Here is a 144,179-nt window from a genome sequence, read left to right as displayed (position 1 = left end):
GCAGCTGACCCTAACTGAATAAAGGATATTCCATAAAATAGGGTGTCTGCTCAGCTATAAAAGCTAGGAGAAAAGAGGAGGAGGAAGCAGGGGCCATTCATTATTTGTTATTCATTTGTGATGATATTTATGATATTTGCCCTCTGGAGTAATCATTACACAGGCCAAAGCCCTGGTTCCTGGGAAGTGGCCAGACATCACCTGCTGATGGGAAGTAGAGAATAAAATCTTTTGGGCTTTTTGTTTGATTGTATTGGCTTTGCTTTTGCTTTAGTAAACTGCCTTTATCTTAACCCACAAAGTTTGTTTCAGTCTTATTTTCTGCTCCTGTCCTACTGAGGAGAGCAATGACAGAATGATTTGGTGGGTGTCTGGTGTCCAGTCAAGGTCAACCCACCACAACAGATACCTGTATGGGGACTAAGACTGTCTTTGAGTTGTACCACAGATATCTCATCCAGCATCTTTTCATTTCAAATAAAGCATGGAGTTGAAAAGGAGAAGAAAAAGGATTGTGTTTTTCTTTAAGCTTCACACTGTGACTCATTAGCACACAGCTAGGCAATCTCACAGCCTCCCATGCCGACAAGCCCCAATATCCCAGCACATCACAGAGATCTAGTTGTTGAGGCTTGATTCAACTACTATATCCCATAGCCAGCTTTGGTTTTATATATTTACTCTATTATAAAGGAAAGAACATTTACCATCCCAGTGTACATTTTATTGCTGGGTTATGGCAGAAGCCTGTCAATGAATAACCATAGCTTTTGGAATATGCCAGGAGGTATTGCTGTGAAATAGTCATGCAGGCAATTGGACAAGAAATACAACAAAAGAGTGAAATTCCAGGATGACAATCAAATCCACTCTGTTATTATGTTGTTTTTACCAAAGCCCATGGCTCTGCTATTGTTAAGGGTCTTGTCAGGTTTTTCATTATATGTTCTTATTTTCAGGGATTTGTTTGTCACAGTGACTCACTCCAGGCAAAGTGAAAACATTAGGAGACCAAAATTTGGCCAAAGGCAAAGAGCATTGTTTACAGCTGATAGAGTCACAGTTGGACCAACTCTCTGCCTTAACAATGTCAAAAAATAAATGGAGATGTAACCATGCCTTCCTATAAAATCAAACTCTGATAAGAATTCTTTTTTTTCAGTATCAGAACCTATTAAGAGTTAAACTGTTGGTGAACAAGACACAATCCAGTCAGAGAAACATGTTCAATCATCCATCAGAGTAATTTTCATTCATCGCCAGTTCAGAATTACAAGGTAGGAGCAAGAGTACTTTGACATCTGCATCCACATGGTCAGATTCTGCCTGCACACATAGGCTGAACTCGGTACACTTCAAACTTATCTAAATATCTATTTCTGTGTCCTCTGAAGAAGCAACAATCTTCTTCAGGTAAAACTGACAGTCCTAAGATGTAAATGGAGATCCAAATACCCACAAGCTTTGGATAGGGTCACACTTCAGTTCCCATATCATAACTCATATGAATGAAACCAGAAGAACTCATGAAGCAACTCCATAGAGAAGAGGCATGATTCAAGCATTCCTTCTAGGAAGATCTTTAAAAATTTAGAGAATTATTATCTTAATTAACTCTTTCATTAAAAGATGAGTAATAAACTATGGATAAAACCAGATGTATATTTTGATTATTTTTTAATAACCATTCAAGAAATATGTCAAAGAAAACTCATATTTCCACTTTTGCAGAGAAACTCTTCCAGTAGTCTCATCATCTGATTCATAACTAGAAAATGCAGAAATGTTTCTCGACATCAACATTTTAATCAAGTTTATTCAAAAATGAAAAATGAGAAGTTTAGATATATAGAGAACAAGCAGCTTTATAAAATAATGCAAATTTTTTAATACCTTGTTAATTTCAGAGAAATATATGTAAGCTTAAAAGTCACAGATAATTGGATTTAAATAGCTTACCAGGATTTCTTTACTTATGTATATACATGGCACTCTTCCCAGCAGGGAAAAGAATGTAATATAGGGCTGGGGGCAAGGAATGTTCAGTTTCCAGCTATGTGTTTACTGACTGTGTGATCCCAAAGAAGATACCCTACTGTCCCTCTAAAGAATGGTATCATGAGATGTTCAAAGACAACAGGCAACAAATTCAGCCTTTTAGAGAAAACAAATGATGATGCAAGCATAGCTTCCAAGATTGAAAGACTTATTCCCCACTTTGCTCTATAAATTGACACCATCAACTCCTGGGGGAATACACAGAATAGATTAAGCTCTGAAAAGCTCGTGTCTTTAGTCAGCCAGCACATTAAAAAGCATTCACCTGAATTTTTTTACTACAGTACATTCCTACAGTATTCACAAAGTCAAGCCATCCCAAAGCTTTGATAGAGAGTGGCAAATGCTCCTGGACAAGGGCAGCAGTATTAAAGAACCAGAGGCATCCTGTTAGATTTGAAACCTGTGCAGTTATTTACAACATCTTTTCCCCACACCTCCAAGTTCTAAACTTTAAATCTCCAGTTACTGCAAACACTGGGAGGTCTCATGTATGATGCTAATAACATTGGCAGAGCAGCAGGAAACACTATAATTGCCTCAGCAAAATTCCTTAATTTATGTGTCTATATCACTGAAGAATTTGCAATTATTTTTAAATATTTGCTGGTGTGTCTTTTAAAATATATTTATAGACCTAACATTTTGTGCAGCCAGTCTATTCATTATTGTTTCCTATGTTACACTTCACTGACACACAATGTCTCTAAAGGAAAAGAATCTTAGTACATTTTGCAATGTACACATGCAATGTGAATTTTAACAGAGTTCCCAGAAAACACAGGTACTCTTCTCCAACTGTAAAGAGTCAACATGAGCTGTTGCATTTCTAGTGGACTACTAGGATAAAATAGAAGTTACAAATCACATCAGATATAGAAACCAAAAAAGTGCTCCAACATCCTTTGATGATATTCATCATTGTGCTAAAATTGCCTTCCTAATATCTCCATGCTCAGAGTAATTAGGAATGTTTTCTAGGCTGTTCCCTCTGCAAATGAAGAGCATGAAACATTTTGATAACTTTACCGTACTTTGCTGTGCATATTTTCCTTCATCAGGACAAATTGGAAGTAAATAATATCAGTAGAGCATTAAGAAGGATGAAAACAAATTAATTCACATGAAGTCACACAATATCCCTTGGTTAAGAACTTGGCTGAATAGGGGAGTTTCACCAATAATAATTTTCCTTACAGCTGAACAATTCATTATACAAGTGGAGATTTTTAAAATTATGATTTGAACCCCCCCCCCCCTCAAGTAATACACAAATATCTTAAGAATGGTAATTCTTTTTAAATCACAGAATAAGCCTCAACATTTGCAGTGGGCTGGGGAAAGGAAAAAGCTACACAAAGTTGCTTTATGGAGTAAGAAGCAAGATGTAGCAGCAAGATGGCTTAGAAAAATTGTCACTGTGATTAAAAAGATGCATTTGAAAGCTTATTTCTGGATACATACAGGCAAAGCATAGTAGCAAACTTCTATGGGATGGAATCATGATTTAGAATCAACAGCCCCAGAAGTCCCCGTCCAACATCTAACAGTCAGTAAGATAGGCTCAGGTGGTCTCTAAAAGACAAGACCAAAAATTACTTAAGGACTTTCTTGAATAAGTGAATTTTTGCATCCAACTAAAAATTTGAGACTTTTGAAACACTGTGCAACTGATGCAGGAAAAAGACAATCATGAGTCCAAAAGTAACTGGGCACATTAGCTAAATTTCAAGGTAAGCTAGTATAAAATGCAGTCTGAAAAACATACATTTGTAAAGATGTTAAAATGACAATAATTAACATTTTTAAGAGCATCTGTTACAATAGTCACAAAAGTTCATTCATAATTACTGATTTTTTCCCAACACATCCTGCCTCATCTAACTCATTTCAGATGAAATGGAGAACTGTAGAAAGCTATTGCAATGCTACACACAAAACAGATCACTAACTCACCATCATACACTTTTCTGTGAGATCACTGAAGCTTTCTAGTAAGAGTACCCTTCTAAAGCACTTGACTCTCAAGACTCAACAACCACCTGAAATCTCAACAGAAAATTTAAAACTGTTCACAAATTAAATTGAACAATGATTTTATTTTAACTTTAAATGAAATTAAAGCAAAACAACTGAGAAAGAGCAAAGCAGTCAACTTCAAGTGTAGCTGTGTAGCCACTTTCCCTTTGGAGTACTTCTAAGTATTTGGATTGTACCGAAAGGTTCTATTGAAAACTGAAGTACAATAAAGGGAACAATTCCAGAATAACTGCCATTACCATTCTAAAGCTGTAATCAGTTAAGAAGCAGTAAAGCTATTTAGCCAACCTGACTGAGGAATCAACACAAAATTCAAAATAAGAGTAATACTAAATTTTGAGGTGATTTAGCACATCAGTTTCTTGATATCAATACCGAGGGCAATTATTAAAAATACCCACAGAGTGCAGGACTGAGTCTTGAACACACAGACCCCCACATAGCCATCGCTAAACCCATTTCTTCTGCTGCAGGGGAGCAGCTCTGCAATGCACTGCACTGCAGAGAAGAGACAGCCCTAGAACTGAGATAGCCATTAAAGAGGAGGATTACTGCAAGTGCTGGGGAGCCCTCCAGTGGGACACAGTTATCATAGCGATTTCTCCAGTGCCTCTGGCTCAAACTTTGAGGAAAGTACATTGATATTTGCCATACAGATAACAGAATCACAGAAAGTGCTGAGCTGGAAGGGACCCACAGGGACCATCAAGTCCAACTCCCTACCCTGCACAGCACCAACCCCAAGTGTCACACCATGTGCCTGAGAGCACTGACCAAATGCTTCTTGTCTCTATCGAGGCTTGGTCTGTGACCATTTCATGAGGAGCCTGTTCTAGTGCCCAAACACCCTCCTGGTGAAGAGCCATCCACCAATATCCAATATAAACCTCCTTTGACACAAGTTCAGGCCACCAGTCCCTTGGGTCCAGTGACTGGTCACTCTTTTCACAGAGCAGAGATCAGTGCCTGCCCTCCTCTTCCCCTCACAAGGAGGATGCAGTCTGCAATGAGGTCTCCTCTCAGTCTCCTCTTCTCCAGGCTGAAGGAGCACAAACTCAAGTTCAAGTCGGTGGTCTGCCATGGCATTAAGCCAATCACTGTGTGATCTGCTTCAGAGTGAGGCCAGAACACACACTCTGTGCTGAAGGACAGAGAAGCAGCTGCGTAGGAGAGTTTTTATAAAGAAATTTACCCAGAGCAGAAGACAGGCTGCATACGTGTGTAACTACGTAAATACTACAGAAGTTTCAAAGCACAGCCAGCCCTCCTCTGGTTCATTTCTGAGTCTTTGCCTTATTTCTTAATAACCACTGCTGCATTTCTGAGGAAAGGCCATTAACTGTAATGAGTCAGAACAGCATCAGAGAAAATACAACTTTTTTGTTAAAAGTGCCTGTGGATTAATGCCAACACTGATCAGCATTGATCAAAGCATGGATCAGCTCTTATCCTTCTGTGTCAGGCCATTTAATGAAGCCTAAATTGAGATCCCAAGCCACAAGAGAGATCTCCAGCAACAAGGGAAGCCTCCACAAGAAATACCAAGGGATCGTTTCAGTCAGCTGGCATTACCAGGTAAATTTACAGCATCCACAGCCCAAGGGAGGAGCACTCCTATGAGGATACTTTATCTCAGAGCAAATTTCATACTTCTGACTGCTCAATCTGTTCCCACTCAATTTCATTTTGCCTCATGCTGACTTTGGGAAGGGGGGTTTGTGTCTAAATATCCAAGGACAAACTAGGTCAAAGAAACAGAATCTGCAATAGTGTGCTTTTCAGGTGTTTGAAGGCATGCAGTTTTCCTAAGATTTTCTCCTATAATTCCACAAATTTCTGTTTGACCTCCGGGTTCTTTAGTCACTTCAGAATATAAACCTTTCCACTAGCGTACATCACAAAATTTTTAGTGCTCAGCCCTCATGCTGACATCCTCTTGATTTCAACATAAAATACAAGCATATTCAAGTGTCAACAGAAGAAAACCCCTGTTGTAGTTTAAATTGCATGATTTACAAAGGAGAAGAGCATGTTAAATTATTCCTTAATTCTATATTCCCAAAAAATGCAAAAACTGTGAAGAAACTATGCCCATCTCAATTTGCAATTTTTTGAAAAGCACTGAAAATGTTAAATTCTAAGAGCAAAGAGGCAGAACAATGGTGTTTCAAAAAGAAGGCAAAGACTAATTACTAGGAAGTCAGAGGGAAAATATGGTTTTGTTCTGCATTTTATTTTCTATTCAGCAAGAACTAAAACTGATTTTACTTAAATATTTCATTAAGGCTTGGATTTTCAAAGGTTGAAACAACTTGTTCAGTGCTTAAACGCTCACAATACAGGAAAAAAAAGTGTGATCACTGTAATTACAGAGAAAGAATAAAGAAGGTTTTCTTTCACTTTTGTCAATAAAACTAACTTGTGAAAAATGAATGGCTGCATCAGCATTGTATCAATTTATTAATATTAAACTAGAACACCTTAAAAATTATATTTCTACAATTATCTGTTCTAAACTAAACCAAACCCCAAGGCAATTAAAAAAAAAAAAAACAAAACAATTTATAGAGGAAAAAAAGCCTTACTTCACTGTGTAACATGAAGTTTCTATTTCTTATAATATTCTCACCACATGCCCACAACAACATTCCTGCCCATAGCTTTACTTTACAGAATAATTAATAGCTATTATTGGATGGCTATACTGTGTAGCTTCTCACTTTAATAGAAGAGTACTTTAATACATAAACACTTCTACTAAAATATTATATTCTAATAGAAGAGTATTTAAAACAGAAATTACAGTAAATAAATTTCTAAAAAGGAGACCACACTGAACAGTTAATTCTTACATTAATCTCACAATAAAAACTGTCCGATTCATTTTGGAGTAACCTCTCTGCTTGAGCAGGAAGGGAACTAAGCCCTGTTCTGCTATCAGACCCAGCAGGAAACAAGCATGCACACACACATAGATTCTGTGTCCCTAGGGCAAAACCCACCATTGAACTGTAGCTAAAAATTAAAAACATTTAATTTCATTATGCTACTGAACACACCTGTCATGTGCATGTGATCCAGGAAGGGAGATGGGGCATAGAGGGGTTTGGGCCTTTAAGGACCAACCAGGAATTTCAACACCTTTCCTCCCAAAATTTGGCAGGACCTGGTGAAATCACGTTGTCACATGCTCCTGAATGATATTTTGGCTTTACCTGTTGTGGGGTTTGTACACAGAGCTGCCCTGCCCCTACAAAATGCAATTACCAGAAGGAAGCAGTTCACCACACACCTGAGGTTCAGACTGCCCTGCTGCAAACAGAAAACTACGCTCACTGAAACATTTCTCACACCAAGTGGAGAAACAGGGTACTAAGTCAGGTATGTATTTAAGTTTTATGAACTATTTACATGAAAAAACATTAAAGTATGAACTTTTTAAAAAACTGTTTCTAGGCACTAATTTATCCAAAAGTCACCATTTTTTGGCAAACAGAACAGTTTTGCCAGAATCCATATAATTAAGACTTAAATTTGAGTGGTTTGCAGCATCCTTTTTAAAATGTTTTCCAGCAAAGACAAATAATTATGCTTGGTTTTGGTGGTTTCTCTTTTATGAAAAAAATATCCCGATCTTTATGTTTCAAACATAACAAAGTATGCCACAAACCCCACAATGCCGTGCTGAATTATGAGGAGGCAGTCATCTGACAAAGCACAGCATTGCTCCATCATCAGGAAATCTGATCAGGACTCTTAGAAGGCATTAACTCACTTGCAGACAGCATAGTTACAGCATATGTTGCCTTAATACTTCCCTGCTTTATTAATATTAAGATGCAGTCCTGTTTGTAGGAGCATTTGGGAGATGCTGGTGCTTCCACTGAATGAACTGCTGGCTTTTAGAAAGTGCTCTGTGGTAGACAAGATTATTCCCAGTCTTGAATATGCCAAGTTTCCAACTTTGATATACACAGTAATACAACATATGCTACAGTGATCCTGATAACAATTTAATTCCAGATCAGGGTTAGGCAGAAGCAGGAGAAAGGCTGCAGGGAATCAAATTCTGAGAATGCATGAAGCCATGATTAGGGTTTAACTCAAGTGGAAAAAGCTTGGATTTGATCTGTACTCTTATTTTATCTGTGACCTGCTTCAACCTCAACAGAATAATTTGGTCAAAAGGTTCACTTGGAGTCCTCTCAATTCAAAATCAGCAGCAAAACAAGAAACAAATGCACACCTGAGGGACTGTCAGCTGGTTAAACTGCTTTTGCTACACCCACTTCAGTGGAGTGATCGTAATTTACACCAGCTGAGAATCTGCCCTGGTGTGTTTCATTTACTCTTGAAGTCCTTTAGAAAACACACCAAGTTCACCTACTAATTTTCTCCAAACTTTTGAGGTCAACCCTACCTTCTTCTGAACCAGATTCTCTCTGAATCAGAATGGGAATAGTATGATTTCTCTGCATGGAAAGAGATCAATTCCTCCTAATTTACAAAGATTTCAGTGAACAAAGTGATGATTCCATGTAGTGTGATGTCTCATAAATAAATATAATGGCAGAATCAGTGCTGTTGCTGGCTATTCCACAGCAGGCTATAATCCCTGCTAAAAAATGTATCAATATGCTTAATTAAGGATTAGAAAGCAGAAGAAAGATCAAGTTCATGACAGGTTTTCAACACAAAGTCTACAAATGCATATTTGCATCCCAGGAGATAAAGAAATTAATCAAATTAATCAAAAGGTAGTAAGCTACATGCCAGGAAAAGCTACTGCAAGATAAACAGTGATATGACCACATTCATCAATTCAAAATCAGTTTAAAAGTAGAAAAAGTCATTCTGATAGTACATCTACAGAAGCATAATTTCCTATTGAAAGGCCAGGAAGCAAGAAGGAAAAAGAATAACAACTACAAACTCAAACTTACACAAACACAGTCTCAGAGAGACTGACAAATAGGATTCTCTCTATATTGTTAAAATACTTTAAAAGTAATTTGGAATTTTCAGGAAAAAAATAGGAAATTATCTTAGGTCTAGAGACAATGACTGATTTAGTCAAATGAACTTTCTGAAAAGCTTTCTGTCAAAACAAAATACAGTTCTGCATTTTGTATCACCTGTGAATGGCATTTTACTGCTTAAATCACGTTCCCCACAGAACAAATAATCATCCATGTATCAAAGGCAAGAAAAATCTCTCATAGTGACTTAAGCTTCTTTAAACTTCAAAAGGTTCTGGAGAGAGGTAAGAAAAGCCACACACAGCTCCATACCTTTCTGTAGTTCCCCTGGATATGGATTAGCAGGACCTCCTGAATCAAGGTCAGTGTCTTCTAATGGAGTCAACCAAGCTATTTCACCTTCAGCAAATTCATCCCAAGCCTATGCCCTTCTGAAGGCCAGGAACCTTCTTCTAGAGTCTAAACTAGCTTTACCCATGGAAAAATGAATACATCTGACTCACCTTTTACCATTCATTTCTAACTCTTGATTCCTAGCTTTTACCCTGGATATATTTCTATTATGCAGTCAGACCTTCTCTTACTGCCTGAACAAGCCTGTTTCTTTTAACTTGTTCTGAAAGAGTGATTCACCATTCCCTGGTCATCCTGGCACCACTTTCCTGCAAGCTTTTGGACTTTGAACTAAGTTGAACTCACAGAGTTTATATGAGAGTAAATCTGTAGTAGAAAGGAATTGGCTGTGGTCTAAGGGATAAACTTAATGGTACCTGTGTGCTCTAGACTATAACTGTTGCTTATAAGGGCAAAATAACACTGGGTTAATAACTTGGCCTCCCCAGTCTCATTGCTTTCCCTTGTTTCCTCTCAAAATGATTTAATTGGAAAAAGCATACCACAACAAAATTGGAATGCAGAAACTTGTCTGTGCCAAGGAAAAAAAAAAACCTCTTCCTGACCTTCAAGGACATTTTGCCATTAGTAAATGCCTCATATAAAACTAAAAATAAATGCATGGACTTAGCTTACAAGATTTTCTCTCCACTGCCAAACCACAAAAACCCAGACAAGGGCAAGAAAGCCTTGGGTGCCCTATTTCTTTTCCCCAAAGGTTATGGTTGCTTACACATTAGGCTATGCTTCAAGAATTTACAGCACAGAGTGATCAACTCATTACTATTTTATTTCTGCCTAGCTTCATTTTTAAAATTATTCCTAGTTTTAAATGGAAACATGTACCAATGCACATATTTGTGTATTTTGTTAGACTGATCCCTGAAGCCTTATAATTTTATTTCTGTAAACATGCATGTGAAATGGCCTCGACTGTTACAGTCAAAGTCTCCAGTCTCCTTATTTTTCTTGTCTTTTAGAAGATTGAGCTAAACTTTGCAGAAAATGCCCAGAAGACATGAATCATCCCTGTTGTTAACCTGGGTTCTATTGCTGGATAAAAAATTGCCATGTGAAAAAGGCAATTTCAAAAGCAGAGGGAAACTATGGCAAGGAGGCTTTACTGAATTCTTTGGTATTTTCATAAGCTGAAGGACTGAGATTTTCACTAGTCTCAGGCTGAATCTCCCCTGTTTATTCCTACAAATATATGACAGTACAGCCTAGATTCATCCAGCTGAAAAAAATTACCATCCTTATCAGTTCTCTCCCCAGCAAGTTGCAGAAAACAGATGTGGTAGGATAAAGACACTAATTTGCACATTACTGGCAACGACTAAGGAGACAGGGACCACTTACATCAACTTTGACAGCCTTACTGTGCTACAGGTAGCAGCTCTCTAGACTTAGAAAATGCTGCACATTTTATCAGGTAAAGTAATTTGCTGACTGAAATAGGGGCAATACTGCCTGATAAGGTCAGTTCTTAGCACAGGCATCTTGATTACTTCTTGGTGAGTATCATACACTAATTTAACTTGAAAGGGACCTAAGGAGGTCATCTGGTCTGACCATGCAACAGGGGAATCTTTGTCATTAGATAAAATAGCTCAGGGCCTTATCCAATTGAGTTCAGAGTGTCTTCAAACATCTTCCAATATCTGATTGCCTATTATTTTTTCCCCTAATGTCAATTAAGATTTTCCTTGATGCAGCTTGTGTCCATTGCCCCCCATCCCTTACCTGTGTACTACTTGAAGGACACTGGTCCACCTTGACCATAGAAGGAAAAAAAATCCTTCTCCCATTGGATAGCTGAAAACATTCATTTTTGCACAGAAAACAGATGGGGATAAAGCCAAACACCACTATTTCAACAGTTGTGGTAGTTCAGAATACTTATACAAGAAATGAAAAAGACTAGTACAAGCCATGAAAAAACATGTGTTGGTGATTGCTAAATTAGCATCACTAGGATTGACCTTCCCGAGAATGGGAAAATAACCTTTTAGATAGGAAGCCCTATAAAAAGTGTTTTATAAATGGGTTTTCTGGTTTAGTCCTGCTACCTTGCTCTCTGTCAACTCCAAAATGATATTTCCCTTGCATAAGAGGTGGAAAATAATGAAAAAATATTTAAATGACTCATTAAACTTTGTCATGCACATTACTAAGATAAAGCTCATACTCTTCTTTCAGGCAAGCCTCAATGAATTGCTTTTTTCCCCCTGAAGTAACAGTGGTTGGATATTGATTTAGAAAAGGTAAAGGGATGTGATTAAAAAACAAACTACATCAGAATGGAATTATAACAATGTAGAATCTCATTGTATGATGAAATGTAATCATACTATATACACTACACAGCATGGGAAGGAAAAAAACCTGCTCAGTTCTTTCAGAGGAAGAAAAGCAGAGGCAGAAAAGTTACCATTCATTGTAGAACAGGCAAAATCCATCCCTGTAGCAAGCTACCTGAGCTTTTTCTCAGTCTCCACTTGGATTTTATTAAGCCTTCTATTTCATTCTTTCAAACTTGTCGTTGCTTTTCTCTTGCATAAAGGATGCAAGAAAAGCTCAATTATTTTTTTTTTTTCAAAACAAGCATTATTCTAAAGCTTCTACCACACCAAGAGCAGAGAGATCAGTGTGTTTTGTGTGGCTTGTATATGACCTCTGCATCCATTTACAGATGGTTGGTTAAGTGCACAAGGACTGTTAATTGTAAAATACCCTTAACTTATGGTGGTAATTTAGTTTCAAGGAAATACATAAATTGAGCTGAAGTGACACATGCAAATCTAAAATAATTTAATTTCATTTTCCTATCTGATTTCAGCTCACCTCCCTTTAATGTCCCCTTCTCCCTCAGGATACCTCAGTATTTCAGCAGACATGATTATGCCATGTTGCTCCCAACCCAAAAATAGCTCTCATCTTACAACAGCATCCCAAAGTTAACTCTGCCTTACCAGAACACAATTCCACCTTACCCCTGCAAAACTTGCAAAATCCACCAATAAATCAATCACTTCAGAACCTGGTAGCCCTAAACTTAATCCCAACCCTGTTAAACAATTACACTGGTTGTTGTCCATCCCAGGTATAACAAGACAGGTTATATGCCCCCTCCTCTGACTAGATCAGACTTCCCGTCCACCATGATATGAAGTGAGAGCGAGTTCCTCATTTGGATAGGTCCATTCCTACTCTTCCTGCAAGAGGTGCATTTCCTCCTTCCTTAACCGTACAGAGAAGATTCACACCATTCCCTGTTCACAAAAAAAAAAAAAAAAAGGAAGCGTACACATACATCTACATTCTGAAGAAGCTGGAAGATGTGTGCACACCTAAACAAATATACAAAGGTGAAGCCTACATTGCTGTGAAGAAAGAAGGTCTGGAGACTGATCTGAAACTCTTAAGTCCAAAGTATCACACCTTCAGTGCAGCCAGATGAATCCATGTTTTCCTTCTCTCTGCCCCATTTCTGCAAGTGTTCAAGGCCAGGCTGGATCAGCCTTTAAGCAACCTGGTCTAGTGGAAGGTGTCCCCACTCATGGTAGGGGGGTTGGATCTAGAGGAACTTTAAGGTCCTTTCCACCCAAACCATGGTATGATGCTATAACCTTCATGGTTATAACTACCTCATAGTTCTAACTCTAGCCTTACACAGAAACAGCTTGGGAGAGGAAGAACTGGAGATCTGTTATGGATTGGTAAGATATACACATCAGAGAGAATACCTGATTCGTGATAATAGCGATTTTTACCTTGACCCTCGCCAAGAAAACATGAGATTATAAAAACCTAAGCTCTCAGACAAAAAAAGCTGGAATGGAAGAAATCCATTCCCTAGTCAATCATCCACGTACACAAAGTCAAAATTACTTACATCACCAACAAAGACAAGTAACTCTGGACACATCAGTTTCTCCAGTCACGGTAATTGTACTCAAGGAATTGACTTACAAAAACAGGATATTCATGTTATGGTCAGAGTTGTGACTAGGATTTGTGTTTGGAACAACAAGGGGAAAGCTAAACTTCTGGCACATTGTTAATCTGGGACAGGGAGCAGGCAGGGGTCTGTAATAGGAGAGGTGATCTAGCCAGTAGTCTACCTAGAATTAAGTAAAATTTGGGTTAGGAATTGGACACCTGGAGAGTACAGAAACATTAGGTTCTCCAAGACCAACATGGCTAGGAAGAAAGAAGGTGGTGGCAGAAACAAGGCTATGGTTACTATGTCCTCATCTGACATCCAGGGATTCAGCTGAATCAAGACAAGGGAAGGAAACCAAATAGCTATCAGGGGTTACACTGAATTGTGCAAACCTTGAAGATGAAAGACACTGCCAGGAAGGGAGAGTGGCTAAAAGACTCCTGAGATAGGAAAGGCACAACAGACTGTAGTGTTAGGGTGTAGAATCAAGAAGTGTATCCATAATCTTCAACACATTTGGAGGTCTGTTGTAGTCCTTGCCAAATTTTGCAAGGTTCAGAATGAACTTGAGTATTTTGCTGGGCTGTTTCAAAGGTAATTTAAGTAACTCCTAGTTTTCCACCTCCATGTATTCATAACCAATTTTAATGAATTTGTTGCATTCAGTTAATGAGCCAATGACATGAGAATCACTAGATCCATGTTCAAATTATTAGGCAATTAAAATCAGCTTCTCACAAAAACCCTGTTGAACTCTAAATCAGATGGATGGTCTGCGTGGACCTTACTTGCAGCCTAGGAAGGTTATTTTGCAGTTGAGCCAGAGAGCCCTGCATAACAGCACAGCTCACTAGCAGCAGCCCACAGCCAGCAGCACAGCTTCTGCTTTGCCTTCTCTGGTTGTCTTCATTCCGTAGGTAACAAAGACAGAAGATGAAAAGACCTGACTGTGTAGAGACAGGCAAAGAGTAAGGAATTACCCTTCACTTTCAGATCAACAGTAAAGAGAGCTCAGATTCAGCAACTGTGTATTTCTCCTAGCTCAGAAGATAACTCCTTAGGCATCATTCAGCTAAGTGGATCTTTCTTAAAAATAAACAAACAAAACAAACCCAAAAAAGCAGTTCTTCTAAATTCCAACACAAGAAATAAAAAAAAAATGTAGGGGTGAATACCCACAAGCAAGAACAGCTTCAGGGATAATTCACAGAGAATGAAGCCCTCTCTGAGAAATGGAATACAGAATAAAGACCAGAACAGCTGGAAGATAAATGTAGTTTTTGCCCAAACATGAGAGGCTGAATTTGAGCCTGTATATGTAACTGACTTCTTAATAAGTGCTTTTTTCTTTCCTAAATGAATGATTGAAGTTTGGCAAATAAGTACTTAGACATCTATACTCACAATCTATTGTCAATTAAGCATATTTTTGTTATTCAGCAATTCCAGACATTTTCCTTGATCATTAAAGGATTTTTGTCAGTGTTAGTGCTTGGCACCAATCAACAGTGGATGGACACTGACATTGCCAGTTTGTTGTCTTACTGTAAGACTTTCATACCTTCTCTCTGTGAGTTCCCACAGGCAGCTCCTCGCAACACTGACTCCTTTTCTCTTCCTTCCACAAGGCCAGCTGAGTTCTTCCTGTCCCTCACAGCACATACTAACCCTTACTGTCCCTTGCACGACTGCCTGACCCTTACACCACACAGCAGCACAGCCAACAAACACCAACTGCCTGCTGGACCAGCTAACTTACTCTTTTATAACACCCATCCTTATTGGACACAGCTGTGACCTGTTAAAGGCAAGGCTGTTCCTACTCTTTGGTAATTAGTACAGCTGCATCTCCTCAGGGGCAAGATTGCCTTCAGCACTATCTCTATTCTCTTACAATCCATCCTCCCAAAGATTTCCATGATTCCACCTCAAATGTGTAAAAATTTCCCTTCCTACAAGTAAAATGCCTTAGAGTCTGGAGACTTCTGGTGGTCTATTGTGTAGGTACAGTTTCAGATTAATTTCTACCACTACTGCTGCCATCCTTAGGCCCAGCATCCAACTGTAACAATCTCATCTCCAGATTCCTTTTGGGAACACCCAGAGGGATTTTTTAAGGTCAGTTGTTCTAAGGTCACTTGTATCTTTTTCAGAGAAAATTTACTTCTATCATCAGACACAGGGTTCAGGAGCTCTCCCTAGTAACTCCTTAGTCTCTCCTGCAGGGCTAAAATCCAAAACATAGTTACCTTGTGCTTAATCGTCTCCAGCTTTCACAAAGGCATCTTATCTTAATTCTAACCAAACTAGAATAGTTATATAGTCTTAGGAATCTCGTGCTTCTCATTAGTTAATGATGTATCCCTAAATGGATAACCCATTTCAGGGCTAGTTATAGATATCACAGCAGGAAGATATTAATTTATCCACTGCTGTGAACACTCCCATATATTGCAGATTCCTGTGTCCTTGCACCCATTTAAGGTCTCCCTTTCCCAGGAGCTGTTAGGCAGAACAAGAACTGCTGCTATAATTGTTACATAGGACAAGAGCTGCTGCTATTCCTGTCATCACACTCTCATTATTCATTACTCTGGCCACTTTGATTACATTTTAGTCCATATAAACTGGTTCTATTTCCTATTAACCACCAGAATAAGAAAAGTTTCAAGTTTGGGGTTTTTTTCCCCGCTCTAACAAAGGCCAGGGTAGGGGCAGGGGGGAGAAGAAGAAGGGGGAAAAAAGGGCACTTCTACCAAGTACATCTTCAAAGAAAATAACTCTGTTTTCACAAAATCACATAATTACAGAGTAGTTGAGGTTGAAATGGACCTCTGGAAGTCATTTGGCCCAACATCCCTACTCAATCAGGGCCACCTAGAGCTGGTTGCCCAGGATATGGTCCAGGAAGCTTTTGAATATCTCCAAGGATGGAGACTCTACAACTTCCCTGGACAATCTGTGCTAGTGATCAGTCATCCTCATATTTCCAGACGTTCAGAGGGAGCATCCTGTGCATCAATTTGTGCTCATTGCCTCTGGTTCTGTCACTGGGCACCACTGAAAAGAGCCTAGCCACATCCTGTTTGCATCCTCCCTGCAGGTATTTTGTACACAGTGGCAAGATCCTCCTAAACCTTTTCTATTCCAGGCTCAACAGTCACAGCTCTCTCAGCTTATCCTTACATGTGAGTTATGTGAGTCCCTTCATCAGCTTCTTTGCCCTTGCCTGCCCTCTCCCTATTACATCCACATTGGTACTGTACTTGGGAGCCACAGGAGAATGGAGCACTCCAGGTGTGGCCTCATTTGTGCTCAGCACAGGGGCAGGATCACCTCCCTTGACCTGCTGGAAGCCCAGGATACCATCAGCCACCTGTGCAACAAGGGCACACTGCTCTGCTCCAAATGATCAAAGAAGGCCCTGCAGATTCCCCTTTCTTGACTATAACCCCTCTGAAGTCAAGGATTGTTTTATCCAAAGCTTTCCTCACCTAATGTGGAGAACTCTGAAACTTCTAAACTGAAAGTTAGTTCTTCTGGGCTGACTGCCATCAGCTGTACCTGTTTGTCAGCCAACAGAGCCATTCCCCTTTCCGAGACTCACACAATAGATTCATACGCTCTTTTCCATAACCCTAATTCCTTTCTGTCATCCCTGTGAGGAACAGACCTATAACAATTTCCTCCCCATCATCACCCCATTCTTAATAAATTTCTGAGGGATTCAACAAAAATGCACTTTTCTGTTGTTCCTCTGCTGTTCCACTCATTACTATTTGCCATAATTACATTCAATCTGTCCTCATTTCTCCATTAGAATTGGAAAACTTGACAAACTGGAAAATTATAGCTGGAAGAGAGCTAAGTCCTGCTGTACATCCAAAGGAAGAAAACAAACAAACAAACAAACCCAACAAAAATCCCCAAACAACAAGCAACAACACAGACCTCCTGTCTTGCACCCAGTTCACTGACTCACAGTCACACTGCCTGGAACTGCAGGTCAGATCCACAGGTTACACACTGAGGTTCTGCCCAGCCATGTCTAAGGGCATGCTCAGCCAGCAGCTGTAGCAATAAAGAAGAGTAGATGGACTTGATCAGAGGTCAATCTCATCAGCTTCTGTATCAATTGGATGCTGTCTGTGTTAGTTCAGGAATGGCAATACCGGCAATGGACCTGGAATGGGAAGGCACGATCATGTATATCTCCTTTCAGGTGTGATGCTATAGCCTTTGTCTGTGGACAGCTGCCAGTACATAGAAGGAGACGGCAAGAGCTGGTAGCTCTTGATAATCCAGCCCTGGAAAAAAATTCCCAGATAATGGGAAAACCTGCTATTTTTCCCCCCCCAAGGGAAGAAGCCATATGTCACTCTCCTGATTCAACCCAGGACTGTCCTTTATACTCTTCTGGTACTGCCCCAAACACAGCTTGGAGGTTAATAGTCTTTTTTAGCACAGGTAAATCTGGCAAGACTTCATAAGAATCAGAAGGTTTTCACATGAATATGAAGTTTGCACATAGCAAAAGTGTTGGGAGAGGGAGAAGCACAAGAAAAGAAGAAAGGATGGAAAGAAAGCAGTCCAAGCCCAGCACCAGGGACTTGACTCCACTCACAAACAGACACTAAAGACATGTGTAATCCTCACTTTATTAATTTGAGAAAGTGAACCTCCCTCTTACACACAGACTTCACCCTATTTCTTTTTTCCTAATGCTCTTAGAAACTTCTGCCTTTAGTAGTCATCATTGTTATAAGGCTCTTTAAATTGTAATGGCATGATCTCCCAGTTCTCGGGGCCTTTTTGTTCACAGGAATTCCTGGGAATATCACTCCTATCTGATTAAATTCTTTGTACATTCATGTATTTTATTTTCTATCAAATTAAACTCAAAATTTATTAATAATGTAATCTCTGTGTGTGTCACGTTAGGAATTGGATCTTGACCTGCACATCTGCCACCCTAAACCCCATAGATATCAATGTTTATGTACCATTTTAACTAAATTACACAATTAGTGTCTTATTTTTCACTGTCTCTGTGTACACATGACCCTTACACACAAAGACTCTGCAACAACGTGCTGCTGAAGCCACCAGCACAGGATGAATCCAAGTAGTTTCCAACCAGCGCTGCTGCATGGAGGAAACAATAATGGTACATTTGGCAGGAGGGTAATCCAAATGAAACAGAACAGAACAGAAACTCAATTTTCTGTTCTAACCACAGAACTCTGTATGCTGTGTTCCCCAGACTAACAAGCATTGCCATGTGCAGATTTATATATCTGTTGGTTGCCCTGCTCCCCAAAGAGTTGTATTTCCAAAAAGAAATCAAATTATCTGCAAAGGCAGAACCCTGGTGAGAAAGAGAGGAGGTGGAGTTGAGCTTCACTTCTTAAGCATTGAAGTCGTTATGGATATTTTGAAGAGCAGAAAACGATACCTAAAGCTGAAAAGAGCATGCTGCCAGAGGTACTAATTAAATGTCTGGAAACTCACAGCAACTTGGATAGTCACATTAATACAATCGACTTAGCAAATCTTCTCTTAGGATTACTCAATTACATTTGCGTGACTTGATTCTTACTCCAAAATTTATTACATTATCTCCCTTCAAATGCAGACAAGAAAAGGCATATTAAACAAAAGGCAAGGTTTTCCCTGCAATATAAAAGAAAATTGGAACAGAGAAACAATTTTTATATGAAAACAAGAGAGACAATGGGAAAAGTAGAGCTTGGTAGTTGAATTTCATTCTATTTTATAAACCAGTAAAAATACAGATTAATAGATTCCTTGTGCAATAAAAATGGAAATAGGACAAATATATTCCATTCTTGCAATCCATTTAACCAGGAACTTCTGCAATGTTCTGCAAGAAGTACCTTCTAAGAACAGAAAGAGAAGGAATATAGAGAAAGGCAAAATTATGTGTAACAGAAAACCTGCAAATTATCCAAACTATATCTGGTTAATGGAATTAATAATACCCAAGCAAAATAAACACACTCACAGTAAGACTTACTGCTCTATTACTAGAAAAGAGAACAAATCTTAAATACAGGATTGAAAGAGCAACTAACAATTACATTCGATTAAACTTTCTTTAAATCACTTCACAAATAGAATCAACATTCAAAAACAAAAAAAAAAAAAAAAAAAAAAAAAACCACTAGCAAGGAAAATAAAATGTTCTATGAAAATACTGACCACTCAAACTGACACCCCAACAACAGTAGTATACACCTCAGCTGGACATAAAGACATTCTATCACGTGTATTTACTCATGTGACACCATTTTGTCCATTACTGTCCCTTCCTACAGTCTTGCCTTTCACAGTAAGGTACATCACTTTAGGAGGGTAAACCACTCTGCAAAGCCATTCAGCCTCCACTGCTTCCTCTGAGCTTTCAGACTAACAAGTCCAGTGACACAAACATGGAGAGTGCAAAGCAGGAAATTCCCAGAAATCTCTTGTAAGAGCTGCCTTGTGGCCATCCACCAGGACCTGCTGCCCTGCAACAGGAACAGCCAGGGATTGTACAGGCCCCAAACACAACCCACTGTTGAGTTCCCATGGTAGGGGCTGTACTAACACCAGGAGTTACAAACCACCATGCACTTACATGGTCCCTGGCTGGGCAGCCAATGACAACCACATTGCCAGAGTTGCTTCAACCTGGCACAGAATTCACAGAACTCTGTTTAGATGTTCAAGCGCTTCACTCAGTCAGTAACAACTTATGCTAAAACTTCCCTGTGAAAAGTCAAAGTCTTCTCCCCAAAATTTCACACCCTACAACAAATAAGCTCCATGTAGATGTTTTGAGGATTGTTTCTTTGCTGTCAGAATATCCAAAATTCTGGCTTGAACTATTAATTTTGTATCCCTGGCATAGGAGGCAGGGAGGAAGAAGGGATGGCCCTCAAGGTACCTTTGTAGTTATGCTCTTTGGATCAGTGCTTTCAGCTCATGTTTCCAAAGAAACTGTTAAATTTGCTACCTAAATCCAGGTCTGTTAATCAACAACAATCTGCTTATTAATGATGGCAAAGGATGCAAAATGTTCTTGAAATATAAGCCAATTTAAGAAGGCAACTACTGTATTTTAACTGATGCAGTGATGACAATGACTACTTTTAGATGAACCCTAAATGATAGAATACACAAGGATTTGGGAGGAGCTTTCTCATACAGCAATAGACACAAACACACCAAGGCTACAGGCTGAATCGTGGGCATCCCTGTTGTAAACATAATACAATGCAATTTTAGCCAGTATGGACAGAGGCATAACATATTGCATTTATTTAAAAAGGCAAATATAACTGAAATTGGAAATAAATCCAATTGAATTTTTTTCATATTTTTGTACCTTCCATTTCGAAGAAGTTTTTTCTAGAAGTGAGATGCCTTTACAAAGCCATTACAGAAACAAATCATCTGAGGCAAAAAGGAAATTGCAGCTGCCAGACACATTCCTTTCCATCGCTGTAAGTAGGATCTGCTTGAAATTATCCCTAATGAACAAGCTGTATTCCTAAATTTCTGCACAATCTGAGAAACTCCGATTTAGACATTTTTCATTTAGAACTGAAGGGATTCAGTTTGAAAGATTGCCTGGATGCTTCTCAAAGTAATTACCAGAGAATAACAAAATTGTGAAGAGGTGCTGAAAATCCAAGTAATCAACACAAGCGCTTTGAAGAACACACATCAGAGACAGCAGCTTAGATATTCTCAACACAAACACTGCTGAAGAATTAGGATCAATTTTTTACTGACTTCAGAAAGTCCATTAATTCCCCTTCCCTCAAAGATGGAAAAGTGAAGCACATTGTGTTGAGAAGTTTGATGCAAAACCTATGTATTTGGCTGACTATAAGTGTTTTCTGTCCAAATGAACATGACTACCCCTTTCTTCTACCCCTCAAAACTAGAATGAGGAACATGGACTAGAATGCAGAACATTTTGTCAATTTTCCATGTATCTTGGGGGAAAAAAGAAAGGAATTTTGTAGGTTTAGGTTAAGCACTTCCTAATTAAACATTTAAGAATAAATTCTCATACAGTGCTTCTCATATGAGCAGTCGTTTTGTAAGTGAAAGATCAGAGGTAAAATATTTCTGGTTTTATAAGCTTATATAGTGAATCTATCAACATTCATAATCAGTGACACCTTTTTACTGTGTTTTGAGCACAGCAGAAACAGAAAGGTAATTTCAAATGTTTTATTAGAACATATATTTTAAAAGTCAAAGAAGAAAGGAGAAGCCACAAAAGGACATTATAGGAAATTGATGTAGTTTCATCTTGGGTTTTTGGGGCTTGATTTGTTTCTTTGCTCCCTTTAGGAAAAAAGTTATCTTTTAGCTGCTTATCTCTCTTGCACCATAGAAAGCTTTGCAGTAATCAAGATCAACACATAAATTCCATGAGCTTCAAGTCATTCAAGTTGACCTCTCTTAAGTTGAGAAGTATAAGAGCCATTCAGATCTCCTTTCAGAAGTTTTTACTATATAGATAAGAAAATTTCTAATCCATATTTCTGTATATCCTGGACAAACCCAAATTTCAGCTACCTTTAATAGATCTAAGCCTGAAATTTAGGGTTATCAGCAGGAAGAGAAATCTTATACCCTAGGAAGAAGAAAATTATCCTATAAATCATAGTGAACATCAGAATTACCCAGAGTATCAGAGAAGCCACAATTCAAAACCAAAGGTATGAGACCAGAGCATAATCAATGTTAAAACTGATGCTAGAACCCATGATCCCAAGTAAATGTTATTTCTAAAAGCAAAAGTTATATTGTCATGTAAGAAGTGATGATTTCAACAATGTATTTGCAGAGTTCATAAACCGTTTTTGAGACAGATGTTTACTTGCAATTGTGACATTATTTTTTGGTATGTTTTTTCTATCACAACATATAGCTTAATATTGTAGTTTTCCTGCACTATGAAAAAAAAAAAGTCTTTAGGACTTACAGGTATTCAAAAGGATTGTCTGTGTTGCAGAATAGCACAAAGCTTGTCTCCCCACAGGGCAGAGGCACCCACCACCAGGGACTGGGTATCTCTTAATGCTCCCTGAAGCTGGTGAGGCAGCCTGTTTCAAATATCACCCAACACATTCTCAAGAGCAGACTCAGGTGCTGATATGACAGAGGACACAGATACATGTCACAAGGACACAAATAAAAATCACTCTGCTTTGGCTGAGCTGGTACAGTCATAGTGTTTATACTACCTTAATCTGTTTCTATAAGGGAAAGGGAATGACTCTTGAAATTACGATAAGACTTTGCAGTAAGAGGATTTCTACCAATATAACTACTCAGGAAGGAAAAGGTTATTAGGCAGAGAATATATTTCAATTTTGTCCAGGCTCATATTTATCTGTGCTAAGATATTCATAAGGAACTGTGTTCTAGAAATAGCTCTTCTTTTGAAAGGTAAGCAGCACTAGGCTCCAAGTTATGCATTTCTCCAACAATATAAGTATTAAATGACAGCTCTTAGGTGAATGAACAATGATCTTAATCAAATGTGCCCAATGAACCATGGCATTATAATTTGATCTTGTTCATTTCATATTACGTGGCATTAGATAAACTGGAAGTAATTTTTGAACTTGCCAAGCACAGCTGAGGTCTCTCCTTCATAATTTCTTCAATTAAACACATATAGATGTTGACTTTCAGACAGTATTTTGGGTTCTTTCTCTTCACAGCATATCATAACTCACAATAAATGAACACATAGTATAAACGACTATGCAAAGTAAAGTTTTAAATATGCTAACAACTTTCCTATTTGGAACACTCAAATAAGCAGCTGGAGGAACTGGACTAAAAAAGGTTCAATAAATGTAGGCTCTTAAAAGTTTATTCTCACATAAATCCTCAGGTAATGCTTTAATTCTGCAGGCCACAGGCAAATATAGAGTAAGAGATGTACTTAAAGTGATGTGGTAAACTAATAAAAAATTATATATTCCAATCTTTGAGATTACCCTGTGACCAGCACAGTCTATTCCAAGTTTTACAGGATAAACAGATATATATGTTACAGTGCCTGTTAGTAACTGCTGGCAATAAAACATACTCATCGAGAGCAAATCCTGGAGGAAACAAGCATTTATTTTTCATTAAATGGGTACTTCAGGATATGCCTACCCTCATGATTTGTACAGTTTCAACTTTCTTTGGAGGCAGTTTGGAGCTCCCTGTTCCTCAGGTCCCACTGCTGGGAATAGACAAATTACTCCAGCTTCTCTGCTGCCAAGTCAATGCTCATCAGACTTTGTTAAACTTGTGCCCAAGGCTACCCCTGGTCCTGACATTGTCCAAGACACTCTCTTTCTATTCCACATTGCAAACAAAAGTAGCTAGCTGAGAGATTTTATTCTGGCAGCACTAGAGTACTTTGCTTCTGGGTCCTACCATATCATATTATATATCCCTGTCAGTGGATGTCTTCCCTGCCCTATTTCAAACCACTCCACAGAGTATATTTAGGACTTAAAAAGTTGCTTCATACTGACAACATCAACAGAATAAGTAACCTCTTCTACCCTAGGCTCAGTTGCTACTGTCTAAATTTGTGTATCAGGTCTGCTCACTCTTTCAAGGTGGAATTCACCACTCAGGTCAACATCTCATCAAGAAACACCAGCAGATTGACACAGAACTCCAATATTTGCCAGTAGAGCACCATTTTGTTCTATAGAATGACAGTCACCTGGCATACATGCAGCATGAGTCAAAGTATTTTAGAAACATGTCAGAGCAAATTCACAGTAGCAGCAAGATCAGCTAGGCTTAGAGACTGAACAATCCAAATAATTCTTTCCATCACAATTACACCCTTATCTTTCCTTACTTTGAATAATTTTAAAAATAGCCTGGGTTTGGATACTCCTAATATTTTACAAGACAACAAGACATTTTAAGACAGGAAAAAAAGACTTGCAGAAACTATAATTAGAATAGAAAACAGCACATGATATGCTGTAGTAACAGGTAGCCCCTGCCACAGAGTCTTACTGCAGATCTGCCATATTGAGCAAAGGTTTCACTTGCCTTCTGTAGCACAGATTATTACAGACTGAGCCCCAGCTACTTGATTACCGCTTGTTAGAACATCAACTAAGCTTTGTCTTACCAATGTTTCTTTGCGATCTCTGGTCACTGAGTGCTGATATGCTACGTGTCTGCAGAAAGACAACAAACCTACTGGCTTGGATGCCACTAACAACAGCAGTACCACTGGGGTCTGCCCTATGGGGAATCTGTCCCTTTCAACATCTTTATCAGTGACTTGAAAGAGGCAGTGAAGTGGTTGCTGTTAAAGTTTGCAAAATACCAAACTGGAGACAGGCTGAGAGAACAAAATAATATGCTCAAAGACAAGTCCATTTGGATGGACCTAGACAGGCTGGAGGAATGGGCTGACAGGAATCTCACTAAACAAAGGACAAATAAAAGGTGCAATACCTGGCAAGGAGGAACCCCTTTTAATTGTACAGGCTGGGGAAGGACTCTGTGAAAAAAAGGCCTATGCATATTAGTAGATACTAAGTTGAATATGAGCCAACGGTATCTCTGGCAGCAAGGGGGGCCAATAGTATTCTGAGCTGTACCAGAGGAGCACAGACAGTAGATAAAGGATATAATCCTCCTTTACTCAGGTCTCATTGGACCCCACTAGAATATCATATACAATTTTGGGTTTGAAAATACAAGGAAGACATCTAGTGGAGGGCTACTGCAGTGGTCAGAGCAGGGGACTGTTCAGCTAGAGAAGACAACAGTTGGGGGACCTACTCCCAGTAGGGAGATATATCAGGATAGAGTCAGGCTTTCCACAGCAGTGCACAGCAGGAGGACAAAAGACAACCACCAGATACTGAAGTAGGACAGATTTGTGTATGTAAATGAAAGACTCTTTCCCCTGAGGACAGCAAGTCAAACATTGGAGCAGGTTGGACAGAAAGCTGTGCCTCCACGTGCCTGAATGTTTCCGAGGCCTGACTGGATGAAGCCCTGAGCAATGAGCAATGAGCCCTATTTGATCTTATAGCTGACATGGTTCTGAGTAGGAGTTTGACCTAGACATGCACTTCCCGAGGTCCTATCTATTCTGCTGTAATACCACAGAGTCTTTTTCCCTGCCCACTAGAAGGGCACACAAGACTATAAGTTTTAAAGAATTAATCAATTCAATGAAGATATATACAAGTGAATAGAAATTGCTGCACACATTTTAAGCATGAAGGACCATGTGAATCACAGAACCTTCTGTGACAATGTGCTACCACACTGCAAATGGCTATTGAGCATGATTCACAGAATATTGTTCTTCCACACCGTCATTCAGCACAGTTCAGAAATATACCTCACGGGTCAGATAAGAGCTCTCATCTTGTGAAGGTCAACAGTGACACAAGCACAAGTGTGTATAATTGAATATTTTTCGGCTGTAATTAGAAGATTTTTAGCCTTCTGGGGAATTAAATTCTGGAACAATCTGGTAATAGAAGTAATAGGGAATTAGAGCTAAGTGCTTTCAAGAGCTAAGGAACTTTATCAAAGGGATAAGTTAATCAATGTCCATAAAAAAAATTAACAAAGACCGCATATGCAAAGGACTCAGGAGAGTGCTATTTGCTATGCTGAAAATGTATCTGGATAAAATTCTACATCCTATGTGATCAAAGTGAAAATTGCCTTAAAAATACGATATTAAAATGCCAAGCAGCAGTGATAAGCAGCCTTTGATGAAAGGATCTGAGAAAAAAGTACACAGTAGTATTACTCCTCCCCATTCCATCCCAAAGCAGAATATTTTCCCTGTGAAATAGCAGATTTTTTTTTCACTAAAAAAACAACATACAAAATCTAAACCAAGTATCATTAGTATTCTGTACTATATTAGGCTAAAGTTGTAGGTGTTATGTTACTTAGGGAAAAGTCAAAAAAATGCAGTGGGTGATGGCTTACAGATTGCAGAGAAGAAAAGGCCCAAGTGAACATTGTGACCCAAACACTTCAGACACACATTTTCTTGAGAGACATATAGACTCCATGGGATCTTGTTGCCTAAACAGACCATAACTGCACATAACAAAGAAACAATGTGACTCATCAGTCATTAATGTTTTCTCCACTGCAGGTGGTAGAAAAATTACAGGAGGGGACGTCAAGGCTTTGCTCAGATGAACACATAAATTCAGTTATACAGATTGGCTGGCCTTCAGCATAAGACCCACACTTTGTCCGAAAGAGACTACATGGTCTGCCCTTACTAAAAGAGTGGTCTCCAGTTGTATCAAGGGAACAATAACATATATCTCTTACCACCAATGAAAATAGAAAATGAATAATCTAGTGGCAGACTGGTTTTATTGGCCTATTAGAAAGCAACAGCATCTCACCTGTAAGTCAGGCAAAGTGTCAAAGACCTTCTTAACATCTGCCTCAAAAGAATCACATTACTGCAAAACAGGGAAGTCAAAAAAAGGTGGTGATATGGATGACAAATTAAAATAATCTTAAATCTGAGGTTCTTTCTATAAATACTGTACATTCTGCCCATCAGTATCTGCATTTCAAGATGCAAAATAATTTTCAGCAGATGGCAAACTCTATTTGGAAAAAATTCTTACCGTATAATCATTTAAAGTTATTTTTCCACCTGTCTAGTCCTTGTTCCAGTGTGCACAACTGCATTTTGCAACACATTAATGATGCATTAATGATACAACATTCACCTTCTACAGCTATTTAACCACAGTGTCACAGCTTCTTTCACATCTTCCAGGGTACAGCATCTCACATTAAGTTTGGAGGAACTCACACACCAACATCATTATCTTAACTTCTCTGTCAGTATTCATCTGATACTCCCAATCATTGCCTGGCTTCTTGCAAAGTGCTGTGAGAAAGCCAAAGTGCCAGAGGCAATGAAAGCCAGGTTTCTGACAGGAAACAGAGACTGAAATACAGGAATAAATTGTTTTCAAATACAATTATTCTATACAGGAATTGTTCAGGTCTTAATTATTTTGGAAAAAAATTGCCCAATTCCACATATACAGAGCATAAAGGTTCTTGGCTGATATGAATGGCAAGTTTTCACATTTCACAACTCTTGCAATTTTCTGTTTCTTTCTAAAGACGTAATAGGCACCAGCTTCTTGTTTTAAACTCAGTCCATTTCAGTGTTTTATGTAGAGCTGTAAGAATTTATTTTCTTTTTGAAAATGAGAGCTCAAAGTTAACACAACTAAGCAAAATGGAGCAGCACAACTGAATTCTACTGTCATTTCTGCATTTCAGTACACTGAAACTGAGTTGTGGCTCCTACTTGTGATGAAAGTCAATATAACATGTCTCATCTTTGCCATGTACAAAGTTAATTCAATTTTTGATAAACATTTTAATGTAATAAATTGAAATAAAAACCACACTTAGTACCTGGCCATCAAGAATATCTATTACTGGGAGCATTTGATCACAAGACTGATACGGCAAGAACAGTGAAATGTTAGAACAGATCACCTGTCTTATCTCATGAATTACACTGGGCTAAAATATTTTTTAGTTAGCAGACTGGGGGGGAAAAAAAATAAAAATATCAATTTTGAAGACAGTTATTTTGCATTCAAATAGTACATGGAACATAGGCTTTGTATATGCTATTCTAGTCCACCAGTGAAAAAGCCCCATAGTTTCCTTCATGGCCTATCAAAATGATAAGCATTCCTTCTTTATTCTGCTTTTCACTTTTATTATTATTGTAAACAAGTTCCTTTGCGAAATAGCTACAGAAAAATATTCAGCACAAATACAGTTAGATTGACACTTAAATCTGTGTATAGTCAATTTAGATTATAGCTGTTTTAGCAGAGGCACAGCCATTCATCAAATGACTAACAAAATATGCCTGGGATTATTTTGACTGTAAAACAAATATAAAATACTATTTATTTTCTTTAACCTTTGCAGTTTAGAAATACATGGTATAAATGCAAAGCATTCGAGATCCTATGACAAACTAAACTGTCTGAAAATTACATTAATATCTTCTGCACAAAACTCACCTATGCATTCATTTTATTATAGAAATAGTCAAGTTGCATGAAAATTTGTAAGGCACTATGAAATGACTCGAAGCAGCTGCCAATTTTTTTAGACAATCTATAGTTCTCTGTTGGTCTTATACACCTAATCATTTGCCTCCCCACAGTTCCTGTTTATTTGAATACATGTAAGATTTTTTTTTCAATATATACTAGATTTTTGTTTCACTCATAACATCATAATTTCCAAGACATGATTATGTCCATCAACAGCCCGTGTGCTTGCACGGAAACTGACTTTTTATGGCCTCTCAATCTTGTGGGAAAATTAAGTATTAATATAATTTCTATTCCATTATTTTGAATCATTCTCAGAACAAAACTGCAATTTAAAGCCAGAATAGGCCAACATAAAGCAAGTGATATGAAGTAAATACTGAAAATAAGAGTAATTATGAGTCTTTATCATTGTTTTTAAGGATAGCAGCACAAAGCTTTTCACATGCATACCATGCTATGAGAAGGTCAGTGCCTACAAGTTTGGAGTACCTCCCATGGTTTAGCTGCTCTCCTACAGTAAGTCACTCAAAAACTTCCCCTAAAGACAAAAGCCCCAAGAGAATACAGCAATAGTTGTATAGCAAGCAGAAAACTAAACTGAACTTAATTGTGCAATTGGTCGTTCATTATTCAGGCTTACACTACCCTCAAGAAAGTTACAGCATTTTACTAGAGTTTGAGCAAGTCACGTGATGAAAAGACAGCTGAAATAGAATTGTTCCTCAAGAACGCATCTATAGAGAATCACTCCAAACGATATATTCCTGTGTCTGCATAAAAGCACTGGAGATTTTTCTGTATGAAGCTCCTTCCAACCATAATGCTAAAAAGGGACTGTACACCCCACACTACCAGATTGTTTCAGCTACCAACATTCATTGGCTACTTTGGCTGTTTGGGAGTTTCCTTGCAAATATCCCCTCAGATTTACCTTAAGCTAAATCTTCATGTATCTAATGCCAAATACGTCTTACGGATAAGATTTGTCTTTCCTGTGATACCAACATTTTGCATCCCAATGAAAATATGTGTTGTTAATGCTGCCTTGGAAAGCCACATTCCCAACAAGTTTCATCTGCATAAGGCTCAAGCCAAGAGATTCTGCAGAGAAAATTCCAGCAGTGTTTCTTGGAAAAGTGACCTTGACAAGCAACCCTCAAAATGCTTTGCACAGCTGCTGCCGAAGACTTAAAAAGAAAGTACCTGCTAGTGATGAAAAGCTATACTAAAATATAAATGCAAGTATCTATCAGAAGATGTTAGACCAAGGAAGAATTTTAAATGCAAACATGACAATTTCAATCAGATTTTAATACAAAATTCTGAAAACCTGTAGGATAAAACCACATAATTTCCACTTTTTGTTTCAAAATTATTTTATCTCTCAATAATATAAAGGGAAAAAAAATCCTAGTCAATGATAGTATTACCAACTTGGCACAAAGCTTTTAGAATAATTTAAACAAGAAATTCTGATTTTTTTTTCATTCAGTAAAGATGTTATACACAAATTCAAGGCAAGAAAAACACCTCATTTGAATTGCACTCCTAATTTCAACACAGAAATTCTCAAAAGCTCCATCTATAATCCTAGCAAAGGAAAGCCATGAACCAGGGATCTACTGGTTCACAGGTCAAGAAGCACAGGTTGGCTCACGTCCACCTAACAAAGGGCAAACTTCCTCTGTGACAGGTTTGTCTTAGCAACAGCTAGCCAAAAACACTCCAATACAGAGCCACAAATCAAGCTAAGTAAATAAATAGTGTGCATGACCAGAATGCAGTGCTCCTTATCACCTTTTTCCCTTTAAACACACAGATGTGGCCACACCAAGTTCCGGAGCTTGCTTTTGTTGTTGCTTTTGATGAACTGGAAGTTAACTTTCACATCAGTTTTGAGGACTGATCTAGACACAGTAATTTCTTCTGAACACAAATGCTAAATAAATTAATGTTGCTCTTGTGCATGCAAACTTTACTACAGTATGACTGGCAAATTATTGTATTATTTGTTTTGTTGGACTATGCAAATCAAGAATTTAATTTATATACCTACTTAGTTTATTGTCATGTTGTTTCCAGATACAGGAATCAATAAGCATGAAAATATGAATTCTTGCTTTTCAAAACAGGTTGATTCAATAAGTTTTTAACTACTCAAACAACAGTTCTTTAGATCCTGAAAGGCAGAACTTTCAGCATATATTATTTGAATTGAAGCCAAAGCAGAAAAAAATCATAAAACATACAAAGACTACATGACTTTTCAAGAAGACTCTGGAGCTGTTTGCTTAGTCTGGCTTTCTAGATTCCCAGCCCCAGTAAAAAGACCAGGAAATGGTCTTTACTGTTTCATAAAGAAAAATAACATTCTCAAGGATATTTCATTTGCCTATAGCTGCAAATAAATGTCATAATCTCAGAATGCCACAGCCACTAGAGAGGAATGCTGCTTTGTATTTGTAGAGTCTTAAAATCTCATAACTAGGCATTATTTTTTAAAGTTCACTAAATCCAACTGTAGTTTTCTTTATTTTATGATTTAGTTCACAGCAAGAATGAAAGCTCAAAAGAACACAAAAGTTATTTTAATTTCAGAAATTGCTTTGGTACACTGACTGTAGGGCTTGTTTAATGCACATCCTATTTGCAAAGGAAAGTCAAAACAGCTTTTTAAAACAATGCTATGGCTGCATTTCTTAATGAAGCTGAACAGCTGCTGTCAGTGGTCTTAGCAATAATTCTGGAAGTAAAGTATCCAACATGCAATGTATTAGATCTACAGTTTATTTATTTGCTGGTACAATTTAGCAGAACTGACCAGGATGTTTCCTACCATTTGGAAAGTGTTTTCTAATGTAAATCTAACAAACTTCATAAAACTGGTTGTGTATTAGTTGATAGTGAGAAACTTTAACATTGTACAGCTCATGCTTAAAACTTCCAAAATTCTTTATAATTATTAGTAAGGTTCGTTGTAATTATGAAGAAGTTGCTTAGGATCCATTAAGACAGCAAAACATTTGGTTGCTTACTATTTTGCAAAAATTTATGTGATTGGTAAGATTTGACTGCATTCAGACAATAATCCACATTCTGTACTGCAGATACATTCAATTACATCTTCAATATAAAACTTCTTATCATCCAAATAAACAAGATTCTTTTCAAACAGTTTTGTATGAGTACTCAGAGAGAAATTTAGCAGAATTAACTGTACAATTTATACTATCAATACATCTCTCAGGTATAATTCTACCTTTACAAAACTACCTCAAAACACATGTGCTATTTCATTCTTAAATGGTCAGCATAAAGCTTAGAAGGGATTTACGTGTTACCTAGATTTTGAGTGCTTCTCAGCTAAAGAAATAATGACATTTCAACTATTTGCCATAATCACATAAAATTCAAATATACAGTTTAGAATGAAAGTTAGTTTGACATAAGATTCTTTCAAACATCAATGACAATTGAAAAAATTCTAGTAATATGAAGCAATGAAAGCATAGTTTAAAACTACAAGAAAGTTAGTATCTACTATCCAACAGCTCACATGTGTGCATTTATACGCATATTTATGTTTAAAATACCAATATGCATCTTTCAGTATTTTTTGTTTAAATGACTTTTCTGTACCTTTTAGAAATGTTTCTATTTCTTTAATATAAATATTCTTATAAAGAAAATATTTACCTCAAATTATTTAGAAAATGACTATTGAAACTGATTATTTTCTTTCTTTCTCCCGTTTGACCCTCTGGTCACAGATCATGAAAAACACAATAAGCAAATCTATAATTTGTCTTTCAGCAAATTTGGAAAATAAACACAAAAAACATAGTCAAAAGCCTATTCAGAATTTTACTGTACAATTAGCTGAAATTTTTTAAACATGTTTCACTAATACTAACCAAAAATCTAAATCAAACTCCCAACCCTGTCAGCTTTTGAGAAAATATGTTTTAATTTTACTTTACTAGAAGAAATATTAGAAGTAAAATCAGTTCAAAATTAAGAAAAAATCATGATACATTATTATATTAACTAACAATGGAGGCTCAGTAAAAAGAATACAAGGCAAAGAATAGAATAGTGCACTGTGGTTTTATTGATGGTAGCAATGACAATTTGCCTCTTTCATATGTAAAAAGTATTCAGCTTCATTTAACTAAGAACTTTAAAAAAGTCTTTTGTGGTGTCAGGTCCAAATTCCTTCTGCTCACATGAGCTTTCTTTGTTCCATCCTGCTGCTTGGAAAACCCCAGAATTTCTTCTAGAAGAAGTGTTCAGCAAGTTAGGAGCTGCCAGTGAATTCCCCCCGACTCCAAGAAGGTTTCTAAATGAAAAAACTAAAATACAACAGATAAGGACAAAAAGTATTGGTACTCAAGAAACCATAAGTACCCCCCATCCCTGAGTTCTGTGCAACATAGGTTTCACCGTCACTTTGTTTTCTTCCTCCAAAAGAATGACTATCTGCTTTTCAGTACTTACAGAGACCCAATTCTTTAAAAGAATAAATCAGAAGGCTGCACTTCAATGTAATAAATATGATCAGTCTAATACAAAGAACACTTTCTGGTTAAGACCTCTCTCTCACAAAACCACAATTTCTCCATTGTTAAGGACTTCAATACAGATTTTATAGAAAATGTGACAAGGTGTTGATTGGTTCTGTCATGGAGTAAAGGAAGACCCAAAAAGCATATAAGGACCAAGCACTTACAGGTACACACTCATAGGTTCTTTCAATCTCCTCCAAAAGGTCTGACCCTTCAAAACATTTTCATTTCTGATTATTTGCCCCCCTTTGATTTCATATTATAAAGACATTCTATGGAGAAAATATAACCTCAGGATGTATTTTTATTATTGTTAGATTCTAATTCTTGTATCTTGACTCTCTAGGAAGAGTATCTTATTTTACAGACCTGTTAAACCTAGTATTTGACTCATACCCGCATAAAATTGCCTCTGACTGACTTAAAATGCTGACTTAGTGCTCTCCACCTCACACTGATGGATAATAATAAATGATAATGTCTAGGTCAACTGCAATCACAGTGAGGTACTGACTATCTCATGCTTTATCTATCTGTCTTCATAAAAATCACCAGTCAAGACTTCCTGCAGGGCTACAATTTTTGTCCCTCTCCATCTTTTTTAGAAGCCTCCTTTTCAAATACTGAAATACTGCAATAAGATCCCTTTAGACACTTCTCTTCCCCAGACTGAACAGCTCCATCGATCCAAATTCCATTTCTAAAAAACAACTCAGAATTTAAAAATCTTGACCTTTTTTCCTCTTAACACCCCTTGCAGTACAAAGATTTTGAACTGATTATTTGGTAATACTAACTCCAGATGTGCATGCCCAAATTCAACACCTGAATGAGTGTGCTGAACACTAATCCAGGAAGCAGTATAGCCTCATTTGTGCATTGCTCTATCACTGCAACACTAAGTCCTCTTTGTCAAGTGACATAAGATTATATAGGTAGATCTAAAAGGTTCTGTATATGAATTGATACTTTGTATGGATTTCATGCTTCATCTTTGATACATCCCTATCATACCCAATACAAATATGGCCAGCAAACTCCAGTTTTAGTATTGCTTAAGTTGTCTTTGAGAACAAGATACCTTGGAATTTTAAATGTTACAAACTACAACATTAAAATTATATAGAATTTACCAATTTACAACACAAAATAATCATCACCAATGTTTTTCTATCTCTTCAGGAAAAAGACATTAAGTTAGTTAACAGAGAGATACTCCCTTTCAGTAAGTAAAGGTTTCACTAATAAATGATCTGTTGAAGAGGTAAAGCATACTGCAGTGGAAAGTTGTGGTAAAATTTTGTCTCACTGGATCCCTTAAAACTTCCCCAATAAATCCTGTTTTCATTTAACAGGTTATTAAAAACTTGAAATAAGAACAGTATGCCATGCTCTCAAAAGATCTAAGCAATTAAAAGGAGACAGAATCCATATAGAAATCCACCTCTAGCGACATTTAATATTCCTGAACTTTTATATGTCAAGACATTAAAGCTATGTTGTTGTACAAGTCCAGTTAAACTGCAAACAATTTAAAAAAGAACTGTGTTTGATTTTCTGCCTCCATTTAAAACCAGTGAAGAATTGATTACACCAACCACTTATTTTTGGGAAAGCCCAATAGAAAGGAAAAGCTGCGAAGGCTTATTTTCTGTGCCAGGTAAGTTTTGATACCAGATCTGCTGTCCATTTAAATCAGGATCCCATTATAATCTTTAAAAAAAAGTATAGGAACACCTGCTAAGAAAAATCATCTGTGCCTTAGGAAGGTTGTTCCTTATCTGCCAACAAGCAACTTTTTCTTGAGATACAGGAGTTACTACCACTCTCCCTGGTGCCTCATAGCTGAGCAAAGCTAAGAAGACTTTTCCAGATTTATACTGTAAAATTAGAGAAACAACAAAAATATAACCTAAGAAACAAAAAAATTCCCTGGCTTTGACTGCTGTGTACACTTCACACCTCTCATTCAGCTGATCACCCTGACATTGCTCAGGGCCAACTGTGCTGGTTAAAACTCTGCTCAATGCATATTCCAGAATAATTTCTGCATGAATTGTCTCAGGACATGTTTACTAATAGTGACTGATACAAGTACTTAAAATAGAAATTCAAATTATATTGGTAAAAATAGAACATTTATCACCTCTCTTACATTGCTAGTACTGTCATAAATGAAAAATACATTTTAACATATACTCTAAAAAGTAGAATCATATGTTATTGCATGTCAGAAATATCAAAAAGTACAGAGATCAGCTGCAGGTGTTAAGCCAACAAAACATGGAGGACTGGAGTAATGAAAAGAACAAAAAAGGGATTGGTAAAAACAAATTGGCTAGTAAAAAAATCAGATTCAAGATAAAGACACACTGTGGGCATACAACAAATATTATGTGACTTATCAAAACTTTCTTTTGTCAGGATAGACTTTTGACCATCTTTTGTAAATTAAAGATTTAGAAGATCCACCAGTGAAATGAAAGCAGGACAGCTTATGAGATTTGTTCAGTGAAATTACAGTAAGTGCTTAATCTGGCTGACCTTTTTAGATGTATTAATGTATGTAGCAGGTGTCTTTTCTAAGGATGATACATAATCCCTTAATGTCTGTTAATTAATAAAGCATAGGTGCAAGTATATCCTCAAGATTCAGAGTATCATAAATATTCTTTGTCTGTGCATCTCCCTATTTAATGGTGAACTCACAGATTTTATATTTCTCCTTCTCATGCAAGCAAAACAACAGAAAGGATATTTATTCACATAAATGGCTTATAAAAAGTAGAATATGGGACCTTGGACAGAGCTAGACAGTCCTGAGTTCAGCAGGGACTGCAGATGCTTGTTTCAAATAAGCTTGTTTCAAATGTATGTAAATCAGAGAATCTTGCTGCTGCTCTCAGGTGAAAAAGAATCAGGGAAAAGCTTGCTGAGATGATATGAGCCTTGACATAAAGCAAAAGCCAAAAGCTATTTGTTGAAGTGTTTTTATTGCTTTCCCTCTTCCCACAGATGTATTAAGTCCTCCTAAGACACAAAACTCAGAGAAACAGAGATATCCAACTTCTATCATAAATATACCAATATCCCTAAGAAAAATATAGAACAATCCAGATTTGTTTATTTTGAAATCTAAACCAATATATAAAGCACCAGTACCTTATATTTACCTTTCTTTTGTTATTAATCAGTTTCTAGCTCGGGGGGGTTGATAAAATTGTTGAGTGGGTCGTGTGGACCGCCGTGGCTGACCATCACCTCCTCTGCGGAATTCTAGAGTTTGTTCATACGTTTCTTCTTCCTCCTCCTGTGGGCAAATAGCATTGTTTTAAATGAAAGAGGTGGAAAATGCATTATACATGAGTTGGTATATGCACACATACATACAGACACCACATACAGACATATACATGGAACGGTGAATCCATGCACACATAGCAGCTGCTGGTTCTGTGCTGATGACCACTTACTAAAATGAGGGATGGGAGTGGCTTTTCCAACCTAGGAAAGCTAACAAAATCAAGCTGGCAAATCTCAAAACTCAATCCCCAGGACAACAGAAGTTATTAAATATTTGCAGGGAAGAAAAAAATCATATATAATAAATAAAAATTATTTTCCAAGAGTCATACAGGCAACAAACTCAAGAAGCAAAATAACCTCAATAACCTGCCACAGCAAGAGAAATATCAACTTTCAGGAGTTCACAGATGTGTGTGGAATTAAATAAAATTATTAGGAAATAGAACTACAAGGAACGGCACCTGGAAATATGCATGCTAGTACACACATCTGAAACACTAGATAAAAATCTATGATGCAGTAATAGTGAAAAAAGCCTACAAGTAGAGTGAAGAATTTAGAGATTTATTTTCTATGTGCAGCAATAATAAATATATGCTCTGAATAATGAGAGGGGAGGTAAATGTCTTTGCAATATTCAGTTGCTCCTAGGCATCTTCATACCAGAAAGATTTTCAGAAAGTATATAGAATTCAGAGGTGAAAAAATAATGAATTTGAAAATAATCAAGATACTAGAAAATTACTTACAAAGATCAAAATAACTATGTATTTATTTTGGTCAAGAAATATTGAACAGAAAAACATTCATCTAGTGAAATATCTGAAGGTGGTACACATTGGAGAGAGAGAAAAAAAATTAAGAGTGTAAGAGTGTGTCAAAGAAAAAATTATAGGCTGAAAAAATAAAAAAGCTGCTGAGAATGAGTATGATTGCCAAATGCTGTCTCAGAAAAACAGGTTTGATTTCATTTCTTTAATATCTTTATACTGTAGCAGACACCAGGTCTAGTGGGAACTTGCTGGAAGAAATTAGCTTTTGGGAAAAAGTACTGGATATGCAACTCTCAGTCCCTTTTATTCACAACATAAGAACATAAAGCAATACAAAGCAAGAGCATTGAATGATTCATTAGAAGTTTATCAACAATTCCAACACTCAGTAATTGTCAGAGTGAGGCATGCACGTAACAGATTAAGCAAGTCAAAGCAGTAAAATATTTCACTTTAAGCAACAGAAAGGAAAACCTACAGCTTAAGTTTCTTTGTGCAAAGTGAGATCTTACTCAAGAAACCTCTCTTTCTGAATTAGCATGAATATGAATAAACATGCATTTTTAAAGTAACAGTTACAAACAACCACATTCCTCATGGTAAGGTCTCCTATATAGAGGGCACATCTGTGGTCACAGCTATATCTCTAGATTAAGAATTACTACAGAGAGCCTGAAACAACTGTGGAAGAAAACAGATTTTCAGCACTGAATACAGCATAACTGATTTATATCTCTCAGTTTCACTGTACCTGAAGCCTGAGAAACAGTTCTGCCATAAAACCTTTCTCAGTGTACTTCTTTTACCATCTGTAGTACTATAAATGCCCTCAAATAAAGAGGTTCAGAGACATGGATTATCAAAAAAAAAAAATCAATAGAGCATTTGATGTCTACCACAAAAGTCCACACAGTTTGCAATATCGCTAGCCCTAGTTCAAACACTCAACTTAGTATACAAGATCATCTCCCATCACTGACAATGCAAACTGTGCTAGCAGCAAATGTTAAAAACTAAGCTAAATGCCTGAAGTGGTCTAAATACCTTTAGCTCTTTTGATATACTCTAAGAAACATGAATAGCTGAAAATAGCACAGAAATTAAATAGTTCAGTGTATAGCACCTCAACCATAATAGCCAACCTCTTTCTGACAGTAAACACATCAAAGTAAATTTCTACAGCAGCAAATCTTCATCAAATCTCAAAGTTAATGTTGTTGATCCTTTGACCTCAATAAAGCCAAATTAAAACCTGTATTTGTCTTGCGCACTTCTATTTTGGTGTAATTGTCTGTACACAGTGATTAAAAGCTTCACATGCATGCATTCCAAATTAAGAAATTTTACTGCGATAAGGCAAGAGTGAAATGTGAAATCACATTGACTTTCTTGAGGCTCTAAATAATGTGAATCTGAGCAATGCAGGAAATGGTAATAACAAATTAATAACAGAACACTTTTCAAGTGTTCCCTGATTCCTTTCTATGCACAGTGGCTCTACACACAGTTACTGACTGTCCTGTTGAATTCTGCCATCTTCTTGTCAGATGACACATTGTCATTTCTTGGATGTTACCTATTCACATTTGATCCTAAATGGATCTAATGTTCTCCAAAATGACAATTTGCCAAGTCATACCTTTATTAAAATTTTCTTACTTTACAAGTAACTGAATTTCTTTTCTGTCATCATTTCTTAATCATTAACCCTCTGCTGATCTTTCACCATTTATTGCCATTTTATTTCCACAGAATCACGGAACAGATAAAGGTTGGAAGGGACCATTGGGGGTCATCTGGTCCAGCCTCCTGCTCAGGCAGGGTCATCCCAGAGCACATGGCACAGGATTGTGTCCAGACAGTTCTTGAATATCTCCAGTGAGGGAGAGTCTACAACCTCTCTGGACAATTTACTCCAGCATGTGGTCACCTGCACAATAATGAAGTTCTTCCTCATATTCAAGTGGAACTTCCTGTGCTTTAGTTTCTGCCCATTGCCTATTGGCTGGACCACCAAGAAGAGCCTGGCTCCATCCTCTGGACACCTTCCCTATGTTAAGATTTCACTCTCAGTCTTGTTCAAGCAAAACAGGCACAGCCTATTTATCCGTATTTCTATATTAAGGAAATTTCTTACTACCTTAAAGAAAAAATTCCAATTTATGGACTTTTATCTCACTTTTTAAAAAATGTCTCCACCCTACTAAAAACTGCCACTATCTGGAACAGTATACACTCTTTGTAGACAAAACTATGTGTATCTTATATTCACTTCCTTGTTTTTTTCTGTTCTTCAACTGAAAAATGTTATCTGTGTATACTTCTTCCATTATAACTGCAGTTAGGTCACACATTTTGCTATCAACTCAACTTTTCCAATCTTTCTCACTGCTTCCTGTCAATTTATCAGTTGCTTGGGATTCATTCTAAATTATTCTTATCCATATAAGATCTAGATTACATTTTATAAATTAAAGGTGACCACAAATCTCTTAGAGCATCTTCATTCTCCTTCTATTATCAGTAGAGGCTTTATATTAGTACAGTGCTCTAAAAATTTATGTATTTTATTATCTCCATACTTCAGCTTATTTTTCATTATTTATCTAAAATTCCAGGATCGAGGACTCTGTTAGTACTTACACAATGCCCACCTCGGACTATGAACACTGAGATTAAATGATAGCACTCAGCACAACTGCTATAGACAGGAGAAACTGGCAGATCCATAGGAAAAAGCAAGGAAAGGTTCACAATGCAAACAATGAAATGCATAAAGAAATTTCTGCACTAACAGATTAGAATGAAGGGTGAGGGGGTGGAACATGCCAAAATTCTTTAGGTATTTTAAAAAAGGACAAATAGGGAAGGATAAGTAATTTGAAAATTCATCTTCCATTCAAAGTTTTGCTGTAAAAATCTGCTGTTACTTTTGATGATCTTTTCCATCTCATAAGAAAAGCAAGAACTAAAGAAGGGTAAAATGGGAACATATGCACAGCCAGTGCTTGTATTTTGGACCCATATACTCTGAAGAGCTGGTACCACCACCATATTTTACCAGCTGAGCTTAGTGAATCAGCAAGTAACTTCCGTCCAGCCAAGTGACTACCAACCTGCTTTTACATAAAAAAGTCAATGGATTTCATAGCTGCAGAATACAGTTATAAATCCAGCATTTAACATGCTTCACCAACCAATTTATTCTTCAAATGAACAATATTAGAGCAGAGTAAGATTATACTTCATTAAAAGCTTTCTCTCTGAATTTCAACTGCAAGACTTCTTTCATTGCATTCAAAAGAACTGGTTAGAGACTTATTTTAAAACACAGTCATTTGAAGTGAATACTTCATATATACATTACTTCTGAGAATAAATAAAAGGATTACAGTAAAGAAACAGACAGAACTTCTGCATTGACACAAAAGCTGTGCTGAATGCTGTGCTCACAAATATTTAGGAAGCAGTTGCAAGTCACAGCTGATCAGCTCCTGCACTTTTGCCACTTACAAAGTAGTTACCTCTGTCTATTACTGCTTACAGATAGAAAATTCTGCTCCATTCACTGGGGCCTTCTGCTGAAGCTTTTCAATTATAGCTCTCTGTGGGCTATTAAGGGATGAACACCCAAGCCAGTGCAGGGAGGCATGAAGAAGCAGCATGTAGAAGCAGTGTGGGGCCAGGGACTGTGGGACAAAGAGGAGACAGAAGGCAAAGAAAGCAGAAGATATTTTCCATTTAGGTAGTGTCAAACCTCTGTTTCAGTTAAACTGTAGTTTTAACTTCACCCACACACTGAATGCATGGGGAACTTGCTGGTTCAGTACAAAGAGAGCGTTGGCTTCCTTGCAAAATGACTTTTCCTTTTATGTGCATATCAAATTCCATTTCCTGATCCGGATTTAATGCCTCTTTGCATTGCCCACTCTTCAGGCAACAGCTGTCTCCTGCTGTTAAAACATCAAGTGATCTCTTTTTTCTTGGTTAAATTCCTTTCTCAGATTTTGCTTCTTTTGCCTAATCATCCAGTGTTGAGCTCCTTGAATACTTGTTTTGGTTTTTGCATTTTCTACTTACCAGTGCTTGGATCAATCAAAAACAGACTGCAAGATTATCCAGATGAATCAAAAAAAAAGAAAGCAGAGAAAAGTCATACTATGGCCACAATGAGAAATTCACAAGGATCTAAAGGATCTAAAGGGTATACAAGTTCTTCTACTTGAACCCATGACCCAAAAAGTACCTCGCTGCATATCGGACTTTGCAAGCCTTAGGTAATTAGTACAGATACTTGAGTATAAACCCATATATGCTTCATGTAGAGTCCTCCATAGGTAACTCTGGTTTGACTTTTGTGTCTCAGCCATCAATAGCTTTGTTGAAGTTTTTACCCCTAGCTTCACTCTGGTAAAATTATGTATTAGGTAAAACAGTGGTGATAGAAATGGAAATGTCAAATGTATCATGGCAACTATTAGGAAATTTAATTGTCCTCAAAGGGATAAAATTGAGTTGCTGTGTGGAACGGTATGATTTACTAAAAACACCCTGCGATTTTGAACTGAAACTACACAATTACTGGTTGTTGCCATTCTATATGCAGCCAGAATAATCTCTACCCATTTACAAAATGTTTTAATCTACTATACTAGTGACGTCTTTCTCCTTCACTGCTTCTCACATTCTATGAGATTTTGATGTACTATACAAATAAGCTCCGTACAAAGCCTTTTATCCAAGAGAGAAAACCAGTTAATATTTCCCTAATGCAAGAACAGTCAATTTCAACAGCTACTGACCAGCTTACAACAAACTTGCTGTAACAGCATTTAAAAACTAAATAGAAAAACAATAAAACATATACCCATTGTTACCCTTATTTACACTTAGAAAAAGGGAATTATCCTTATGAGGATATGTCCTTTTCTCCACTGAACATAGATGGGTCACAAGCAAATATGCTCCTAACTATGGTGTGTAAAACTAAGTGGCATGGAACTAACCCATAGTAACTGTTGCTTTCATGTGTTCCAAATAATCCTTCCCTGAATAGCCTTTTCTTTAGCACCTGATATAAAATAATGATAATAATCTATTTTGTTGATTGTCATTAACCAAACCTCAGAAAATAATGTATTTTCTTGGCCAGTTTTTTTTTTAATTCTATAAAGTATGCTCAGGACCAGCAATTTTTCAACTAATGCCTGATTACACATCAATTAAAGATACTAGATTTATAATAAAATTATTTGGTAATCCTGAAAAATTTAATATACACTATTAATTTTAATTAGAATTATCTTCTGTTTCCTCTGCTGAAAATATAAAGAACCTGAGCTTCAAAACCAGCTAATTTTTTTAAATGATTCTGCTAAAACCCTACACATCCTGATTTTAAAGTGAAGCAATAAACATTAGAAAGAAAACAGCAGAAAATTAGTAGATTTTTCAGAAAAAAATCAAGAAATAGAAAATAAATGGATGGCCAAGGAAAATAATTACATATTTAATCTGAAACAACTAAAAGCAACACGACAGTTAACTTGGAATCAGACATTTAATTTACTTCATTGATTCAACTGTGGAAACAAAACACTTATTCGTTTTCTAAATAGACAATTTTTCAATTACATTTCCATAAAACTACAATAATGTAAGCCTGGGGCATGATTATCCCACAGACATATTGCTAGCTTATTGGTTCCCCTTAAGGCTATTGCACAGTTTATTCATACTTGCAGTCATTCCCTATGGCACACATGGAAATAAACACACAACTCTTACTGTACAGTTTGAGTGGAAATAGACACACTTTCCTGCAAATTTATCACTGTGTTCTCAATACAGGAAAAAGTAATGGATTTTAAAAATTCCTTACAAGTACATATTTAAGCCATTTAGACCAAATCCCTTTCACCAGTGAAAAGCTTCTTCACTGAGTAGTATCAACATAAAACTATAAATATGTAAAGGTTTACTTCCAATTTCTAAAAGAAAAGTGAGACATTCTATATAAAGTGAGACATTCTATATAAATTAACACAGAACCAATGGACACATCAGATTTTCTCCATTCATCCAGAAAACAGCCACAAACTGGAAGTGTTTTTGCCAGGCTGGTAATACAGACAGTACTAATCTATAGCAAAAAATAATACTTGCATAGACTGGGGAAAAAAAATCAGCATTCAGTTTCTCTGCACGAAGTGCACTTCTGAGAAAAATCATACAAGTCCAAAGAAGGGTGAAAGGAAGGGGAAGTATTTGCTGTTTTGCTGAACCTGTTTTAGCATGTAAACAGAAAATCCTGCCAACATAAATTTCAGAAAGAAACACTCAGTTATGCCATGAAACATTATCTAATGCTTCCCTGTTAGGACATAAAATCAGTATCAATATCTTAACAGGGAATAAGAGAGTTTTGGTCACATTTTACATGAAAAAGAAGGCTGTGTGCACAACCTCACCCATGACAGAATTTGACATACGAATCCCCCAAGTCCCACACAGAGGTGTACATTTAGTAAAAAAAAAACTATTTGAATTTATTTGTGAATGACTGACTGTACACAAAAAAAATTAGGAAGTTAAACATGGCAAAATTTATTTCCATAAATATACAGAAAAATTCTCAAGAAATATATATAAACCAACACCTAATTAAAAACCAAAACAAACCTGCATACAGGTGGTGCAGGGACACAGCAATTTAAAAGAATCTTGAAACAGAATCTGCCCATGAAACAACACAGAACAGCCCCATAAAAAAGAGAGTATCTTAACTTGAATGTCAGGACCTCTACATTTCTTACACCTTGCATGCTTTATATTTTAAAATAAAACTTGCTGAATTGCACCTATATTTTAGTTAATAATCATGACTTTAAAAAATAGACCATGTAATCCTGCAAGTTTTACAACAGATTCAAAAGATGATGATGGGCAAAATATGTTTAAAAACATTAGGAACTTTTTATACTGCTACAGGATAGAACAGTTGGTGGCTAGTCATAAATGGTGCTCCCCAGGGCTCAGTACTGGGACCAGTTCTGCTTTATGCATTTATCAGTGATCTGGACGAGGGGATCAAGTGCACCCTCAGCCAGTCTGCAGATGACCCCATGTTGGGTGGGAACATTGATCTGCTGGAGGGTAGGAGGACTCTACAAAGGATCTGGACGGGCTGGATCAATGTGCTGAGGCAAATTTTAAGAGGTTCAACAAGGCCAAGTGCCAGGTCCTGCACTTGGATCACAGCAGCTCCAGGCAGCTCCACAGGCTGAGGGTAGAGTGGCTGGAAAGTTGCTCAGTGGAAAAGGCCCTGGGGGTGCTGGCTGATAGTGGCTGAACATGATCCAACTGTGCCCAGGTGGACAAGAGGGTCAATGGCATCCTGGCCTGTATGAGCAATAGTGTGGCCAGCAGGACCAGGGCACTGATTGGCCCCTTGTACTGGGCACTGGTGAGGCCACACTTCCAGAGCTTTGTCCAGTTCTGGGCCCTGCATTCCAAGAAAGACATTGAGGTGCTGGAGCATGTCCAGAGAAGGACAACAGGGCTGGTGAAAGGTCTGGAGCACAAGTCCTATGAGGAGAAGCCTAAGAAGCTGGGGTTGTGCTTAGCCTGGAAAAAAACGAGGCTGAGGGGAGACCTTATCACTCTCCACAATTACTTTGAAGGAGGCTGGCTGTAGCAATGTGGGGGTCAGGCTCCTCTCCCAAGTAATGAGTATCAAGACAAGAGGAAATCACCTCAAGTTGTGTGCCAAGGGAGGTTTAGACTGGATAAAAGGAAAAATATCTTGACAGAAGCCTTGGTCAGGCCTTGGATCAGGCTGTCCAGGGAAGTGGCTGAGTCACCATCTCTAGAAGTATTTAAAAGACCTGTAGATGTGGAATTTAGGGATATAGTTTAGTGATTGACTTCACAGTGCTAGACTAATGATTTTACTTGATGATCCTCAAGGCCTTTTCAAACCTAAGCAATTCCATTATCCTAAAACTGTAATACCCAATCTTCAATAACTTTTACATCTTACACAATAAGTTAGGATAAAAAAAAAAAAAAACCTACAAAATTTTCCATGTATAAAATAAGTAAAACTACTGCATAATAAGCACATAGAACCAATTTACTCACATTCACAAGTATTTTCCTTCCCACTTTGATATGGAAGGAAGTCCATTTCCAGGTTGAGTGATGAACTCTTATTGAGTAACTCTTTCCTTCAACGGGACAGAATCTGTGGAAGATTCAGCTCTCTCAGTGGGGACTCAGCTTTATTCCTTCCCCTAGACACTGATGAAACTCTGTGACTTATGATGTGATTTCCATCACATCATAATTGAAATGCCCAGCTGTGAGGATTGCTGATGCAACCTAACGTGTGTCTGACATCATCAAAAAGAGGCTGATTATTCATACAGGGAAAAGAAACGAGACTGGAATAGGCCAGGAAGGAATGCAAGCAAGAAGAGAAAACCCACAAGTCTGCATCCAATATCTTGTAAAATTTTACTATCAGTTGTAGAACATTCAAGAACATTCTTCAGCGGTGTCCTATATTGAAACAGGACAGTGGGGGACAGGACACTGGAGCTCTGTCAAGAAAGGAACAAGGAGTACGGCAATAACTAAACACCACTGCTTTCATTTGCTCCTATATGCCTTGTGACCTACAGTAGATGTCCTATATGAGAACATATAGTCTAGAGGAAAAACAAAAATGACCACATCAGAAAAGAGATGAAGAGAAGGAATAAATTCATCAAATAGGAAACTATTACATAATTATGCAAACCTGCAACACTTCCAAATAGGTACCAAAGGGAAAAAAAACCAAAACAAATCAGCAAAACCAAAAAAGCCCTACAAAAAGAAAAGACCCATTATAAATAGGCTTCATAAGCATAGGAAAATCTGAACTGAGCAACAGTCCCTGGTATCTCCCTGCAAATGTTCCAAGTTGGAAAGTTAGAAGATCCTATCATGTTTGATGTCCAATATGTGTGACATGCACACTGAACACATAAAACATGGATAAAAAGTCCCTCTGTATAGCCATCATCTATTTACTGCTTTCTTATTAATCAACTCTCACTCTCATTAGAAAAATATGTACTCCCCTTTGGCAAAGATCTCTTCAACACTAAAAAATAGAACCCACAAAAAACATACAACAACCCAACTCCCCCAACCTCCCTCCTTCTTCCCTTATCTACCAAAAAAATAGCCTAGAAGAGTAATTTCCTATGTTCTAGCATTTATGAAGAAAAACAAATCACCTTGCTGAAAAAAACTGCCTTCACAGTAAACTGCTTTTTTTTAGTTCTTATAAAAGACTCCTTTTTTTAGATATTATTACTGATAACACCTGTAGGACATCAAACAAGGAAAAAAAATGCTCAAGCATTCCAGATATTAACCATCGCTGTATAAGGAAACTTCATTAAGCACATTAAGTAACATATCTACTGAACATGTGCTGCATATATAGGAATAAGATCTGGAATCACTACACATACCTCACATACTCCACAAATTATATTAATCATCACTTCTATTCTGCAATACAAAACCAATAGTAACATGTCTCCCTTCCTTAGAAAGCAATCAGTCAGGAGTACCCCACCAATTCCTCTCATTTCCTCTTTAATTAAAATCCTTTGAATTAATCTATGACATGTGGACAAACTCAGAACATGGGAAAGTGAAGAAGACTGGGAAATCAGGATAGAAACAGTCATGGCAAGAACAGTCCACATATTTTTACACAACTAACTTATTTTACTCAACATATGCAATCTCAACGCATGCAATACAGAGAAATCCAAGCAAAAAATCTTTCAGAATTCTCAAAATAGATTCTGAATCACTTTAATCACACTAGAGCAGGATCAAAAACAATATTTTAATCAGGTAAAGCTATGCTATCTCAAATCAAAACTGCAACTCAATTTAAAGGAAGATATTTAGTTATGAATAGTCTCAAAATAACCCAAGGAAGGAGCCCATATGCAGTCTCCAAATAATGAACTGTCATTATATGCAATTACAATTAATAACAATGGGAGAAGGAGAGGAACAGTGTAATGTTCCAAGAATGCTGCTTTAGCTGTCATGACTATTTTCAATAATTGTAAACCCCAAGAAGAATATGTCCTTAATCTGAATTGTAAAGCTGGTAATAGTTAGTAACAATATTTTACAGTCTGATGAAATGGAATGCTCAAGGTGAAGACTCAAATATATTTTACAATGCCTTGATACAACCAAAAAATTGAAAGCCCCTGGTTTATGCCCACTTGGTACAAATTACCTCCTCAATTGAAATTTGCCTCCTTTTAGTTTATTAAAAAGTAAAACACAGTACTTTAACCACCTTTCAATGTCAGTTACCATGTTTCACCTAAGGGCTAGTAACTTTCAGAGGAATAGCAAAATTGTGAATATATGTCTATATTCCAACATGGATACAACAAGTTAAAGTATGAAAAACTATGTAGCTTCTCAGAGGATGAGGTGCTAAAGAAAAACATTTACTAGCAGTTGACCAGGGTAAGTAGTTTCCAAAAGGTTTGTCTCAAAATAATTCCCCTTAAAAGAAGGCTGGGGAAATAAATAATTACATAAAGAATTATCCTGAGAGAACCTGCAGGTTAACTGTGTGTAGGGCATGTATGATGGTGTACTGTAAAAGATGCAATGGAATTTAAGGCAATATTTCCAGTGAGTACAGAAAGTCTCAGGTAAGAAAAAAAGAGTTTAAGGTAGACTATGAAAAGCAACTTTTCAGACTAGGAGGACAGGGAAATCACCATATTTTGAAAAGATGGAAATTCAGGCACATGCCAACAAAATTACTGCCTACATCTCAAGTGCTTTCTTAAAGCCAAAATATAGCCTTTTGTGGAAACTAAAGTCACACTAATAATGTTTTAGATTCATTTCAACAAATGTCCATCATCACTCAGGAAGATGAGTAGGCCAAAACACTCACCCTTCATTTAATGAATTGAGTCACTGAATTATTTTGAACTGTAAAATTATTCTAGAGATTTTCCTAACAGTACAGAAGCCAAAGAATTAAAGACATCAAAGTCTTCTCTGAGGCAATACTCAGGGACATTTTTTCTACAGGAATCGTAGAACTGATTAAGTAGACAGTACCATTCTCTTTTACCAGCCTTGGTTTTTGTGCAGTCAATGAGGACAGAAGCTAGATAAGACATCCAACCAGGACACATTTATCTACTGCACCTACTTAATTATTCAGTGGGAAAGACTTCCTGTTTTCCTGCTTTACACACAACACAAAAAGACCATGGTGTGATGCCAAGGGCATCCAGGCTTAAGGGCCACAAAGAAACAACACCCAATCCTTCACATAGTTATTAGCCTGTCATAAAGACATTTGAATGGGTTTAACACCTCCATAAAACAGGTAGGCAAAAGTCTTCCCCAGCTTAAAGAAGCAGCTGTAAACCTTTACCATTTAGTGGTTTTCAGCACTGCTCTTTACGCTGCTGGGGGGAGGTTCAAACACCTTCCAAAAACTAATAGGAGTTTACCTCTTCACTTACCTGAAATGGAAAGCTATGATCAAGCCCTGAATTACAGTTTAAGGTAATTCAACACACACAGAAAGCTCTTAAAGCTCTGGGACAAGACACAATGCTATCAAACTTGAACTCTGAACTGTCTGCCAGCAAGAATTAACTGGAATCCAAGATCCTGTTATTTTTCCTCCTCAGCTCATTCCTTACTGGAGAAATGAGTTGAGAAAACCTGTACTGGATTTTCAGTCTCCACAGAACAAAACAAACTCTAGAAAAAACAGTAATATGTATAATATTTATGCCTTAATAATAATTTTTGCCTTCTTTTATCTTAATGCAGAAATACATTGCAAGATACTGCAGGAAGAGAAAACTACGCTAAACTATAGGCTTCACTTCATAATTGGAATGCTTAAGGAATTAGAATAATTGTAAGCAAAGAATCTGTAAGAATTCCAGCTTGTTCAGAGAACAAGCAGTTAAGGCCATAACATATATAAGTGAAACTACATACATGCATACATACACAGGGAACGCTACAATCTTTATTTCCTTTATTTTCTGTATTTTTATTTCAGTAGAAAACAAAAACAAGGTAATTGTAGTATAAATAGGATGGAAAAAAGCCTATGACATTACTGAGGAAATAGAGAATGGAAAACAAAGCAAAGATTTACTTGGCTTTGGGGGAAAATGTCACAAGATAAACACTTAGACTGTACCTTTTAATAATTTATTAAGGGGAAAATATCCTACAAAACAGAGAATAAAATTAAGACTTAGAGTTTAAAGTATTATCTTGACTTTATTTTTTTTTCCACAGAACAAATTATTAAGTGATTCAGGAAGGTCCTTTCAATGCTTTTCAATTTTTAGTATAATTTTACATTGTTTACAAGAAAAAACAAGTCGTTCTTACTTCTACAATAGTATTTCAGTGACTTTTTTTTTTTATTTAGATTAAAATACTTTAATTAAGTGACCCCTGCTACATTGAGGGAACTAGTGGAATACAGTATTGTAGTGTTACACACAGGACACATATAAGAACTCTAGAATAGTGGAACTCAAATGCAGCTTTATTATTAAAAATATCAATGAATTGCATACCCAGGACATATTTTTCAGGCACTAAGAAAAACAATAAGCAGTTCTAGTGTTCTTAAATGTATTTATATTGCTATTGTGTGTGATTATTGAAAAAAAATCCCCACTACCTTTTTGGTTTACCTAATGTAAAACTCAGCTTTATCTTCTAGCCATCAGAAAGATAAATAGCTGCATGTAAGGTGTCAGACAGACTGAAAACTTAAAGAACTCTGAGCAAACTGGGTAGTGGACAGTACATAATCAATTATTATACTTTTTTCATTAAGGTGGTAAGCACAATGTATTCTGAGAATATGAGGCAGAGTTGATCTACAGTTCAGAGAATACAAAACAAAGCAAAAAACCCACCAAAAAACCAAACAAACCAAAAATCACTTATAAAGGTTGCCAAAAGCAGACCAGAAGCTGAGGTGCTTAAATAATATGTAATGTCATCAAAATAATGTCACTGTGGTACTTTGGCTGTTCTTTCAAGTGACTAGCCAAGCAATGTCTTGCTTTGCTTTTTCTTCCTCCCAGTGGCATATTTCATCTGTTTGTATTTGTTGGACAAAAAATTAAATTCAACATGAGTACTAAACAAACAGTACTGAAACAAACAATAAAGAATAATCAATTCTAAGACATAGGCTAAATTTATGCCTTAATAGAATTTACTAAATCTTCTCTCTGTATCAGCAACTCTTTCCAAAAGGAGTCTGAATTAGAACTCACATACATTTTATTTCTACAAGTTTTCAGTACAGTTAATAAAAATCAAGAACAGTGTAATCACAGAATATGCTGAATAGAAGGGACCGACAATGATCATCGAGTCCAACTCCTGGCCCTGCACAGGCCATCCCAAGAATCACAGCATGTGCGTGACTGCATTGTACAAATACTTGAACTCTGTCAGGCTTGGTGCTGCAACCACTTCCCTGGGGAGCCTGTTTTAGTGCTCAACTACCCTCTGGGTGTAAAATCTTTTCCTGATATCCTCTCCCCTGAATCATGCCATTTCATGCCACTTCCTTGGGTTCTGTCACTAGTCACAAGAGTGAAGAGATAGGTACCTTCCCCTCATAAAGATGTTGAAAACCCCAATGAGGTCTTCCCTCTGTCTCCTCCAGGCTGAACAAACCAAAGTACCTCAGCTGTTCCCCACATGGCTTCCCCTCAATGCCTTTCACCATTCTTGCTGCTCTCATCCAGATGCTCTCGAATAGCTTAATGTCTTTCCTGTATTGTGGTGTCCAAAAATGCACACAGGACTTGAGGTGAGGCCACACCAGTGCAGAGCAGAGCGGGACAATCCCCTTCTTTGAGTGGTTGATGATGCTGTATCTGACAACCCCCAGGACACCGCTGGCCCTCCTGGCTGCCAGGGCACAGTGATGACTCAACTTGCCACTGACAGGACTCCCAGGTTCCTTTCTGCAGCACTGCTTCCACCCTCTCATTACCTAGTGTGTGCACACAATCAGGGTTGCCCCATCCCAAGTGGAAAATCCAGCACCTGTCCAACCTCATACATTTGGTGAGTGCCTCTGATTTGTCTGGGTCTCTCAGAGAGAGATGCAGAGAGAGCATCTCTGCCCTCAAGGGAGTCAACAGCTCCTTCCAATTTGGTGTTATTGGCAAACTTTCACATTTGAGACCTATGTCTAAGTCGTTAATGAAGATGTTGAAGAGCACATGGCTGAGTATGAAGCCTGCAGAACCCCACTAGTGACCAGTCACCAAAACTCTGATGTCACCCTGTTCACTACAACCCTTTGCACCTGACCTGAATTGCGTGCTCTGGTGCCCTTAGGAGGTGATGTTTAAAAAGTGACCAGCACTGATGGACCCAAGCACCTGCAAAAGGGACTTTACTTAGCTATCTGGAAATTATCTGCAACAACTGAAATAAAAATCAGCATATTTCCAGTAATACATGCTCCTTGGGGCCAATAGCACTGATCTGTAAAAGAAAAGTAATTACTGAAGTCAGTTTAAGATCTGTTTTGTTCTCTTGTAAAGAGGAAATACACCCTTGTTACTTGAATCTTAAGTCAAAGAACTAAGCAGCATTATAACTTTATTTTGCATTCATGCACGCTAACTAGATTTATATATAATAAGAACACTGAGACAAAGAAAAATGGCCAACAGTGTTCAGCTTAAAAGACAAACCTGAGTATCAATGGGTGATTAAGAACTGCAAATGCATAATGAGGATTATACTTAGCAGCCAAAAACAAAGAAGTGAAGAGGTGGGTCCTAATCAACTTTTTTCTGCAAATATCCTGTAGCTGCAAGGACCTTCTAGCAACAAAAGAGTACTTTGTCAGAAAACAACTAATTAGAATGATGTTTACTGTGAAGATGTTGATCGGCATTTATCTTGTGTAGCTGTCACGATCAGAAATTTCGTTGTTTGAATTTATGTAATTCAACTAGACTACCTTGAAAGAAAAAAGAACCTTGAGAAAGGTATTTTTCACTTTTGAATGGACTGAAAGTCCTTGGAAATTCCTCTTTTGTCTCCAGTAATAACAGAGGAAGCCTCAATGACTCAATTAGGATGCAGCATGATGTCAGGACTATGGTATTTACTGTCAGAATTGCCTCTCCATACATTGTCCCACCCTTGTGTCAGCTTTAACAAACTAACTCTGAAATAAAATAAGACAACCTGGGGGAACAAAAATGTGGTCCATTTCATTCAACTCATCCTGTGGCTATATGACTGACAATCCAACATGAGAGGAGAGGTATGAGGAAGAACACATGGTCAGACACAGGCAGAAGAGGCAGGGAAAATGACCACCTCACTACCAGGATCAAGTAGGAAATGGCACCTCACTACCAGGATCAACTTAGTCTTAATACTAGGCCAAGTTCTTAGACTATGAGAGCTAACAATCAGTGGCTTAAAGTAAAATAAAAGCCACTCCTCAAAACTGTAATCAAATGAAGAAAAGTCTGATTATTAACCCAGAAAAGGGTTATAATAATACAATTATATAGTAAGTAACTAGCACCTTACAGGTCAGCTCAGCTAGTAGGACAAAAAGAAGGCAGGAAAAAAGGGTTAATTTTTATACAAGCAGCAATACATCAGCTGGGAAGGTATTTTTTTAAGTACATCAGGTATTTTTTTAAGTACAAAAAGGCCATCTCAGAGGCATCTGAGAGCTACAGGCAACAATACATGTTAAAAGACCACCGGGAAGAAACAGGAGTCGAGTGTTCAGCCTCTGTAGCAGTAGTAATATGGTTCTATGACCCAAAAGAACATAAGCACAGTCAACTTATCATTAAGGAATCAATATGCAGATGTATATTTTTTGTGCAGCTTTTTATAGTAAGAGTAAACAGCAAAGAATTGTGCATTCCTGATATTGTTTTAATCAAAATGTATCTCTGCTTCCATGCTATTCACTAGTAAAGCCTTTTGAAATTTCCAACTTCCATAAGGCTAATACATTCTAAACTTCATAAAACAGATTTTGATGCATACATGACCACTACAATATTTGGCAAAGAAGAAATCATTGAAACAAGAATAAAATCATGATACAAAATAAAGGGATACAGATGTGTATTTTTAGTCATACATACACATGTAGTGAAAAGCTTCAGAACATATGTTTTAAATGACTGTTTCCTAACCCTTACAGAACAACATACAATGTACATGAAATAAAACAAAAAATTGGGTTGAATAGAGTAAGTAACAACTTTTAAGAGAGAAAACATGCATAAAACTGTTTGGCTGACAGATCAGTTATTCATTTTCAAACAATACAATTAAAATTTATTATACAGGAAGAATACCACATCATAATACATGTCTATCAGGTTTCATATAGACAACTAAAATCTGAGATTTTGTGCGTGTACTTCGCAACAATTTTTCTACATATGTAGGTAGCATTCTTTGTATGAGTAGGCATTAATTAGTTAAGAGTTACATATTTTGTACAGACTATGTCGTTTATATTTTTTAATACAATTTGTTATCACATACCCATGTGTCTGCATGAACAGGCCTGATGTTGCTGAGAAGCACTTCTTCATAATTTCCATAATCACTGAATTTAACAACTGCAGTTGTCCCAGAAGAATGGAGAGCTTCAATTTCTGCTCGGTAGAACTTAAAAGAGAAATTTTCAAAGGTCACAAAATACAACCAGAAGTACCACAAATACTTAACAACTTCCTTTTCATATATGTCTGTGTGTGTGCATATATATACTTAGTCTTAGTCAGTATTATATTTTGCTTTAAATTTGTACCAGATATGTAACCAGATATCTTAAAATTCCACATGACAGACTCCAAGGACATGGCAGAATGTATTTAGAATACTCATTGAGAAGATACGCAGCTAATTAAATAGACTGAGCATTTAAAAGACCTGCTTTCACCTCTCTGAAAGCAGAACAAGTTCATCACTAACACAAATGCTGCTGTATACAGAGAAATGCTATTGAAAGATGTTTACTTAAAATATACATCTGTAAGTGCTTATTAGCTGCATACTGATAAGGCTTGTATGCATGTACTTGTATACCTATCTTATCACAAAATAAAACATGATAAAAATATGATGAAAATATTATAAAGCTACCTCTTCATAAAGTCTGTTTTCTAAACACAAAACAAAAATCACTGCCTCCTAACATGGTTAAGCTCAGTACTGTATTTTATTATCACATTGCAGAATTGTCTTAGAAGTGAGTAGCAGCATTTACTTAAACTACCAAGAAACCAATTACTGCTCAAAACACACCTTCTAATCTGCTGAATATGTAACAGTCTGGGATTATGTAATAGGCATTTATCTTGCAAGGTTTGTACTTTCCAAAATTTCAAGATCTCATTTCAGAGTAATGCAAGTATGCTTCTCAAAATGGGAAACAACTCAGTAATATGCCATTACACTTCACACTAATCCATCCACTGAAGCTACATATTCCTGTTTAAGAGAGTCAACTGACTGTATATTGCCACTACCAAAAATCCTGCATAGTTTATCATTGGTTTTAGTCATACCAGCAAAAAACAGAAAAATAAAGTTATGCTGCTGAGCTAATGCAGACCAAAAAAAAAAAAAAAAAAGAAGGAAAACACTTAAACACTTATAATAAATATAACAAAGTAAACTTAACAAAAAATTCTTAAAAAGGAGAAAAAGGAAAAAGGTGTGAATAAAATGTACTTAAAGAACAACCATATTTAAGGTAGTTCTCAGATTATCAGAAAGGGGCAAACCCTAAGAAAATACCCATGAAGAGTGGCAGACAACTCTTGAACAAGTGATGACAAATCAAAGAAAACAGCCTAAAACTTTCTTAGCAAAGGAGAAGAAAGCAAAATGTCCTGCTGCAAGAGAAATCTTATTAATGGAGACAAGAGCTAAAAACAAAGTATTTAAACTTTTAAAAATCAGTAATGCAGATCTATCATGCAGCATAATTAATTTGTCCACAAATTCTTTAGCTGATAGCATACAACTGCTAATCAAAATTAAGCCTTTTGCTGTTTTCATTCTGTAATGATTGAAAGAAAACTGGCAGGTTTTTTATAGCCCTATTCCTGCAGACTGTTCCTTCTTTTTGCTACTAAAGGCTGCCTGCTGACTTGCTCCTCAGAAAGGTATTACACATCTACCATTATAAATATTCTAGATAGCACAGCATCCTGGTTTTGTTCCTCAGCAAAGAATATGGACACCTACATTCATCCCTTCAAATTTTTGGCACCTAAGTCAAATGCTTCAGTGAGGAGCTTAAGACATCCTAAACTCCACCTACATGGCAGAAACAAGGACTTGATTTAGGGACTTAGAAAGTTTTGTGCAGTGAACGTAAGTGACATATGTCATAAATATAAAAAACAGAGCATGGAGCTAGGCAAGAAGCACACTACACACCTATGAACAAAGGCCATGTCTCTGTGGTAGTGTGCTAAATATCTCCCACACATATGTAAGAGAACATTAGAGGTACAATTTGGCAAAGGCATACCTTGTTGTCTTCCCAATAAAGAGCAAAACATTCATCTCCTGGTCTCCAACTTTTTCCATACTCCATGTGACTTGATGGTTCCAGTATTTTCTCTGGTTTGATGGGTCCAGTTCTCCTTTTGGGACCGGTGTTGTAATATAACATTTTATCATCAAAAGATGGGATCGCAGTCGGTCCTGACGATTTGATAGGTCCTACTCGTCTTCCTTTCTGATGATGCTCAGTATCTCCATTTGGTACAGCACTAAAATTATCAGTCCTACTGGGATTTTGGTAATCATTATTAACACCAAAATGTTGCTCACGTTTTACCATGAAGGCTTCGCTACTTATTGTTCGTGACTTCCTATCACAAAAATTTTCAGAATTGTGTGCTTGGTTTTCCCTTTTCCCACGTTTCTGGTTATTGTTGTCTGTCACATCTTGAGCAGCAGAATTTTCCTTGAATTCTGAGAAAGACACTCCTTTTCCTACTCTGTTTTGCATGTTGTTATCCCTTTTTTTGAAAGTAATATCACTCTGGTGAGTGGATATGGGATAACCCAAATCCTTTGACCTATCATTTCTAGAATAATGTCTGTCACTTTTATTTTTTTCATCTGTCCAGTGTTCTAAAGAGCTGTGCCTTTCAGGACCTCTGTTTCTTGGTAACCCACCACTTTCCAAAGCCTGCCTTGAATTCTGAAAATCCTTTTGAAAACGAGGGGGTTTCTCATTCCTTGGTTGTCTCATGTCATTGCGAGAAACGTGTCTTGAATGATTCTCTTTGATGCCATTCTGTTCTGTATTCATAACTTTGTGCTGTACTTGATGTGTTGGCTGAAATTGCAATTTTGGTTCTACAAAGGAAAAAATTATTTCAATTAACATATTTCACACAAATACATTTTAGAAATACTGATTCAGACTGATAAAACAACAGTATTCTTCAGAAATGTATGCATTTTTGTGACATGGAAATGGAATGGTGCACACAGAGAATTTACCAGACACATTTGAAGTGCAATTCCTAGTTATTGGAAAATATACACTGCTCTGGGCGGTACTTAGAACCAAACCACCTATGAGCAACAGAAAAGCCAGGCATAAATTTCCAAGATGTTACTTGTTCCTCCCTATGGACGTCAACAATCCACTTGACTAAGAGCCATTTAAGACAGAAAAATAGAATTCCAAGACGGATAAAGGAGGAGGGAGGAAAATGAGGAGGAAAAGGGAATACTTCTAATCTGAATTGAAACTTTCTTTAAAAATACCTTTTTAACAGTTACTCAGGAGAAAAAAGAAAAGGCAAGAAACAGAAGTGATAAAATGAACACAGCTGGCAAAATGCAGATAACAAGAACAGTAGCAAAGCCCAGGCTTCTGGAAATTCTAATCAGTGAGCCATAACAGGACCTACTCAAGCATCACCTTTAAGAGCTTCAACCAAAACTCTTAACTGATGAGAATAAAGACAAGATAATCATGAATATCATTAAAAAGAGGAAACATGCTATGGCCTGCTGGAGAGGAAGGAAGCTGTAGGTATCTATGAAACTTTTTATGGAATTATGAGCTTTATAGGCAAACATGGAATTTTTAATGGGTTGTTTAGGTGAAGAGCAAAAGGAGAGGAGAAATGAAGATGAACCCGGGGAATATAAAGAAATGAGATCAGGAGAGCTGCAAGTAAGTAGGTTCCTGGTCAATACAGTCCTGCATGTGATCACTGTAACCTGTCTCATCTCCTTATTAACTTCTCTTTCTAAATTCTCTATTGTGTATGTGAGGGGACATGTTTTTAACTGGCAAATTTGAGGCAGGACAAGCTGGTAACTGGGACAAGGAAGACCTGGCAGCTGAACACTGGAGAGAATGGGTCTTGAGGGCCATCTGCCAGGGAGACCCCAGGTCTGGGCTCACACAGTGGCCAGATCTATATAAAGTACATTCATGTAACCCTCCTACCAGCTCCAGGCTGCATCAGCCAACAAGCTGGACCAGAAGTGTCTGACGTGGGAACCACAGGTCAGGGGTCTCCTGGCCAGGGCAGACTCACATGGGTGTGTGCGTGTTGGTGACTGGATATGAGATCTGCTAGCAGACTTTAAACCTGATGGAAAAGGAAAACATAAACCCATTGAAGGGATTCATGTGTACATGAACAATTCTGTGCCATGTGGGTGGCTGCAAAGGTGTCATTCTCTTGCTTGTGTCCATGAGCCTGGTGTGTGCGTGGGCCTGGTGGGACTGTGAACTCAGGCTCTCACACATTCCCATGGAAAGGAATGTTACCACTAGAAACAATGAATGCTGATACCTGAGAACAAATGTATCAACTTTCATAATTATATGCAAGATGGCAAGTTAAAATTAAAATGCAAATTTTACCTGGTTTATTTTTTATAAAAACCCTTTCAAGCATCACATTATTAGTAATAGGTCACAGAATTTTTATCAATTTAAATTACAAAATTGCCCAATAAGAAACTAGCTCAATTTTTACATATATTTGACATAGCATAACTTAAAGAAGTCACATTTGCTTTACTAAAATGACCTAGTGTTCTTGTTTTTTAACATGGCATAAGCATACATAAGGCTTAGCTTGAATATGATCTCGGTAAAAGTACATCTTACTCTATAATATATTACTTTGAAACCCGTTACATTTTTAATGCATTAATATGTAAATATATACTACTCAGAAAGATACAAGAGTTTCATAAATATGCATTTTCTTTTTAAAAACGCAAAGATGACTTTAAATCTTGTATAATTAATTTTGTTTTGTTAGAATAATACCATTAAAGTTAGAAGTACCTCTTTATTTCCTCTTTACAAATGAGACATGAAAATACTGTTTTTCTTTACTTTACATCTGTAACTTTTCACTAAATAGCTTCATTACACTTTTGCACTTCTGTATAATACCAATCTTACAGACTTCCTATTATCTAGAAAGATTTAACTTCCAAATTAATTAATTAATTAACAGTTTTTGTTCACAACATACTTAATTTCCCTCTTCTCTTCTGGTAGTAAAATGCTCAGGCTTCCACTCTTCATATGCCCAACCTAAGCTCTTAGGTCTGTTCCTGATGTTAATTACACACAAAATGACTGAACAGTTTAATGACCCCTGAATGTTTACTCCCTTGTACATACCATTACAGAAAAATGAGCATAAAACTCTAACCTAATTCACTATAAATCATGTTATTTAATATTCTGTAACATTATATTAACTAAATTAAAGTAACTGTTCCAACAGAAAAAAAAACTAGGAATGGGTTCATGGCTAGATTGGGCATGGTAGTACTTTCTAAGGTGGCAGAATATTAGGTCTGACTTAGACTCAAAACATTTCCTCCTAAGGGCTGTCCTTTGCCCCTTTTCTAAATGAATAAACATTTCCTGAGCTGAGATAGGTAGTGACAGTACTTAGTACATACAAGGTAGAAGGACTCTATACAACAAAAATGCATGCAAAGCAGTTACAGTTTAGTTAAAGCCTCAAGGAAAAAGCAAAACATAGACATATTCTTCTATAATTCAAAACAGTTTACTGGAATTTCTATTCAATTTCATAGCATGTAATGAGTAATTTCAACTATTGTCTATACAACATAATGTGATCATAACATAAAAGCAACAAGCTGATTTGAAAGTGTGTTGTATCCTTTTATTACAGAGTTTTTTTAATAGTAGTGGAAAGTTAAAATAATACTACATGTTAGACAGCAGGTGAAGTGACTGGAGAATTTCAAAACAGTGAGCATGGAGGTTATTTTGTAGGTCTCTTTACTGTGACATAGAAAGGCTGACATGAAACACCTGAGGTTTTTTAGTCTAAGCTAAAGTATGCAAAATCCAATAAGCTTGTATTTTCTACAGAGGTGCAGTTCTTGTGCTAAAAGCTTCCCTTGGGACTGCATCATACACAGCAGCCTTAAGTGAGCAGGACTCATTAACTGATTGATTGACATTTAAGCACAAGTCACTCACAAATGAAAACTGCCAAGTAACAGTAAATGTTACTTAGTCAACAGTAGTCAACAAAAAAAGCCAGGAGATGAGAACAGTACTGGTTCTTCGGGTATTTGTGCAGTCTGGCCTGATCACCAAAAAAAAGAAGGGATTCTAAAATTTCTTTATGAGAAATAGGGATCAAAAACAAAGCATCAAGGGATCCCTTTCACATTCCCACAACTGCTTCTACTTCCTGCCCCAACTCCAACAAACCATTAGCAACTGCTCCCAGAAAAGTAATGCCTCCTATAGGGCAATAACAAATATTATTTTGGCATTTAACAAGAAGATGCAGTAAGCTACTCTCAAACAGTGATGAAAGTCGTCATCATTCTAACCAGAAGTTTGGGAACATGGTGTGGAAAAATACAATCAAAAATTAATTATAAGGTTCTTGGCATCTACTCTGAAGTTTTAAGATGGCAAGTAGCATTTGTCAGTCTGGAACTCTCATTCACTCACGTTACTCATTTTGGCTTTCGCATGTGATGACGCAAGAGGACCATACAGGACCAATCACATTCCCCTGATCACAAGAAACCAGCAGGACCTGCTGCACTTGGAAATCCCAGCCAACACAATTTATAAAGCACTGCTCAATGCACAATAGACTTTAAAGAGTACGGTTTCCCGTGGTCCTCTCCTGTGGATTTTATCTTGTTTAATAATGTGGCTAAATTCGAGGACCATGGACCTCCCACACTGGTGGCAATGTTTTGGGTTTCTCCTCTCAAACTGAATAATACTTTTAGGTAACTGTATGGAAGTACATCTTTGAGACAGCTACCTCCAGGCTATGTTCTATCTTGTACTGGCCAAAAGATTAAAAAAATAGAAGATAATTAGTGATACATTTGCACACACTTCATGTCATGAAGTAAAATTCCCATTACCCAATAGCTTTGTCAAGTTAAATAAATATCAATATAATTCTTTCTAAAATGTAGCCACACTGAGGAACAGGGACCTGAGTACATGTTTCTGTTGAAACAAATCAAATACAAGCTGAGAAGAGTGATAATAAAGAAGTGAACAAAAAATCCAAAACATTCTGCATTGTATTCACTACAAACTTTAACTAACTGGATTACAGGACTCAAACAAAAACTGTTAACTTTTTATTATTCTTTAAAATGTATGAAATTAGCTATATTTGTCCCTTTTATATTTAAAGACAAAATAAAAGTACAAGCCTTGTAACATATATCATCAATGCTAACATACCAATACAGCAAATAGAACTGATTTTCTTGATATTCACAATTAGCTCTGACTACAGTTCAATTTTTAGAAGAAAGGCTGAATGAGAAATATGCCTATTATTCAAATTGGATCTCTTTTCAATAGCATCCCATGCTTGTTGAAAACATGGCAGATTTCAAATGCTACAAATTTCTTTTAACTTCAAAAAGTGAGACTATTTTTCCCCTCCAAGTACTCTCTCTCCCAGATATTCAAATAAATTGTGTGACCACAAAATGAAACAAATATTTTTAATTACAGTGTATTGCATTACCAATTAATTTCAAACCTTCAATTTATTTGGGACTAGATAAAGAATAATGCTCATTATTCCTAAGTACTATAGCCAGAGCTCTTGGTATCATTATATTCTCTCTGATAATCCTTGTGTTTACTTATTTAAACAGGCAAAGACAGATGAGTTGTTCCTTATAACAAAAGAAAACAATAAGGAGATTAATGGAAAAAATATTTTGTGTTCAGTAGCAGAAATTAACCAAGTGCAAGCATAGGCTTGCAACTGAAAGCAGTTTTGTCTGCTATTTGTGTTATCTCTTGCAGTCAGGAGGTTTCTCTTGCCAAAATTAAAACTACTTAATTTCAAAATAGAAATACTTTTGCAGGTGCCACCAACCATTCACAGTAATAAATAAATAAACAAACATGCAATTTAAAGCTACCGATATGTTTGTTTTAATTCTTTGCATTTCATCTAAATAAAGTATGCTTAAAATATGCTGTGTTTTACAATTAAAGAGCTAGCAGATCATGGAGTCATATGTTTAATACTTGTGATAGCTGTAAAACAATATTTCCTTAATGGAAAAGAGGAGATAAAACATAAAAACGCCACAAGATATCGCTTACGGGGCAAAACACTAACATGTTTTCTTGTAACTAATAAGTACTCCTTTAAAAAAGCAAACAAGAAAATTAATGTGCTGTCTTAACTTTTAAAAGGAATATAAGTACCTCCTAAAAAATACAAAGGTATTTCAACTCCTAAATGTTTTTTCTACTTGGTCTAAATGCAAGTACGAAAAAGTACCAAATCAAAGGAAAAAATTCAACAACAGTTCTGCAGTTCCTGTTCAGCAATAGAACCACCCAGGCAGAAGTAATTTAGCAATTCTCCACACTGCTAGGGTCTCAGGTGTAATTAGAAACAGCAGATAAGAAAAACAAGGAGGGATGCACAAAGCATATCAATCCTCTGTGTACTTGAAAAGAGAAACAATTCTTTTTTTCAGACACTTTCTCTCCCCAGATCACATAATATTTTGAACAAAATTTGGTGTAGTACAAGATTAAAAAATATCTAGCTCAGTTCAGCAAAACTGCCTTTTGTTTTTTACAAACTCCCAGTCATTTAGAAGGAATTACATTCTGTCTGAAGAATGATAAATATGGCCATTGCAGGTAATTATCTGTTCCTGGTCATGCACAAACATGTAACAGTAGGGGTGTGCTCATTTATTCAAAACCACTGTCCCTGTACAAACCCCTTTCTTTCTGAATACCTAAAAAACAAAACGAGATTTTAGAGACCATACAGGACAGCAAGATGCCAAAAATACTGCAGAACAATCTATCTTCTTTTATATCTAGTATAGCACAGTGTTGGGTGAATATAAATGGAGAAAAACCTTCCATCCTGGGCACTCCTTAGGGTATTACTGTGCAGGAAAATCAATGAAGAGACATTCTTGGCTTTGTAATATTACATATTTGAGTTATTTCGCTCAGTGTGTCCAACGTGCCTTTCAATTCTGATCAATCCTTTTCTAATTCTAAGTGAAACTATGTTTCTCTACTGCTCACAGATGACAGGATCAAATTAAATTGAAGAGGTACTAGTTATATATATATCCTGTTTTCTGCGGACATTTGGATGTAGACTTTGTGACTCTAGAGTTCACAGTGCTAAGTATGGTCACTGCAGATAGATCACTCAGCAAATACTTTTAAAACTCCGGTCACCTCAGTTTGAATAGAACTTAAGACAACTAATAATTAAGAATTTAACTGAAATGATTTTCAAAAGCAGAGGAAATAAAATGGCAGAAAATTAACTTTCTATATATGATTTTAACGATGTGTTTGAATTCATCATACTGCAGAGTTTTTCTCAAATTTGGCAAGGAAAGAATCACTTTTGAAAGTAAAAAATTCATATGCCTATGTATTTCTTGAAATAACCATTTAAAAAACTCTGCAAGCAAAACTAAAACCTGGCATAGAAACAGAGATGCAATCCTATGGGCTATACGCACTCTGTAAGGAAAATAATAGCGAAGAACATGAAACTAAGCAATCACTTCAAAGCCTTACAAAGTACAACATCTACATTTTTCAGAAAAAAAAAAGGCAGGAAGATTGAAAAGAATTTTACAAAATAATCAGAACACTTTTTGAACTTTTCAAAAATGCTAACAAGTTGGGTTTGAGTTTTTTCCAGGAAAGTATGGTCCAGGAATAGTACACGGGATTACATATTGATCACTCAGAGTGAGAAAAAACAACAGTGATAAAAAACATAAAAGCAAAAACCCTGTGTGTCATGCTAGGAAATATGCCAGAACCTTCGGTAACTGAAGGAGTATAAAACCTTTAAAAAGTTTTAATAAAATTATGTTTTTCTTCTTATGACATTTATAATCTTTTTATTTTCATTTAAGAGGAAAAAAACTCATAAAAGCGATGTGCATTTATCTTTAAAACACAACATTGAAGATTATAAACAGAATTAAATGTAATAAATATATCTGGTTTTATACTCACATAACACTATGCTTTATTGTCTACATATGTGCACTAAATCCAAAGGAACATGTAAGTACCCCTAAGCAATCAGTAGTATCACTTAAAAAAAGCAATTCACTCACAAATCTTGATAAACTACTATTACCTACTTACTACAAAAACACTGACAATAAGAAATTTATATAACCCACACAGATTATTTCTTCATTTTCCTTTAAATGTCTTTCAGTCAAACATTAAAACCTTCTGTAATATCTCAATATAAGCACTAAATGTACCCAAAGAAAAATCAGTGTTTGCAGTGTAAGCCAAAAACACCATCACTGCTTCCATTTCTGCTCATCATAAAAAATCCAGTGCACCTTTTAAGTAAAATGAGTTGCTAAGAAATATCTCAAATATCATTCCCTATATCTGCTTTCTGAAAATGTGGTTATATTCATTACTTGACCAGTTTACAAATATAATGCAGAATGCTGGTATGTTTAAAAGTTATTTTCTTTGAATATTTTGATTTTTGATAAATATAGTGAAGACTTATGATATCATAAATAAAGATTCATGATTCAGGAAGAATCCAGTCAGATTAACAAATTGTGGTTTATGTCATCTTATTTCAAATTACTGACTTTTAGACATCTAACCACCACTGAGCAACTTATTTGACCTTTCTTGAGAGGAATAATTCTCCAAGCACTCTTTTTTTTTTAATGACTGACTGTGGAGGAAGTTCTAAGAATCAACTTTTAGATGGCAGAGTTAGGAAAAATAATTCTACCTACACTATCCAACATTTGTTCCAGATACATTCATTTTAGTAACTCACCCTCTACTGTTAGAGTACCCATTTTGGATTCCAAGAAATCAAACAGTGTGCTTGGTGCAGATGGTCTGGCATTTCCTAGCTCTTCTTCATCTTCAGGTCTTATTCGGCCTCGGCCCTTCCCCTTACCTGTAAGCATTAAAGGCTTTTGTGAATGGGCAATAAAAAATTAAAAAGCGTACACATGCTTTCATTTGATTTACAAAATGTTTGTATTTTCTGTCTTTAAAAAATTCTGTCACAGAAAGGCAGTGATAGGACAAGGGAGAACAATTTTAAACTACAAACTGGAGAGATTTAGATTACATGTGATGAAAAAATTCATTATGCATCATTCACCCTCATCATATGAGGGTGATGAGGCACTGGAACAGGTTGTCCATAGAAGCAGTGGATGCTCTGTCCTTGGAAGTGTTCAAGACCAGGTTGGATGGGGCCCTGAGCAACCTGGTCTAGTGGGTGGCCTCTCTGTCTGGGAGGTGGGTGTGGGGGAGGTGAAACAAGATGATCTCTAATGTCCCTTCCAACCCATGTTCTTCTGTGATTCCAGGATACACATTTCCCATTTAAGGCTAATTAAATATCTGACTTCCAATTCAAAAATTTTGACAAGAATATAATACACAGAAGCCTTTCTTAGGGAATTTGCTTTCAGGTTTGTAATGCATTCTAACTTGCAGGAAAAGAACATGCAAATATGCCCTTCTGTAACTACATTAGTAATCCACCATACACAAATTCTTTGGCTTGTAAACAGTTTTAAAGCATCTCTTTGCAAGCTTTACCTCTAGGTGGTGGTCCCTGAATGGGTTTTTGTTTACTGTTGTTCAGAAGAAAATTTAATGCTGCCTCTAGGCTGTTACTGTTATCCATAAGTGCCTGTCTTGCAGCTTCTTTGCTAAAACCCATCTCTGTTATGTGTTTTAGAGCCTTTTCATCAACCTGAAATAAAAGAAACACACAAAAGTAATAAATACAACCAGATTTTACATTAATTTTTCTTTTATTTTTAATTGAAACAATATTTCTTGTTTAATTTATTATAAATATTTTAATTTTATATAAAATCTTTGCATATAAGCTCAAAAGAACCAGGTAATCAAGGGATTTTTTTTTAGTAGTACGATTTTTAATTGATTCGTTTCCAGTTCTACTACTACAGGCCTTCAAGCACAAAATCTCCTAGTCTATATGAAAACTCAAAGAAATATCTCAAAATAATATGAGTATCAAAACTAGCCAAGTGTACCAGTTTGAACTCTTTCACAACTTTTGCAGACAATGCAAAACCCAGTTACTTCTTAAAATATGGATAAAACATAATTGGCTAGATGTTTTACAGAAGAAAGCGAAGAAATGCAAACAATATACTTGTGCAGAAATGCAGGCTCCGATATTCCAAACTGTATATTGCATGATGACAAAAAGTCAAAACAGGAATCACAAAGCATTAAGTACAGAAAATAACATTGCACCTGCACCAAAATCATCCCAGTTACCCACTTACTTCAACAGCTGCCATCAAAAACATTCTTAACTGGAATCCCATGAATATAACACTCTGTCTACAGGTTCAAAAATAGCCATATCAAGAACCTACAAAAAACCCAGAGAACCCCAAGCCTAATGGAATCTAACCTCAGAGATACATCTTTAAATCTTACTGAATAAATATTTAGCCCAGAATCACAGTGAAACTCGTAACTATCTCAGTAAGGTAGAAAAGCACCATAAGTATTCTAGGCAGACCTCAAAATTAATTGAAAGGAAAGTCGTCATTCATCAAGGTATTTTGGTTTTGTTCTTCTTTTATTTGGTTTTTTTTTTTTTTTTTTTAAATAATTCACACATTTAAGACTCCATTAAAGTCTTCCATCTTACCAGTTCTCGGTAGACACCTTCATTCTTCCCGTCTGGTTTTGCTATCTTCTCTTTCTGGAACAGCTCCCTGTTTCGATTCCCTCCAGTGGTCACACTGAGATTGCTTCTGCTACTACCACCACCTCCTCCAAATGTCTTGGTCTTTAGATAAGCACAAAATAACATATCAGCAAACAGAAATGATGAAAATATTTAGCTAGTAGAAAAAGTAGAAACTTTTGTTGCAGTGGGTTTTTTGGGGTTTTTTTGATTACGCTCTGGGTCAACAAATAAAGCACTAATTTACACACACACAGAAAACGATTACTTTATTAGTTAGGAATTTTTTTCCTTGTGCCCAAATGAGGTTGTAGAAAGGGTATATAATTCTAGCTGTTACAACTTAGTAAGCACTTTGAGAAATAAACTAAAAAGAAGACCAAAGAAGAACATAAAAACCTGACACATTAGAACTAAATTTCCTAGCTATTTTTTCAGACTGAGTTCAGCGAATCGTGGCGGTTTTGAGAAATGAAAAGAACAGATGAAAATTGATAACCTGTATTTATTACTTAAATCTTATTAGCAAAACTGTAAACCCCTCATTTTTTAGTAGTGGTAGCAAAATCATATCTACAATAAAACATTATGATACAGTTATAAGCTTTGTTAAAATAAGAACACAGCCATCAATTCAAAAGGACTGTAAGCCTGATTCACCTTTTTAAAGACACAGGAGTAGAATTATACACAGGCAAATATCAGAAAGCATTTTTCATTTAAGAGATAAATACTTGACAAGAAAAGATCAATCACAGTAAGTAAAATGCTGCAACACATGCATTCTAACCTCTTTGCTCTTTGCCACTTCTGCAATAGCAGCTGTTCTCTGCTTTTCAAATTCATCATTGTCTGCAACAGGTTTTACAGCATTTGTCATTTGCAGAGTCTTTCTGCGATCAAGATCTCTGCTATCCACTTGCACAGAAGATGCACATTTCTGAAAATGCAAAAGAAATGTTTAAGTACTCTTCTGCCTGTTCTTATTTGAAAAAAGACCCATCCAAGTTTTATTCCATTAGAATAGCAGACCCTCAGATAAAGATTATGATTATGTAGCTAGACATCGTGATGTAATCACAATGATTCTTGGAAATTTGCTGATCCTTGCCAAATTCTTTGGCATTTAAGAAGGGACTGCATAAGTGCCTACACAATCTGACCAGCAAAATCAAAGGCTCCACACACTAAATAAAATTAAGTTTGAAATTGAGAGGAAAAATGTTACTGGAAGCTGGCACAACAAAGATACAGGATTAACAGAGTTTTGGGGGTTTTTTTAACAGGCACATTTTTTATATCCAAGTTATCAAGATCTAAGGTGTTTTGAAAGCCTTTACCTAACTGGAACAAGGTACATAGATATCATAATACAGGTACTTTTATGAAGTGACAAAGAGAAGTACATTATACCTGCCCAAAAGGTACAAAAGGAGGAGGGCCACCTTCTGTTCCAATGTTACTCCTATTGTGTTTTGCCAAACTCTGTAAAAGAAAATTGATAATTAATAAATTGCAACCAGAAACCAGATTATATGATAAATGTTTCTATTTCAGAAAGAACATGCAACTTGCAAGATGGGTATTTTCAGCAAAAAAGAAATTTGTATTTTTAAATCTTTGGCCACCTAAGTTAAGAAGAGGGCTCGAGGAGAGGAAGAGGAACAAAGAAAATTATGGAATTTTGCATAATTACTAAGACACATAGAGCACATGTAGAAAATTCAGTTATATACCAAAATCTACACTAATAGAACAAAGCAGAACACAAATAGGCAGCAGATGTTTTTTCATACAACGTCCAATGAACTTGCTGCCAGTAGAGATTGTAAAGGTACACAGCACCTTTAAAAAGGGCTTGGACCAACTCAGCCTAGAGAAGGGAAGGTTCAGGGGGACCTTATCAATCTGCACGATGGAGACAGGCTCTTTTCAGTGGTGCCCAATAAGATGACAGAGACAATGGGCAGAAACTGAAACACAGGAGATTCCCTCCATCACAAAACACTTTTTTGACCTGTGAGGGTGACTGAGACAGGGAGGGTGGGGAGTCCCCACCTTTAGAGATACTCAAAAGCTGCCAGGACACTGTCCTGGACAATTGGCTGTAGGTGGCCTTGACTGAGCCAGATGACCTCCATCTTCATCCATTCTGTGAAATTCATGATCCCATGCATAAGCAAACACAGAAAGGATTTATCAGAATTGTACCCCCTGATATAATACAGCAATTCTGTATGCCAAGGCTGTGTAAGTGCTCAGACTGTGATCTCTCCCTGAAAACAACTGGCTTTTTGCCACTGCTGGAAACAGAATGCTATGCTACTAAGAAAAGAAAAAGAACAGGTCCTTAATGCTGATAAAATGCATCAAAATTGAATTTCCTATAATGTATCTCTTTTATCAGCTTCATTGCTTACTTTTCACCCAATGTACATTCATGCATGACTACATACATTCTCTGTTGTCAGAGACAGCCTTAATTACTTAAGGCTATATATGTATGACATTTACCTACATATTTATTACCCTGATGTAGAATTTATTTAAACCCATCATGTGAGAAATGGAGTATAAACATGAATAAGCTTGAAGGCACTATGTTATCAGAGAATTTCTTAAACTAAGTAATAGATTTATTTAGCTAATACATATCTAAATTAAAACTTTTGGTCCACTCCTTTCAAGTTAACTACTTTTATTCAGGAGCCAAAGACTATTTTCTAAATCATTTATAGTCATTAATTCCTTTCATAGTTGAAGAAAAAGAATAATCCTTTTTCTCATACCTTAGAGCAAAAAATACTGATAAAGTATTCAATAAATTATTCAAAAAATGACTTAGAAGTGCAGAAACCATAAAATTTTTGTGCTTTAGTTTCAACCAGTTCACTTAAAATGCTGCCTTAGAAATACGAGCTAACCAAGCACTGATCACTGCAGCGTGCTCACACCTCCCTGTACCTATTAACTGAAGCAGCACAGTACAACAATGATTTCATGGCCAAGTCACTTCACTTCCCCAGAGCAGGCACTCCATGTGCAATAAACCCTGCACTTATTCTGGCATTTCTATTTGTTTGCTTGTTTGTTTGTGCCTGGAGAAATGCAGGCAATTTTGGAATGAACTCCCATACTGAATCAGATTATAATTAAAATAAATGATTATAGGCTAGATAAGAACTCAAGCATCGGATTAATTCCTCACGTCCTATAATCAGGAAGAGCAAGCTGAATTTATTTTTTTCTTTCTTTCCCAAATCAGAACCAAGAAATCAAACAGAAGAAAAAGACTGTTCCATCTACTGCTCAAATATGCAACTGGGCAAATGGCAAAAAAGCCCTTATAAACTGACTGCCTATTTACCAACATTTACCTGCATGAATTTTGAAACATAGCAATTTATTGCATAAAACTGTTATCCATAATAAAAGAATTCTAATGATCTGATACCTTCTTCTCAAGGAACACTCTCTGCTGAGAAGTGAGAGCAGCTGTTTTAGAAACCAAGTTTCACATGGCACTGAATAAAAAGCAAACTGGCAACACACACAATCTTTTTTAACTTACAATTAAATTTCCTCATAACCCAGCAATAACTATCATTTACAAAAAACTTTGTTATAAATACATTTAGTGTACTTCTTTTACCCTTTTTGCTCTATTTGCATCATGACGCTAAAAACGTATTTCCTAGAGAATCTCTTAAGAAACTAAGGTTTACAATATGTGATTGCTAGATATTATGTACTATTGTACCTTTGCCTTTCTTTATACATGTATTTTGAAGTATACCTAAAACTACTCTCTTTTCCCATGAGGTAATCTCAATATTTAGTCTCACCTTCACCAAAACAGAAAAATCTTGAAGTATACTAAAGAGCTTTACTTTTAGATGATCTGTAATTCTAAGTGTTAAAAATTTAAGAGCCTACCAAACAGTCTCACCAATCGTCTCAGCAGATTTGCTTCAGACTTCACTTACATGTTGTCTGGTGTTTTGTTTAATAGCAATACAAAATACTCTTCCCTCATAAGAAGGGTACCAGCAATATCTTACAGATACTGGTCCTTCATGTTTGGAACATCAGTCACCATCAGAACATGAGGAACACCACAAAGCAATAATTATTTGCAACTGTATTTTTTCTTAAAGATGTTCATGAAACTTCACCTTATACTTCCAAATAGCCTAGAAAAGAAAATCTCACAGTAACAGTCTCATTTACACTCCTTCCTCATTTATTTACTATCGCTTAAATAGGGACACTTAAAAAGACCTGAAATTTCCAGGCAAGAATTTACCTTATGATAAAATTGAATGCTACAAAGAAGAGCACATTAATTCTTCATGCAGTGTGATAATACTGCATTCATTCCACATATGCTACACTGTATTATGAGTCTTTTATCACTAAAACTTGATTCCTCCTGAAAGCAATTTCAAACACTGCTCTGAATGGAACAAAATAGTAAGACAATTGAACAAGTAGAAGCTGACAAGTAGGTGCAAGGGTAATACCTTAAGACAGAATAGACAACTTTTATTCTCAAGTTTCATGTTATTTGGCTTAATAACACTAACTTAGTATAAAGTATAAAACCCCCTTATTTCATCATCTACAGAGGAAGCTGAATTAATACATCTTAGACTTCCTAGTGGAGAGAAAATATAAAACTGCCATCAGAAATAAAAAAAATAGCTTCAAAACAAGTAATGTAAAATAGTTACAGAAATAAAAGTTTTATGTCTTTTTATGCAAACACAATTCAGCATTTTATTTAAGCTTCCATGACAAGATTAGACAAGGAGTGGTAATGTCCTTATCACCCCCCAGATATTTTAGCAATTATGCTTATTTGTCAGCTGTACTTTGCTACAAACCCTTCTGAAAAGGATAGAAGCATCAAGTTCATAGGGAAACTGCTACCATGTAGCATTTAGTTTCTACAGATTTATTTGAGCTCTATCTGTCTAGCTGTCAGTCTGGATATAGAACTGGAACTACAATTTCCAGTGGTCATGGTTCACCTGTCCAAACTGATTCCTTGTCACCCACAGCTTTTCTGACATGGCCACGTTCACGTGCTGTGAGCTGGTCAACAAGAAAAAGAAAATACTCAGGCAAATTCTAAAAGTTTGAGAACCAGAGCGCTGAGGGGATAGCAGCAGGCAATATTTAACTTTCTGTATCTTACCAGAGCAAATCATCACAGCTACCACTCTGTTACACATATTGCATACAGCCAGGAGAGCTGGCTAACAAGTGCTAAAAGTTGTAGTCAGCAGCACGCCTTTGGTTATTAAATGCTTTGGGTTTTTTATTTATATAAATAGAGTCTGTTCCAAGTTATTTCTTAATACTGATTTCAAAAACCAATAATTAAGTATAAAGCAAAATGTATCTGTTGAAGTCCAGGTAGAAGAAATATGAAAATAGATTGTCCAAAATATCACCAAGAAAGCAAACCAGTTCTATTCTTGTCTTGTGAATTGCACGGCATTCTCAAGAAAATGTTAGCTCTTAAGAAAGTGTTCTCTTCTGCCCCATCTACCTTCTTTAACTGAAGAGAGAACTCACAAGACTAAATACTAAGTAAGAATAAAAATCATAAAATGGGATGGTTCTGCCAGAACCTTTTTTATTTTGAAAGCTTCATTTAAAACCAGGAATGCTTTTGTGTTTTAAAAAACCCCTTATTTTCAGCTATAAAGGCTGAAGGATGACAAACCGAATCTACTGGAATGCATAACTCTAAAATTCAAATTCATTTTGGCCCAGTTTACCAGAATCTATTAAGTTTAACCAAACACCAAAGAAGGCTAGCTCCAACAAAAATTACTGAGCCCAACTTAGCAAAAACAACAATAAAATGAGTACTTCATACAGAACTAACCATCATGTTCATAAGTAGCTACTCTGTTTCAGAGATGTGGATGCAAAAATACAGAGATGTGCACGCTTGTAGTAGCCATAGTTAATCTGGCAAATATTTGGGACTAATGGTAGTAGGGTCACAACTCCTGCCCTAGGAACTTCCACCTGTTTGTGAGAAAATGTATGAAAACATATTCCTGCAGCCACTTTTGTTCGACTGGGACAGAAACCAAAGTAAAGGAGTTTACACATATTTATGCCTTGTTGGAAGAATTTTAAATCTCCAATTTGACTTTGTAACCACGATTTACCTAAAGTACTGATGAAATTTGCAGTACAGGGCTCATACCAAAGGTTACCAACTTCAATGCTTTCTATATATTTATTCCATTACTTTTGCCTCAAAAAGACACAGTCTGCAGACAGTAACTGTAAAAGGCAGAACTCCATAGTGTTTTGGTTCCAAACACACTATAAGAAAGCAACCACCCATGACTATTTGCCAACATAAATTTAATATATTTCATTAATGTTTTCAATCCCTGCAGAAAGGATTCAGTTCCCATGCAAAGATCACTTGTAATTTTTTAATTTGCAACATTATACATGAGACCTACTTGCACACATCTGGCTGTAGCCCTACAACTATTTGGACAGTACCGTTCTAAAAGCTTATTATATGAAAGTTCACAGTCAACAGAATAAGCTTGACATTTTTGAATGTAATATGCAACTTGTAAGACAAGCATTTCCAGTGGTGTTACCTCACCCTTTGTAATTCCCACTTTTCTATAAGATGCTCCACTTCACCTCCAAGAACTGCTGTGTTACTGTCATCCAACAGCAAGAATCCATTTCTCACTTCAACAATTCCTGAAAGCTTAATTTTTGTTCCAGGTGGAGTGTTCAGGCTAGAGGTAGAAACAAAGTCATAAAATTCAAATAGATTTATTAATATTCTGTCACAAAGAAACATATAAAAAACTACTCTTATTATAGTCACAACATTTTCATATGCCATAATAAAAAATTAGCATCAAAAAGCACAGTACTTTTCAATAGCTTTATTGAAACACTTCCTACCCATTACACAAAAATGCCATACTGCAAATTAGATTCTAACAGAGATGAATACTGGCAAATTGTCTGTTTGGTTAATATCCAATTTCATAATACCAAACTAAGCTAATGATATGTTTTGATTATTAGATGATTTTCTTAGACAACTGATTTGAGGCAGGTTCCTCACATTTACAGTTATGAGTGGATTTCCAAATAGTTAATAATCTCTTTTTTTTTTTTTTTTTGACATTTAACTTAGTAGACACATAGACTGGTTAGAAAATAACCTTTCTACACATTGCTAAGAGCTAGGAGTGTACTAGAATAAATATAAAAACCATGAATCTCACAGTGCTTCGTCTCTCACTACTCTATAATTTAAAAATATCTGAATACTTTCTGTCATCAGCTCCCACATGGAGCCAACCTTATCTTCTTCTCACGTGAATCTACCCTAGGAAAAGCAATAGCAGAAGCATAAAAGAATCATGTATTTCCAACATGCAACGGAAAGATATGACAAGCAGTGCAATCTGGAAACTGCTTCTTGCAAGAAACAGGACACAGCCAGTTAAAACTTTTCAACTGAGAGACAATAATCTCTTTAAAATATGCTAGAGCTACTGTTGCAATCACAGGCCCATACCACAGGGTGAGGAAAATTCATAGTGGAGTCAGCCAATTACAGTACCAGTGGCATTTAACCTTAGAAATGTTTCGATGGACTTTTGAATTGTTCTGATAAAGGCAAAAAAATGAGATCAAAAAATAGACATGAAAGAAATACAGAAAAAAAATTAGACAAGGGGAAAGGGTAAATGGAAACTATACTAAAGAAAAACCTATAATATAAAAGAAAATTGTGATTTTTATTTTAAATAACACTATGTACTGAAACAGCATATTATTACAGTTTAATAGTCCAACATCAGACCTGACAAAATTACATATAACACAAATTATATTTTTAAATGTTACGCATAAAGAAGCGCTCACAACATTACTAGAGTGATGAGTTCTCTAACATTTTTGAGATTTTATCAAAAAGTTTTCAAATTATGTCTTGTACTGGATATTCATCTTTAAACATTTTGTGATCTAGAATCTTCTTTCACAGGAATCTGTTTGCCTTCCTTTATTGCTCTCTTTATATTCACATTGGAATATGATATTCCAAGTTCTGCTGGCTCAAGCTAAAATTAAAATATCATTAAATGTTCTAACAGCCTCACTCTAAACTGCAAGCTGGCTCCTGCTCAGAAGGAACAGTTTAACAGCAAAAGATGACATTCAAAAATTAAGTATACATCTATATCTAACTGTTGCAGCTAGCAGAGAAAGACAGAAGAAGGGTTTTTTTAAATCAAAGTTATCTGAACTAGAAGAGTGCAGAGCACACCACGACTCTGCAGACTAAACACCAGAGATTGTTTTTAGCACCTCCATAACCAAACACACAAAACACCCCCATGTTCAGCAGTAATCAGCTCTCTTGCCCTTCATTGTTAACTGAAGAAATATCCAAGTTAAAGACCTGTCCATGGTTAAGCAGCATTAGTTGTAATGGCTTAGAAGTGTCAAGCCTGTGGCATTCCTGCTATAAAGGTAAGACAAAAGATCTGCTACTACTAAAACTTGGGAATTTGGCCCAAGTTTACATACACCCCCAAAATACTGTGTTGTGAAACTACAACTCAGTAGATGGCTGCAAAAATCTACTTTCTTCCATTATGTAGTTCAGCATAAACAGAACTGTAAATTACATTCATACGTATCTTTGCATGCTGAATTTAAATTTCTCCTTTATATGCAAATCCAAAAAGGAAGCCTCTTTTGTCGAGCAATTTTTTTCATAAATTACTAAGGAAATAATTCCATTATTTCAAGGACATTTAAGTATCAAAGGAAAATATGGAAAAGAAAGCTGTTCACCTTATTTTTGACATGCTACTGTATTCTATAGCTGTGCAGCTTGTGTGTCCATCAGTCATCTGTAAACGTAACATTCTGGGAGCAGCCTGAGATTCTTCATTATCCTTTGGTGCAGCAACATTGCGAATTTTCTGTATTTGCAGGACACATGGCCCTTCCAGCTAGATGAGTCAAACAGTAAAGTAAAAATTGTTAGCACTGTTAAGCAAACACACTGCAATATCTAGACATACCAACAGATGCCCCCAGGCAAAGGAAAGTGTCATTTGATCAGGCAGTCACGTTGAATTTCTATCACTCATGGACTCTGTGTTCTAAAACATGATAAAAATGGGTTTTTCAGAGAAACAGTTGTGATGCTTCAGACATCTCTGAGATACCGATTATAAAATAAAAGTGAATGAAAACAGTTGAGGAGGCAAACAAACAAAAACACAGATACTGTCACTTTGAACATAGCATGGAGTCCAGATAAGACTTCACTGCAGGGTGTCACTGACAAAGTCTTCTAAAGAACAAAAAACCAGCTTAGAAGATTCTCTGTTTGGATCAAGAGGAAATTTCAAATAACACTACTCTGTAAACACCAAGTAGAAACATAGCTTCTTAGAACAATGGTCCAATCAAAACATAACAAACTGAAGAGACATCACCCATCCATTGATTATGTAAAAATGGATACCCTACTAGACACACCACAATCTATCTTACAAAAAATAAAACTATAACTAAAAAAAACCAAACAAAAAACAAATCAAAAACCAAACCAACTAGAAAAACCAACCAAAAACCCACAAAAAAACCAAAAAAAAACCACCACAAACAAAAACCACCAAAATAAAGCAAAATAAATCCACCTGAAAAACCCAAGCCCAAACCATGTAAACCATTTATCACATTTCAGCTATAGCTAAGTCATTTTATTTTCTCTGAAAAAAAATTGTCTGTGGCTGCTCAACTGATCTCTAGTTCCTAAATGACAGCAAAAAGATGAAAAAGTGCACAGTTCATCAGCTTCTAACCTTGAAGAAACAGAATAGGTATCCAGAAGAACACAAAATGAGAGCAGATAACCAGTAGGTAAGTATATATCAAAAGAAGAGAAATTAATAAATGAGAGAACAGGAGCCCGGTAACTTTACTATGATGGCAGTAGAAGATCTGATGTAGCAATTACTCTTACTGAAAGAGGCTTTTTTAAATGCAGATCAGTTTTAACTGGAACAACAACTCTGATTATCATTTTGAAAAAAATATGAAAAGGGCTGCAGAAAACAAAAATTCACAATCAAAAAAAAAAAAACAATGAAACAGAAATTGGGAAGCATATGAGTAACCTTTAACAGGAATTAAATTGCTGGCACCTTATGTTTTCAACTGCTTACCATCAATTTGACAGTACTCAGAAAGAAACTCTGAGATCACAACTTTAATCCTTTCTGAATTCTTTTTCTGCAGTTAAAGTTTCCATTGTAATGACACAAGCTCTCAAAAGAAAACCAATAACACCTTAAATGTAACAGCTATTAAATTATATGTTGTAACTTTATAGTCTTCTTTGCACTTCAATTCCTTCAAAAATACGTAACAAATCTCTATGGTATATAGTTATCTAGACAGAAATGGGAGAATTCAGTTTTCCCAAATCCTATGCAAATGTGGCCATCTTGTGGTTAATGCTGGTAATATTGATTTTTTCTAAACCCATACAAAACAAGGATATCAAAAGAATGAGTGAAATAGCCCCATGTATTAATAACTGAAGTTGATAACCATCTATAATGGTCAAATACCCATATTTCATACTAGGACTATCCCAGCTTTTATGCAACTACTTGCCTATTGTAATAGGCAAATAGTTACATAAAAAGTTATTTTTTAAGATGGAAATACATCATAGGTTCTCAAGATATAGATAAATAATACTGATATTAGTCTTGGCTGAGAGGAAGAATAGTAGCACATAATTTCTATTTTTCACTGAAACATTTCTGAACAACAAATTACTACTTTCTATGGAGAGATTATACTAAGAAGTTGTTCCTCTCCCATAAAGCAAATATTATTTTTTTGTAAACACATAGCTCTATAACACAATGTATTTGCAGACATTGAAAGCTAAACAGCATCACTAAGGAGTCAGATTCTCCTTATTTTATTCAAGAAAAGGAAATTACTGTTAAGAAAGCAAGGATTCAGCATATTATCTAATAGCTTGAGCTAAAAATTATAAATAGGAATCCTTCTCAAGCAGATTTTTTTCTGTGTAATTCTTCCCAAAACCTGAAGGATTATCACCCTCCAGGAAATGGTTTGCATGTGTCTGGTTTGGGGCTTTTTTAGAATCATTTTCTAAAGATCTATGAATATAGATAAAGTCAATAAAAGTCTTCCCAAAAAGTAGCTTTGCTGAGTATTATGCTGCATGCACTGACTGCTGCCTAGCTAATACCTGTGATCCTGCAATGGACTTTCTTTCAAGTGTGCTTAGCACAAATGGCAATAGCGTTTGTGCTTTTTTCTTGTAGAAGCCTGTAATTGCAGCAGCGACTACTCCATTTAGACAACAAAATAAACAAATGCAAACAGCTCTTAGCAGCCTCTCTCATCAATCAAGCTAGCTTTCTTAAATCAAACCCATCTTAACTTACCACTATCTGAATTTCAACAGTAAAGAAATGTTTCCCCAGAACTTTCACATCACTGATAGACTGTCAATATTTGAAGTAAGGGGTAAAGAATTGAAGTGAGCATCACTGCTAGGTTTAAAATAAAATTCCTTCATTTACCCACTCTCTGAATCACATGTAAGGAACAAAACAGGAAGGGTATACAGAAGGGGACAAACTTCATTTTTACCTAAACACACAACATGCATTAAAATCTAGCACATCCAAGTTTCAAGCATAATACTCTTCTCTAGCACATAAAGTGTAACACCATCTAACATGTTCTATCCACATGACCTGTAGGATACACAGCCATAGGAAAATTAGATAAAGTGCAAGGCTACAGCCACAGATGTCAGTAGGCAAGTAATCCAGCATTAACGTGTATCACTGTGTATCAGAATCAAACCGCTACTTACATTTCTAACCTGCTTTGCTGCCCTCTCAGGATAATGAGGGGAAAAAATGAAACTCTGATACAGTGTCAAGACCAAACAAGTTAAATGACTTTCCAGTAACAAATTAAGTTGCTAGGATTGTTCAGATTTTTATTTAATCATTTCAAAGTTGTGAAATAAAACCCAAAAAGTCCTCTTTTATGGAGCTTATGTTCATATATTTACACTATAATATATTCAAACATTGGGGGGTTTTGGATGTAAAGTAATGACAAAACCAGACTAATGTGCCATAGAAGACTGTCATCACACAGAAATCACAGAACACAGAAAAGTGAAGTAAAAATATTGTCTACCTTTTCCACTTTTCCACCATTGATGTCACTGGGGAGGAACTTCTTGCCAATCGTTCTTAAATCTGTCTGAAATGATTACAGAAGACAAGAAAATATTAACTTAAAATATGCACTTAAAAAAAAAGTAAAAGAGAAAAATGAATAGCATTTTTTTCCATAATTACAACTATTTATTACAGAAATCAACTCCTTTGTGTGCTAAAAAATTCAACAACTCAAGCCTTTATAAAAGAAATCCTTTTGCATTTTAAATTATTTTCTTGTATTAAGTACATTTTCAGTGTTGATTAAAATGCTTTTAAATAAACAAAACCAAATGGCTATGCAATGTTTAATGGTTAACCAGAACTGTGAGATTCCATAGAGGTAAAACATCTTTCTCTGCTCTCCACCTGGCACTTAGAGAAAAGTAGTTTTAGTTTCTGTCTTTTTACATGTACAAATCCTTACTTATTATGATCATAAACAACTCTTTCAAAAGAAAATGTGCTAAATGTAATTACTAAAAGAACTTGAACAATATTTTGCCATTAATATATGTCAATGGCCTACTGCTGTGGCACCCTGATCTAGAACTGAGCAGGACTGTATTTTAGTATCCGAAATATTGTAAACAATTGATTTATTCTGGTTTTCAGTGAGAAACATTGGTACATTAAAAATTAAAAAACCAATCATAAGAATACACTTTTAGTATATTTACTGAGTATATAGAGGGAATAAGTGCCCAATCCTCTCTCTGTTGCACAAGATAGCCAGGTAATGATAAGGAAGCACATTCAGTTTTTCAATCTGAGCACATCTGGGGAAACTCATCTGTCAGTTGTGTGTCTCTGAATAGCACACAGGGTCCTAAAAATGGTTCCTGTGTGTTCCATATCCATACCACAGAATCATTCTAGAATGGTTTGAGTTGAAAGGGACCTTGAAGAACATGTAATTCTAACTCCCCTCCTATGGGCAGGGTACACCTTCCACTAAGACAATTATTTGCTCAGAGCCCATCTAACACACCCTTAAACACTTCCAGGGATGAGGCAGCCATGAGCTCATTCTCTATATCCATGAGCAATCTATTCTAGTACCTCACCACCCACGCAGTAAAGAACTTCCTCCTAATATCCAGCCTAAACCTACTCTCAGACTGAAGCCATTCCCCTTTGTCCTTTCACTACATGTCCTTGTAAAAAGTCTCGCTCTCCATCTCTCTCATAAGATTATTTCAAGCACTGGAAAGCCACAATTAGGTCACCCTGAAACCTTTTCTTTTCCAGGCTGAACCATCCCAAGCCTTTCCTCACAGGAGAGCTGGTCCATCTCTCTGATCATCTTGGTGTCCCTCCTCTGGACTTGTTGTAACAGGTCCATGTCCTTCCTGCACTGGGACCCCCAGAGCATGCTGCAGCACTGCAGGTGGGGTCTCACCAGAGGAGAGGGGCAGAATCCCCTCCCTGGCCCTGCTGCACACATCGCTTTGTATGCAGCCCAGGATACATTTGGCTTTCTGTTCTGGGCTGTGAGGGCTCATGATTGGGTCATGTCCAGCCTCTCATCCAGCAGCACCCCCAAGTCCTTCTCAGCAGAGCTGCTCCCCATATGTTCATCCCCAGCCTGTGTTGATACTAGTGCTTGCCCTGACACAGGTGCAGCACCTTGCACTTGGTCCTGTTAAACCTCACGAGATCCCCAGGCACCCACTTCTCAAGCTTGTCCAGGTCCCACTGAATGGCATCCTGTCCTTCAGGTGTGTCAACTGTACCACTGAGCTTGATGTCATCTGCAAATTTGGACCCTTCATCTGTGTCATTAATGAAGATATTTAGTGACACTGGTCCCAATACAGATCCCTGAGGGACACCACTTGTCACTGATGTCCACTGGGACTCAGCCATTAACCGCTACCCTCTGGATGGGACTGTCCAACTACTTTATTATGCCTCTAACAGTCCATTCATTAAATCCACCTTTCTCCAGTTTAGAGAGAAGGATATTCTCAGGGATTGTGTCGCAGGCTTTACAGAAGACCAGATAAATGACATCTGTAGTCCTTCCCTTGTCCACTGATGTAGTCACCCCATCACAGAAGGTCACTGGGTTGCTCAGGCAGAACTTGCCTTTGCTAAAATCTCCACCTTTGCAATCAGAGTAGCGGGAAGGGCAGATAACTTCTACAAATAATTTTAAGTTCTTAGACAAAATAAAAGGAAGGACTGAAGATACATTTATGTCTACTTCACACTTATTTAAGCAATTCACACACACACACAATCAAAAAAGGTAAAAAAGGTCAGCTGACTTCTGGATTTCTTCTGCCTGAAAGGTGCCTCTAGCAGTCAAGAAAGAATTTGTAAGAAGGGGAACATAAAAGCACTGTTATCCTGCCATTAAAGACACACTGCTACCCTCTACTTACTCAACAGGCAAGTTAATCTTCTGGGCACAAAAACAACTGACTTAATGATAAAAAGTGATAAGCCATTAATTCTGGCTTTGGAGTACTTGTGCAACATTTCTGGTTTATTTTTATGATAAATAAAATGATAAAAAGTGACTTAATGATAAAAAGTGATAAGCCATTAATTCTGGCTTTGGAGTACTTGTGCAATATTTCTGGTTTATTTTTATTATCTATCAAACAAACCTGAAATACCAACACAGGCACAAATAATCATGTCAGTACTCATTCCACCATATGATTACATGCAGGGTAACCCAGCAACTCACAACTACTTTATTTGGGTTTTGTATAAAGCAGCAATGCATTCTCAAATATATGGGCATACTGCTCTGGTCCAGAAATCAAATGCTTGCTTTCTGCATGTTTTGTATTACATTCTTTGCATCTTTGTATTACAATTTTGCTTTAATTTTTTTCATATTCCTTACATGAACTGGTGCCTGCATACATGAGTGACTGAACACATGCTTTAAAGAATAAGTAAAAGGAGCAGAGGGGGCCCTCTTTTTCAGAGTATCATCTAAAACCATCTAGTGGTTAAATCCTGAAGGTGGACAAAATAATCTCCAACAACTCTCACATAATTTCATTATTTTATTATTTCTAATTTCATCAGGGAAGAATACTTTTCTCTTAAGCACCCGACTACATCATTTTCCCCCTTGAAACTACATATAGTTATTACAAAGTTTATATTAAACCAAATAAAGTACAGTTTATATTAAACCATTTAAAACATCTGAATATGGATTTGATAAAATATGTTAAAATAAAATAGCAAATACATGAACTAAGAAAGGCAGCAGACTTATTAATATTTACCAACAACATATATACTAGAATTCTAAAAAAAAAAGGATCCACATGCACACTTTTCTCATATCCTTAAAAATATTATGGCATATTCACTTGAAGATGTTGCTCTATCTTGTACATTCCTTGTTAATTTTTTGCCAAAATTATGAGTAATAATCCAGATTTCTATAGTAAAGTAAAAAAACAGGTTTCAATTACATAAATATGTAGACAACACTGGATATGAAGTCTGAATGTGCTTTAAGGAGTATCATATCCAGAAGTCAAAGTAAGGGTGTTTTATTCATCCCAACAAACTTGTACTAAAATTTCATACTCATATCATTACATAGCACTTCTGGTTGTATTACTGCTTGTAGTTAGACTTTAGTTTTACATTTCAGGAACAAAAAAAATATTTTCCTATTGCTAAATCTGTTCATTTTTTCTCCTACAGGTTTTGCAGTTTGAAATAGACGTTCTTTCCAAATAAAACTCACAATTCATAGAGGCAAGGAGAGAGGTAGGTACTCTGTCCTTTACATAAATCACACAGACAATAGTACACTTAATTAGACACATAAAGATATACTTGAGTCATTATAACTATCATTTTAGCATGATTTCTCAGAAAAAACATTTTCACTACCATAACTTACATTAAGGGCAACTAGGATAATATCATTTGTATTAACTTTTTCAGATGAACTTAAGCAAGCTTCAATTCCTTCATCTGAAAGACACCTGTTAAAGAAAAAAAAATTAGAGTATCACATGATGTATCAATGAGACAAACATATCTTCTGTCTATGAGATTGTCTTTAGTTCCTATCTTTACTACTGGTGAAGCATAGATACAAAAATACAAGAAAAATTACTTAATGTAAATAGTTTTCTTACACTGATGGTGGTAGTGCAGGATCAGTATCTTTCTGCAAAAATTCTTTAAGTATATAATAAGTTTTGAACACTAAGTTTGAATTGATTACCCGAATCCATTTTAAAGGGCTGACCTATTCTAACCTTCAAAATCACTTTAAAAAAGGATCATTTTAACTTGAGTGATCAGAAATTGTGACATTTTTTGTACATTTTGCCTACTCTAACCCATTTGCAGTTTCAGTTTACAATTTTATGTACCTGGCAACCTGCCTTCTTCTGCACAGCTCTTCATTTTCTTCAAATACAACACAGCAACCATTACATAATTGATAGACACCCTGTCTGAAACACAGTTCCTCCTCAACATTTAAATAACAACTCGCCAAGAAATCATCTTTTCCCAAATAATAAAAGAATTACTTAAGAAACAAAGAGTAATGTACACTAAAAATTCTACAAATAAATATTCCTGGGTGCTTCAAGAAATACCTTGTTTTGAAGAAAATGACATGCACAGTGTTACATACAAACAAGGCAAAATACTTGAAGGGAAGTACACTTGACAGACCTTTTTGATTCCAGCCCTGGTGACTTTATCATTGCCCTTTCCAGTCCTGCCAGTGTTCCAAGACTAATTACTGGTCCCAGCTGTGCTCTAACCCAGACACTTGATGGGATTTATCTGCTCATGTCAGACACTGGAATCTAGCAAATCCTGAGTCTCTAGCCCACCATAACCAAAAAGAAGAAAAGCCAATAATGAAACAATTCAGACAGCAAAAAAAAAAAAAAAAGCATATATATAGAGAAGCATAAGAAGAAACAATCCTATTTTTTTAATAAAAGACAAATGCTTGAGAAGAATAAGGTAGCAAGATGTGTTGGCTTGCATGGGAATACAGAATTTCCCAGCTGATTAATTCTAAGCTTCATTACTATGATATGGGAAGATTTATGCAACTCCTGTGCATTAGCAGCTCTCATTAGCAGGAGTCAGAAGGTAAAGCAGAACAGCATTCCCACTCTGTGCCAGGGGAAACAGATACATCCAACAAACTATCCTACTCTCAAGGCTTCAATTTTGGCTTAATTACACCAAGAGACTTCCTAGAAAGAGCAGTATCAAACTTTACCAGTTTACCTTCTGCCATCTTCAGCATAAAACTGAACGTAAGTTGAACAGTAGGGGCTGGGTGAGTACAAAATCCATAAGCTGAGCTTTAGACTGTCAGCTAAGTCATGGAAGGATTTTTCTTTTACTGCTCCAAATGCAAATGAAGTCATTCTTCATTCTACTAAAGCTAGAGGGACAGCAGTTCTCTGCAGAGAGTACTTTTATTTAAGCAGAGTTCTTCAACATAAGCGCTACCATTTTCCAGTAAGTAAAAAATATTTTTAAAGAATGAGTAAACAAGAATCTGACCTCCAATTTAACTTTCTCTACATAGGACACGATTAATTCTGCTATTACAAAATTCACTTCTGAGTCATATTTTACTTTTGCACCCCAAAGTGAAGAAGACTGAATCACAGCTGTCAAAATAGCATTCTGGTTTAGTCAAAATTTTCAGGTTTTGCTATTTTTTCTATATATAAATTTACATATGAATTTTCAGTTTAGTTTGTCTCGTTATTTAGAAAAGCTTTTGAGACAGAAGGATAAAGAGAAATTCATGGGAGAAGACCACTAATTTTTGACTTGTGCTAATTTAAGCAACAGCACTTAGCAAAAACATTGCCTATCTGACTAAAACCTCACAGAGACACCAATCATAAAATACTGCTGAGGACATCTGTCAGGTTGATTTATGCAAACATCAAAGATTTTTAGCGAAAACCTGACTGACTTGGTTATTTTAAGAGTTTTCAAAAAAAAACAATCTGTGAAAATCAGTGTAGGGAGAATACTTTATAGTTTGGGGTTGGTTGGTTTAGTTATCATAGATGCTTATTATATTAAAGTATAAATTAGGTAAATGCAAAAGATGAGGATCAAAATTACTTATAAGAAAAAAAGATCAAATCAACAATCCTGTCACCAAATTTTGCTAAAAAACTTCAACAGAGAAAAAAAGAGCTTTCCAGTAATGTGTCAGGTGCTGCTTCTGTGCAACAGGATGCAAAACTATAGATTTAGTAAAAAACAGTCAGAAATTGGCCAGGAAGCAAATTGCAACCAAGAGACACTGTACACCAGATTTGGCCAAAGCAAGATCTCTCCTGCTTTAACAGAAGCTTGAAATTTTTCATTATCAAGTCAGTCTTTTCCATTTTGCCATAATAACATTTATACAGACTACTTCATATGGCAATGTGTACCCTAAATATGTTTATATTTTCTCAACAAACTTACAGAAACTTATTTTAAATAAACTGGTTTATTTTCTCCTGTTTGTACAGTCTCCTATAAGAACTATCTAAGTTTTAGTTTTGAGTATTTCCTGCTATAGGCCCACAAATTATTTAAGAAAATAAATTATCAAATTTATTTTATTAAATTTAAATTATTAAATCATTATTAAACTTATTTTAAAATAAATTTATTTATACAGAAAAGAATACATCTATCTCGCTCAAGTATGAAAAAGGAGTTAATAGCTACCTCTTCAGATGGCATAATCCTTCCCTGACAGCATAAGGATTATTAAGTCTGAGCTTTTTCCAGACTGAAGGAATCAGATTCCCTTTTTCTATCTGTTCTTAATGAAGGCATGTGATATGCTGAAGGCAGGACCTTTACAGCATAGGGTCACTCAATTCTTTGTTCTCTGTATTAGATCAAGGAAGAAAAAAGAATTGACCCTGAACAAAACCAAAAACAGTAAAAACCTGCTCTGGAGTCAAAGAGAACAGCCCTGCAGTTCTGTGTCTATTATATCCACTCAAGTGTCTCACATTATCTGCATTACCTCTTCTGCCCGTTTTGCAAAATACCATGACCTTAGATAACAAAAGGTAACCTAGAGTGTGATCCTATTACATTAATCCAACACACTTCCTATTGCCAAGTGGTTGGAAGCAATCCCAAACCACGCATGAACTACATCACACTGCTGGAAGTGCACACAAGTCCCCCAGTTCCCAAGATCTACCTGGCTGCGCTGTACAAGCAGTGTCTGTCAATTCTTCCTCTTTACACCTCCATTCCAAGCTGTCTCCCCCAAATTTCCTTTATAAATCGAGACACTGGGAATAACCTGGCACAGAAATGCTGCTGTCACAATCAACAAACCTCTCTTTTTCCCTTCTGTGAACAAACATTTCAGAATTAAGCACTTTTGCTTAACGTGAAGCAGCAAATAAATAAAAAGTAAAATAAATGGGTGAGAAGCATAGAGTGAGCAGCAGCCAAGCTCCACAAAGTTCTCCAAGAAGTCCAAAGCAAGCCAGTGGCTGACCACTAACATCTTACAATGATACCAAAAAAAACCCCACAACACACACCCCACACCATAACCTCCCACCATGAAGACTGGCAACCAGACTAAGATACACTAAAAGTATCTTTAGTTTCCAAGAAATAAAGTACTCACTACACTTCTTTCTTACATGTTTTAAAACATATTGAAGTTATGAAAACAACTACATTGATTTCAAGGGAATTTTAGCAAGTAACGCTGCAGGAGTCACACAGGGATTCTGTAGCCTTGGAACATTAATACAAATTAGAAGAAAAAAAAAAAATCACAGTTTCCAACCAAATGGGCATAAAGCTTCCACAAATGGTTGAGATGGTTATTTGTGAAGCATTCTCTAGAGAAAGGAGATCAGAAGAGAAAGGAAAATAAATGTTTCTACTGCAATTCTTTTGCATTATGCTTGCTGAAACCTGAGGGATCTCTCACCTATTCTTCCCCCCACTCCAGTTCCATTCATCTGTGACATGAAGCATTACAATCCTCTTAGCAACAGCTTTTGTCAGAAAAAATATCTCCTAGAAAGTACCTGCATTCCCACCTTCAAATGAGACATTAAAACAAAACCATTAGTAATGAATCAGCATTTTCTACATGAACCATTCACATACAAATCCAAATCTGCAATTTTTCTGTCAAAATGTTCTCAACAAGCTTCTATGAAAAACAGATTTCAGTAATTCTTCCTTCATAATACACAAAAAAATATTACATCAGTGACAGGCAGAGCTGTTTTCCCACTACTCTTTCATATCAAGGAGCATCATAACATCAATTTAATAACCCACTTTTGTACATTATAGGTGTGCATTCTCCTTTTCAGTATCTCCCACTGCTATGGGATATAACCATAGTACCAATCTTGCCTATGCCTCTACTTATCTCGCTTTATGTTCTGCTTTACTTCATGAAGAACAAATTAGACCTGATGTGGCCTGAATAGACAGATTTCTGTACTGCTACTCTATTATCTATGTCTGAAACACTGAAGAAATTGGCGGTATCAAAGCAAGATGCATTTTTTGTCTGCTCAATACTGCTGGATCAAACACTTCATCTGCAGACAAACATGAACATGTATACACACACACACATAGAGAAAGGTTTTAAATGAGAGCCTTATTCTATAATTAAATACACCAGGTAAAACAACTCTCCTCATAATATTTATTTTTCATGAGCAGCTTTCTTGAAAAGCCTCTTTTCTGTCTTTGCAATTAACAGTTAATGCACAAACACAAATCTTTAATCTTCTATCCTTTTTCTATCACATAATTTTTCTATAAATCCTCTGTAATTTTCTTCTACCATCTCTAGAACTAACATCTTATTAAGTAGAAGCTTTCTTTAAGGGAAGAAGCAAATAAGGAAAATTAATATAAATAAAGATGATCTATAAAATTTATCCATTTCAGATTCCCAATTCTTCCAGAATCATTGTGATATTAGCATCAAACACAAACTGCACTACCACTTCTAATTCAGTGCCAGCCACACAAATCAACGTTTGGGTTTTATACTAAATTTTATATAGCTATTTTCATTGCGTTTATGCAAAAATCAGAATGTTCCTTACGTATATTTGCTACAGAAGCCGATTTATACAATCGTGCCATAAAACGGTAAGGTTTTCAAAGGAAAAAAAAATCGCAGAAAGCTTTCAAATTTTTCTTACTTGATAACACCTCGATAGAAAAGAGAACACTTGAAGCAGTTAAGCAAAGAGCATCTTAAAAGACCGCAGTAGTACAAGACCACCACTGGATGTCAGTGTTGTTCCAGAACACAAAAACTGCATACCAGCTATTTCTAACACTTGGGCGTTCTCTTAATAGGGCTTCAAAATGTTTTGCTGAATTTCAGTTGTGTAAAGGAATTACATAAAATGTTAGAAATTTCACTAAGGGACTATCCACTATAGCTGTTTAAAAAAGAAAAACAAACCACATTTTAAGATCTTATTATCCAAATACAAAACTCAGATCACCAAGGAAGTTTTTCCTTTAACCTGTGTAACTATTACTGAGAAGCCATTAACACTGTTCTTCCCTTCAGCTTCTAAGCTTTTAGTTTAAAGAACTAAATGGGCAAAATTAGAGTCAATTGTTCCTTTACCCACAAGGCAAACATCTGCAAACCTAGATTCAAGTGGCATTCTTGGCAATTTTACTATTAATATTCTCACATCAAGAAATGCCATTTTGTTTTGCAATTGCATTTAAAGATTTATTTCCTACATCTTGCTCTTGTTTCATACATTTAGTATATCTTCCTCTGAGTTTTGTATATATACCAATGATTATTGCTATAAACTGTATTTTGTTGTCCTATCACTTTTTCAATTTGTTAACAACACTTTGAACCCTGACCTGAGCACTCACAGCTTTGCAGTTTTAAGGAGTGTTATCTCATGTTTGAGCTTAGTACTTCACCCAGGTTTTTCATGATAGTATCAAATCAAGCATGACCTAGAATATGTTTTCATGTAGCCTAAGGTTTTGACAGTGAACCACCCATAGCCAGTGAAACTACTTTGATAATTGTCTTACAGGAACTTAATCTAAACTGTTTCTCTATTTCACTCCTTAAAGATGAAAACACAAAATTTTAAAATAACAGAATAGACTGTATTGTATCACTATTAAAAATCCACTAAGTTTTAAGTGCGCTTTTGCTAGCAAAAGCCAATTTAAATCATCCCAAAAAGCACCCTGAGAAATAGGTAATTTTGGTTACAACTTGGTAAGCCTGTAGATGAAGATGCACCAAGGTATTTAAGCCTATCTTTAAAATATTACTGACATTTCTAAAACTGGTGCACAGCCACTACATCATCTCGATTCCCCAGGCAGTTAAACTTGCATCTCAGCTACCTGATTTTTCACTCCTGGGAATACACCACTTCCTTAAGTGCAGTCTCCAACCCAAGCCAAGCTGAAACCCCAGAAAGGAGCTCATAAAATATACATTCACAAGCTCATGTTCTCAGATGTTTAGCTGACAAAACTTAAGGCCTAAACCTCTCTCAGATGTCTATGACATTTGACTTTCAATAAAAAACATGAACTAAGAAAGTCAATGTATTTTTAGAACAAATAAAAAAGGTTGGTGCTTTTTTACATTACATAATAGAAGCAGAATGACTGTCATTACTGCCCCCACCTTTTATTTTAAATGTGAGAAAGCAAATCCAAGTTAATTAGCACTAAAATCTATTTTGACAGTAAAATCCTGACCTACGGAAAGCACAGCAAGTGCTCAGTGCCAAGGAAAAGAAGAAAAACCAAAATGAAAATAAAATCCAAAAGTGCAGTACTTAAACAACACCAATACATTAGCTTCTTCCTGGCTAACTTCTACCTGACACTTTCAGTAGGAATGGGATAAAGGCCAATAACTTAGAAGCAGTACAGTTCTAAACATATGCAATATCAAGCACTACAAATATTATTTCACTGCATAAGCAACAGTAGTCCAGCAGCTGACAGTGAGGCCCAACACAAGCACCCACTGTGCTTCTCCTTCAGGAACCTCCTGCTCCTCAGCCAGCCTACCGCATCTTCATGTGGAGCCACTTCCTTGGCCTCCGACCAACACTAGAGAGGCAAAGAGCCCAGATGGAACTGTTCTCCCTAACAAGGAGCTTTTTCTGTCTCTCCCACAGTAACACTGGAGAGGAGAGCTGCCTTATCCCTGGGTCAGTTATTCCTGAGACAGGATTTGGTGGTAAGGAGGTTTCTGCTTGGTGTCAGAGACAGAGTGCAGCCCAGCAATCCCTCAAGGGCTTCCAAGTCATATTTCTATTACGACTTTTTAGTCACCTCTATCAAACCAGCCTCTTATCCATTTCCAAAGGACAAGGACTATTGTCATACAAAAGCTGGAACAGTGGTAGTTTTAGCATTAATCTTTAATATGTTTGACATGCAAGGAGAACTGTAAGCCTATTATTGGGTTAGCCTGACAGTCAGTCACTCTCACACCTCTCTAGATCCACACCACACACCACCCTTCTCTTTTTAATTACTAGAACTTGTATTATTTTGGACTTCCCCCCCAGCCTTCTGAAATTACTCTGTTCCAAATATCAAACTTGCTTGTATCAAAAGCAAGTTTTAAGCATACTCTGCATCAAGTTCTTGCACACAGAACATGAATTTTAAGACATTTTAACAGCTGCATTAGTGAAGTCTTTACAGTCGCACCTCCCATAGTGTGATGTGTGCTCTTTCTAAGTCTATTTTCTCCTTTAAAATTCCTACTGCTGGGAACATTAAGAGTATGAGACTGGCAGTCTCATACATCTTTAACAAGTATTTCACAAGGAAAAAAAAGGGAAAATTTGGTTCTTGAACAAAACATAAAGCTTGTTTACCTTTATAATCACATTACACATCTCTAATAACATCATCATCAAAAACCTCACACTCTCCACTTGCTCTTTCACAAATTCAATATACTTCATTCACCAAGTGCTTTACCTAAGCTATATACACAAAACTGAAAACCAGAATCAACCTTCCTGTATAATTCCAGTTCCCAACAGAAGAATTCAAAATAATCACTTGCAAAGCCCTGACCCAAAGTCAGAAATCCTAGAAACTGGAGAATGTCTCACAACACAGGTCTACAAGAAGCCGGTTTCAGGACATCTACAGTTCTTCTACAAGCAGACAACTGGGAAAGGGAGAAATGCATGTGGAAAAGCCTGTCTTGAACTAACAAGGAACTACTAAGCAGGGCTGCACAGACAATAAGTTTGCTTCCTTATGCTTTCAAAAAGCTCAAATTAGATGGACTTCACTGAGTGAGGTAATGTTTATCTCTTCATTGGCATCTCTAAACAGGGTGAGAAATCAGTGAAGGTCAGGAAAAGGCTACAAATTGAGATCTCAAATCTACATGTGATAGGTTTTTAAAAACTGTACTGCTGCAATTTTAGGTCTTAGTTGTGGTATAGCTTTAAATTGCACTAGCAGCACTGTGAGTATATGAAAGGTAACTACTATATAAATAAAGAGCCACTAAATTTTCCACCTTAAAACAACTGCAAAAGCTGATAAATACTTTAAATACTGATAAGTACTTTGACAGGTAATTTACATTCAAAATGTATCTGACAAACTATAAACTTTTGATATTAAAGATGGCAAAATCCAAAGCACTGGTTAGGAAGTGCAGAATGAAGGAGATTGAAAGGAAGAAAGCAAACAGATCTTCCCCCAAATAAAAGATGAAATCACCAGCTGCTTAGCATCAGTCTAGAAGGAAATTTTGCCCATCTCACTCATTACTTTATTTCTACTTCTTGAGCCCTGCATTAACACAGCAGACACAGAGCATAACTTTCTCCACTGGAAGTAACCAACCAAGTTCCATAATGCAGCCATAATCATCAATCACATCAGAATGCAGGTACAGGGGTTACTTATTTCACCACTGTGTATGTAAGACGAGGAGTGCCTGAGTCAAACTGAGATCCCTATTCTGCTTCAGTGGCTACACACTCTTTTACAGTGAAGATCAAAAAGGTATATAGCTCTCACTTCACCATATAGTTATATACAGAATCTTTGAGTGAATGAGTTGGTTAAGCAAGTTCAAAAAAAAACATCAAAAGCCCAGGACAAATCAGAAACTCTGATAACAATAAAAAATATATTTAAACAGTAAGGAATTTTTATTTCTTGATGAAATAAACATAGTTTCAGGTTTTTGTGACTTCTCAGAGAACTTTATTCAAAGGCCATTATTAGTGATAGCTTAGACAAAACAGTAAAGAGGTACTGGATTTTATATTTAAAACCAAAATATTAAATGAAGTTTTTCAAAGGAAAAAGGGAGGTTAATTATATCAACAAAAAAGAAGTCAAAAGAAAGACTGAACAAAATATTCTGGAGGATTCATTTGATAAAAGTTAATAATAAAGACTTTTCAGAGCAGATAGAAAAATCCTAACAGGTGATAAGGATGACAAATGAATGAGTGCCAAAACGATTGATAAAAGAAAAAATTATACTATGTAAGTTGGTTTTCTTTGGGTTTTTGGTTGTTTGAGGTTTTTTTTTTTTTTAATTATTCTTTCTAAACTAAATCTCTACAGAGATTTGGAAGTTCTCCAAACTAAAATTCTTTTTCAAACACATATCTAAGCAAGTTTTTCAAATTGATATTACAATATAAAAGGTCTTAGAATATATACAGCAGTGACAGCAAATCCCACGGATAGCCCCAATAGCTCTACAGCAGCCCACCCCAATAGCTCTACAGCAGCCAAAATCCAGAACTGCTGACATGCTTTAAATTAACACCTCTACCAGAAGAATGGAAAACAACAGAACATCAGATATGTTGATCACATGAAATCCTAGGATTTACATAGACCCACACGAGCAAACTCATATAAGCTAAAACAAAGATTAGAATCTGTAGCCTTGTGAGAACCTTTTGAGCTTTAGGGAGAAGACAATATCTCTGGCAGATAGAAGATGTCCCACCCACAGCTATTAGACTTCTCTGAAAGATGAGGAGAGTGAGTGGAGAGCAGAAGGGTGCAAGGAGGAGAGGGTAGAAAGACCTGCTAAAATAGCTTTGGCAAAACCCTCCACCAAAAGCTCTTAAAGAAAATGAATTAAGGCCCAAGAAGAGAGAAGAATCCTTTCTCACGTACTAGAAAATAGAAAAGGAAGAGAATGAACACAATGGTCTCTCTTCTAGAGGATTACTTAACACTGGATATATTCCTCTGGTTTGCACAGAAAACCGCAAATTTTAAGGCAAAGGACTGGATAGCAAGGTGGTACTTGGCAATGATTATACAGTTCTAGATGACACCAAAATCTATAGCTTACTGCTCTCTGTGACCATAGGATCAGCTGTCAGGTGACTTTCAACATTAATAAACACAAAGCACAATGAGAATTAAAAAAAAACTCACACAATGTGTACAATCCTGAGCTCTAATTTAGTTATCATTAATGAAAAATACATAGTTATTCTGGACAGTAAGTCATGGCTCAGTAGCAGTCCAAATCATAAAGAATACTAGGATCTGTTTTGAAAATAATACTAGGCACAACATTATAAAACAAAGCAAATCAAATAATCACTAAGTAACGGTGTTGCTGCATGGAACTTTCTATTATAAAATTTCAAGTTGCTTAATTTTTAACACAGATTTCCACCACAGGCCACACTCTGCAGCACAGATTCTCCTGACTAGTTGCAGAACCTCCATCCACAGACATTTTCCAAGACATAGCTAAGTAAAGCTACAGCTTATCTAATCTAGAGTGCTTCTTGGAGCAGAAGATTTAATTAGGACAGCTTTCAGAAGTATCTTAGAATATTTCAAGAACTCAATGCAATTTGCAAGCCTTGAACATATTACATTTAACATATTACATTTTAAGATGCAAAAACATAGGCTTAGTTTTAAAAATCTTCAAGTTATGCTGCCCTTGGTTAACACACTTTATTCTTACTTCCATGCCGGCTTTACATATTTACATTTATTTTTATTTCCACTGGTTTAAAATCTACTGGAATTCTGGCACAATTTCATAGATTACGTTGTTGGCCCTTCAGGTCAGTGTTTTTTTCACACCTTATATCAAAAGCTGTTAAGCATCTATAAATTGAATTGGCAATCCCTTAACAAATAACCTAATTAACATACACATTCTACATTTAATTACAAGAGGAATATAAAGTCTGTTGCTAATACTGGTAAAGAGAGACAAAGATACCAAATCCCAGTTCAGATTTGTGTGCTAGGCTTTCCATCCTTCCGAGAGCATGAAGTGTTGTTGTTTGCACTGCTCCTTCAGCATAGGTTCAATGCATATGCTTTCAAATGTTACAATTATTTTCTAATGTAATGTCCCAGCTCACTAATGTTTTTAAGACATACAGCAAACAGTTGATACCCGTGTGGCCTCTATGTAACCAAGCTGATTATACAACAGATTAGAGTCCTCAGGTTCTTATAAAAAGCCAGACAAGAATTAACTAAGACCAGCTCTCACAGCATACACAACAGAAACAATGAAGTGGTGATTTACTGTACAGCAAACCCAGCAAGTATTTTGATCAACTAATTAAACTAATGAATGAATTGGGAAGGCATGGAGAATCAGTAATCCCTCCAACACTAAACCAGATGTGTAAGACCCTATCACATAGATTAATGTAGGAAATTGAGTCTTTCTGTTACCAATAATGATTTGTTCTCTTCCCCCCAAGAGTCCCAATGACAAGTTCTAAGTGTTATAAAAACCACTTTTAAGAATCTGAATGTAATTTTGCAATTGATATTTGGAGATTTCAATTGGCTGGATCTTTTAAGGTGACTTTGCTCAGTCCTGGCAGGAACACAGCAATTCATTGCAGTCTACCAACACCATCAGTCATCCCAAGTTAAGTTCCCACTATCACTTAATTAACAAAATGATAGAAGTCTGCAGTTGGATGACACACAGCACCCCAAACATCACCATCTCTGATGTCTCTAATTAGATGTCAGCACTGAAAAACTTGACCCGATACAAGTCTGTCATCCACAGAAATTATTCTCTTACTCAAGGCTCAAGAAAAGGCAAGATTAGAATTAGGATGCAGAGAAAGATGAAAGTAAGGCTATCAAGTAATTAAGTACTACCAGCGGTAGGCTGATGACATAAAAATTACCAAAAAACCCTCTTAATTGGGCATAAAACCATACAATTAAGTCATTATCTTACTGTCAGATTCTGGGTTGCATCTTCATAAGCAAAGGTTTGTCAATACATAGTTCCAGAACCATGTTGGTTATTTAATTTTTAAATGAATTTAGTATTATTTCTCTTTTCCTCCTGCACTCAAGCAGATGGTACTGCCTCCTAAATTCATGTAATTTATAACTATGTTTTTCTAGCTTATAAAATGAAGGTAAATACAGCAATTATAGTGTTTATCCTAAATTATTATCACAAGGTACAAAGTGAGGCTGTGGTGCTTCTGGCATTCCACTGCATAGGAAAGCCAAGTCTACCATAAGACAACACTTAGCTCTCTGCCAAAACAAAAGGAAACATTTAAAAATTTGAAACATGAAAGCATGGCAGGAAAAAGTAAATTCCATTAACCAAACCAAAATTCAGACAAAGGAAAAGCAGCTCCAGCATAAACACATCCATGTGTTAATCACTGTTTTTCATTTCTATTTCTTTCCCTTTTCTATCCTCCTGTGTATGGGTTTACACAGCTTAAACTGTAGGACTTAAGACTGTAGGAAACTGTAGGACTTAAACTTAAGACTAGGAAAAAAAAAAAAAAAAAGAAGCTGCTCTTGTATAATAATATGCAAGAAGGCATGTAAGATACCAGGGCTTTATGACCAAGATATGCCCTGACAGCTTTCAAATGGGTAGTTCAAAATATTCTCAGAGAGAAGATCCACAACATAAATACATTTCCCTGAAAGTACACCATTCTCCATGTCACTGCAGTATTATTACACTCTTAGATACAGAATTTATGTTCTAGCCTTTAAGTCATATAGCAACTGATCTGCTCAATGCTATTTTTATTTTCAGAATTGGACACACATAAATCATACAAGCAAAATTAATTTATCCAAAGGTACTTTGTAGAAGATGATGCAGAATTAGGTGCAGAAATCAGGTTTATATTCCTGGGCCACACCTCAAGCATTACTGCCCTTCAAACATTACAGACATCTATGAGATTATAATTTTTTAATATCTGAACATTTGAATTTCTTAGGCTTCTCTTTTTCAAGTAAACTACCCATATCTTTTAGCCTTTCTCTAGAAGGTCATGTTGTTTTCTAGTTCTCCACTTAGACTTCTTTTTCTCCCCTTCTCCCCACCCACACAGCTTTCATGCAGTGCTGTACCCAAACTGGACATCAACTCCAGCTAATGCCTTACAGCACTGACCAAGCTGAAATAACCTTTAAATGTATCTTATAAACACCACAACTAACAAACAGGACAGCTGCTTTTTATACCCCATTCAATAGCATGATACTGCATCATCCTTTTTACGTATATAACAAAATATAAAAAAAGAACCCTCAAAATATTTTCCTGCAGAACTGCTTCTCATGAACCCTTATGATATGCAGGTGACTACTCCTACATACACCCACAAAAAATTTGCATCAAACCTACTGAAATACATATGTTTCTTTTCTATTCCAGACCCTTTTCAAAGTTAATTTTAAGTTCTAAAGAGTTGCTGCTGAAGTGTTTGCAACCCTTCAGGTTAGACATTGTCTCATACTGTAAGTAATCCCCCATCTCAGAAGCAACTGTGTCTGCTGTATATAAACTACATTTTCTCTTAAGAACCTAAAAAAACCCCACCAAAGCTTCATTAAATGAACAAGACAGCATTGTTTTTTTCCTTGTCAAAACTTGTCTTGCCTTATTTCTTAAATTTCTGTTTGCAGTTGCTTGTCATCCTATTATGTTTGTCTATAAAAACACTGAAAATTATTAAACTGTTTATAGAACACCATGTTAGTCTGAATGTTTCAAGATTCTCATTTTTACAGGGAAAAAAACTAAAGGAGCAGCAACAATAGCTGAAGCCCACTAATCTTTTTCTCACAGCGTTCTTCTACTGCCACATTTACAGAAGTGTGAGGCGTGAATCATTCAATTTTACATGAAGTAAAAAGCAGGCATTTTGGAGGTAATCTTGTTACCTAACTACAGGCACATAATTTTAACTTTATCTTGGATGGAGATAATGCAGATGAATAGATCAAAGACACAAAATGAAAAAAGAAGAGTACTTCATAGACTAAGGCCCCTGTCTGAACCTGTTCCCTGTGATGCTTCTTTTATACAAGGGAACATAAAGAATTATCTTCTAGAAAGAAAAGCATGTTTCTCACCCCTAATTAATGTAAGTTTACAGAAAGGAAAAAAACAAAATTACAACACAAAATATTCACCAAGCTTTGCCTCAAACGATTTGTCCTACTGTTCAAGATTTTGGAGAACACGGGTCATTTGAACTTTCCCTCTCTGCTAATTGCTAACGGCTGGAGCTTTACTCCGTGTTAAGCGCTGGCATTCAAGTATGGCATCTCAAGTTTCACTGATGTCACCTACAGTGCCAGTGCTCACAGTCCTCTCCTTGCATGACGTCCCAGATCACAGGTCTCGACATCTTTCACTTAGGTGCTGCCGCTCATGTCACATGCCAGATGAAAGTGAACAGACAAGAACCACAACTTGTTCCTGCACATGACAGTATTGATACTTCCATATTCAATGACTCAATCATGCGGAATCTTCAGGTGAAAAGAGGATTTACTTTCTACAAGGGTAGATTCTCACAGACATTTCCTCACAGTGGGGAAGACTCTCAGCAACAACTGCTAGAGGATTTAATTGCATAGTTTGCATGCAAGCTATCGAATACAGACAGAGTATTCCTATAAATAGACCAGATTTATTCCCCAGAGACAGCACGTGTTGATTTGAGATGGGTTACAAAGGTTAACCTACACATGATTTGGCATCAGAACTTGGATGCAGTCTGTTCTTGTTGTGGGATGGCTGCCAAGTAGCTGCTGGCAGCATCTTACAGCAAAATTTTTGCTATGACTAATTCAGGTAACTGTACCAGTACAATAGAGAAGAATGAATATCTCTTTCCTAGGGAAAGAAAAAGGAAACTGTCTATCTGTAGTAGTGAAATTCAGGGTAAAGATTATCTGGAACCTCTCAGTGGCAGTCACAATCCTTTCTATAGAGACATGGTATGCTTTTGCCATCAAAAGAGCAGCTTGCAGGTAGTTCAAACAGCTACAACCACCTTTAGCTACAAAAGGTAAATCCACTCCTTTCCTTCATTGAACAAAGCAACATATTTCTGCAATAAAAATACTTTAGCTTGTACAAACAGCAAGCTTGTTAGGCAATTCAGCACCATTTCCCCAATCCTAGACCCTGCTTTTTAACTGGAAGTACAGGGGCTTCACAACCTTCTTAAATTCATTTGTCAATCTTTTTAATCAAGATTTATTAAATATACTGGTTCTAACCTACCCTGCTCCAACCCATGAAGAAAAATGCTCACTTGTTAGTCCAAGCTATGTTAGAGCAAAGGTCTGTTTCAATTCTCATCCTACTAAAACAGCAAGGGTATAAACTAAACGCAAATTCATTTTCAGCATATCTCAACAGCTTTGCATTGCTGGAGATATGGAGCTGTATACTAATATTCATCTCCTTCTGCTAAGTAGAAAATAATGTCGTGCTATGGCAAAGCAGAGTATCCCAATTTTACCCACAGATGCAGCATTCATGAAGATTTATCAATCCATAAAGCCAAGACACACTAAGCATAGAAGTAGTCACATCTGAGAGGCTTAACATATTGAGAAAAACTTCCTAGACAAAACTAAGCTAGTACATCAGAAAAGGAATTCAAACAATAAATAAGCAAAACTCCCAGACACCAAGAAAAACATTTTTCATAAATCAAACAATACACCTTAAAAATCCCAGTCACGATCTTCAAGGAAAGAGTGTCCCTGCTTCCACCTCTTCCTCCCTTTGCCTACTGGATGCTAAATTCCCTTTCCTGACACCTCTCACTCCCCCACCCAACAGATCTTAAGTTTAAAAGTTTAGCTGCTGATTGAGAATAACTGCATCTGTGTTGATGTGCATGTACCTTAGAGAGCTGTTTCTGTCGCACATTCTCACTCCTCTCTCTGGAGTGAGAATGCTCAGTCAGAGAGCATTTGCTCTAGCAGAGTAATTTTCCCCCCTACTTAACTGATGAATGCTGGTGCTGCGACTGTCACCGATGGGCTCGGCCTTGGCCAGCAGTAGGTGTGTCCTGGAGCCGGCTGACCTTGGCTCTATGCACATGGGTGAAGCTTCTGGCAGCTTCTTACAGAAGCCACCCCTGTAGCCCCCTGCTACCAAACCCTTGCCAGACAAACCCAGTAAGCAAGCCGTCATGCTTTAAGTCTAAACACAACAGAATGCTAACATACTTTTTACAAAAGAGCCTATGTTTGTAAAAAATGTTTTCTTTGTATAAATAGTTGTAGTTTTCAAAGTTTTCTACTTTAAAAATAAATTTATTTACCAGCTCATCATAATCAACAAATCGTGCAAAAAATTGCAGTTCAGACTGAAGATTTTAGCTTCCCCAGGGAACGGGTGTATTCAGAAATTACAGAAACATGCCAAAAAATTAAGGTACTCCAGGAACAAGGACCTTGAAATCTTCATGTGCTCAAGTTAAAGAGCTGTCTGTGGAGGTACCTAGTAGTAGCATGTGAGACAGCACCAGCTTCCAGCGGGCCAGGGTGCAGGGTGACACCTGGCAGCCCCCGGCCTCATCCAGCATTAGGCACCTGCCAGTCAGGTAGCACGGCAGAGCCCTCGCGCCGGCAGGACCTGGCTCTTGGCTCACATGGGCACGCTGCCCGCTCCGCTCACAACGGAAAAGCAAAGCCCCTGCCACAGCTGCCATCCATAAAGAGCGATAACAACATCTCTGCCTCACAAAAGTACTGCAGGGAAAATTGAATTTGAGGTGAAAAGCATTCAGAGACAAAAAGTGGATATTTTTATGAACGAAATTGGAGTCTTTTTAATCAACTAAACTAAATCAACTAATCAACTAAACATTTGAAGCAACACAGTTATTATACCTTGCATTCAAAAATACTGCAAAAATCATGGACTGCAAAGATCACCTACACAAAACCACAGTCCTTAGTCTGTTACCTTCCTCCACATCCTCCAAGGAAATGCCACACAGAAAAGCACATTTATTTTATATACAGTGATATATTGCATTTGATGCTACAATTAAAAACATAATTAAAAAGGAAAAATAATTAATATTGTCCACTACGGTAAAAAAAATTAAATCACTGGACTGTATCATATATCCATCTTAACTATGGCTCACCAACCTAGAAAACAAATACTACTTTAAAAATGGCTCAGATGAAAAGGAGCATTTTATGAACTACCACTGTCCCTCTGAACTGGGCCTGCAGAATCAAAGGTGAAGCAAATAACAGGAACTCATCCAAAACTCCAGAGCTTCAAATGCACAAAGAGAGACCTTACACCCCAAAAACAAATACAAATTTATAGAATCGTTTCAATTGGAAAAGACTTTTAAGATCATTGAATCCACCTATTAACAAAACACTGCTAAGTCCACTACTAAAACATGTCCCTGAGTACGACAGCTACACATCTTTTAAAAACCTCCAGGGATGGAGACTCAACCTCTTTCCTGGGCAGCCTACTCCAAGACTTAATCACCCTTCCTGTGAATAAATTTTTCCTAATATCCTAAACCTCCCCTGGGAACAAACTGAGGTTTTTCCTCTTGTCCTACAACTCATTACCTGGGGAGAAGAGACTGCCCCCCCACCTTGCTACAACTTCAGAAAGTTGTAGAAAGCGATGAGGTGTTCCCTGAGCCTCCTGTCCAAGCTGAACAACCTCAGTTCTCTCAGCCACTCTTATGACTTTTAGCCCAGATCCTTCACCAGACTCATTCCTCCTCTTTGTACATCTCCAGCATGTATACATAAATACATAAATATAAAAAAAATTACATATAGAGAAAAATAAAACCTACACAGATAAAAACAGGAAAAAGCAATCTGCAACTAACCAGTGCCTTCTGAACAGTTCTGATGAGATTCAGTGACCCTCACTGCAGAGGGTAGGCTGGATATTTGAATCAGAATGAGTCACTGCCCCATTTGCAATCACCACAGCAATTTATCTTTCTTATCTTGGACACCTAGTTTAGAAAGAGATGAATGGCCTTCTGGAGGCAATTATTTCTGTAAATTTAATGGAGATATAAGAGTAACCAGCTCAACACAGGCATCCAAATTTTAGGCAATTAAATTTGGACAGAGAATTAAACTCATGTCTACTGTTGGACCATAACTCCAAGACTACACATTCCTGACAACAGGCATCAAGACAAGAGCACAAGTGCTGCATTTTGAAATGCACAGGCTAATATTTACCTACTGTTCGAATGCAACTGCAAGAAGAGCTTTCAGTATTGTCACAATAGAAAAAGCTTCTGCAAAATAGGCAGAATCATAATATTAGGGAAAACGAAATTCTGTCCTTATAAACAGCAATTAAAAATACGTACAGACACATTCAAACGCTGCTAAGAGTCCTAAGAAATCTCCTAGTTTCCTGAATGTCAAAGAAAAAGTTCTTAGGAGGAACTAAACTTGTGTTTCCTCCTCTTTCATCTAATAGGAAGACAGAAACAGCTACTACAGTCAATCTTGTAGAGGACTTGCCCAAGAAGTTAACCTGTCATTTTACCACCCTTCACCAGTGTCTGAACTTCTTGACTCAGGAATATGACACAAATTGATCTGGATGATTTCAAGGAAACGGCTGCTTCCAACACTAAATTACTTTTATACCTAGAGCACCAGTGGATGCCATAGATTCCAGAAATATGCAGAAGGAAGAAAGTGTACATCAGGATGACTGAATGATGTCCTTCTGGGAGTCACCATTTCTGAGCACGTGCAGCACCACAACAGCTAACAGCACAGCGATAGCCATACACTGCTTGTACAGTCCAGTGTAGAATATTTTCACACCAAAAAGTAAATGACTGCCTCAACATTAAAAGAAACCCCTGACAAGCAAATAATGCATGTAACTCTGAAACTCTGAAAGTCTGTAAATTTAAGTGTCTGCTTTAAAAAAAATTGCTTTAAATTTCTTCATTTAACAGACACCCCCATAAACTTATATTTTGAGTGACTCAAACTTGCAACAAATGGTATGCAGACAGTTCACAGTAGCAATAATGCAAAATCTTATAATTTCTACTCTGTTTCATCCTATGTGCACCACAAAAATTCTTCCATTTTGCACTGCCTCTAGCAGTTTCTGAAGTTGATTTTATAACTATAGTTTCATATGTAGATAGAAAATTCAGGAATAGGAAAATACAGCTCTCAATAATTTATCGAATAGGTTAGACTGAAAAACTACATGTTGTTTTCAAAGCCTATGTATTACTACACAAAAATTACATTAAAAACACAGACAATACCAGAAGAGAGAGAAAATACAAACATTAAATGTCAGACAGGTTTCATAAACAGTATTTTTATGTGTATTTATTCACATCACTTCAGGCATAGGCAATACCATAATATGCTGTAACTCTTATCTTGAAGAGCTACTATTTGCAGTCCACACTAAATACAATATTATGCCACCCTTAGAACTTTTTTTGCTTTTGCTTTTTTTTTTTTTGCGACTTTTTTTGTAAGGATACTGTGAGCACAGGATCCAGGTGAACAATATGAAATAATTAAACATGCCATCAAGGATTTCCATAATGTGAGATGACATTACCTTTGACAAAACAGAATTAGGCGGTTAGATTTTAGTTAAAAGTATCAAAAAGACAAGTTTTAACTTTGAATGCCCTGCTTGAAACACCTACAATTTTTTTGGCCTCAGTAGTTATCACTCTGATAAGAATTTAGAGATGCACTGAATGTGCAATCCACACTTCTGAAAATCCTGACTCCAGCTTTCTCCATTGCTCTGCTTTAATTCCTAGTCAGAATTCCCACCCTCTTTCACTTCTTAACCTTCCCTATCTGATGGAAAAGAGTCTTTTCTCAGACACTGTCTGAAAATGAGGACAGCATCAGTGAACTGTTACAGAGATACTCAGTAACACATAGAGGCAGACAAAGCACCTCACTGTGCGTGCTCAGGCAAAGCACCTTGGCATCTGATTTACCATTTTTCTCTTCTGGCAACACCAAACTGAGCACTGCAGTTGACACATCTGAGGGACAGGATGCCATCCAGAGGGACAAGCTCAAGAAAATAGCCTGTGGGAACCTTATGAGGTTCAACAAAGCCTAGTGCATGGTCCTGAACCTGGGTTGGAGCAACCCCCAGTATCAATTCAGGCTGAGGGATGAAGGGATTGAGAGCAGCCTCGCTGAGAAGGACTTGGGGGTGCTGCTGGATGAAAAGCTGGACATGAGTTGGCAACATATGTTCAAAGCCCAGAAAGCCAATGGTATCCCAGGCTACATCAAATGAAGCAGGACCAGCAGGCTGAAAGAAGTGACTGTTGAAAGAGGTGACTCTGCTCTGCTGAGACCCCACCTGGAGTGCTGCATCCAGCTATGGGGTCCCAAGCACCGGAAGGACGTGGACCTGCTGGAGCAATTGCAGAGGAGGGACACAAAAATGATCAGAGGGACAGAACCTCACTGAGGAAAGGCTGAGAGAGCTGGGGTTGTTCAGAATGGAGAAGAGAAAGGTGACCTTACTGCAGCCTTTAAATATGTGAAAGGGCTTATAAAAAGGATGGGGACAAGCTTTTAAGCAGGCCCTATTGTGATAGGACAAGGGGTAATGGTGGGATTGCAACTACATATAAGGAAGCATTTTTTTTACTATGAGGGTAAGGAAACAATAGAACAGATTGCTGAGAGAGGTGGTAGATGCCCCATCCCTGGAAACATTCAAGGTCATGAATGAGGCTCTAAGCAATCTGATCTAGTTGAAATTGTCGCTGCCTATGGCAGGGGGGCTGGACTAGATGTCCTTTAAACATTCATTCTGACCCATACTATTCAATTATTTTATTAACGGCATGAAGTCGGCTATGCATGCTACAAAATTTGTTCATGACCTTAAAGCCTTGTAAATATTTGTCATACACCAGAGCTCTTTAATTCACACTGAACACAGGAAAACACTTCTAATATAATTCACAAAGAGATCAACAGAAGGCACCCCACTCCCCCCTCTCTATATTCCACTGACAAACTGTGAATGCCTAACTAAACAATTCAGTATAAGGGCTTCTGTCTTGCTGTATACCTAGCCTATGCTTACCCGTTATGGCCAACTATTTAGCTTGTCTTTACTGATTTAAGGATCTAGACATTGTCTGCTCTTCATTCAAGACAGCAAATAAAATTTTAAAAAATGCTTCTCATGAGACTATTTTCACATCTCTCTCCACAAACATAATTTGCTCTCTTTTCTTTGATATTACTCATAACTCTTTGAAAGATCAAGTCACTGCCTATACTTTGGCAAGACTATTACTCTGCTTACTAGTGAGAAGTTAAGAGAAGTTAATGGTTTGACAACAAAAAATTTGGCTTTCATGCAGACTGGTCAAATTGCCATGAGTCACAGTGCTGATCTCATAAAGTTGCTTTGCCCATAGAAATTTGATCTGAGAGCTCCCTCTTTACTCACAGACTTCCTCCTCAACCAGGCACCATCTGGTTGTTCACCAGTCTTTGCTATACATTTTGTCTATCTGCACATACACCTGTATCTCCTCTGAGGTTTGGTTAATGAGTAGACGTAATTCCTAATCTCTGTGCTAACAACTGCAATCACGAAATTTACTGTGAAGAGTCCCACCTCACAAAACTGAACAATAGCACACATCCAAGTATTCTTGACATGAATTAAATTCATACATTCTGCTTCTAATTCTGAAAATTTTAATGGGTCTGAATTAAGTCATCTCCAGCTCCATCTTCTATAGGCAAATGGCAATATATCATCAAAACTTACATAACTAACTACAAATGTATTCATAGCTCCACCTATTTTATCAGTGAGGTGAAATGGGGTAATTTGTGAGCAAGCCTTGGGATATAGAGTGGTGTTCTACAGGCACTAAGGTTTGAGATGTTCACCTGCAGCCATGAGCAGCATTTACACACTCCAACTTGCCCTTGACCAAAAAGGTCTCTTTAAATTCCTCATACAACTGAAAACTGCAAATTTTGGTACACAGAAACGCAAAGGACACTGATAAAAATAGTGTCAAAGGAGAAATAAGGGTGAAGAACACAGGTAGAAGAAAACAAAGTAAGTAAACTTGTCTCTGCTTTTTTTTAACATTACTTCAACTAAAACAATTCATTTTTCTGCACTCTGATGTCTCTTCCGCAGAGTTCAGAAAGAATATGCAGAAAAAATGGAGTAACATGAGGCATGTCTTTATTGAACAGATAACTAGTATGACAGCCATTTTGTCAGATAACTAGCTGCTTTTTTAAAATACTTTTCCTTTTTCTCTTTTTGCTTTAGGGTTATTTGACTGGATCTAATATGTTACCAAATGTGAAAACATTCTAAAAGGAGACTCATGTTCTTGTTATCTGTTCAGCGTACTGCTGATTAATTGAAAGTTCTAATTACCAGCAATTCTGCCATCCTTCATTAATACACACCCGCCCCTGCTCAACTACTTCAGGTTCTGTTTTCCTTACAAGTTTTACAGATAGTTAAATTCCAGTCTACTTCCATCTGAAGTATTAAGAGCTAAACACCTTAGTACACACCTGCTTTTAATCTCTAATAGCTGAGGGAGGTGTTAGAAGGCAAAAGTAATGCATCAGAATAAACAGAGAAGTTAAATTCACAACTGCTGCATTCTGATTTCCAGGGAGAGTGGAACACAGCTAACTTGGAGTTAGGACAAGTTATGGTGCCTCATCAAAAGAGTTAAGGAGAAGTAAAATTTTTCAAATAATGCTCAGGACCATAATCTTCCTTATTTTGAATAAATCAAGATAAGTTCAGCTGTATCTTTGAAGACAGTTCCCTTCAAAAATTATCCTCTCCTGTTCTGAAGAATAATTATCTGCCAATAACCATATATGTTCTATAAAATAAATCATAAGAGAACATCATCCCTCTCAGCCATTTTCATTTTGGACAAATTCTGATAAAATCTTCCCTGCACCTGATGAAATTTTATCTACCTCAATATTTCAAGAAATGGTCACTTTCAACCTGTCTTGAATGAAGAGCTTAGCTTCTGCTTCTGAAAGCATGAAGGGATTAAAAAGCATTTTACCACCGCTGCACGTTGTCCTAGCAAAGAATAAATGCAGTGGATAATTGTAACAGCAAATATCATTGTGCACAAAAATTAGAATTCCTCTTAAAGGACTGCATAAACATAGCATCTCCCCACAATTTCAAGGCTAGGTATCTGATCCTTTGTCACTTCCTTCTGTTGAACTTGCTCTAAATGCTAAAATACACACAAAGGGGAAAAAAAAACATCAAACAAACCCACAGACTGACTCACTAAGCCTAAGGGGTAATTTGCCTGAGATCCTGAGGCAACTCTGAAGAAAGTTTGATTATATACAAATTGGGGAATGGCATCAAAGAGGAATGACTATTCACAACAGTGTGCATTACAGATTCACAAAGCACAGGAGGCAGAATACATGTCTCAAATCCCCAGGGCCTGAGCTGGTATCCATTTTACCTAGACTGAAACACTCCAGCTGCTAAACTAACGAGCATAAGGCAGAGACAGGCACTTTTGCCAAATTTCTCTCCCTTCCTTTTATATTCAGTATTTGGAAAAAGCAAACACTTCAAAGATTAAATAATAGGTAAACTGTTTCACATGAAGTCTAGTTTATTCATTTTTGTCTGAGTGACAAAATCCAAAAGTTTTTTAAATGCAGTTCAATTAGTCTTAGAAAAACAATGATTATATATTATGCAGTTTGTCCAGCAGCCATGTCACACAGATGAATTCTAATCACACAAGCCAAATTTAGCCCAATTTAGCCAAAGAAACAGAGGTCTCAAAGACACCTAAGTTTCCCCTAAGTTTCCCAGAAATCAGCTGCCTAGTAGGAGCAAGACATACAAATTAGCAGTTGCATTGTGGAAAAAGGAAACAGAACTTGGCTGTCATCCACCTCCAGCAGGAGCAATCAACTGGTCAATTGAAGCACTCGCCTAGTTCCAAACCAGCCATAACACAGGCTGGTGCTTGCCAAATGCAGAGGGACGTGAGAGGAAGCCAAATGTGTTCTGGGGTAGGACAGGCCACATGAAGAAAATGAAGGCATGATAGTACACAGGTGCTAGGGAGTACCAAGGGCAGCCCCATCATGGAAGTCAAAGGGGAAAATGTGTAATAATTACTTTAAGTATTAGGAGCTTGAAGACAACCACACTTTCAGATTTCCATAGCTCTGAAAAGCTTATTTTCAACTTGTTTTTCATTTCATCAAGGGAGCCAAGCAATCATATGATGCTATGACTCAAAACTGGACTATTTACTTTAATACAAGAGTTTAAAAGTTTATGCTCTAATATTGTGATTAAGAAATAATGAAATCAAGTCAGTGCCACAACATTTAGGAAACAATATTAAGCTAAAAAGTACATAGTGAAATATAAATCTGCATCCTGTGAAAAATGGGAGCAGGCAGGCAAGTAAGAACCATCAGAGATATCTCAAGCAATATCCACCTCTCAGCTGAGAAGTAGGAACTGGTGACACCCTCCATCTGTCAAATAATAAAATAGGTATATCATCTTCACAGAGATGGCATGGTAACACTAAACTTTTTCATTCTGCATAGGAACATACCACATCCAGTCACCACTTCTCACAGAACTGTGTAAGCCAAGTTGTACCTCTTGTAACTGCAAATGACTTACAGCCAACTCTTCTACCCAAAATCACAAGTACATGACAGGCTAAAAGGCACCATGCAAAGGCCACGCATTGCAATTTTGAAACTTTCATGTCATTTACCATGCATGATATCTAGCTTAATAAGCTGGTAATTAACTTGTTTGAAGGCTGGGAAGTTGAATAATACTGAAACTGCATCACATCACATTTTCTCAGTCATGTGGTACTAAGACAAAGTAAAATTTAATAGGGTAGAAATCCATTTAGATTTAGGTGAAATGTGCTGCTTTGAGCTTGCTAACATAAGTAAAATATGCTGTTTAGTCTAGTAACTGCAGCACTAGCAAAACTGACCCAGCTAAAGAGAAAGAATGCAAATTTCCAAGCTAAAGAGATAAGAGATAAAGAAAACTCCTCAGACCTTAAAACAGACAGGGCAGAGTGACCCAGGAGTTCTCTGTACTTTCTAACAAAAACTGAGTACAAGTGTAACTAGCTGTAAGTGTAATGCAAAATCAGAATGAATATGCATGAACCTATTGTGAAATTCTATTACTATGTAAATTAGCTAGAGTAATAAAAAATGATTAAGAGTTTTCAGGGGCACGCATGCCCTTTGAAGGGAAATCCTGGTGTGTGCCCGGCGCTGTAAAAAAAAAAAAAAAAAAAAAAAAAAAAAAAAAAAAAAAAAAAAAAAAAAAAAAAACCACCATACCATGCCCTACAAATCTATTGGAATTACAGGGTCTTAATTTTTTCACCACAGTTCAGTACTCTCCTCTATAATGACAGAGATGGAATATGTATCTCCCCCTCCATCTTCTTCTTTCTCCTTTTCCTCATCTGCTTTTCCTAAACTCTCCCTCCTGTCTGCCCTTCTCTACTCAACAGTAACAAAGCAGATCAAAAATACAGAACACTTTTCTTTTGAAGATTAACTAGAAAGACCAGGTTTCTTCACCATGAAAAAGACCAAAGAGGGTATTTAACATATCCATATAGTTGAAAGTGACATTAAGGAGATAAAAACAGACTGGCTACTCACCATCCCTAAGTTAGCAGGTTCGCATTGAGCGAACTTAGGAAAAGAGTGCTTCATACAGCATATGAAGGTGTTATTCACTATTCAGTGGCTGCTAAAATTTAACATGGGTTGAAGAAAGCACTGCACAGATCCAGCAAAAGAAGTTCATCAAAAGTTTACTAGAAAGAAAACATCTAGCTGAGGAAATCACTGAAAAAAACCCAACAGTTAAAAGCTGGGGAAACACTGAGACATCATCTATGCATATTGGTCACACTCTCAGGCTTCTCCACAAACATAAGTTATTGCACTTGATTTGAGACAGTTCTGGGACAGAAACTTTGATTGACACAGTAAGGACAGCTGAAGATCATCCCCCGTAAAGACTAAACAAGGAAAGATGTGCATGAACAGAACTATTTAAGCTTCCTGGACCTGTAGCAAAGTCAACTCAAAATATTACTTTCACTTAAAATGAAGAGCTCTTTTGTGCTGGTCTCCATACACTCCAGTTCAGAAATTAGAGAAATCAGAAGTTTACAAAGCAGCCAGACTGTTATTATAGAGTACTTACTTTCCATGTAATACATGTTCTATAATGAAGAAGTACATTACATTTTTTTTCCTACACATCAGCATAGCTTGTGCTGGCATAAGCATGTCAAAATTTTATTAACATGACCACATTAAAGTTTAAAATAAATGCACAGCTTTTCATCCAAAAAAAGTAACATAAATAATTTTTTTGGGGTGGGGGGACAGTGTAGAGGATGACATACTAGTAAAAACTGAACAATGCAGGATGTACCACCATAGCAATTCCTTGTTCAAAGGAACATCACAGAGCTCAACAATAACAGCCAAGCCATACTCCTCCTTCCAACTACTGAGACTAGGAAGTAGCTGAACAGAAAGTAGCTCTATGGGTTCATGCTGTAGAACAATTTGAACACAAACTAGTGTCGCCATACGATGGTAAAGCCTAAGGACATGCTGGGCTGCAACAGCAAGACTCTAGTCAGCAAATCAAAAAATGTCATTATTTCTCTCCCCATAACACAAAGCCATGTCTAATATATTGTGTCCAGTTTCAGGGGTCCCCATTATTAGAGAACATCCCCAAAATGAAGACAGGCCACTGAGGTGTTTTTGGGGGTGCAACCCATGTTCATAGGAAGAGACACTGAGAGCATCATTGCTCATCGCAGAGAAGAGCAGACCAGACAAGGAAATTGTTGCCCTTCCCACCATCTGAACATGGCTTAAGGAGACAAAGCCAATTCTGAGTGCTGTGAAGTGAAATGAGAAAGTGCAAGAAATACAGGCTAAAACCTGGGAAATCTCAAATGGACATAGAAAAATTTTCCCAAAGAGTGGCTAAGCACTACAGCAGGCCATCGTAGAGATATTCAAAGCTCAACTAGACAAGACCTTGAGCAAGGTGACCTAGCTTAAGTTAGCCCTGTCTGAGCAAGGTCTTGGGACTAGGATTGCCTCAGAATCTGGCCAAGTAAACTTTTTTCTTTTAATTATATATTGAGCAAAAAAAGAAAAACCTGGCATCTTTATAATAATTAATTTTCAAAAATACTTTCTCAGAGGAACCTTTTCTACATTTTTTCCCAGCAAGAATACTTAAAAGCTGGCTTATTGAGACTGTAATATGTAACATAATATTCTTACATATAAATAACAAAAGGCTCAAGCTTTAGTAGACCAAGTATAAATTTGATCATTTTTAATCACCTTATTTAGCTTATCAACTGTACTCATGAAGGTGGCTATTAATATTTCTCAATTCAAGCTGTAAAATCTTACTTTATTACCACACAAAAGCAGCACTGAATCATAAGACTACAAAATGAAACTTGGAAACATTATTAATTGCTATTTTGTTATTAAAGCATATCTTCCATACCAGTGTCAAAGACCTGGACTACTCCTTCAAGACACTTCACAATAATTTCAGAAATAATGAAAGCTTAACATGTCCAGTGTTTCCTGTCTAAAAAAGCAAGATGCTAAGAAAATACCTTCAGTTTTATTTGAAACATTTAAAACAGAATTTTATGACCAACACAAAGATGCCAAGAATAACTGCTATAGTGGGTACTGCTCTTAGAGAATCAATTCAAGTGCTCTCACTAAAAAAACCTTAGCTTTTCAAGACACTCAAGGCACATCCTTTCCTCCTACAGATCAAAACTGGCACAAACAAAAAAAAAAAAAAGTTACAATCTGCTAAGAAAAGGATGAAAGATGAGGATCACTACTGAAACAATGAAGTACATTAAAGCTGAAACACCAGGCAGAAAGTAGTTTCTTTTACAGCTGTAGTCATCAATGCTTAAAACACACACGTCCCTATTACTACTACTGCGTAATTTTAACGCTACAGAAATTTTTTTATGGATACAGAGCAGTATTTGCAACCCTGCAGAAGTGTCTTGTTTACTTTGTGCTAAATTAACCATTTCTACAGACCTTTAAAACTAGATTTACAGCATATTTACAAAATATGACTCAGAAGTACATTCACTCCCTGCCCTTGTTTTTTGGTTTTGTTTGGGGTGAAATTGCAAAATTTAGAGGTGACCATTGTACCAGGCACTTGGCTGTACCATCCCACACACCCTACTACCACCCATAGCTACCCAAACCCAGAGGCAAATGTCTATGTCATATTTTTAAATAGTTGTTTCAACCTGAAACACATTAAGGAGACACAGCAATAGGAATGTGCTGGTTCAAACATGCCAAGGATACTAAAAGTTCCTCCAGAGCTACTGCAATTAGCTTGGAGGAGAGGGGGAAGATGGAGGAGTGTCTCCCCTGCAGCCAAGACTGCCTGAGGAGGAAAGGGGCACAGTGCAATTATTCCTGGTTCCCGTAGATGGCTCCCGAAGCTCGGAGATGACAGCAGTGTGAGCTCAAGCACCACAGCAGGCTCACAACCACGATGTTACCGGGAGCCAGTAATACAAAATTCAACACAATGAAAACCTCAACCCAGCCGCCAGAGGTGATCAACAGCACAGTATTCTTACTTATACAACATATAGACTCTTATACATATATACATTTAGACATTTAAAGCAAATATTGTCAATACACAACACAGCTCTACACACACAAATCAATACTGTAAACCAAGGGTAGATGAAGATGAAATATTAGAAAGAATATTTTACTGTGATGAGGCACTGGAAGAGATTGTGCAGAGAAGCTGTGGATGCTTCATCTTTGCCAGGGTTCAAGGCCAGGCTGGATGTGGTTTTGAGCGATCCAATCTAGAGTCTAGTGGAATGTGTCCCCGCCCATGGTAAGGGGGTTGGAGGGAAGCAGGTAATCATTAAGGTCCCTTCCAAGCCATTCTATAACTCTACAGTTACAACAAATGTGTTTCAACATGCTCCAGTCAGATCTTCCACTATTTCAAACCCTTATGTCCCATGCTGGATGCCAAAAAAAGGACTGTCATGATTTAACCAGCAGGTAGCTAAACACAACACAGCCACTTGCTCATTCCTTCATCCACAGTAGAATGGGAAAAAGAGCTGGGGAAAAAAATAGTAAAATTTGTGGGTTGAAATAAAGATAGATTAATAGGACACAAAAGGAAGAAAAATAATATATATATATATATTCTTAATTAATATATACATAAGTGAAGCACAATGCAGTTGCTCACCACTTATAGGCCAAGGCCCAGCCATTTCCCAAGCAGCAGACCCTGATCTGCTTTCCCCCTAGTACATGCATTGACCATCATCCCATATGGTATGGAATAGCCCTTGGAACAACCGGGGTTAGGTGTCCTGGCTGTGTCCCATCCCAGCTCCTTGTGACCAACAGCCTCCTTGCAGGTAGGGTGGAGTGAGAAGCTGAAAAGTCCTTGACAATATAAACACTGCTTGGCAATAACTAAAACATCAGCATGTTATCAACAGTATTCTCATCCTAAATGCAAGTACAGGTCTGTAAAAAATGTAAAGGTGATCATCCAAACTACTGCCAAACCAAGTTAAGCATCCTTAAGAGCAGTCTAAACATGCTATCAGGAGTATATTTTCCTATCTGTATTCTTTCATTAGAAATGAACTGTATTCTTTCATTACAATGTTTACAGTTATGCCCACAGAGTTGTAATAAAGAAAACATTTTTTCAAAGTGTCACGGTTTGACACTGGCGCGATGCTAGCGCCCTCATGAAAATGCATTTTCTAAATAACTGCTGTGAGATGTGATCAGGAACAGAGCAGAGCAGGCCCAAGCTTAATAACAAAAAAAAAGAACTTTATTAAACTACTACTACTATAAAATTTACAAACACTAAATCCTGGATGAAGACCTTCTAAAACACCCCTCCTCTTCCCACCTAATTTCTAAACAAACCCAACAGTGAGACACCACTCGGGATCTTGATCAAGTTGCCACCCTTCAGATAATCAAATACTCAGTCCATCAAGGGAGACAGGAGTCTCTCCTGTGCCACAGACCCCCCAGGAAACACAATTGTCACCCTTGTGTTTCCATGTCACACATGGCAACTACTCGGAGAAAATCTGCCATGGTGACACTCTCTTTTCCATGTCACAGTGCTCTCACCACCGTGCATGGACAGACTGCTCATAGGGCTCCTTTAAGGATGCTTTGCCATGGACCAAAAGAGACAACAGTTCAGTTTTTCATTTTGGGACTACAGTCTCCTCCATTTTCCTCTGGGGCTGAGGGTCTAAGAACAGAGGTCTTCTTTTCTTCTTCTTCTTCTTCTTCTTCTTCTTCTTTGAAGATAGAGGGCTTCTCTACACCTTCTCCAACTCTCCTCTGTTCTCTCTACTCCTCTGCTGGTAATCACTGACACAAGTCTCTTGGTACACTAACGCACCTCCTTAAGTGCAGCCTCTGTTAGGAGAATTTGGTTCAGTCTGTGGCTAACAAGAGAAGTCCAGCCACAAGCCACTCCATCATCTCCTTCCAACTCAAGAATTTCTTCTTCCATCATCTCGGATCCCAGACTGTCTCTCTTCTACTTCAAATCAAGGAGGAGTAATATTTTACAAAGCTTTCATTTCTCAGGAAAGGGTTGAAAGTTCAGACTCCCTGGACGGCTGCTATCTCTGCCCAGCAGCCGATTCCCAAGGCCAAGGCTGGGCGCCTTCCCCCCCCCGCTCCTTCTCCTCTGCGCCAGCAAAGTTACAGGTGCCGTCCGGACTCTATCTCTTCCCGCTGGGGGGGGGATGACAAAGACATCTCCGCTTCTCTCCACCCTTCCGTCCACAGGAGCTGGCTCGGTTCCAGTCCTTCTACCCCTCAGCTCACCTCGACCAGGCCTCATGGCTTCCCCTCCCCCACCCAGCACCATGGCTGGGCAGGGGAGGTCTGCACAGCACCTTGACCGGAACCAAAGAGAGCGAGCTCTTGGGAGTTCTTGCTTTTAACCCCCTGTGTTCTCAGAGGCGTATCCTTATCTTCAGTGGTCACTTCAGGTGCTAATATCCAAACTTGACCACTGATTGGTTTGACTCAACTTCCTGAAAAAATCATTTCCATGTCAAACCACGACACAAAGTTAGTAAAAATTTAAAGACCACTTTGCACAAGAGAAAATAAGCATTGCACTTCACTACTACTGCTATAAATAAAGTGTAAAAAAATCTGCCATGGTAAGACACCAAATTATATTTCTTTTCATACTGTTTACCTAAATGTTATTTGAAGTTAACAGGTGAAAATCGGGTGCTGAAGTAGCTCACTATTAAAATTTATTTTCATATTCTTTGGTTTAATTAATACTTTCAATTTAGTATTTTGGCACTGCAGGCTCAAGAAGAGAAAGGATTTAAATTAAGGGCTCTAGCATTCAAGATTCATCTAACCTCCCAGCCAGATGATGTGTAACCAGAGAAGAACATATGTTCTTTATTCTCCTGCTTTTTTTGAATGATCCTCTAATTCAAGCTCTGACTTCCTTTCCTTCCCAAGTCAGTCACAGAAACGCTTCATCTGACAGAAGATTACTTTCTGTTCTGTCAGTAAGTTGAGGGGGAGAAGGGAAGGGACAGAAAGTTATTACTCTTATTAAAAGACAAAAATTCTATTATTATTATAAGAATCAAACAACATCAACACACAGTAATTATTCTGAACAGAGAAAAAATACTGCAAGACACTTAAGAGTAGAATCATGCAGCTACAAAGCACTAAGCTCATCTCTAGTACAACAGCATGAGGAAAATATGACCACAGCTAAAGCATAACAGCAATTACTCTTCTAGACTAAATTAAGCTTTTTCCATTTCGTCATGTTATGATCATATGGTGGCATGCTTTAGTTAGGAACTAAAACATAAATTAAGAAAAACAGAACAGAGACTAATGTAGTGTTCAGAAAGACATTATCTTTCCTTCTCTTCTCTATTCCCAAATTCAGAGAAAATGACACTGGTAAACTGTCAGCAGCATTCTCCAAGGAAATCTTTTCCATCTCAAAACCACAAATAGAGACTCTTTCTCCCTATTTCCAAAATCACAAATGAGCATCAACTGCAAATTTCTTCAATAGTTATTTGATCAAGACTGAAACCTCAGTGGATTTACAAAACTTAGCTTCAAGCATTTCATATCCTCAAACATAAAAAAACCTTCAAGTTCTTGTTTCTTAATTTGCTTATTCCATAGCTATTCTCTCTATTTTAGACAATTCTTCAAAATTAAATTCTGAAATGTATGCCAGAAATTTTTCAGACCAAACTCAGAGTGAGAGATTTCTCTGGCCATTAACAAAGAGATTACAACAAACTGTTACTACTATTTAATGACACAAAAATTGATTGAAATCATTTCATGCTACATATTCAAGAACAATTTAACTATGAAACAAACCCAAACCTATTTATCTTAAAATATTAAGTAGAAGCAATGAGGCATCCACTTCCTTCACTTACACTGATTTTCATAGTTACAAACAAATCTGATGTAATTCCACATCAAAAATTGTAGATAGCACTCAAGTGAAAAGTTGCAGAGGTATTCGGCAAGTATTTGCCAAAAGGCAGAATTCCAGGCTGTTTCTTACACTACCTGAACTGCAATTCTCTAATCTATCAAAACCTACCTGTTTATTACACATGACTGTGTATCATACCTTATATCTGAATTTAAAAACACAACTTTAAATAAGTTTGAAAACCAAGAATCATGACTGTGCTCATTATACATTCCATTTTCAATGAAAAGCAGCTTGATGGGTCATATTTTTACATAAGAATCCTCTCCACATTCCTTAGCAGCTCATTACTTCAACACAAAATGTGCCTCATTCAGAAATCACTACTCTGAACAGTCAGAACCAGACCCTTGAAAATCACCCACCTTCTCTTCAGCTCCTTCACTGATGTTTTCCCCCCTCGCGCTCTTCTCCAAATAACAGTTAAATCAAAAACTTCACACTCACTACTACTTTGAACTGTATAACAGAAAGTGTGCTAAGATGAAAAATGTAATGTTCATTAGCATTACAGTTCTAAAAAGTAGTTTAAAGTTCACCTCCGCTTTGTATTTAAAACTGTCTTGGACACGGTATCACACAAAAGTGAAAAAAAAAGTATGTACTTGGAAACTCTGAGTAAACTTAACTGCCCTGATGCCTTTTAAAGGCTTCCACACTCCCACTGTACAATGAACCTAATAGAAATTACAGCTATATCAACCAATAGAAGTGGAAATGTGCTTCCATAATAAATGGTAATTTCCATTTCTATCATTCTAACTATCAATACCATGAAACAAGATGATCCACCTGTTGAAAGATGTATTTTACCTATTCAGTACACTGCCATCAATATCAGAGCTAAGTGATTTCATATCCTCATTAAATAGGATAATAACATTATTAATGCCTTTCATAAGGGTACTGGATAATGCACACTTCTAGCCTGTGATTTAATGCTGTATCCCAATTTACATCCGTAAGTATTTAAACAATAAGATCACACATTGTATTTTACAACAGTAAAAGAATATTACATAGTGAAACTTCAACAGACTGAAAAAAACAAGTGAACATGAGTCTCTAACAACTACTTAATAGAAGAGATTTAGTGATAACACAGGCATACTGTTATCTAACAGTAATAGCTGTGATGCAAAAATGTCTAACTTTTCCAGGTAACACACAGAGATGTGCCCAAGATAACCTCACTAACTCCAAACTTTGATAAGATAAGCTTCCAGCAAGCAGCACTGCCGTAAAACAGCAGATGCTAGAAACAGCCCCTGCAGTCAGAAACTGCTGGACAAGAGCTCTTGCAAGCTTTCTGCTCCTTGAGAAGATTTGCTACTCTATGATTCATAACAGGCCAACAGGCCACAATAATTTGACATACAAAAGTCACAACACTGTGGAGGGTTTACTTTGCTCATGTAACAAAATTCTTAAAATTCTTTTTTTCTTTTCTTCTCAGATACAAGCTGTGAACACTTTCTCACTCATATTTTCCCAAGAAAAGGCTGGCAGCCACCCTAAAGTGCTAAGTCGAACACAAATATACTAAGGCTGGGGCCCTGCCAAAGACACAGCTGCCACACCACAGAGAGTATCTTGAAGCTGTCTTAACACACATGGCTTTTTCTCCTCTGGCTTTCTTCAACAGCTTTTTTTGGATCTGACACAGCACTAGAAGCTTGAGCTGTTCCTGGAGCACTGGGAGACAAACAAGAAGAAAGAAAAATCCAGTCTTGACCACTGCCCCCAGATAGCACTCCCTCACAAAGAAGTGAGTTCAGCAGTCTGCTCCGCAGTAAGTCTTCACTTGCAGTCAGTTAATGCCATCACTCTCATTTCCAAAACCTAGGCTACATTTCCCAAAGTCAAGGGTTCAAAATTATGCCAATACAAGAACGCCCGTCATGCTTCAATTACTTACCAGTGGTTATTTAAACCACTTTCTTTTTCCTTAAATGTGCAAAGAAACTCAAAGGTTGTACATCAGTCCTAGAGCTGTCCAGGCCTCCTAAAATCTGACACCACGTGACTATGCATTACATTAAGTACATAAAAAGTGATTAGAAACATGAATATACTATTCATCCCCTAGAGAGCCTTTCCTTCTTCCTGTCAGCTCTATTAGAATGACTCTTACTGGAATTAAATATGCTCCTTTTGCTCTAAAGAAGTAGAAAATGTACTATTCCTGAAAGTATGAACAATATGCATAGCTTGGAGAATCAGCCTTAAATTTATTTTAATCTTATTGCTGTGACAATCACAGAAAAAAATAACTGATGTATATAGGGTATTTAATATCCAATGTTTCCAAGTTTAATTCTCTCTAACTAAAACTTCAGGACAGCTTCTTGCTCCTATGTACTCCTACATGTATTATTTACATAAAGCTGTATTTTAACCAGCAGTAACACACAAAATATACACATAGAAAATCCTAATGAGTTCCACTCTGTTATCAGTATGAATGATAACAGTACCTTACGCCAAGATCACCAGCTACCCTCCCACCAGCTCAAGTACTCACTGGAAGAGATTAAAAAAAAAATCTGTCTCAAGAGTTTTATAACATGATTTCAGAACACAGACTTTGCAAAGGTCTTTCTCCTGAGGCCCGGTTCATCTATATGCAACATCTACTCCAAATGCCTCAAATTTCCACATTCTAGATGACACAGGTTTTCTGACTAATAATTTAAATTATCAGGAAATGTAAGTTTAAAAGAACCTACTTTTGCTCAAATGAGAAGATACTGACCTTCAGAAAATTTTATACTTCTTAAACACACTGCTGCTTTTATTAATTAACCCTTCCATTGGGAAGTTCATTTGGGTTTGCTGGAAAAGGCAAATAATAATCATGCATGTTGCCAATTCTATCTTTCCCTCAAATCCCTACCAAAATCCATTAACACTACACTGAAAAACAAGATTTGACGTAGAAACAAGATTTTACCTGACGGAAGAGGTAAATCAAGCCAGAACAATAAATCTCAATTGTGTAACAAGCTCCACCCCATCACCTTGCTCATGTGAAGATATAAACTAGTTTAACAACAGAAAAAATTATAGAAAGTGTTATGAAACTCGGCGGACAGGAGATAACGTGCAGTGTTTAATATGAGTTCTTTGAAGACCACCAACACAAAAAGAGGTAGAAGGAAGGAAACTAGAAAGTCACTGAGTCAAACCTATTAAATAACACTTATCCTAACTAAGTATTTGCATCCCATAAAGAAGGCTAAGCCTAAGAATTACAATGCTAAGTGAATAACTTCTGAAACAAGAATCAATACAATCAAATTCCAAGAACTCCAAAAATGAGACTAGCTATGGGAAACCTAAACATTTCCAGGGGATGCATTGATTGGAAAGAATCGATGTGAGACACGCTATACCAAGAAAAGTCAGGACATTGAAAAGGTAGGCATTAAAAAGAGATCTGCAGCAATTTAAAGGTCTTTAACTTCAGATGTACTGCGAGTAAGCTTTTTTCTTTCCTCCTTTTTTTTTTATTCACAGTAGAAACAACTTCATTCTAAGTTGCAACAATTCTATAAATCAAGGACATCTTATATTAATGTTTTAGCTTCCTAGCACAGAAACCAGCAAGTGAAGTCTGTGTTCCCCAAGACAGTACATGAATCGATTCGAGATCTCACATAAAAAGATGTAGGGAGAGTCTCTCCCAGCAACTGATGAACTCCAGAAGGGTGAACTGCAGCAAGGCAGTGGAAATCACTGCTGAGATGGAGTACATAGGGGACTGTCATACTTGCTTTGCCTTTTCACTGTGTTTTCAACAGTTCAGTTCATTTCTCTCCAAATCCTCGCTCCCTCACTCCCTCTTCCCTAATCTCCAATCAAGAGGAGAAAATCCTTTCTTCAGAACTACAATGTGAGGACACTTACCTAACAACACAAAAACAAGAACATAAATGGTGTTTTAACTTATGCAGTCTAGGGCTATCTAACACAGTTCCATTTTTGTCAAGGGTGGCCAGAGGCAGATGATCCAGGTCAAGACTGAAAACCACAGCAAATATCTAGACATAAAGTGTCCACAGTAATTCCTGGCTATCAGCCATTTTAGAACTGGTAGTCCAACTTCACTGTAGAGTTCAGTATTCAGTGCAACTATCCCTACCTGGCTTTGCCTAATTACAATTTTAACTCACTCACACTTTTTCTGCTCCACAATAACATGTGGCAAATAAGTTCCACAATTTAATTACACATTGCTTGACAAGCTACTCTAATTTTCATCAGGTAGCAAGTTTAATTCACCATGTGGCCTAATTCTTGTCCTAAGAAAAACAGCTACTCTTGCTTTCTATTCATCATTTCTTTATTATCTATGGATTTTATAGATCTCTATCATCTGTCCCCCTATTGTTCTGTTTCTCAGCACACAGTATCTTCCAGCACAGAGTATCTTCCATACCTCTCATCCACTTTTTCAGTATCTATTAAACCCTTGCTGTGCTAAGATGATTACATTAATGCACACTTCTAATGATTTTGACACACCACTGATGAACATAATAACCTAACAATGATTTAATTCTTTGTGAACAATTCCCAACAGCTGTCTGACCACTGCCCTTCTCATGTATGTATATATGTAACAGGAGCAAATTTAGAGCTTATCACTGTGTAGACAGGTTTGCATTATATTCCCCTGTATGAGCATGATTTGGCATTCACCAGAACCAAACTACACTTGCATGTGAAAGAACTGGACAATGGCTTTGGAAGAGTTTGCTGCAAGTACCCAATTAGTTCAGATTTTACCAGTCCCCAAAGATCACCAAACTGCTACAGTGCCACAGTACTGTCACTCCTTAAGAACATTTTTTAATATAATGAACCCCTTAATCCTAGCAGAAACCTACTACTAATGTTGCTCCGACAGGAAGCAATCATTTCTCTACCTAGTTTCTCATCTTTTAACCAACAATACTAACTCACAGGATAACCATTTGTCTTCAGCAAATAAGCTTTGGTTGAGGTTCTTAGTCAAAAATTTCACCCACTTTTAAACCAATCTGCTACTGACTTCAGTGAGTGCTTTCCAATTCTAGCGTTGCAGCATTCAGTGAGCAATAACTGTGTAGGATTTGGTGAGTAGGAGATCTACTTTCATTTTATGTCCTGCCTGCAGATTATATAAACCTCACCAAGTTCACCCCCTTCAGTTTTCTCTTCTTCAAACTGCGGTGCTCCAAACATTAGTCCCCTACCTCCTTCCATCTCCTTATTTTACCCATACTTTTTTTCAACTTTTAATGATAATACTAAATTTGTTTCTTGTAATTGTAACAATTCCAGCTAGTAACAGTTATTTTTCACAGCTCTCATCTTCTTTAAAAAGAAATTTAAAAAATAGCATCTAAATTAGTTTCTTGGTGTTGCTTCCCTTAACAGAATGCAAAATGCTGGACCTTTTGCGCTCCTCCAGAGTGAAAATGACATGAAGAATTCAGGTTCTAACTAGCTATTACTGGCGACCCAGCAGGAATGCAAACTGATCAGCCATTAAGGGATACACCTGAACAAATAAAAAATGTAATGATGTGGCATTTTGTTTTTTACTGGCATTTTGAGATTTTTATGGTACTAACCAAACTTCATAAGATTTTGCACATCACAAAAGAAGTCTGAAGAATTTCAAAAGAGATGCATCTCTCCTGTGAAACATGAGATGTGTATTATGCTTGTGTCTAAGGAAAAATCTTATCTCCTGCCTGAGCTTGCTCAATATGCAGGAACCAATTTCAGCTGTGATTTCCAAAAACATTTTATTGGAATAGCAAAAAAACACAAGGGAAAAGCAGATAATCTTGCAGAATTCTGGAACTGACTACTTTGCCAAATGCCTGCTGTGCTCTTAGAAAGTGGTGTTAAGATTCATCCCTTTGAGAACTTCCTTGTGTTTCCAGGCATACACGTACTTTAGAGCTTGGATCATATCAGATGATTAGTCTTACAAGAGGATACATGTGAACAAACCAATCTTAAACCTAGAGTTACCCAGTATGCAGCACATCACTTCCTGAAATACGAAAAATTCAGTTTAAAAGTCTGTTGTACATGAACTTGATATTTTTCACTTACAAAGAATATACAACCACAATGACATTAATATAAAGGTTTTCTCAGGGACTGTTAAGCAGTATTCTTTTGTTTCCAAACAACTAGTACAAATTCATTTCCTCTTCATCTCTGGAAGTAACTTTTCATAGTAAGAGCTTTGTTTACATAATCTTCAAAATACATTATGTTTTACAAGACAGTATTTTTTGCCATAGAGTCACTAATTTCTATGGCATCACACAGTGCAATAAAAAAAATCTCCACTAGTTGACAAAGAACTTGCAAGTACATTTAGCTGTACTAAAAAAATCTTTACTTATCCAGTTTGCACCTCTTGCTTTCCCATAGAGATCAATCACCAGACTCAAGATCTGTGAACCACAGGCTAAACCTGCTGTAGGCCATGGCATATATTTCATTTTTGACAATACGTTGGCATTTCTGTGTAATAAATTCCCAAGTCCTGCAAAGATCTAGGAACACTGTAGAGGTCTTGGCTTGTCATTTCTCTTCTGAAATGCCACCCAAGAAATTTAAAAAAACAAACAAACAAACAAAAAAATACACCACAAAAAATTCTGTTGCAAGCCAATAAGAAGTACTTTATGACTTATTTTTTACATAAGGGGATGTATTCAGCAGTTCTTCTGGACTTCAGTTCTAGTAATAAAACTGGATTCACTAATTCATGCTCCATTAAGGCCCGTATTTTAATAAGAACACTGGAAAACTGGTTCTGAAATTCATTAATGTAACTATAACAATAAAAAAGGTGATTCTGCCACTTGGCCTTCCTCAAGTTTGACAATTAAATAAAAAGTTAATACAGAACTTCTGTTCCAAGACAGAATATCTTTTTCACTGACACATAATACAAACACCTTATCTCTCCCCTAGCTGGAGCCAATATCTCATTCCAAGGAAGAGTGCAGTGTGTAACAAAAAGAACTAGCACTGAAAAATTCAGACTTCCAGTGAGAGCTGCAGGGCTCAGTCTTGAGAAAAACTACAACTCCGCACACAAACTACAGGGGCCTTTTACTCATTTTCATAAAATACCACCATCATCATAAAAAGAAAAAAAAAAGTCTCCCAGCTTTACCTACCACTGTTACGTTTACTAGGTAGGGCTAATTTACCTTTCAGAAGCTGACAAAAATGGAATTGATATGCTGAAGGCAAACATTACAAATTCAGAGACAATTTTATAACAGATTACTCTGATAATACCTGCTTGGGGGAGGGGAATAGATCTATAATTACTGTTCAGTATTAACTACACTTTATTACTGTTCTACTTGAAAAATAACTTGATTTTTCATTCCGAATTATAAAAGGTAAATACTAGTTGCAGAAACTGACATAAACAAGCATATGCCTTAACCCTCTAACCTTGTAATGTTTAAGAAACTTACTGTAAAATCCAATCAGTACAGGCAGAATTTAACAAACTAGCAGATTTTAAGCTAAGCAAGGACAACATTTTTTACTTGACATGCCATGCAGTGCTTTTACAGTTTAAGTGGGGATAGATTTTAACACATAAACTCAGTTTTGCTTTTGTACTAGAAAACTTACCATTCTGACATCAGGTGACAGCAACAATAACCACCAATTTGGTATAAAACATTACTTAATCACCAGTGTAGTCCAACACATAATACTACATTAAACATCACTGAAGGCTCACTCACAGATGTGTTAAATAACTCTAAGATCTAATAATACGAGAAAAGTCATAAATAAGAGCAACAGCAAAGCAGTTAGAAGCATGGATGCTCAGGTTACTACTCTTTTTTTAAGTGATGAACACAGCTAAGCAAGATTTCCAAATCATTATTTCTTTTTCCACTCCACCTCACATTCCTCAAAAGTATATGTATTAATTCCTCCCCTTTTGTACCACACTTCCCAATGCAACTAGGCCAAGGCATAATTACAGTGGACCTGATAATGAGCCCATTACTTGCCCCTTCAAATTTCAGCCTCTGGCTCTCACCCTACAGGACTGCAAGAGTAACAGCTGTTGACAGCCATTCAAGAGTCTATGTGCCCAAGGAGGGCAGCAAACACTGCAGAGGTTCAGATTGTTTCAGAGGCACCTCCTATTTGTACTGCCAAAATCTTGAAAGCCATTAACCAATGACATGCGTTCAGCTGAAAAGGCAGTAAAACAACTCAAGAGATGAAAACTGTGAAAAAATTTTGAATAGGCAATAGAAAGCAAGAAAAGCAAACTAAGAAAATAAAACTACTTTTATGGAAAACTTTTCCATTTTTGGAGAGGTCTAAGTACAGAAAAGGAGAGGGTCAAATTTCAAGTCACAGTCCAAAATTCCCGTTAAATAAATTAATGTTATATAAAGTAGCAAAACTAGTTATTATTTTTTCAATTCGGCAAAAGCCCAGAGTTAAGCACTGCGCACTCCAGAACCACTTAGAACAATATTTTTGGATCTTGATACACTTATCCAAGAGGAATACCAAAGGACACCTAATTACTCTGTTTGGTTACTATTACCACAAAGTAGCAAAAGCTGGCCCAACAAACACAGCTTCACCAGGGGGTTAAAGGAGGTGATTATCCCACTGTATTCAGCACTGGTGTGGCCTTACCTGGACTACTGTGCAAAAAACTGGAAAGCTATGTGAGGGTCCTTATATACCTTACAGAGGTATAAATACAGAGGAGGGCAACAAAGCTGATGGCATGCCCTGTGAGGAGCAGCTGAAGACTTTGGCTTGTCTCGACTGGAGAACAGGAGGCTGAGGGGCAAACCTCTTCGCTCTCTTTCTACAGCCTCCTGAGTGGGGGAAGTGGAGAGGGACGTGCTGATCTTTTCTGCCTGGATCCAGTGACCAGATGAACAGGGGTGGTTCAAAGCTGTGTCAGGGAGGGTTCAAATTGGATATAAGGAAGCATTTCTTTACTGAGGGCATAGTCAAATACTGGAAGAGGTTTTCTAGCTTGGCAGTCAAATGTTCAAGAGGCATTTAGCCAGTGTCCTTAATAACATACCAAGATTTGGTCAGCCCTGAATTCATCAAGTGACTTGACTAGATGATCATCATAGGTCCCTTCTAAGTAAATTACCCTGTTCTATTCTAACAGGATACCCACTTTAACGTTTTCCATCTCGGACATACAAGAAACCATAATCCAGGACAACCACTAAAGTAAACGGTAAAACAGAAATATCCCCAACATGCCACTGGAAATAACTTTGTGTATGTTGCTTTGTGCTTCAGCAGGTAGCACTAAACTTTAGGTTTGTTGAAAGACTTTCCAAGTAGTTATGGAAAAAAGTCAGCATTGACTAATAAGTGAATCACTTCAACAAAACAATCAAACAAACAAATGAAAAAGCCCCAAACCAAAACAAAAACTTCCTACAATGCAACCTCACCTCTAGGTTAGCAAATAAGCATTTACAGTAGGTATTTGAAAAACACAACTCGTCGAAACTCGTTGGTCCAAAATGGATATTGTGTGCCCAACGACTGGGACTCTTAAGAAAACATAAGTACCCGAGTTCAAGCCTCACGTGTGGTTCATTTACCCCACTTAACTGCACTTTTTCATCTTGCCTCCCTTACTGAAGGGGCGCACAGTGCAATTAACAGCCCCAGCAGTACGGGCAGGCGCCAGGGGGCGAGGCCGGTCCCGGGGCAGGCGGGAGGCCGCCGCCGATCCCGAGGGACCTCGGGGGTGGCCTCGGGATAGGGTCGCCGGCCCTCCCCGCAGCGGCGGCGGGACGGGCCGGGAGCTCCTCTGCAGGGCGAGCCAGCGCCAGGCCCCGAGCGCACCTGGGGCGGCGCAGCCCCCTGCCCGCCACCGACGGGCTCCCAGCGGAGCTGGGGCGGGGACGCCCCCCCGCACCGCACGGCTCAAACACGGGGCACTGCCCGCCCCGCCGTGCCGCTCGGAGTCACCCCCGAGGCGGAGGCGGCGGTGCGGCCGAGCTCGGCCCCACTTACCAGCCCGACTCGGAGAGCGCCGCCCGCGCCCGGTCGGCCATGGCGCCTCCCCCGCCGCTCACCGCAGCACTCGGGGCCGGCGGGCGCTGCGGAGACCCCCGGCACTCGCTCGGAGGGGGAGGAGGGACGCGGGGCCCGCTCGTTCCCCCGCCCCGCGGGCCTCGCCGGGCGCTCGGGCCGGCCAGGGGGAGGGAGGGAGGGAAGGGGAGAGGGAGGGAGCGGAGGGAAGGAAGGGGCGGAGGCGGCGCAGGCAGAGACGAACAAAGCCCGCGACCGGCGGCTGTTTGGAAGCTGCTGCCGCCATGGCGGGGAAGGGAAGGAGTGAGGGCAGCGCAGCGGGGGAGCGCCGTGTAGTGTCGGAGAGGGTTTGTTTAAACGCGCTTCGTCCATGAATGGTATTACTGACAGTAGCGTTGTTCTGGAAAAGGCTCTCCTCCGTGCCCTCAAAACGCGTGTTGCGGGTGAGGAGGGATTTTTAGAAGGGCCTGGAGCGCACGTCACATGAGGAGCAGCTGTGGGAGCTGGGGATGTTTAGCCTGGAGAAGAGGAGGCTCAGGAGGACCTTCTCGCTCCTGACACCTTCCTGAAAGGAACTCGTAGCCAGGTGGGGGTCGGCCTCTTCTACCAAGTAACAAATGGTAGGATGAATGCACATGGTCAGGAAACTGTCTCAAGTTGTGCCACAGGAGGTTTAGATGGGATATCAGGAAAAACTTCTTCACAGAAGGAGTGAAGCGTTGGAAAGGCTGCCCAGGGAAGTGGTGGAATCACTGTCCGTGCAAGCATTCAGAAAAGCTGTAATGTGATGCTTACGGGCATGGTTTAGTGGTAGACTTGGCAGTGCTCATTAATGGTTGGGCTCATTGTTAATGGTCTTTCCCAACATTAATGACTCTTTGTGAAAGACTGGTCCTGTGTTTCTTTTACGTTTGGCGGTTTGTTGTTTGGGTTTTTTTCTTTAATGATTTGTCCTAAAATGCTGGGCACCGTTATGAACGTTTTGGGGTTTTTTAATGTGCCTTTTTAAAGGGAATTACACTTTAACAGAATAGCACTATTTCATCATTGCTATTACAAGTGCCCAGTGCCCTCGGGTGCCAGTGATAGGCGAGGTGGGAACACTGTTGCCCTGTTCATTCTGTGTTCCAGCATCCAGAGAAACAGCCAGAAGGTGAATATGGGCAGATCAGGAGTTAAGAAAATGCTTATCAAGGCCTTGGTGCTCAGGGTTTCTGCCTGCAGGTGAGGTCAGCTGCTCTGCAGAAAACACTGACCATCTGCATTAGTGCATCATTCATGTCCAGCTACTTCTGTAACCCGTCAATGCCAAATGTTTTTTTTCAGCACTGAGGTTTTGAAACTTGTCTACCTGCTGGTTTTGTCTATTAAAGGTGGTCTTTTCTTTAAGGGTTATTTTCATCCTTAAGATGTTTCAATTTTTATGCAGCATCTTCAAGTCAAATCTTAATTTGCTTTTGTTGAGGGGGTTTTTTGTTGGGTCTTCTTTGGTTTCATTATTTGATCCACCTGAAAACCTCTCAGCCATACTGAGTACAAATCACTCAGGATTTTTGCACACAACACTCTGTGATGCTCATTCATGGTATTTTCTTTTGTGTCGATAGATTATATACTGGAGGACAAAGTTTTCGTCACAAGTAGGTATGGTGTGGCCTGTGTGGGTGCTGATTTTAAGAAGGCACATATATCTATAAGCTGATAATTATGAAAAGCTTGACACAGATGAAGGAAACAAAACCTATATTATTCAAGTTCAACTGAACAATGCATAATGCTACACATATCCTTGAAGCTTTCCTGGTCATGAGCATTAACATAAACCTAAAATAAAATTTAAAAAAAAAAGGCAGCTTAAAAATGGAAGATTAACATGTGATTTCTGCCAACAAAATCTCAAAATAATAAATGTAGCCATATAAAAGTGTTAATCCTTGTGATGGTCATTAAATAACCACAAAAAATTAGCAGAGGGAGTATTATTAATTCAGAAAGTGGATTATCAGAGGTTGTGCAGTCCTATGTCATGACAAGGCTCCAGGTGAGCATGAGCTACAAAAGGAGTAATGTCAAGGAGAACTAACCCCGCCAAGAGCTCTGAAACAGACCTACTGTATGTCTGTACAAAAGAAACTCTTGAATTAATGACGAGGAATACCGTAAAGCAGAAGAGTCACATTGAAATGTCAGTGGCCAAGTCACACCTGTGTTGCAACAGTAGCAGACACTGACATGGAAAAGCACTAGCAGATTAAGTGTGGTTTCAGTTCAGAACTTATTATGCAAAAGAATTGGGAATAAAAGCACCTTGCATTTGGAGTCTGACCTTTCTGCACATTAGATTATCAAGAAAAGGTTGTAAATATTGTAACTCAAAATGGGATGCCCATAGAGCCAATTAGTAAGGGATGGAGTATGACCTAGGAGAAGATAATGAGAATTACAGACTTCATGCATTGCCTGGTGTTAGTTTAAGACATGGAAGGTTTTGTTTACTTAAATCTTCATTAAAATCACCAGGTAATTATACCAGCAGTTTATGTTGGCATAGGGCTAGCTGTTGCACCTCATGGCACTAAACACCATCTATTATAAAGAAAATGTATGTGCTGTCCTTCTTAAAGGTCTGCAGGCATCTGCTCTAACAAATTCATTATATGCAAGCTGAGATGTGTGTGTGTGTATGTATTCACACGTGCCTCCTTTTGTACAGAAGTCCCCATTAGTAGATGTTTCTCTGCTCACAGAGGGCACTGCCTGAGCTTTGTAGTTTGTAGCTGCTGTTGGCTGTGCAGAACTGAGGCGAACAATTAGTCCCACTGTAAAACAGAAGGTGATGCACTGCCTGCCAGGCAGTCAGAAACCTGCAGATAAGACCCTCTGTACCAACTGTTTGTGATAAAACATTCTTGAGGCATATTCTCTATATCGATCACCTTTAGAATAAATGACGTTGCTGAAGGTAATGAGCACCAGAGTACCTGGGGCTGTACAGGGACTGACCTAAACTCCTGCACTCCTGTAAGGGACTCTGTCCTTCAGAGCTTTCTCTGGAAAATGCTTGTTGCTCCAGATGAATCAATGCATCGCTGTCCACAGAATTCACATGGACTTCTTCTGTCCAAGCTGCCTAAAATGCAGTTCTGTTTGACTGCTGCCCATCTGCCCTATGGCAAAGGGATTATTTCACAATGTTCTGTAATTTTAAATACCTGAAAGCGTTGGTCTACTTGAGCACCTCTGGTGAGACAGCTCAAACAGACAGAACTAGCACACAGCACATGACAGCAAGAGCCAGTTTTTGAAGCAGCCCTGCAGGCTCCTTTTTTCTTTGGATTGATTCATCCTTACTCCATTCATCTCCTGCCAGTTCCAGGCTCAATCCTCTTGGTTAGCAGTAGGCTCACAAAACTGGGGAGCTGAAACTTTTGACCACACTTTGCAGAAATGAGCAAGAGCAGAAACCTGTAACACTCATTGTGAGTGATGGCATCGTTCAACCCAACCTGACACGCTGTCATGGTTTGACACTGGCGCGATGCCAGCGCCCCCATGAGAATATACTTTTTAAAATAATTGCTGTGAGATGTGATCAGGAACAGAGCAGAGCAGGCCCAAACTTAGTAACTAAGGAAAGAACTTTATTAAACTACTTCTACTAGGAAAACTACAAACACTAAATCCTGGATGAAGACTTCCCAAAACACCCCTCCTCCTCCCACTTAATTTCTAAACAAACTTAACCGTGAGACACCACCCAGGATCTTAATCAAGTTGCCACCCTTCAGATATTCAAACACTCAATCTTTCAAGGGAGACAGGAGTCTCTCCTGTGCCACAGACCCCCCCCCCAGGAAACACAATTGCCACCCTTGTGTTTCCATGTCACACATGGCGACTGCCCAGAGAAAATCTGCCATGGTGACACTCTCCTTTCCATGTCACAGTGCTCTCACCACCGGACATGGACAGACTGCTCATAGGGCTCCTTTAAGGATGCTTTGCCATGAACCAAAAGAGACAACAGTTCAGTTTCTCATTTTGGGACTACAGTCCCCCCCATTTTCCCCTGGGGCTGAGGGTCCAAGAACAGAGGTCCTCTTCTCCTCTTCTTCTTCCTTGAAGATAGAGGGCTTCTCCACACCTTCTCTTTACTCCTCTGCTGGTGATCACTGAAACAGGTCTCCTGGCACACCAACGCACCACCCTAAGTGCAGCTTCTGTTAGGAGAATTTGGTTCAGTCTATGGCTAACAAGAGAAGTCCAGCCACAAGCCACTCCATCATCTCCTTCCAACTCGAGAATTTCTTTTTCCATCATCTCGGATCCCAGACTGTCTCTCTTCTACTTCAAATCAAGGAGGAGTAATATTTTACAAAGCCTTCGTTTCTCAGGAAAGGGTTAAAAGCTCAGACTCCTTGGACGGCTGCTATCTCTGCCCAGCAGCCGATTCCCAAGGCCAAGGCTGGGCGCCTTCCCCCCCCCGCTCCTTCTCCTCTGCGCCAGCAAAGTTACAGGTGCCGTCCGGACTCTCTATCTCTTCCCTCTGGGGGGGGGGAATGACAAAGACATCTCCGCTTCTCTCCACCCTTCCGTCCACAGGAGCTGGCTCGGTTCCAGTCTTTCTACCCCTCGGCTCACCTCGACCAGGCCTCATGGCTTCCCCTCCCCCACCCAGCCCCATGGCTGGGCAGGGGAGGTCCGCACAGCACCTTGACCGGAACCAAAGAGAGCGAGCTCTTGGGAGTTCTTGCTTTTAACCCCCTGTGTTCTCAGAGGCGTATCCCTATCTTCAGTGGTCACTTCAGGTGCCAATATCCAAACTTGACCACTGATTGGTTTGACCCAACTTCCTGAAGAAAAAAAAAAAATCACTTCCATGTCAAACCACGACACATGCTGAAAGCACCAACATTGGGATGAAGATCCTGAACACCAGGTCTAATAGGAGGTCCCCACAGCAGCAGAAAGGCTGTTTTGGTCTCAATTTTTGTCTTCCGTAAAATATGCTTTCTTCATTACGTTATCTGAAGGGAACAGGTCTGCTTACTGAACATAAAAGCAGATGATCTGTAGCTGAAAGTTACTGGGCACTGAATGGAAAGGGCCTTTCCTTCTGGTCACTGTATTTCTAGGAGTGTGCTGGAGTTTCAATAAAAGTGGTTACCTCTCCATGTCCTGTGATGGACTGGGTCCTAAACTGATGTGACTGCAGTCAGAAGGATTAGCTTTTCTACACGTATTGTTGCATGTCAGTTAAAATATTGTGTATGATTTATCTGAAGAACAGTACTCAGCACACAGTCTTTCATATATGGCAGCTGGAGAAGAGATTGACTTTTCACAGACTAAAGAGAAGAAGGGAAAGTTACAGAACTAAAGATTTTCTTCATGGGGGAGAGGAAGGAGAGAGGCTTGGAAAAAGAAGCAGGATGGAGGAAAGACAAACAGCAAGTACATATCCTACATGGAAATGGTAAATGATTATGAAGTCTTGGACACAATACCATCACCTATAGCCACAGACAGTAGTTAAGGTGGTGTTGCAAGGAGAGATAATTTCCACTAAAGGCCAAGGCTAACAATTTTGTCAGGCTGCTCTAATTGATTTTGTCACCTGACTGTCCTCTTCTGGAACCCTTCAGTTTGACCACACTCCCCACTTTCTCCTGAAAATCACTAAGTGTACGTCAGGAATCTTAAAGATATAGTTCACACTGGCATTATGTCAGTCAAAAAGACAGCATCACACTTGGCGGGGCACTCTGGCTGTCAGGATGGGGGCATTTATATATGGCACAATGATGCTGTTGTTGGCTCTGTGCATGACTGCCTATCAAAATCTCAGCAGTTCAGACCTGAAAGTGCAGATGAACCACTGCAATGATCACTAGGGTATGATGAATCACTAAGTACTGCAGAATGTAATTCCATATAATTATGATGCTTTCAGGGTCCCCTGTGGGCCAGCAGAAGGACTGGTGTTTGTCAGCCATTCTGGCACAGCTCAACCTATTGCCCCTCTGGACGCTGACTTGGTAAATAGCCAGGGAGCAGAGGATCAAACAGCATATGGCTTTGCAGACTTTACTGGGCTGCAGTAAACATCTCAGCCCTGAACAGCTGTGCTTTGTCTCTAACAAGATTACTTTTAAGAGACTGATACCTTCTGGACTGGATCAAAATCTGGAAATAAGCATGTTGTTGTCAGGGTTTTGAGTGCACCAAGAGGCTCTGCAGCCTCTTCCTCACTCCTTAGGGCTTGGTTGCCCATCCTCCATTGCAGCTCTGATATGGTGCAGCTGTAGACTTGGATCAGGGTGCTGGGAACAGAGCTGTGTGAGGAGCAGTTGTGGGAAGCCTCATGGGGGTCTCCTGTTCTTTGCTTGGGAGCTGCACTGAAGCTCAGGCTTCCATCCATGAGACTTGTCTTAGGTTTGCCTGTGCCTGTCCGTGTGCCTTGCTGATCCTGAACCAATGGTTTGATGTGCTGACTTGACCTGGCACCTGCTTCACCACTGCAGACATGTCTGGTAGCCTTGAATACTGCCTCACCCTCCTCTCCAGTATGGCACTTGCTCAGGTGCTGTGGGATTATGTCCTTCTGGGTGGGATTGTTGCCCTACCTGCCTTGCTACTGCCCTCAGCTCCTGCTTTCTTCTCTTGTGGGACTACCAAAGCTTGCTGCTTCCTGAAAGCTCCTGTCCCAGAGGTATGAATGTGGTGTTACATGGAAAAGTTAGTGGCCCATTGGTGTCTGAAATCAATACACATGATGCAACTGAACAAAGCTCAGTGACAATGGAGACACTGCTGGAGGCCAGCTGTTGGCCATACAGTCCCTCAATGTACAGGCCAAAACAGTGTCCTCAAATAGGAAGAGAGCAGGTAGGGAATGTGTGATCCTCTCTGCAGGCTTCTGCTTCCCTCATGCTTCCCCAGCTTTCAAGTTGAAAGCTTCTCTTGATAAAATTAAAGTCAGTGCTTACGAGCACTACTGGGTAGAGCTGCTCATGTAAGGGCTGGCTGCGTGCAGAGAAATTGTGACCTATATATGAGTAGACAAGTTAGGGACAGCACTTTTACTGTGGAGGCTAGAGACCTTGTGGAGTAAGTGCCATGCAAGGGGACACCTCACAAAATGTCAGGGAGCTTTCAGCAGGATGTAAAGAACCTGCAGGGTAGGGATGGATGGAACATTGTAGGGTTGCCTGTCCAGCCACATGGACATCCCTGTTAAAACTAAGCCAAATTCTCTAGGACAGGACAGCAACACCCCAAACACCAAGGTAATAGAAGCCTGTAGATCAGCCTGTCAGAGCCACACAGGCACAGACACTATCATCCTGCATAGTACACAAAGAGGATATGTCTTTAACTATAAAAACAGATTAGACTGGAGAGCTGTGCAGCAAAACAGTGAATACGGTGACCACCTATTACATGCACTACCTATTACCTATACATCATGTGTATATGGCTCTGTAGGAGTTCTGTATATTGGGTTTGCTATTAAAAGTCATAAAGGTTTTATTTTGTATATCTACAATACTAGAAGACATCATCTATATTGAACAGTTTGGGGCATAAATGACCCAGTAATCTGTGTCAGCACTTTACTTAATTGCAAGGTGAGAGAAAAAGACTAAATAAGTGCTGTTTTCTCATGGAAATCTAAAAAGATTATTTTTGGATTATAAAAGATTCACTCTGTGGTTTTCTTCAAGTGTTGTCCTATGTTTGAGCTTGAGGAAAAGCAAGTTATTGGAAATCTATGCCAGGCTCCAGATAAGCAGTTGACTTTCTATCCATGATTTAATACCCACTAAACAGGCAAGAATGCTTGTTTGTTATTTCCTGGCAGTGAAAATATACTGTGTTAGGCATCTTTCTTATTCAGATGTGGCAGCTTCTGCCTACCACTGCTCTTTCCCTGTAGTCTGCAGGCCCAAAGCAGTAGAGTTTGGAAAAATAACTAAATTCTTAAGAACTTTCAAGGAGCAGCAAAATCAATGCTTCTAACAGTCAAGTGCTGTTTTCTGACTTATGAGTGATTCAGTTCCTTTCTTTTCTAATTCTTATTTATTTATGTATCTCTTCAGTATCTGTTGATTTTGGTTGTTCTGTCCTTTGTGCTCCTTCTTTCCTGCCTATTACCAAAACACAACAAACCAAAAGAATGTGAATCATCTGATCTTCATGGTAGATTTTTAATCTTCTTTCAAGAGAGAACTGGGCCCTATTTTCTGCATAACTGCATTATTATGAAGGGAATTACAAAATTACAGAATCATCCTTAAAGCAGCCTTACATATTTTAAGTTATTAAAAGCAACATATTATTTTTCCAACTATGTTTCAGCTAACTTTTTGATTAAATTTTGTTGTTCTCAAAGATGAAGAATGAAAAGAAACGGAAATGCTAGAGCCCTGAACAATTTCTCACTATTGGCAAGGATATATTTGGAACTTCCCTGACTTGCATATTTATCCTAACTAGCTAAGACATTTCAAATGGAGTCCATACAGAAATGGGGCCATAAAAGCAAAATGAAGAGCTTCAGAGACTAAAAAATATTCAAAGCCCCACATCCTCAAGTGAGCTCCTGCTTGCCACAGTTGTTTTAAAAGTTTTCATTCCCTTATTTCAATACAAAATCATAACTTCACTTTTTTCACAGCCTACAAAAAAAATCATGATTTAATAAAAAAGTGAATATATGTGTTACTGCAGCACTGTCCTGTACAGAGTCCAACAGTTGCCAGTCTGGAGGACACAAATATACTCCAGAAAGCACTGTGCTGTTTGGCAGATTAGCGTACCGCTGAAAACCAGCACTCACCATGAAAAATTATCAAAAGGGGAAAAAATGGAGGAATGAGAGATTAGAATAAAAAGTTGTGGAGGAGGACCATAAAAAATTGAGAGAATGAAGAAGAATTAGCAACAACTGGGCCACAGCACAGAGCAACAATTTGGGCTACCTGTGTCAACTGGGATTCAGACCGGTAAAATAAGATGCCATGAATGAAAATAATTTATCACTAAAATAATACATCAAGTAATGCTACTAGTAAGCAAACCAAAGTAGACACCGAATAAAAATGTGTATAGAGGTCACTAAGGACTCCCTTTTTCTTCTCCTGCAAATGAGGCTTTTGGCTTGGAGAGTGAACACAGATTCTATGAGTTTGTCTTTTTCCCTCATCTGGCCACAAAATCAGAAATAATCAGTACTGTGTTCCACCCTCTATAAAATTCACTGAGGCATTCCTTTAATTATGTTTACATATGCTTATGCTTGTGGGGCTGCTGTGTGAACCAGGCACCTGGCTGAAAAAAAGGGAAATTGGAGAGAAGGAATGCTGAAGTTTTTACTCTGAAGTGGATCCCTTTTCTGGTCTGATTCAAGTTACAGTCCTGCACCTTATTGACATAGGGGTAGAAATTAATTAAGCCAGCACTGATGCTGGAGACAGTATATCATCAGGTCATTGCCTGTCTGGAAAAAAAAACAAACCCATTACTTGTAGAGCAGTTTAGCTGCAAATTAAAGGTGTTAGGAAAACACATAACTGAGGGGCATATGAAAGGCAAATGTGAGAGGGACTGGAAAGGTGTGTGTGTGGGAAAAACATTTGGAAAACAACTGAGGGATAGGAAGAAAAGGTATAATATGTGGTAGCAACACTTTGACCAACTCTCTGACCATCTTTATAGAACCTAATTAAAACTTTCAAATTTTGTTGGGTTTCTCTTATTTTCAGATTTTCTGGAATTACTGCTGTAAGTTGCCAGTTTACCTCAGCAGAGCACATAGGCTAGCACTTCCTGTGAAAACTGAAGCAGTTGTTTCCTATCAAAGCACAAAAAGCAAAGCAGCAGAGGAGAATAAACCAGCAGTTATTTACCAGCAGTTTGTTATCTATTTCAGTGCTCACAACCATGTTCTCTTAGCCTGATAAACAGGGTGGCTTGCTGTTAACAAATATTGCCTGAAGCAAAACACTAAACAATCTAAAAGAACCTTTTATTCCTATTTTACATATTTATTTCCAAACAGTTCCTAACAGCTCCAGTTAGTGCATTAAGGTGCCCAGTCCTTACTGGCTGCACAAATCAGTTCTTCACGCTGACGCCAGCAGTATTGCCATGGTTACATGATTAGAGTGGCTTAACCTGGCAGGTGGCTTAGCAAAATGCCGAGTGCCAAAGCAATCCTAGCACACAATCTATACTTTTCCATCAAACAAATTAGTATATCACATGCTCTGTAGTCCATATCATGGTAGAGTGGGTTGTTTTTTGTTTGCCATTTGTTGTTTTTTTTTCCTGGATAACAATGCTGCTCTCAAAATTTTACCACTTTTCAGCTATAACGTTGCAAATAAACTATTTTCTAAAAGAAATGCCCTGTTTCCTCTACTCACAGTTTTGTAGATCTAACAATCGCAGTAAAGATAACAACCAAGGAATAAAAAAAAGATTGCACAAACCACAAAAATTCAATGTGAAGTTTATATTTATTACTACATTTAGGGTTGGACTAAAAATCTGGAAAGATCCCATACCAGCTGAAGGCTGGCCAGCTATTACTTGTTTGAGGGGATTCTTTGGGAGATGCAGAGGTCTGTATTTTTTTTTTTTTAACTGATGATTGCAAAGCTGAGATCCAGAAGCTTTGGTGATTGATTCAGCTGTAAACAGTTGTGGTTGACACTACCAGAACTGCTCCATCGAGGTATGAGAATATTTGCCTACCAAGTATCCAGACCACGTAATTCACATGCAAATAGCAAAATGACTTAAAGCAATGTGCCTTCTTGAGAGGGGAAAGTATCAGAGAAATAAATAGAAAGTGAAAACTTAATGAACAGATCAAACTTTGGCAAGCAAGGTACTGCTAGTGTTTTCTTAGGTGGAGCTACTGGACTTTGCAAATTGCAGACTAATGCGAAGCTTTAATACCAGTTATCAGTTGGTATTATTTTAGCTTTAATTATAAAGATTTTATAATTGTTACATGTGTTACGTGCAAAAAATTCCTTTTGTTTCCTTCTGTTGAGTAGGGTACAATGCTGAAAGAGCAGAGAGGGAGTTTTCATTCTTAACACTTTCACACTGCTTGCCAAGATTCATTTTCTGATCTGAATATAGGACAGTGTAGTAGCTTATATAATACTTCAGGTATAAAAACACCTTGGAGTGTGTAGAAGTTTCATACCTGTTTCATAGATTCATTCATACTATTGCCCAGTATATTTTCTGTCCAAAGGAACTCCAAAAAAACTGATGTTGTTTTTCACAGCTTTTTTGCCATCTCCCCTTTCTCATGTTGATTTCACTGCTGTGTTGATGAAACTCCAGTCCTCTGGTCTTTATGCTGCAGCATTCAAGTTCAGAGATTCTGAAGCCTTCCTTAGAAGTGACTCAAGTAATTTTTTGCATTTGGAGGAGAAAGCTGAAAAGCCTTCAATATTTAAACAGAAACATAAGTTTCAAGTGTAGTATAAAGGCTTCAGATCTCTTAACTTTATTCATCAATTAACATATCTGCAACAGCTGGGGTTTGATCCATATTTTCAGAGAACAGTAATGTTGCTGATACAGCACTTCCAGTTCAGTCACAGGAATACTGAAGTGGTTTTCAGAAGATAATTTAAAAAGCACTCAGTTGACAGGATGTTTCTTCAGGGAACCATTGATCGCATTTTCAAATTGCAACAGAGCCAGAGATTGTCTTCATTTTAATTTCAATATCAGGAATGCCTTAAGTGACGATCACAGCTAACCCATTTTAATGACAACCCTGAACATTTAGAAACTCTTATCTATTCAATGTACTTCTGTGCAGAGAAACAAGAACAGATGGATACTTCCTTAACACCTGCTGCTGTGGGAGTCTTCTGAAACACTTGCAAGTAAGAAATTATTGCTGCTATAAAGTGTGTCTCAGTTTTATTTGTTTAGAGGATTTCTACAGAACATGCATGCAATTTATTTTAGGTTTCTCAACTTAGTTGTTGCTTTTGGAAGGCTGAGGAAGGATCACTTACTGAAGGAAAGCTTATTTCTATGCTTTATAAAAAAGGGGTTTAGGATAATAGATAGGAGATTTACTGGTATCTGTTGTGTAAGGAGGTAAAAGAATGCACATGGTGCGGTACTCCAGCAGTGAAGGAACAGCTCCAGGAACAAAGAGCCCAGTCCTGAAAAGCAGGAGGAGCTCCACTGGAGAAGATAGGGCTTTCTAGAGAAAACCATGTCAAATTGAAACCTAATGCTTTTCTGACTAGGAACTGAAAGATGAAGTGCAGAAGTTTTAGCTTATAATTGCCCTTTGAGCTTTCTATGGGTGATTTAAATGTTTCTGTGCTTCCACAAGTCTCCAATAATAGAGAGACAAATTATTTCCCAGATTTGTCTGTTCTCTTCTGAAGTTATATGCATCAGTTTTGTTTGTTTTGTAGATTTTCATATGCAGTAGATTCAAGAAATAACAAGTTCAAAGGATCTGAAAGTGAAATGTTGTTCAGGATTCTAATCCACCAAGATTATTTAATGGGTTTCATTTTCATTATGCTTAGTGGTCAGAAACTGCCCTAAAATAAATCTAGTTAATTGCAATAGGACATACAACCCAAGTTGAAATACCAAAAGAAGACATCCATCTTTTGGAACAGATGTTGCAATAATTAATGCAGGCAATAAGAAATTTGTAAAATGGAGAGGATGGCAGTACCTAACACAGAAGGAAAGGGTTTCTTCCAGTCTAGGAAGCCATTGGGGATTGACCTGGGAGCACATCACTTTGATTCCATTTTATAGGTCCACAGACTTAAAACTTGAAATAACTATGCAGACAGTTTACTCTGAGCTATTTCATAATAGAGGTCACAATACTTCACCTGGTAATTCTTGACCCATAATTTCTGACTGGGCTGGAGGACATCTCTTAGAAAGACACACAGTCATAATTTAAAGGCTTCACATTGTGATAAATTCCTTAATTCCCAAGGTAAGATGTTTTGATTGTAAATTGCCATCATACTGAAATGATGTACATTATATTAGCTTGAATTGGTATATCTGTTTTCCAGCTACAGAACTTTTTTATGTTGTCTTACTGATTCCACAGTTCTCTGATCTGTTTCATCCCAATGTAGAAACAAATAAAATAACCCCTGACTTTCCTGTTGCCTAAACTTATTAAATGAAACTCATTAACTTCTTCTGGCTTTAAGGTATGGGTTTCCAAACCTTACCAAATTGAAAAAGATTCTGAAGAAACTAAAAGTATTTGGTGTATATTTTTAAAGACTAGACAGAAGAAAATAATGTTGTTCCTTACTCCTTTCTGAAGTAATGCCATATATAAGCACAGAAATATGCCTTTGTTAATTTATCTAATGATCACAGCAATTAATTCAGATACTTTAGATATTAGGTTATCCTGCCAATTTACATGCATCTAAGATAAATCTTGTAATTTGTTTTGGCTCCTCTGTCTCCTGAACACAAAGATAAATTTGCTATTTGTCTAGGGCTTGAATTCCAAGGGCTGAACTCTATACGATGTTCAACACACAAGTTTAGATAAACCATTTATCTACTCTCAGTGATTAAAACCTGAAGTACATGACTTATGAGGACAAGCTTAAAAGAACTGAGTTTATTTAGCCTGGAACAAGTTTGGGAAGTCATTGTCTAAAAAGCCCATTGTGGGGTGTAGGGAAGATGAAGCTGAACTCTTTTTGAGGGTGCAGAGTGAAAGCGTGAGGCAGAGTGAGAGCTAACTGCCTCAAAGGAATTTCTGGTAAAATAATAAGAGGAAAAAACACCCTACTCTGAAGGGTGGATCAGAGCAGATCTGTTCCAGAGAAAGGTTCTTTCCAGTTTACATGACTCTGGCTCTATGACTAATTAGGTCTGCTGGCCTAACTCAGTGGTGTAACTGAAGTTATGCTGTAATTTAGACTTGAAATACAGACCTTTCTTTGCACAAGACCTTATATGATATTTGATAGGAACAGGGATTTTTATCAGGGTGCTGGTTCATACTAACAAAATGCTATTCAGCTGACAACAGCTGAACGTCCACCTCATCCAACCATCCATTGTGCTTATCTTGGCCATCCCTGTCTCTTCTGCATGAACTTAACTACTTCACTTAACACCACAGCCTGATATGATAAACTAGCATAAATTCCAGTTCTACAAAATAGAGAAGTTTTAGTTCCTTATAATAGACCATGCCATAATTTCCAGCAATGTAGTAGTAGCCCCTGCATAAAACACTGACTTTCCCCCAAGGCAGGTGGAGAGCAGATGATTGAGAAGAAGCAGAACCATGGGCAAAACTAATTTCTGAATCAGCAGCCCTCTTTTTTGTTTTCATTGCAACTAAAAATTGGTCCAAAGACTTATGTTCTTGATGAAGCTACATGCTGTGCTAAAGCTAAATGTTATTGAGCTTGCTTATCAGACATGATAAGCAATGCAAGGTATATAATATAGTTAGCAACTTAATTTGTACCTGTTGTGTTCAAAAGGATCATCCTATTATCTTTACTTAACATTCTTTTACACCCAGTTAAACTAATCCAGTGAAATACACATACATAAGAATAAAGCCTTTGATATGATCAGTAAATTAAATTAGCTTGACTCCAGGAAGAATAAGATAAGAAAATGCCTGTCCTTATGAGAAAGGTCACAAACAAGGAATAAGAAGAATGCACACTTAAAACCAGAATTTAAAGAAATAATGTCCAGAGGGACAAGTGGCCTGCCTTTTTTGTAGGCTCCTGTCTGTTTGAAAGAAATCTTTTTCCTTGACACTTTACTGTATTCCAGATTAAGGACACTTTCTGATTATAAATTCTGATTTGATATGCCTTATGTGGAAAGATGACTGGGGGTAAAATTAGAGGCAACAGAGAAGTTATAAGTTTCTTGTTACAGAAATTATATGGCAAAATGCAGTTGCTACTCCTTGGATGGAATATGATCAATGTGCTTGAAACCTATTCCACCAAGATTCCCCACACACACAATCTGCAACCTTAATCACCTGCTGAGGGGGATGGAATGGAGGGAGGAGCAGAGTGGAAACCCTGTGGGCAAGGGTCTTTTGAAACCCTTGCAAGGAAGAGAACTCGATGGTGCTTTGCAGCTGATAAACTCCATAGCAGCTGTCAGTCAGTGGGGAGAGGAGAAGGTGTCTTGCTGCCAAGCCAGCAGCTCTGGAGAATTCACTCTCCTCAGATAAACTCGGTTCATTACAGCCTAATTATAATACAACACACAGATCCATCCCAAAGTTACCTCCCCCAAGGTATGACCACCCCTCACTGAGCAAGTGTCTAAATTTTATTGACTATACCTTTAAGAGTGAAGCAAGGGAACTTTGCACCAATCAGTAACAAATATCTGTATGACTAGAGTTATTCAAGCTCCACCTAAGCATAGAGAAATACTGTAAAAATATATTGAGAGTGGGGAAAATTTAGGGAAGACTCCACAGTAACTGCTGGGATCAGTTGATGGGCTGAACCTGTCCTCTCACTCATAGGGACACGTAAGAACCACATTCTGTGTGTACTGAACACTTTTATTGTGGATTAGAGTTTGTCTGTGCATTGCTTTGATATGTTTCTGCAGTCAAATACCATCACAAACAATCCTCAAACCTTAATCTGTCACAGTTTTATATTAATAAAGTGTATTATTCTGTAAACCGTTGGTGTGAATCCTTCATGGGTGCTGGCAATCACCAGCAGAGGGGAAATACTGGAATAGAGGGGAAGACTCACTGAGAAGTCTCCATTATAGTGTCTATGTGTGTCCCTGAATAAGTCAGTCAAACCACCCTCAGATCCAGCAGGATTTCTCAGTGACTGATTGTTAGTCCCTATAACAGGATGCAGACAGAATGGTTGGGCACAAGAGTCTTAGCTTTCTTAGGGCACTGAGAGACAAACGCTAAGGGTTACGGATATCTCCCCTTTTCATGTGACTCCTAAAATGGTGCACTTTTATTGCAGAAACCAAGCATACACTATTGCAGCAAAAAGTGAGAAATAAACATGTTAATGGTTTAAACAATAGCTACATTGGCCAGTAGGCTGTGAATATACACATTTTCTTTGCTGTTTTCCTCTCCAGTTTGAGGGTCACATCAAAGCCGTGTCCCTGTATTGACAGAGAAGTCAATACTTCAAACAATGGGGAAAACAGAATATCAAACTGTGAATATATGTGCAGTATGGGTTGCTCAGCTAAGGCTGTGGATATGGAAGAAATGTCTTGCACAGGGATGACACCTTGGAAAAAAATTGTTTTCTGAAATATACTTCTTGCCTTAAAGAATATGTCTCCAGTTAATTACTTGAAGATCAATTATAATTGAGGAGATAGATCTGTAAAACTAATCTCAGAACTTTTTACTGCTCTTTCGAAAAGCAGCTGTTTTACCTCATCTGTCAAAAGGTCCAGTCTATAGGATCATCTGGTCACACAGAGAGAAGTTTTAAGTGGTGTGAATATGTCCTGGAAAGGGCAGCTAAGTCAAAGTTGGGCAACTTGACTGGAAAAATAAACATTTTCTGCAGCAGATCAAATATTCCTTAGTCTTAATGACTAGTAGTGGCTGCAGTGAAGTTTCTCCAGTTACTTTATTTGAAATATCTTGGCTTCAAAAATAAAACAAAAAATCTTTCTACCACTTTTTGAGTGAATGCATCTGTCACCTGCTGGAATCCAGCCTGAGCAAAGGAAGACATAAACTTACTTTAACTCTGTCTTTTCAAGTGTCTTTGTAGACTGTGTGAGGTGTTTCACATTGTAAGTTAGTTTTTATTTAACTGTGTATAATGGTTTGGTTTTCATTCTTGGCAGGTGATAAAGTGATCACACCCAAAAAGCATTACCAGGAATCTTCTTTTGCTACAACAGCTCACCCACATCTTCTGACAGTCTTGCTGAGTGACTCACTCGCTCTGTTGCTACACAATTTCTTCTGAGAACTGGGAACAGCAGTAGTTTCATTTTTGGCTATTCCTCTCAGAGCCCTTTGCAATTCTATTCCAACTCATCAGGTTCATCTCCATTTTCTTAATTGAAAACTAAGATTTTTTTCCATACAATGCATAATAGTGTGTGGACTTGCCTTTCAAATTTATTGACATGATAAAAAATGTATTTGCATGTAGTTTTATCAAAGATTCTGCAGCCATAACAAGACTTGTAACTGCATTACAACTGAAGGTGTGAAATGTGTGTATGTGTGTGTGCATATAAGTGTCTCTATCTTCTCACACCATAACTTAGTGTAAAACTTTGAGTGTTATTTATGCATCTACTTAAAGCTCTGGAGTAATTACTGTAGAGTAAATTAAAAAAAAAAAGCGATGCAAAAATTATAAATCTTGCTTTATGTTTGGGGGCTGTACTAAACACAATTTGCCACAAAGCTGCATCTTGTGTTTGCAGAGTGTTTATCAGCTTTCACTATTTATAACAGATGGAACTAGAGCATTCTGAATGTTTCTATTAAACAGAAAATGGCACTGCAACATAAACACAATATTGTGGAAGTTTGGTCTTGCAAATTAAATTCTACAGCCTGGCAGATAGCTTACAATATCATCTTATCCTCTCTTTTGTAGAATATAACTACAGCAGATATCCCTTGTCACATGTCCAGTGAGGGCAACATTATGGCTGCATACTCTGAAAGAGGAAAGGGAGGATAACACTGATATTCCACAAGGGCCATTGCATGGATTTCATGAGGCATTATCCCATATTAAAAGAAATGAATGGACAAGCAACAAAGACAATCTCTCCTTGTATCTAAAGAAATCTCAGTCTGATTCTGATCCTTAGGCACTTATGTCCCACCATATTACTCGTTAAAATACTTGTCCAAACTAACTTTTTCTAAGTCAATAGACAAAATAGCAGCATAATGACAACCATCCCACATTGAACAAATGACCATTGCTGATCTTGCAGAAACATCCTCTTCCA

At 37.5% G+C, this 144,179-nt stretch overlaps 1 protein-coding gene and 1 long non-coding RNA gene across 4 annotated transcripts in view; one reads left to right on the top strand and one right to left on the bottom strand.

Moving 5' to 3' along the window:
• Window positions 1-32,668: 32,668 nt before the first annotated feature.
• On the bottom strand, window positions 32,669-126,260 carry TDRD3 (tudor domain containing 3). Of its 3 annotated transcripts, XM_068182287.1 has the most exons (14): window positions 126,129-126,260; window positions 82,866-82,950; window positions 78,954-79,019; window positions 75,531-75,691; window positions 73,306-73,447; window positions 68,070-68,141; window positions 67,447-67,596; window positions 66,618-66,758; window positions 65,522-65,678; window positions 64,740-64,865; window positions 55,895-56,733; window positions 53,893-54,018; window positions 36,319-36,455; window positions 32,669-32,919 (listed from the first exon to the last, which is right to left on the bottom strand). In XM_068182287.1, the coding sequence occupies exons 1-13, from the start codon at window positions 126,167-126,169 to the stop codon at window positions 36,336-36,338; spliced, it is 2,226 nt and encodes a 741-aa protein (XP_068038388.1). In that variant the 5' UTR covers window positions 126,170-126,260; the 3' UTR covers window positions 32,669-32,919; window positions 36,319-36,335. The 3 variants fall into 3 exon arrangements, with proteins under 3 accessions (XP_068038388.1, XP_068038389.1, XP_068038387.1); XM_068182288.1 differs by lacking the exon at window positions 126,129-126,260 and having other exon boundaries at window positions 78,954-79,015; window positions 82,866-82,930; XM_068182286.1 differs by lacking the exons at window positions 32,669-32,919; window positions 82,866-82,950; window positions 126,129-126,260 and adding an exon at window positions 49,463-49,537 and having other exon boundaries at window positions 36,317-36,455.
• A 9,634-nt stretch (window positions 126,261-135,894) lies between these two features.
• LOC137469507 (uncharacterized) overlaps window positions 135,895-144,179 on the top strand; it is a 10,869-nt gene continuing 2,584 nt past the window's right edge. Inside the window, exons 1-3 of the long non-coding RNA XR_010996564.1 lie at window positions 135,895-136,887; window positions 138,001-138,067; window positions 143,816-144,179. The exon at window positions 143,816-144,179 is cut by the window's right edge and continues 2,584 nt beyond it. This is a non-coding gene — a long non-coding RNA (uncharacterized lncRNA). The remainder of the gene's footprint in view (window positions 136,888-138,000; window positions 138,068-143,815) is intronic.

This window comes from Anomalospiza imberbis, chromosome 2, assembly GCF_031753505.1.
Source record: "Anomalospiza imberbis isolate Cuckoo-Finch-1a 21T00152 chromosome 2, ASM3175350v1, whole genome shotgun sequence".
In the NCBI taxonomy this organism is placed as follows: Eukaryota; Metazoa; Chordata; class Aves; order Passeriformes; family Viduidae; genus Anomalospiza; species Anomalospiza imberbis.
This window is presented reverse-complemented; position numbering and strand designations above follow the sequence as displayed.

What these genes read in the sequence shown, in the direction of transcription:
- TDRD3 (XM_068182287.1), bottom strand. Translation starts at nt 126,169, where the DNA reads ATGGCCGACCGGGCGCGGGCGGCGCTCTCCGAGTCGGGCTG. An exon ending in TCAGGGACCACCACCTAGAG is followed by an intron (nt 64,866 to 65,521) that starts GTAAAGCTTGCA and finishes TAATGCTTACAG; the next exon opens with GTAAGGGGAAGGGCCGAGGC. An exon ending in CTGTTCATGCAGACACATGG is followed by an intron (nt 36,456 to 53,892) that starts GTATGTGATAAC and finishes ATTTGCCCACAG; the next exon opens with GAGGAGGAAGAAGAAACGTA.